This window comes from Emydura macquarii, unplaced genomic scaffold, assembly GCF_026122565.2.
Source record: "Emydura macquarii macquarii isolate MOO-44397 ecotype Brisbane River unplaced genomic scaffold, CSIRO-AGI_Emac_v2 contig_306, whole genome shotgun sequence".
In the NCBI taxonomy this organism is placed as follows: Eukaryota; Metazoa; Chordata; order Testudines; family Chelidae; genus Emydura; species Emydura macquarii.
The window spans coordinates 13,441,656-13,562,679 of NW_027130443.1; the positions used below are offsets into that span (position 1 = coordinate 13,441,656).

Sequence of the window (121,024 nt, forward strand, 5' to 3'; positions counted from 1 at the left end):
GCTTTGCCTTTCAAAAACCCTACACCCCAAAGAGCTGCTGGGTGTAACCTCAGGCTGGGCTGATATGAGTCAAAGGCACCGGCACTTTTAGGAAGAACAGACCGTCTGTAACCTGTGCAGGCTGCCGATAACTGGTCAGAGGAGCCTGCTTTAACCACAGCTCCCGGGGCTGTAACTCTGCTCGGCCCAGCCCCGCATGAACACGTCTCTGAGCCGGCAGGCATCAGGCGCGTTTGCTGCTCGGCTGTCCTGTTTTTCTTGCGGTTGCAGGGGAGGGGGAATTATCTACCCCGCCTAGGCGTGTCGCTGTTTTCGACAGCGCTTCGGAAACGCCTGGTGTCGACTTTTGGTGCCTTATTTTAAAAGGACCTGGTCGAAGGCTTTGGTGCAAGTGACACCCGGAGGAAGGTCGGCAAAGCTCTTCCCAGCTGCACCCGGAGTGGCTTTCGCTTTCTCGGCCATGCTGTTAATCCCGCACTTGTGCACGCTCTGGTGCGGAAAGCAAGAAATCATCCTGACCAAGCCCGGCATTTACACCGCGCTGAAGTTGGGCGTCTTGAATAGCCCAGCCGGTCCGCTCCGGTCCCAGCCTGGACCGACATTCGTTAGCAGAGAAATGCAAACGCAGACCTCGTTAGAGAAGCAAAAACTTCCACCTGCGTAGGTAGCATCTTCGGGGGGCGATCTGCTGACACGCACCCCCCTCCCCCGCCAGCTGGGGCTGAGGTTTAGCTGGCCCCAGGCCCCTCCCCGAAACAAATGCCCTGCAACTCCAGGGGCCGCTCGTCTGTATTCAGGACCGACCGCGGCGTCGCTGGTGGGGAACCCTGGCCGGCTCCGAGGCGTGTTCGCTCTCTCGGCCCCGCGCCGCGCCCCGGAGGGGTTTGCTCCGAGGAGCTCAGCTCCGTGGGACCCTGCGTCGGTTCGCTGCAAAGCCGCACGCGCCAGACCACAGCGCAGCTGCCCAGGGCGTGTCTGGCTGCGGACACCAGGGAATGAACCAGCGCTCGAGGTACTTTATTCCAATGCACCTGTGCGGACCGCCCGGGCCCGACTCGCCCCGTGCTCAGAGGTTCGGCGGCCTCTGATCCAAGAAGGGAGTCGTGGGCTGAGGCGCCCCGGGAACTTGCTGAAACTAGGTCCAGTTGGGCTGCCTGGCCGGGGTAGGGCGTGTTACGATGCACGGGCGTGGGTGTGATGCACACAGCGCTGCAAACACAAGCAGGCGTGTGCAGTCACCGTTTCCTGGGCTGTGTGTGTGTGCAGAGTTGTGTGTGTGTGCGCACACGTGCGTAGAAGTCAGCACTGATAGACACGCGGAGGTTTGTTTTTGCGTATGTACATGTAAAATACATATCACGTGTGTGGATTACAACTGGAGTGTGTGTAACACAATCCAGCAAAGTGTGTGTGTGTGTGTGTGTGATACAAAATAGATGGCATTCAAACAGAGAGGAAGCTTTTCCTCTTCCAAAAGGAAAATATCTCCTTCATTAAAAGACAGGCTTTTTTTTTTTTTGGTCGGGTGCCTGCACCCAAAAGAATAACACGGTGGGTGTGTGCGTGTGTGTGTGTGCGTGTGTGTGTCGGGGGGGGGGGGGGTTGCAGTGTAACCTTGTACGCAGCTGAATTCCAAATAGATGTATCTTTCTTTTGCAAACATTAAAAACATCAGGGAAATCCACCTACCCCTAAACCCGAATCGCTGCTCCCGGCACCCGCGTGCGAGCAGCCTGCGAGCCGTTCCCTTGCAATGCTCCAAGAGCAGATTGTGGGGTGGGTTGGTTTGGGTTTTTTTCTTAACGCTTTAATGCTTTTCTACCCGGACTGCGATGTAAATTCAGTGGATTTTTACCGATGCTAACTAAGCCTTAAGAATCGCTGGGCACACAAGCAAGCTCTCCTGTGTAAACTGTGAGCAAAATAATACCTGGAGCTGAGTAATTTGCATTAGATGTTGGGGGAAAGAGAAGACATGCAGGGAACCTTCATCTCACCTGTTATTTTTCTAGCTAGTCAGACACCAAAAGGGCAGAGCGAGAAACCTCTGTGGATTTTGTGGGTGAGCCAAAAAAACAAATCCTAAAAGTGATCTTGGTCCCACAAATTCTAAGTTACATCGTGGCTAATTTCTGAGCACTAGTAATTACTGGTGGCGACTACTAATTTATTGACCATGTTAGCCAAACTGGCCTGGACACAGGATATCTGCTTGGATGGGGGCAGAGGGTTAGCTGGAAGATGCACATTTCATTTGTAGATATATTTGGATGAGGAGGGGGGTAGGTTATGAAGCGATGGGGGAGGGCCTTTTGGGATCTGCACTTGCTGTCTGCTTTTGGGAAATTTAGTTTTTCTAAGCAGGATTTCATAATATTAGTATTTAATGAGAAAAATAGTTTTCTTGTGCTGGTATGCTATTGTATGTAATAGGAGGCTTCTAACGTGTGTGTGTGTGTGTGTGTGTGTGTGATCTCTGTGACACACACGCCCATTGCCTCACGGTAGCAGTTACACCAAGAGCCTGGAGTGTAGCCACAAAAAACAAAACAGGTAAAAACCCTTACGGCTACATTAGAAATCTCTCTCGGTGGCTATCACCTCTGCCCTGACTTCTGCAAAGCGGTTCTCGTCCAGCTACCTTCACGGGACTGTAAACTTGTAACCGGCCAGGAGAAAGGTCTGTGTGTGTCTGAACTAAAGATCGACATTTGTCTTATCTAGATCAACACCTCCTTGTTTGGGATGGACTTTCCTACCTCAGCTCTCTGAACAGGAAGAAATGAGAGCGGTGTGTGGGGGATTTCTTTAGCCATTCTCTTTGAATTAATCTCTAAAAACCTGCCTTTATTTTCTCCTTTAATTGCCTACGATTGCGGTGATGAAGTTAGCCCTTTTCTATATCCCAGTGGTTACAAACTTATTTCCATGAGATCCAAATAAAAGAAATCTGTCTTAGATTTACAGCCACATTTAACGTAGACGTGGGTTCTTTAAAAAAATCTTAATCTCGGTTGTTTCCCCAGCTCCTAGTATTACAAAAATTAACATGAACCATCCCCGGGGCTCTGCATTTTGTCTGAACCGAATCGGGCGATTCTGCACCATTGCTTAGCGTTCGGAAATGCGTTAGAGCTATTCTCTGCCAGAGACCGTCCATATTCGTGTGCAGGGCGCGTCTCTTTCTTGTACTGGTCTGTGTGGACTTTGTCTTGGGTAACAGAGCAGCGGGTGTGGAAAGTTAGTAGCAGCCTTTCCATCACCAAGCAGTGTTCCCCGCCCCACACACGCGGGTGTCCCAGTATCGTATTTAATTTAGCGCAGAGAAAACATCCCTCGAGCGCTGGAGTCTGCACCGATAAATATTGCATGGGACTCTGTGTATTTCTGCTGCCTACCGAAGAGAAGCGATTTATTTTCTGTTCGTTCAAGAAGCCGCCTGGTTTGTTTGTTTTTTTTTCCTTCCGAGTGGATCTTCCGACCCCAGTGTCCAAAGCATCACCTTCCCCTTCGCCAGGCAGCCCCATGTTTCCCCCGCTTTCTCCCTGGGATGCCCCAGTTTCTAAATCAACCCTTTGCAAACTAGCCCCAAATGCTCCGGGCCCGTTCCTCGCCAGCAGAGCTATCCCACGTCCGTCCGTGCACGAGGAGCTACTCACGGAGGCAGGCCGGCGTCGAGCTGTCCACAAATCTGGGCGTCTCTGCAGATGCCTCAAATACCGCTCCCCGGCCCGGCCATCACTTCCTGCGGCCAGCAGCCGGCCGCCAGGAGTCTGCAGAAGTTGAAGGTGGCTCGTACGAAGCCCTCGCTTCCTTTCACATCAGCCTAAGCCCCCCAGCCTTTGGGGCGGGGGAGCGATGCTGGAGAGGGGGGCTTTCTCAGCGGCCGTGGGACCTGGTCCCTGGCGTGTTTGCCGATCGCAACGTTTGAAAAGCGGGTTCTGGTTTAATCCCACGGGCGATATCCGCTCAGCTGCCCCCACTGCCCCGGGGCTTTAGGTAGGAGAGGGGAGAACCAGCGATTTTAAAATGTGGGTTTACAGCCCTGATGTACACGTCTCCTGCTGCACGACAGACGCCCTGGGAAGCGCTGAAAACGCGCGAGGAATGACTTGTGCGATGCAAGGTTTGAGGCACCCGGATTAAAACAAACACACACGAGCACGTTTTTAGAGCGGCGTTGAATCGGTTTGTCCTAGATTCCGTCTTCATTGCCAAGGGAAACGAAGCTACGTTACGTTAGTTTCACCCCTCGGCTTGCCCGGCGAACACGACGCGGCCCAGCCGGATTGGCAGGAAGGATCTGTCCGCCCGCCGCGAGCAAACCTCTGCCAGTGGTCTCGGGATCAGATCTTCCGGAGGTGATTTTTATAGCCCGAAATCAGGGTCTAAGCTTCAACCCGGTAACAAAAAATCGCCGTCTGTTCAAAAACTGCTGGGGTGGGTTGTTTTTTTTTGGGGGGGAGGGGCTGTTAAAGGAAAAAAGTGCATTTCTAGCAGCAGGAGAGAGGATTGCTTTGCACATATTATCTTCCTACAAAAAGTGGGATTATATATAACTGTGTGAGTGTGTGTGTGTGTGTGTGTGTGTGTTCACACCCTACAAAAACACAAGCAAACGGGCGGTGGACGTGCCCCCTTCTTGAGGTGATTTATTTGCGGTCTCTTCGGAGTTTAGCGATATTGACTCGCATCCATCGAAGAAAGATGCCCTCGTTTAGTTTCCAGAGGCGCTGGCTATAAGGTGACCGCTCCACGCTGGCTCAGAGATAGATCCACGGGCTGCACCCTCATTCCTTGCACCTCCAACAGCCCTGCCACGAGAGAAAGCGCCGGCACCTGGTTTCCCGATACACCTGGTGCCATGAACAGGGACTGCTTAGCACGGTAAGAGGACGTTAAACGGGCGCTGGCAGAGCCGCGTAACCGCAGCGCCTTTGACGAGCTGCAGCCTGCAGCTGGCTGAATCCCTGCGAGCTGCTCTCCGCGCTGCTCCGGGTTCGGAGCCTGCCGGGAAAGATGCGCTAGAGCGAGCCAGGGCTAATCGAGACTGAGACATTTTGCAAACCAGCAGGGCTCGGAGCCGCACCCCCCCCCCCCTCGCCCGTTTGTGGCGGTGTTCGCTTCGGATTAGCCGCCGGGGCTGGCGAGTTACTAGCACCACGACGTTTAACGCCCCGGTCTTTGGAGCTGCTGCGCGCGGAGCGCAGACGCGCAGCTTCGCCCCCAGCTTCCCCCCCCCCCCCCCAACCCCGCGCAAAAAAAAAGCGATTAAAATATGAACGCAGCGAACCTATCCTGCTCCACAACGTCACGACGTCATGCTTGACGTAATAAAATATGGAGAAAGGGAGGGGGGGGACATTTTCTCTCCCCCCCCCCCCGTCGCCACCCCTCTCCATTTCCAAAATGGATGGCTGGGTAATATTCCTCTAAAGGTGCGTCTGTGGGGCGTAGTCATCGTCCCCCCCACCCCCCCGCTCAATCCAGGCAGCTGTGAGACTTCTCCAAAGCGCCCCATTTCCATGCCAGAGGTGGGGGGGGGGCAGACGTATCTATTTAACCCCACGTAAAGACAACGTGATCAGCCAGGCTCCGCTTCCCATCGCTCCGGTGCTCGCAGCCTTCTCCCGAGCTAGAGCCTCTCTGGCGGCTGGGCCGGGCTCGCCCTGCCCTGCCCGGGGCGGATTTATTTCGGGTTTTTTCCTCGCTTCCTTCGCAGCCCGGGCTACTCTCTGTCTTCTGCCGACCTAACGCCCGGGAGTCTTGTCCTCTCTCCCGCTCTCTGGCTTTCCGCCGCTGGAGTCGCTTCGGCGCCGCGCTGGCAGTCGGGGTGTGTGGGATCTAAGTCATTAAGGATGCAGATGTGGGGCGTGTAGGCGGTAAATACCCTCCACCCCCCTTCATCTCCTCTCGCCTTTCTGCCCCCCCCCCCCCCCCGCTCCTGCTCATCCACACACTCGCTCAGCGGCTCGAAGCAGGGTGAGAATCGCGGGCGCCTGGCATTTGCTGGCACCTGGAAGTTGCAGGGACTCACGCAGGGGGAGGGGCGCCAAGCGGCCCCCCGGCTTTCCCTAGACACCCCTGAATCACGTCGCACCCAAGCCAAGAGTCTGGCACGTGGAAGCGAAGGGGGAGCCCGCCAGAAGAGCCGCGCGAGCCACAGCCCGGCGCGGGGCAGCGCCGAGAGCCCGTCACCGTCGCCTCTGCTTAGCAAGTTGGCTGCGGGCTGGCGGCGCTCGCTGCGGTCTCGGCCTGCGCTGCCGGGGTGTCCGGACCAGGCGGGGGCTTCCTCGGTGATTTCTGCAGACCCCCAAAGGCGCGAAGGAAAAAAAACCAACCCAAAACCAAACCCACCCTCCCTGCAGCCCGCGCCGGGCCCGGAACAATGGACACCGCTTCGTGCGAGACAATGAGCGCCGGGCTCGGCTGCTTGGAGTGCGGGCCACGTCCGCAGCGGCTCGGGGGGGGCCCGGCCCCAGCGGACTTGGCCGAGACTCTCTTCTCCCCTCCCTGGAGCTGGGAGCGAACGTGCGCTGGGGGCCGGGGAGCGGGGCCCTGGCAGCGGAGTCCAGGAGAGTCTCTGCTCGCCCCCCTTCACCCCTCTCAAGACCCCCCCCCCCACCTCCTCCACGGCTCAGCTCCCCCGCGCAGAAGTCAGCGGCCTTTGGAGATGAAGGGCCCGAGGTGGGCGCGGGCCCGGGCCCGGGCGGCAGAACCCGCCGCCCCTTGCCGCGGCGCCGCGGGCCCCGTGTCCTGGAGAACTTCAGGGGGCGCGGGGGGCTTTTCAACCAGCCTTGGCGTTTGAAACCGTCTCCGAGCAGCTGCCGGTTGCGGGCCGGGCGCGGTGGGATTCGGACTCGACAAGTAAGTCACGTTCTCACTTTCCTTCCCCCCGCCCCGCTTGGCCGTGGCAGCTCAGGTCTCCTGGCGCCAGGTGCAGCCTGAGTCGCTGAGAAACCCCCGCTCAGACTCCGCCTAATCTCCCGGCTTTGCAGAGCGGGCGGCGCAGGCTGCGGGGGGGCGAGTTGCTGGCTGGGGAGGGGGGGGGCGTTATTTGTATTTTTCTATTTAAATGCTCTGTCTTTTTTCTTCTTCTTTCAAGTGCTCCTACTTTCCTCCTGCCTCCCCCTCCGCTGGTTTAATGACCCACCCTCCGAACCCTTCATTATTTCTTGTTATCATAAGGCGAACTCCAGACCCAAACCTTGGCATCTGTAAGACAAACAGTTGTGTGATTGTTAGCGAGCCTGGGAACATGGGGCTGGCCGTGTGAATAGGGGGCTGCCTCGACGCCAGTCCCTCTTGTTGAGAAGACTTCTGTTCGCTCAGACTCGATTGTTATGATAATAACCTTCCCGCATGCTGTTGAACTTGATGTTGACTCCTTTTCTTTGGGCCTACATGTCTTCCCGGGCACTTGTTTGTGGGAAAATTTTCTCTGGGGCTACAGTGTGAAATTAATTAATCAGGGCCTCTCTCTGGGAATGAGACACAAAAGGGGAGAGACGGGGACTCTGGCAAACTAACAAAAGCGACCCGGTTTTTCTAACCTTGGTGAGTTCACAGGGAAATAGTCCCCCCGTTAGCCTGATTACAGTAGGGAAGGGGGCTGGAGAGAGAGAGTGAATTCTAGATCCCTGTTGGGAGCAGAGAGGGATTTGGTTGTTAGGATTTCAGGATTCAGAGTCTGAGCCTGGTGAGGTTAGTAAACTGGAGTTGGGGTGGGGTGGATTTCTCGGGCGGTGTATTTTGTGTGTGCATCCGTTCAGTCCTTTCGGATTCTCATTTCAATGCCCGCTGTACCCTGCGCCTTCATTGTTAACACTCTTAGCCAGAGAGAGCCCAGAAACTTTTTTTAACAAACACCGAGAGGGAGATCTTTCTGAGACTCCCCGGGGGTGTGTGTGTGCGTGTGTGTGTGTGTGTGGGGGGGGGGGGGTATCTCAGGTCATTTTTGCACAGAACCACGCTGCTGCTTTACACCTTCTCGTTGCATAAGGCTCTGATTTTCTCCGCGGTATTTACTGGTCAGACAAATCTCTGCCCTGCGTCCGAGGGAAATATCCCGCCCCAAGTCTGAGGTTTTGGTTTTGTTTGGGCTTGTTATTTTATTAACAATAATAGTTCGAAGTCTCGGGTGCCCTGAATCTTTTCAGGACCCGTTTGGATTGCCTTCCCCGCATGTGAAATGTCAGGCAGAGACCGAGATTTTAACGCACCTGATGGAGCAGGAACCTCTTGCTGGTTAGGGCAATCAATCTTTTGCAAAGCATGCGGGCACAGAGACTATTTCTGCACAATGTGAACGTCAAATACCCTCCTAGTCTTTGTTGCTAAAGCACCTTTGGCTGATCAGCTCGGGGGTGGTGGAAATCGACCCCCACCTCCTTCTAGACCTGCAGGTTATGGAAAGAGCGATGTTTCCAGTCTGACTTTGCATTTTGGGGACATTTTGGTTTGGGCTCTGAAAAGCTTTTTAACCCGGTTTGTTTTTAAACACGCTGGTTCTGCTCCGCATAGAGTCATTTGCGGTGAGTGATAGTGACACAAATGCAAACGCACATCCGGAAAAACAGCCATAAATAAAGAGCAACTTGCTACCGTCTCCCCGGAAAGGTTGAACTGTTCGCTTCGAGGGAGCCGATGGGCTGTGTGGTGTAAACCTGCCCGAGGTTAGCAGAGGCATTCCGTGGCTTCGGTTTCTGTGCTATTGAGGAGTCCAAGCAATGTTCCTCCGGGCTGTTTGGGTTCCGGTTCCATTTGTCTATGTGTGATTTCGAACGGCCCCTTAGCTCGCTCTCCAGCGGGGAGACGGCGGGTAAGATTGCACCTGCCTAGTTCTCAGTCTGTGCTTCTCCCCGGGAGCGTTGTGTGGAAACCGGCCGTATCTACCGGAAAGGAAATATCGCCCTGCACGGCTCTCGCCCCACCTGCCCCCTCGCGATCTTGTAGGGCCCAGCGCATTCCTGCGTTATTTGTTTGTGTTCCCACGGCTCCCATTGCACCTGGCTGTGGTGCTGGTGCAAGTTCTTTACACGGAATTTCAGGGCTGGTTTTACTGCTGCTTTTTTAAAAGACCATTTCCCCGGCTTGGCTGCACGGAGGGAGATTCTCCTAGCCCAGTGAAACGATTTGCTTTGGGGGTTAATATTCTGCTCTGTGCTCGGTCTGACGCCACTTCTAGACTTTCCCGGTGTCATTAAGGAAGAACCTGGTATTCAGGCAAACGGGCTGCCTAGTTTTTCGCAGCTGGTGGTGTTTCGATCACACACAGAACACGTTTGGTACCGGGCAGCTTCACTTCGCTTGACAGGAGCTCTTCGGCTGCTGTAATTCCGTGAGTTGCCCCAGAACTCATCTTCGGAGCAGGCACAGGGGAGCGAACTCGGGTTTTTAAGAAATGCTGTTCGTTTACATCTCTCTGTGGAAGGTAGCCCCGAGCGGAGCAATTCTAGGCCACGGTGCTGCATTGGCTTCTCTGGTGATATAAATCCCCCCTGCCCCGTCTCTCTCGTTTTAGGTAAGCTCAGAAAAGGGGACTGACTCTCCCTTACATTGGCAGCTAGGACCCGCAGGTAGATTGGAAATGGTCTGTCTGCTCCCCAGTGTAATCAGACTAGACCGTGAGTGTCTGTTCCGCCGGTCGCTAATAGCACGTGCACCGCGGCCTGCTGCACACCTGGCTGCGTGGGGGGGGGGGGGGGGGGACGCTGCCCGACCTGTCGTAATTATCCAGGCAACTGAAAACGATGGAAAGTTTTTGGGATCTGTTTTTGAACCAGGGCAGTTAACGCCTTGAAAACGCCAGCAGCAGCCCGCCAGCTCCGGGGTATGCTGCGTTCCAGGAATGCCACCTTTTGTTGTTGCATTTCAACACACCAGGCGGCTCGGTTTGTCGAAACACCCCGCAGACTAGACGGCCTGTCTCCGCCTTGGAGTCCGTCGGTGCCGGCCCTCCGTCATTAGCTAAGTTACTCTGAGCGCGCGGGCTGTGTTTACACCAGAGGCCAATATGGCTGCGGCAGTGAAGCTATTTCGCTTCACGAGAAGATGCACGCGTTGTATATATCGAGAGAGACAGAGAGCATCTTCCCGGGTCCATGAAATAGTTGTGGGTGCAGGGGAAATTATGCAGGTAAGTGGCAGATAGGAAAGGTCACTCTTGGCTCGAGGCTGTGTGTGTGTGTGTGTGTGTGTGTGTGTGTGTACACACACATATAATATTTGCTTCGTTGTTATTAATTTTAAAACCTGCCTAAACGCTCACTTAGAACACAAATGCGTGAGCCAGGAGGGCAGAGAGGGAGAGAAGGAAACCTGGCATGGGCAGTTCTTGGGGTTTTTTTAAGATTTCCGTTGTCAACCACAGGGACGCTCTTGAAGAGCAAATCTCACAATCCCTGCCGGCGTTGCTGGAATGCAGCGAGCGGGAAGTCTTGCGGGAATGCAGGGGCAGCAGCGGGGACCCGGCTGGAGAGCTCTCCCCATGGTTAGGGGATTGAAAGACCCGGAGAAAGGATTTAGGGGCCACTGGGCTGATTCCCTCCCGGCTTTCCTAGAGATTATTTCCCTGCTTCCAGCCACGTGCAGCGGCCGCTCTGCTCTGGGCAGAAGGGAAATGCGGGCGGTGCGGGAAAGCTGCCGGCTTCCTGCGGCAGCCCGTAGGTGATGAACCATCCGAGCAGCCCGTCCAGCGGTTTCAGCCGTGCACAAGGAAGGGCTGGGATTGTTGTTAATTATTATTTGAATTTAGACAGCCCCCCTCCCCCACTTCCTCCTGGCTGAGAAGTTTTTCGCTCTGCCGGTTATTGCTGAGGACGAGCAGGAGCTGTCCTTCTCTGGCCGGGCGCGCCTCAACATGCATTTCCAGCCCCAGCCCGCCGGCCTGCCTGGCTGATGTTTTGGGCCCACACCCTAGATATGCCTCGACTGTAACTAGCGATACAAAGGCAGGGTGCCGGGTGTGTGTGTGTGTGTGTGTGTGTGTGTGTGTGTGTGCGGGGGGGGTCTCTTGGTGAGACATGTACATTTAAAAATCACTCTGGATTTTTCTTCCTGGAGGGTACCTGTTTTCCTCCCTCATTAAATACATCCATATCTAGGTGCGCCGGCGTGCACCAGACAGGGGGACAAGTAGGGATCGAGCTATTTATTTTATTTTACCGCTTGGCATTCCTCCGATGGGCTCTTGCTTTATACTAATGCCCAGCTTTTGCACGGGATTATTTACAGCGAGAAGTCCAAAAGTGAGCCCCCTTCGCCTCTCTGGAGCAGGCTGCCAATACCCGTGCACGGCGATTTCCAATGGGCGGCGGGGGAGGCAGAATAAAAAAGAACAAATGTAACGTTATGCCTGTAAATATGCCTGGTTCCCCCAGCTCCAAAATAGCCACCAAAATCCTTTGGAAATAGACAGCAAATTTCAGGGGGAGGAGAGAGGAGAAGGGGAACTTTCTCAAACAGATCTTAGCTGTGTTAAGGAATTTCCAGCCTCTCTAAAACGAGCGAGAGAGACACGTCGGTATTAGAAGAATCATTAGTTATAGATTTATTCTTTTTCTCAACAACAACCAAAACAAAACAAAAGGCCTGTCCGTGCAGAGCGTGGCATTTTGCGCATCTAGGGCACAGTAATGACGGAAAGAAAGACGATTTTGTACGGCTGAAGCAGTTCCGATTTGGAAACAAATATATGAAAACTCCCTCTGACCAGGAAGGTTCCCTGCAATATTTTAAATGGTGATCTGCTTAAGCCGAGACCTGAAAAATATATTTACAGGATTGTTGGTAATGGCTCACACAGGAAACCCTGGTCCAGGTCGTTCTGTAGATACAGGTATCCACTGTTATCACAAATATGGTGATAAGCGTGTGTATATAGCAGACTAGTAACGTGTGTATATGGCAGAGGACAGCATTGACTGTATACACCGAGATGTAATAAACACGTGCACATATTGTTCTAGAAGCGGAAGCACGGATTTCGTACGAATAGTGTTCGTGTGCTAATTAAACACTCGTGCAATAAACACACCAACGAGGTTGTTACAAAATAAGTATTTTTATAACAATGTTGTGTGTCTGGTATACGTGTGTTTAATTAGCACACCAAAATATTGTTATAAAATGTGTGCACACACAGATGCCCAGAGGTGAGTGTATAAATAGGCGTGTACACATACTTCTGTATCAATATGATCGGCTATGTAACACACACACATATTACACAGTTTACAGGAATAGTGTGTCTACATAATTGCATTCCCTGGAATGGGTATATTTAAAAAGATCTCAATTATTAATGAGATTTTTCTGACGTCATTCTCCGTGTGAAAGTCTCGATTCGGAGCGTCTCCGGGCCTGTGGAAAGATTGATCTCATTTCTTATCCACAATAGGTTTAAATAAAGGCGATAGAATTGTTTTCTGGTCAGAATCTCACAGTCCAGTGTGTGGACTAAACATCAGAACCCCACCCCAGCGCAAGGACATTGTAACACGTACACACCCGATTGCCGGGCTGAAAACACTTGTGTCAAACACAATGTAATGCAAAACGGGCCAGGGCTAAAGCGAAACTGCAGGTGAAGTTACTCGGAGTTTCACCTGAGTGAGGAAAGCAGCGAGCGCGGGTCCAAGGTGGAGCGATGACATTACATTGAAATAGTTCGAAATAGATGAAAAGGGGGATGTATATATCTACAGCTAGTGTAATGTATACAGTCTGTCTGTGTGCTATTTGTGACCGTGTGTGTGTGTGTGTGTGTAAATACGTGTATGTATGTCACGTCACACACAAACATACACTATGTGTGTTACATGTTCAAACGACAGCTAATCCCCCATAGCACAGTCACTAGATGATAAACAGTGTGAAATCCTAGCAATAAACCTGGTCTAATAATAAGCCACATGGTATAAAAACTGGGTGACGGGGTGTGTGATATCTAGCCTGGTGGGCGTAGCTGGCATTCACAATAAAATATATATAACACCTAACAAAGGAGGTGACTGAGACGATGAGATAATACCCCCCCCCCCACACACACACACACACACTCACACACACACACACACTCACACACACAAACACACTCACACACGGTTAATATTTCACATTTTCAAACATTGCCATTTTGGAGCATTTCTTCCATGTCAGTGTAGTGGAAGAAACTTGCTGTGTGCGTACACACACGCCCTCCACGTGTCTGAGACAGAGCATGATCTACTCAGGAATATTTACATTCTACAAATGCAGGGGATGTGAGCGGTGGGGGGGGGGGGGGGGGGGGGGAATAATAAGCTAACTAGATAAACAGTTACCTGGGCAACAACACCCTCTCCTTCCAGCACTGTTTGCCTTTTCGAAATAAATCTGAGTGACAATAATGATCATTAATAATAAGCACCGTGCGCCGTGCAGTAAAAATCCCCCCTCGCTTGATCAAAAAGCAGAACCGGGGCCTGCCACTTCCCGGCTTTGAAATGGGAAGGTGTCAGCTACAAATCCACAGGCCGGGTTGACTTTCTGCCGGTGCAATCCAAGGCGCTTCACACCAGCCTGGCTTTAGTAGTCCGGCGCTTAGGAAAACGCGGCAGCCGCGGCTTGCGTTTCAGCACCAGAGACAGCACTGGGCCGGTCCCAGTCCCGGTGCGTGTGTGACCCGCGCCGCCGGAGCCAGGGTGTGACACCGAATTGTAGCACCCTGCAGCCCGACGGGCGGGTCGGAGACCCGTGCCAGCTCTGCAGATTAATCTGCGTATTCCTGGTTCGGTGGGGGTGTTGTTTTTTTTAAACGAATAAATAAACCCGGGGGTTAATTTAACTTCTGGGGTTGCAATGACGTTCATTAGGATTTACTTTTAAAACGTGATTTCCACCTGGGGAAGGGTTCAAGGGCTCAGCCGCTGGGCGTGCAACGGTAAAAGGGCCCCGAAACCGAGCTGTTCTTCCGAGCCACTGCACCCCACAGCCTTCGTGCCAAGACATCCGCCTGGCTCTCCTGCTCGGGAAGAGTTCCTCGGCCCCCTACGCGTGGCGCAGCCCTGCCCCGGCCTTAGCACAGGCAGGGCTCACAAGAGAGGAGCGTGCTTTGCCGTGAAAGACGAGGTAGGGCCAGTAAAGCCCAGGAGAGCAGGATCGGGGCCATAATATACTCTGGAGAGTCCAGTGGATTCCTCTAACCCGGGCAGAATTACGAAAAAGCAAAGGAAAGCGCCGCGTGCTTCTCCATGGATCGGCCCTGGGTGCCCGCGGGGATGTCCTAGCCCCGTAATTAACAGCAGGGTGTTAATAAGCGAGGCTAGCGGCAGTTCTCCTGCTAGCTGCGTGGGAACCCGGGGAGGGCTGCACTCCTAGAGTGTGTGTAAAAGGCAGCGGGGGAGAAAGCCGGGAAAGCCCGTCGCCCGCCTGGTCCTTTTGCTGACGGCCAGGTCTGTCCTTTCTCTGTCCACGAAAAAGCCGCTTTAATTCCGGAGTAAGAGAGAGCAGCAACAACAGCATGAAATGGAGGGCTTGGCCAGGCCCTGACAACATCTATTTGAACAGATCCATACAATCGCAATCAGCAAACGACTCCCCCCACCCCGACCTGCAGAATCGGTGCCAGCTATGCCCCGCCAGACACCGGAGTCATTCCGATCAGAAATGCACACGTGGGAACGACCAGGTCTCCGTAAAGTCTTTTTGGCGCATTAAATGTGTGGCAGAGCCCTTTCGGCTCCGGAAGAGCCTGCTCACGGCATCTTTCCCAGCAGTGACTCGTCTACCTGGCGTGCATATTAATGCTTCTGGCAGGGGGCCGCTTCCTACCTCTTGGCTAATTGCAGACGGGGAGCTCTGTGCAATAGATCCGGGTTTGTTGGCTAGGATGTTGCCAGTCCTTATTAATCTATGTCAGAATAGGGAAATTGGGCGCAGGGGGGGGGGTCTTAACTGATGGGCTGCATGTTGGGTTTATTTCAGTCGGATAAAAACGTGCATCCAGGGTTTTTTAGACATAGGTGGAAAGATCACGCATTTCCACTGGGAAGGGTTTAAAGCTGCCTGTGTCAGCTGACGCCTGCAGTCCAATGGCAGAGAGGGGGGGGGGGCAAAAATAACAATACAGTCAGGCCAGAGGAAAATTTAGGAGGCTGGGAGATGGATAAGTTATCACAACAGTGTGTGTCACTGCAGGCGCGTGTGCCTGCAGGCGTGTGTGCATGTGTGTGATTGCAGGCGCGTGTGCATGTGTGTGATTGCAGGCACGCGGGAGTGTGCATGTGTGTGATTGCAGGCATATGGGAGTGTGCATGTGTGTGATTGTAAGCGTGTTTGCGTGTGTGTGATTGCAGGCACGCGGGAGTGTGCATGTGTGTGATTGCGGCATGTTCACGTGGGTGTCTGCAGGAGGAGGATTAATCACTTCCTTTGTTATCATTTGATCATTGTTTATTTTGATTTTTTTTAAAATGTCTTTTCCAGTTACTGTAGCGCTTGGGAAAGGGGCTGGATCACCAGCTCTGGAATCTGGCCTCTCTTTATGCCTACGACAGACGCAGCCTGGACAGTGGCAGAGCAAGCTTCCCCTGACACAAGCCTCCCTATGTGGCTCAGTTCTGACCCCCTCTCGGAGACAGAGGGCAGCCCAGGCCTCCTGGCTCCTTCCCACCTCGGCCTGTCTGTTGAGCCTGCTGCTGACAGCGGGGCCAGTCAGCTGTCGTTGTAATGGGGACACCCACCCCCTAGGAAAGGGCCTGAACCCCACTGATTTCACACGCAGGCCACCAGGCAGAGAGAGGCTGAAGGGGTGGTAAAGGCCTGCGGGTACTGCAGCTGCAGTGTGAGCTCCTCCAGTGGGCTCGGAAGCCTGAGGCCGCCTCCCAGCCCCTCCACAGCCGGAGGAAGGGCTGCCTCTGAGTGCGGCAGCTCCCTGGTGCTGCCTGTCCTGTCCTGCACCTTGCACACAAGATGATTCTATTATTTTCCTTCCCTGCCCCCAAAGGGAGGGAAAAGCCCCTCCTAGAAATGGGCTGCCTGGGCCTGGGCCGCCAGCACTTCTCAAGCCGGCAGAATGTGTCACCAGAGATTTGCCAGACGGGCGAGGCCCATTAGGTCACCCGCGGCTCCCCTCTCGGCCCAGTCAGGGCTACCTCGAGTGCCAGCCCTCTGGGGCAGTGCCCGGGGTTTGGATTTCACCCGGCACCAGGGGCTCCCAGTCCACGTTCTCTGTGTCTGACACTGAACACACGTGCGGCCGGACCTGACCTGACCTGACCTGACCCGACCTGGCGTTAATTAGTGGAGGACCCCTTAGCCGCGCGCTCTTGTTTACTGAGGCGCCGATGGTGCCGTGGACACACAGGGCAGAACCGGCGAACATCCCTCGGCGGCTCCGCCTTTCCTGCCCGCAGCGCCCCGCCTTCCGTTACGAGTTATTGCACCCCGCGGGCGGGTTGGGGGGCTTGCCAGGGTCCCCCGGGGGGGGGCCGGCCCCTTTTCTGCGGCGCCACTTTCTCCCCAGGCTGCGTGACACGGACGAAGTGTGAGGGTTGCAGGGAGGGACTCGGCTCATCTTTAGGAGCAGTTTCCATTTCTTCTTTTCTTTTCTTTTCTTTAAAGCAAGGTTCAGCCCGCCTTGCTGCTGTCAGACCAGGAGGAAAGCTGGGCTGATAGGGCTCCAGACTGCGATGGTTCTGCTCCCTCAGGTCCCAGCCCGAGTCCCACTGAAGTCAATAGGCTTTGCGAACTGCAATCTTCGGCGCGGTTGAAGGTGAAGCGCTTGCTTCGGTGCTTTGCTGGATCGGGGCCAGGCGCTCCAGGGCTGGTCCCAGGGGGTTGAAGTCTCCTCCAGCCCCGGGGTTTGTAACGTGCTGGGCACAAGCAGGTTTCAGCGGGGCAGGGCCGCCCTCCCTGCCAGTCCGGCTGGACGGGATGGGGCCGCTGACTTCAGAACCTTCGGCGGGGGAAATGCCGGGAAAGTGCTCAGAGCTGCTCACACAGCACGAAGGTGCTTTCTGTCTGCAGACAGGATCTCGGTGTTGAATATAAAACCCAAGGTGGCAGATGTGCTCAGACGGCCCGGAGATGGGCTTGCGGGTTCCCCCTCTCTCCGTCACACACCGGCTGGCACGCCCCAGCGAGAACGTCTCGTCCGCTGGTGGCAGTTACGTTTCTAGAAGTCCGCATTGATCCGAATTGATTCCTCGCTAGCAAGTGTCATCGGGTCCGCCGTCCTGCAGAGAGTCGGTCTGTCTCAGGGGTTCCTGCCCCAGGCCCTGACTTCTGCCGGAGGTAGAGCGGTGCGTGGTTACACCCGCGCCGGAATGTCACCCCGGGCTGTGGCTAGCCTTCCCCGAGCTGGAAGGGGGACCAGTTGCTACTTTTCGGGAAGCTGATTCAGGCTTTTCGGCTCCCGCAGGGTCTTAAACCACACGCCCACTCTTCGGGGGACACTAGAGGAGAAGGGAAAAAACCTGGACACATTTTTATCAAACCCGTGTAGTGTGTTTTAATTGCAATGTAAATCGGAGTCGCTTTCTCGCAAGTGAAATAACGTCAGTAGGCCGCAGAAAGTCTGCCCCGGGACTGGAGACACCCGGGACCAAATGCACCTGACCTGTGTCGGAGTGTGACAGGATCTTCATGGCCACATGCTGCTTCTTCCTTCAGTGCTTGTAGAGTGTGTGTGTTACAGATGTGTGTGTTACATGTGTATATGCACACACACACACACACCCATGCATAATACCATAGACCACACACCTGCTGTGTTACGGAGGTGGATGGAGTTGGTTGCCTGCACTTTTTAAAATGTCCCTCACTGGGGTGTGCCCAGCGTCAGCCGGGTCTGCACCAGGAACAACAATAATTGGCGAGGGGGGAGGGGAGGTTATTCTTCTCTGGCACGATATTAACGGCCCGCCGCAGCCGGGCCCAAAGCGGCTCCGGGTCCCAGCGTTTCGGAGGAGTTGTGTGTGTGTGTGTGTGTGTATGTGCAGATTCACGGAGGGAATGAACGTGTCCACACTGAGTGTGGCTCTCTGCCGGACAGGGCGTGTTCACATCACCAGGCCCTTCCTCCTAGCGGGCTCAGCTCCCCGGTTGGGCAGGATCCCGGACTTTGGGCGGGCAGGTGGAGCTGCTCGCCCCGGGTGTCCGGCTCTGGCTAGCTCGCGTGGGGCTTTCCGCCCCCAGGTGTTGCGCCTGGGGGACCGCGCTACCTGCTCGCCAGTGGGCCCCGGCTGGATCTCAGCCCCCGCCGGGCTCGCTGCGGTTTACACGGGTGCATCTGGGCTCGGACTGCGGGCGTGCGGCGGCTGGAAGCTGGGGCTGGGCCTGGCGATAAGTGTCAGCGCCGAGGGCGGCGGTGGAGCTGAGGTTTCAGGCCGGCCCAGGCCTGGCTGGGTGCGGGCCGCCTTGGGGGAGGGAGATGTCTGACGCTCAGCCACCCGCTTCGGTTTGATCTCCCCCTCCGGGTTTAGACGAGGGACTTGTCACGCGAGCAGGGGTGAGCTGCGGCGGGGAGGGGCGCGGCAGGTCGGATGCGGATTCAGAGTCAAATCGCAGCGAGCGGCCGCCGCAGGCGCCTTCCCCCCTCCAGCTTCCTGCGCTGCAGGTGCCGGGTTCGGGCCCCGCTGGGTCTGCTCCGGTGCGGCCGCCAACTTCCAAACGGAAGAGACCCGAGGGCGCCTTTAGCTAGAAGGGGGGCGAGTTTCTTTCCCACGCCTGCAAACCCTTTGCCCTCATTAATGAAGCAGCCTCGGGTAATTAGCTGCCGGCGGAAGCCTTGGACGCGTTTAATCTCCTGAGGCAGGGACAGAAAAGAGGCGGTTAGACCGGGGAGTCTGGGGGGGGATAACTGGCTGCTGCTGACTCTTCTCAGGCCCGACGGCAGGCTCCCGACCTGCTACAGCGGCTGCGAAGGGCAGGCGGGGGTGGCTCGCAAATCCGCCCCCCCCCCGCGTGGGGGACCCTGCCCTTCGCAGCGGGGTCTTGCAGCGTCCCCCAGACTCTAGACAGACACGCACGGGTGGGCCGAGAGGGGGTAGGACAGGTCCTGTCTGGGGGTGCTGAGCCCCGGCTCGGGCCCCGGGCCTCCTGCTGCCCGTCACCGGGGGGCTGGAGGGGACGAGCCCGGCGAGGCTCCCACGGCCCCCCGTGGCTGCGCGCGTTATCTGTCCAGGCCGCACCGGCTCCGGGGGTCCCTAAAGCTTGGTTAACACCCGGCCGCTGCCCCCCATTTACCCTGTCCGGGCTTGCTGCCTCTGCCCCCTTCACCAGAGCGCGCGGATGATGCGGAGAAGTGGAAAAGGGGGAGACGTGGCAGGGGACCCCCCTATCCTGCACCTGCCCGCGGCTCACCCCTGGAGCGCCAGTTCCTGCCCTCCACCCGCGGGAGATCGCTCCCGCCCCACGACCTGAAATACAGTTTGAGCTAAAAGTCTAACCCCCCTTTCCCCACCCCCATGGCCTCTCTTCGCCCCCAGCCCCCCGAAAAAAAAAAGATCCCCCGCTTGCTGCAGATTCCCGAGGACGCAGAGGAGTTCGCGGACGGTATTTGGGTTATCCGGGCGGCCGCTTGCCGGCTGCCCAGTTGTGTTCGTTTTGCCCGTGGAAAGCCGCCTGCGGAGACGTACAGGTGTTTATACAACGCATCGTGGGGCTTAGAGGAGCACCGAGAGCACACTGCTGTCAGCCTGGGCCAAAATATCGCGTCAGCAAGTAAAAGCTGCTGGGCGCCTGCCCCGAATACACCGGGCCCTATAACTTTATGGAAGGAGCAACTGCCTGGTGAATGCAAATTCGCTTAGCAGACAGAGGAGGAAATGTCTGGATCTAAGGGGTTAAACGAGCAGATACAATCAATGCGCCAGTCGCTGGAGGCGGGGGGTGCTGGCCGGGGCTGGGTTATTTGGTTTGTAAATGCAATGTCCCGTTAACATGCAGAGACCGGCGATGCTGGGTAATCAGCTGCGTGTCCGGGGAGCTCCGGTACATTTCATGTTAAAGACATTCAGTCCGGGAGGGAGAAATCAACTGAGCGGGGGTTAAAAGTTGAAAAATAATAAAAAAATGTTTAAATCCTAAAGTGATCTGCGGAAAAGCCGAGCTGGGAGTTCAGGCTACGGGAAGTTTTGTATCCGCAAGGAAGAAACCAGACGGACACCGGCAGGAGTTTTAAACAGGGGCATCCTCGGAAATCCTGGGAAACAAAACACCTGAGCCCTGCCCGGGTCGTTTGGAAAGCGGGCGGGTTAGCGGCGGCGGCTCGGCTGCGTTTTATGCCAACAGGGGAGCGATTCTGGAGCGCTTTCAGCGGGAGTCGCTGCCCCAGTAAATTGTGTGTCGGTGAGACGCACGGAGTGTGCCGTAAGTGCGACTGCAGGGCAATCGGATTGCGTGTGTGTGTGTGTGTGTGTGCGTGTGTGTGTGTGTGTGCGCGCGCGCACAGTTTCCTCGTTCTTCGGGCCCGGTTCCGGAGGCTGACGCGGGTTTGAAATGTGCCCAGATTTGTTGCTGTTTGTCTGCATCGCTAATCAGCTGTTTTTGGAAGCAAACAAAGCAGCATCCTTGCCCCGTCTCTGCTGCTCCCGGGATGCTCTCCGCGCCAAATGACTGGAAGGACAATCTTCATCTTTCAGCAACTTCAGACCCTGCCTCCTCCCCCCCCCCCCCCGAACTTTCACCCCCGCCCCCCCTTTCCTGAGAGATGTATCTAAAAACCAGTCGAAACCTCCCCGAGAGCTGGAAGGGCTGCAAAAGCCCAGACGTGAGGCGGGCGCAGAAGACGTGGTTTTCCTGCCTGGTAACTGTCTAGTGGTTCCCAGCATGAGAACGTGTCCCAGTCCTCGGGTTAGAAATCGCTGAGCTGTTGGGTGGTGGTGGGGACGGACGGACGGACATTCAGGTGCTTTCCCCTAAGAGAAGGGTCTGGTCCTGCAGTAATCCAGGGTGAGAGAGAAACGATCTCTTAGGATAAACCACCCGGCAGACACTGCCCCCCCCCCCCCCCAGCACGGGCACTGCCCCAGTGCGGGCTGAATTCTGCTCCGCGGTGTAAATGCAGGGGTCACACCGAGCTCACAGAGAGCAGAATCTAGCCCCGGACATGAGCCAGGAGTCGGGGCAGCAGCTTGTGTCAATGGCTAATGGGACCTTCTCGACTTCGAGTCGGCGAGCAGAATTCGCGGGCAGATGGGGGCGGGTAGAAGGATTTTCCTGCGGGAGGGGGAAGTGGCTGATGCTGCACAAATCGCTCCTCTAAGAAGTGTTGTGAGCAGCTCAGTTCCCCCCTCTGCAAAGAGGTAAAACGGGAGGGAAACACCCTGACGCTGGAGACTGTCCCAAGGCGTGTGTGTGTGTGTGTGTGTGAGAGAGAGAAAATTGTTGCTGTTGCAATCGGCTCAATTTTATTGTAATAAACCACTTAGCTCCCCCAATCTCGCAGTCCTTGCTCAGGCAGGGACGCCAGTGGGCGATGTGGGGACCGGGGGGTGCGTGTTGTTGCTCTTTTTTGGTTGGTTCCCCCTAGGTCGGGGCGTGCCCCCCCCCCCCGGGTTTTGTCCAGTTTTGAATGTTTCCAGTGTTTTGCACACGAGCGGGTCATCGCACGAGTCCCTGCTCAGGCTCCGTGCCCAGGCCGCGGCAGTTCGGTGTGGGGCAGGACCCCGACAGCCCCTGGGATGCTCCGAGTCAAGGGGGGCTGGGGGGCGGGGGGCGGGGCTGGTTGCACTTTCTAACCCAGCAGCGGCTCGGCGAGGGAACTGGCTGCCCGGAAAGGGGCCTGGGGGAGAGACGGGCCGCCCAGAGCGCCCCCGCCAGACTTCAACTTGCTCAGCCGTGCGGCGATCAGCATGTCTAATGGTGCCGACATCCGCCCGCCCGGCTGGCCCGGCCGGCAGACAAGAGCAGGTTGTCCCAGCCCAGAAAGTCTGGCATTGTCTCCTGCAGCCGCCCCGCCCCCGCCCCCCGCCTCAGACTTTCTCAGACCCCTTGTCTCCCACGTCCCCCCCCCAGGCCACGTGCACGTCGGCTGCTGCCCGGAGGAGACTTCGGATCAAGTTTAGGGGGAGTTCACAAAAGTGCCAAGCGCCTGCGTGAAACGCGGTTGTGCTGGGTCCGCCGGAGTGCGGGGCGGGGGCGATGATGGGGGGGGGCTTTTTGCCTAGAGTCCAGCCAGCGTTTCCCATAGACACACACAACCTCCTCCTTCTCCACTCCGCACGGCTTGGAAGGAGCAGCAGAGCCGGGGGCTCCCTGCCATGCGCGGGGCAGGTCGATCCCTCTGGCCCGCGAGAGGAGCAGCAGACACGGAAGGAGGTACGGCGCTGCCCTGCCCTGCCCTGCCTTGCGCCGCCACCGGGCTGGGCTGGGGCGTTTCGTCCGCTTTCCTCCGAGCGGCGTTACTCCGGAGCGGAGACCGCTTCTCTCTCCGCGTGGGCGGGTTGCAGAGGGCAGAGGCAGCGGTTGTGCGGCGCGAACACACACCCACACACCCCCACATATACATACACACACACCCACACATATATACGCGCGCACATATACACACACACACATATACACACATACACACACACACCGGCCCCTGGCCGAATCACTCTTTCTGTTTGCTACACGAAGGGCAGGTCAAGCTGCCCTCGGACCCGCCCGGCTCGGTGTCGGACCTGCCCGTTTGTTCGTTTTCTCCCCGCGGGAACCGGGAGTAGTTTGCGCAGGGCGCGGGGTTGCGCCGGTTTGTCGGGGGCTGTGGCTGGCGGCGGCGGTTTGGGGCCGGTCCTTCTGCTCGGGGCAGACAGAGGCCGGGGCTTGTTTTGTAATCCCCCCGCTTCGGGCGGGACTGAAGAACTCCGCTGGGTCTGCCCCGGGCCGGGTGCCGGGCAAGGGGGGCAGAGAGAGATCCACAGCGAGGAGGGGGGGGTGCCGCGGAAATCCTGGGCGGGCTCCTTCAGACGGATAATTTCTTTTCCTCCGCGGAGTCCCCATGACTCAGCACCTCCCAGCTCGGTAATTTCTAGTAATGACACAGTCCGTGCGGGGCTGGACGGGAAACCTGGCTCTGAGCCCCAGGCAGATCTCCCGGGGGAAGGGACAATCTGGGTGAGGGTTACTCTAAACAAACGATTATTTCTTCCTGGTTGCCCGTGTGTGTTGGCTGGGAATGTTGCGTTAGGGTGCGCGGATTTGCGTGTTGCATGAGGATGTGTGTGTGTGTGTTGCATTAGGATACACGGAGTCACAAACCCAGCCTGCATTCCTACTCTCTGACTTCAAATAGCGAGGCTTCCTGGTTCAGAAACCTATAAAACGTGGAGGATCCTGAAAGGCAGGAATCTCCTCTGTAGAGCCAAAGGGATTAGTGGCTTATTTTGTACTGTGTTGGGTGCACGAAGCAGGAAATGGCACCAGGATCCACGCCAGGTGTGTGTGTGTGTTGTGTGTGGGATGGCCAAAGCCCATTTTTAAAGGACTGGGTTGGTTTTTGTCTTTGGTTATCTAGCTGTATGAGTGTATGTGATATCATAAAGCTAGAGAACCGAATGTAGAAACTGATTCACTATTCTCCAGGACTTCCCACCACCTGAAAGCTCTCCTTGTACTTAAAGGGGGAGTGGATTTCCACAAGCCACCGGCCTCTCTGAATTGTTGGCAGCTTTCTAAAGGCAATGCATGCATCTTTTGCAAAGGGAGAGATATTTAAAGTGAAATGTGCTGTGTCTGTTAATTTGAAATTTCAGAGGTTTTTGTCTTTAATCATTTTTTATTGAGACCCAGAAGTAGCTTCTGTCTTTCTGGTGATTATTTCTGTTCCAATCTAATGGTCCCTGGGCCAGCTACAAACTCCAGCAACTTCTTATTTTTCCACAATGGTTTTAATCTTCACATTGACAATTAAATGTGGTGGTTGTGCATGTACAGAGATAAATATAGCAGAGCCTGCGTAAAAGGAATCTTAAGCAAAACCCCACTTACAGCAAAGTAGAAGGAAAGTTGCTTAAATGTGTTGCGACAAGCGAATTGTAACATAGAGTAAAGCACATACAGTCTGTGTGGAGCGGAAGATCTATCTATTTGGGAGAGAAAACCAGTCGATTTCACTGGCAGAAGATTCCGTTGGTTGTCTCTGTCTAGGCAGAATTACAGCTGTTCATGGCAAGTCTGAGAAGAGCGCTCATTCTAAACCCTTTTGTCATTTCTGGGCAGTCTGTCCGTCCAGCTTGCTTCACTATTGGTAATATTGTGAAATATCTTGGAGACTCTCCACACAATATCCGCTGGGGTGGTAGTATGATTATTTTCTTATTACTACCCCTGAGTCTGACTCCGGAGGGCAGGGCAGCCTCCAGTGACCCCTCTGGGAGCTCTGCCTGTGCAAATGCTGCAGGGCTGAGCAGTGTCTCCTTGGTTTTGGACAGTTGGCGGGGGACGCCGTTAAATCCACAGGTGTCTGCACTGTGCTTTGCCCTGGCAGTGGCAGGCTGTCTGAGTGAAGGAAGCAGCCTTGGCCCCTGTGTTCAGGCCCAAATCCACAAACACTTATTTTTTGTATTGTGGTAGAGGAAAAAAATAATTTATTCAAAAACACCAAATGGCCCCCTCACAATTTCCCTGGTCCCATTCTGCAGAGCCCAGCTGCTATTTATCTCATGCTTGTTTTGTTATAATTAGGCCTCTCTTCTCTCCCTCTATTTAAACCAATACCGCGGGAGCCTGCAGATATGGAGCGAGTGTAATGCTGAAGATTTTGGGAGGATAAGTGCCTTTGCTCAGGGTATCTGTGTGGTCAGTTGTTTGCAAGCATTGGTGAAGGCGAGTTCCCTGCTCTGGGGATCTTACGTTCCATGGGACTGATCTGGTATCATAACTCTCCAGGTGGCTGTTACTCACATATACCTACATTGGCCTTCAGGTGACTGCACAGGGTTGCCTGTGTTGGACGTTAAGGTGACTGCACAGGGTTGCCTGTGTTGGACGTTAAGGTGATTGCACAGGGTTGCCTGTGTTGGACGTTAAGGTGATTGCCCTCTTAAAAACTTCCCTGCTAGTGTTGCCATTGTCCCTGTGTGTCTGTAATTTGTTGATTCATGTATCCGATCCACAAGGGTCGATTACGCTGGTGTATCCTGAATGAGGCCCAGTCGTGGGCAGGGAGCATCTGCATAGGCAGCCAGTGCCACAGGCAGCTAGGGACGTCCCTGGGAAAGCAGCCCTAGTTCCTGGCAGCAAGCTGGGGAGCATCCAAGGTTGGCTCGATATTCAGCGCCCAGGTTAGCGAGCCGCCAGGCAGGGGGCATTTTAAACGTCGCCGCCCAATTGGTGCATCGCTGCCTGTGGGATTGGGTCTTCGAGGCCCTGCAGAACAGGCATAATGGAAAGAGCAAAACAAGGTTATCCCGGGAGGAAGGATGGGGTCGTGTTAAGATACCGGCCCCAGCCCAGGAGGAATGAATCTGATTTGTCCCCATCTGCGGCTGTGAACCTTCTCCATGTGGGGTGGTTCTTATTGCCATGAAGCCCAGGCTTTGCCCGCACAAGTGGCCCCAGCGAAGTCAAGGGGACTATTGACAAGAGTAAGCGCTACTCCCAAGAATAAGAACTGCAGGATTGGCCTCCAGTTCACGAAGGTCCCGTCTCAACCGTGTCTGTCCAGCAGGGCCCTGGCACCGTGGGGGGGGGACGACTCGCGTGCGACTGCCACCATCACAGCGATAACCATGCAGAACAGGGCCTGCCGCCCAGCAGATGGCTGGGGAAATAACTCGAGGTGCCTTGCGACCCCGTTAGTGATCTGGAAAGGAAGGGCCTGGACCCACGCCCTGGTGAAGTGGCTGCAGGTGGCCCCTGGCGGCAGATCTGGGGCTGAACTCATTAGGAACACTCTCCCAACGGAGAGGATCTTGGAGGCCTCCGTGGGGGCTGGGGGGTAGCGATGGGGATGAGCACTGACCCTGGGAGGAAGAGGCCAGGCTACAGTCACAGTCTCGCCGTGTCTGCCTCCTGCCTTTGAGCAAGAGCGAAAGAGTATGTGCCCAGCTTTCCAGTGCGATCCTCCCACTCAGAGCCAGGCCTGCCGTTGCCCTGGCTGGGCTGGGCCCTGGGGTGGGGATGGCTCTGATCTGCCGGTGGATTTATTGATGGGCTTTGGCTTCTCTTTCAGGCCCAGCGAGCCAGTTCCTTTCCCCTCCCACCAACGGGTCGAGCGTCAGCCCCAGAGGTGGGTGGAGCCCACACCGAGACCCATTCCTTTAAGTCACTGCATCTCAGGGACCAGATCACCTAGCCTGCCTGTGTATCGCAGGCCACCCGCCCCACCCAGCACCCATCCACTGCACGCCACAACTGAAACGAGATCCACGGATCACAGCCCACGGGAGACGGGGCTCTGATCTGCCGCAGGCAGTGAACTGGAGGGACCGAGGCCCCACAGCGGGTGGGAAAAGTGGCGGTTTCCCCTCTCTGAGCATGCTGGGAGGGGGTCCGGAGCACAGATATTTGCACCCCCTCTCTTTGGACGGGGCCTGCGCAGCTTGTACCGCCTTGGCCTTGCCGAACTACCAAACTGGGGTCTGTCACCAGCCGCTCTGTTCCCATCGAGCTTGCAGAGTGTCACCCCCCCCCCGCCCCACTGCGTGCTCCCGGCAGCAGGCGCCCCATCACCCATGCCCCTGGTCTTGACCTCCCCTCGTCCCCTCTTTGTGACTCCATCAGCCTGGCCTCATCAGTCCATCAGTGGGGAACGCTCTTCTTCTTCAGTCGGCGTCGCTTCCCCTTTTCAGACCCTGGCTTTAGAACCTGCCTGCTCCAGGTCGCTCTCTCTCTGAGGCTGTGTGCTAAGAAATTCTCTCTGTCCTGCACCCAGGGCCAAATTCTCATCCCATTTACTCCAGAGTAACGGCACTGACGTCCCAGGAGTCCCTCTGGATTTGCGCTGGTGTCATCTTGCGTCTCTTTCTTTCCCTCACGTGGGTTTCCCTCATGTAAGTCTCATGCTAGGTTTATATGACAAGGGTTCAGGCCATTTTAATGGGTTTCTCTCCCTGTGGGAGGGTCCTTCTCCCAACCTCCGCAGACACCTTGTGTCCATCTCACATTGCTTTTCCCGGAGCTCCAGGATAAGAGTTTATTAACTGCTTTTTCTTCCTTCTGCCCTGCTGGGAGGATAACTGGTTTGGGCTATGACATCAAAGCTGGCTCACACACTGAACTCGGGGTGTCGGGAGCCCCAAGCCAGAGAGGGAGAGAGGATCCTGCATGTGGCTTGTTTCAGATTATGCCAAGTGCCGCTTCGCCTGATGTCCACCGTTAAGCCAACAAAGAGAATAGAAAGAGAAAAACATCTGACAGCCCCTTGGTTTGAAGGCTGAAGCAGAAATGTGGCAGGGAGACAGAGAGGGGCGAATAGCAGAGTGATCTCAGACAAACATGGACTGTTTTCCTTGGGTTCTTTATTCAGCTGACAGCATTTCTGTGCTGATTATTTAGCAGTGGGGCAGGGCGAGTTCTGTTAATAAACAGCCACCAAAGACACCCCTGTTTTCCTGGCCAGTAGAACACAGAGAGCTACGTAACGTGGTGTGCTTAACACGGAGGGATGCTTTGCGGGCTCTGGGATTTCACTCATCCTTAGCACAGGTGGCTCTGGCCACCAGACGACCCCTTCGCAAAGACTGTGTGGGATGTTTTGGCCAGTCCAGCTGCCTCCTGGGGGTTTTGTTGTTGCAATGTGGCACCGTTGCTAGACCGCCAGCCCCGCCAGCACTGCAGGGCCAGAATGCCAGAGGCAAGGCTGTGCATGTGTTCGGTGGAGCACCCACCTCTGCGTTCCTGGGTGGGTGGAGGCAGTGGGGAGGGGGGCAGGGAGCGTAGGATTCTGGGGGAGATGTTTTAATTCCGAGTTGAAAGCTCTGGCTGCCGCATTGTTACATCTTGAGGCCCTTTGTCCAGCCGAGGCTTGAGTGGAAGGAAGGCAGGCAAGTCATGTCATTAGCTGGCCTTTCAACCACAGGTCCTGGGGAGAGAAAAGTGCCCATTGAGCCAGCACGAGCGTGTGGCCTTCGCCTTGCACACTTCTCTCCCAGCCGGATGAATTAGACAAAGGCAGCCGAGGACCCAGCCCGGAATTAACTCAAAGAGGGAGTGGGGTGGAGAAGGGGGGAAGGGTTGTTCTCCACTAGGAAAGTAACCCACCCACCCCAGTGCCTTTGTATGTGTAATAGAATACACCTTTTGATTTGTTGTTGGCAGGTCAGGCTGGATCCATTTACTCCAAGTATTTCCAATCTTGCATTATCTGGGAAATGTTTTGTTTAGGGTGATTTTCACTTCTACTGTGCTGGGCTATTGTCTGGGACTGATGTGAAACCTGCTCACTAGCCACGTTCATTTCTTTCAGTGGGTCGGACCTCGGAGTCCCTGACAGAGGCAATGCTTCCATCGACTCCATTGTGAGTCTGGCCTGAGATTTTTCAAAGGTGATTTTCAAAAGGGTTATTCGCCCAACTCCTATTGAATTCCAGTGGGATTTAGCTGCCTAACCCCAGTAGGGCCCTTGGCAAATCCCAGCCTTTTTGCAACTACAAGATCAGGACCTGCCCTTGCCTAGTTCCCATGATGCTGTAGCCTTCTCCTGGAACCTTAGCAGGGTGCAATGCAATGAAACTGACACGTTTAGTATGTTTCATGTTGCCTTCCTGGACACCACCTGTTAAATTCTGCACTCATGCACCCCAGGCAGGGCGGGGTCAACTCTGTTGAAAGAAATGGAAACTGATGATGGTGGAAAACATTTGCCGTGTCTGTGCAATACTCGTATTGTCGTGTTAACCTGTCGGACGGTATTTATGCCACAAAATAATCCAAAGGAATAATGCCTTAGCGTCCGAATCCTGGCTCCCTCTGCTGTGGGGGCCCAGATTGAAAGGGATTCTTTGCAGGAAATATTTGCTTGGTGACATCTATGTTGATGCCTTTTTTTGGAGCAGAGGACCCTAGAAAGATCTCAGGCTATGTTGGTTTCTGGAAGCTTTCTTTTTCCTGCAGCTCCTTGTAAATCAGTCAGGAAGAATTTCTTAAAATAGGTTCCACTTTAAGGACTTATCTTGCTGAATGCCATTAATTTTCTGGGGTTCGTTAAAAGCAAACTTGGTATCATAGCAACTGAATCTATTCCAGGAAATCAGCCAATTGGAAAGCACCTTGTCTGCAACCGGGGGCAGGAGAAAGGAGCCATTCAGGTTAATTCCTGGGCATGAGTCTCAGCAAGTGAAGTTTTGATGTTCAGGATGTTACTCCCGTTTTCATTGTTGTTGTTGTTATTTTAGCGACAGCGGGAGAGAGAGCGGGAGAAATTCCCCACAAGCCAAAATATTTGTGAAGACCTCCTCATTTTATCAGCTTCCTCCCACGCCCCCAAACCAACAGGAAACCTCACCTCAGAGCAAGCTCCCAGATCATGCAAGGCCTGTGGGCTGCGACACTGGTTGTTAATCTATCAAAATACCCAGGATTTGCAAATCAAGAACAGGAGCAACAATGAATGTAGATACCATTTTATTTCCTCCCTGTAAGGAGGGGGACATACAAATGGCCAGGTTGAATCAGACCAGTGGGTCCATCGAGCCCAGGATCCTGTCTCTGACAGGGCCAGTACCAGCCGCGTCAGAGAAAGAAACCCTGCGGCAAAGGACTAAAGCGCTTGCGGGGAAAGTTTCTACTGATCCCCAGTAGTTCAAGGGTGGCAAGTTGAGGGGCACAGCCGGTCAGCTGCCATCCCACCCCCACTGCCTCCTGGCAGCAAGAGAGAGACTGAAAGGGCCTTCCAGTCCCCATTCTTTGCAAGCTTTTGTGCAGGGCATCCTGGCAACCACTGGGAGGAAGGAAGCTGGGAAAGGGACGGTGCCACCAGCGCCTCAAAAGGCCAGGGCTGGCCAGTAAGCAGCTGGCTCAGCGGGTAAATGGAGGTGCTCACACACACAGCCAGGCTCCTTCTGCCACGCTCTGTGCCGTGAGAAAGATGCGGCAGGGCTGACCCCTGAAGTGGTTGGTTTTAATTCGGAGCTGCCAGGAGCTTCAGCCCCAGGCTTGGCTCCCGAGCCCAGTCAGCAATAAAAAGAGGCCTTTGTCATGTTCCTAGGGCCAGTGTCCAGATCCCTCTTTGCTAAACTGCCTCCAAATCAGCCGCCCTGCTCTCTCTCAGATCCCCGGTGGAAGGACGGACCCCACGTTTACTGTGTGTCTGGCCTGGATGTCTGGGTTGTGGCTGAGTCCTCAGGCAGCGGGGCGGATTTGCTTCTTGGGGGATCATACAGAGCGACTGCATCCCGCGTCTTGGTTCACGGGGGGCTTGAATCTCCCAGAGTTTCCGGTGCAGAGGAAGCCTGAGGACCTCATTCTGACCCCGCTCCACCCCCATTGGCTTCAGTGCAGTCGCGCCTGACTTACGCTGGGCAAACCAAGAGCAGAATCAGGCCTAAAAACTCAACGCAAGGAGGGGCCCAAGATGCCACCTTTTGCCGGGTTGCCATAAATCAACCCTAGACCCCTGCAACCTCTGTTGATGTTGGGCCAGGGTGCTGGGTTCTGGGGGCGGGAGGCAGGTGCTCTTCCTCCAGGCTACCCTGGATCTCAGTGGGATGGATTCCAGGTGAACTTCCAACGGGAGCCCTTGGCATCACCCAGTTGTTTTCGTACTTCAGGGCAAGTCTGAGTCGAGGGCTCCTGGGCCAAGATTTTCGCAAGTGCCTCGTGATGGTTGGGGGCCCGACTTGAGATGCCTTCAGGGCGACTGGTTTTCAGATGGGCCCGGGGCGTGGTCCAAACACCAGGCCCCTTTGGCACATCTCAGGATGGATGCCCAGGATCGTTCGTTGCTTTTAAAAATCCCAGCCTCATTCATCCCCCTTCCCTGAGGTCCCTTCTCTGGATGGACCCATGTGCCGTCTGATGCCCTGTAAACTGTTAGCGCCGAAGGAACTGCAGGATATGTTCCCCCACGGCCTTGCCCCTCCCCTAGAGAGAGCATCTGGGGACAAAGGGCCAGTCCGACTCCCTGGCCCACTCAGTTCTGGGCCTCTGTGGGGAGAACGGCAGCAAGGGTGGGGGAGCGCTGTTGAGTGTTCGCTGTCACGGTGAATCCCTGCCCGCTAGGACCCAGATCAGCCCCACAAACCAGGCGTCGGATGGCAGCAGTTCTCAGCTAGTCTCTGCCTGGGCTAGACATGGCTGAGTTGCCGAGAGGTCAAAGGCTCCAAACCCTACACCCCTTCCCCGGATCCGGCTAGTCCTTCTCATCCCCACCCCCCAGCTCCGGGTGAGCTTGTGTTTCACAGGCATTTCTGTGGCACTGGGGAGGCGTCAGGGCTCTGACACTGACTTGCCACCTGCCGCCCCAGTGGGCAGTCACCCTGCTCCTTGTCGCAGAGGAGGCCGGACTCTGACCGTGGAATCCCCCTTCTGCAAGAGGACAGATCTCTGCTTCAGCACCTGGCGCTTGATGGGCACACGTCTCCCTTCACTTGAAACAAGCGCCTTGTGACCCGGTGGCTAGAGGACAGTCCTGCAGAGCCGGGCCTCCTGGGTTCCCTGCTTGGCTCTGCCCCAGAGTAGCTGGACCCTTGGATGAGCTACTTAGGGTCACAGTCAACGACTCAGCTCACATGAGAAAGAGCTGCGAAATTAGCCCCTTTGCTGCTCTGTGACTCAGTTTCCCTTCTGTAAAATGGAGTTCGTCCCAGGGAAGGGGCAGTTGGAAGGCTTAATTCATTAATGCAGAGAAAGGCCCTTGAGATGCTGAGATAAATGGTGTGAAACGAAAGGCAAAGTATAATTATTAAGGAGCCTCTTCTGGGTGGGGCCAGGTTCCACTCTGCTTCACGCCCTCTCAGCCCCACAGAGGCGCACAGGGCAGAATTTAGCCCTTGCGGTTGTATCTTCACAGTGGCGAGTCTTTGCAGCTGAGGCTGCATGGTGGGAATGGGGAGGGAGGGCGGCAGACCGGCCCGAGCCACCAAAACTTCGCCTCTGAGATCGGAACCGACGGGCAGCTGAGTCGGAGCGTGGTGAAACCCGGCGGGTGAACACAAAATGGCAGGGCTAAAAAATCCCAGAGGGCTAAAAGGAGCTCCGCAGAGAGGCTGCCTCTCTCCTGCATGTGTTTAAAATGTTCAGCTGGCAATCGGTGGGGAGAGAAAAGATGGTGACACGTGCAGCGTTTCTGATGCCCAGCCTGCCTCTGTAATGGTCCTGAAACAAGGCCAGAGCCCAGATCCTGGGGGGGCGTGTGCGAGCCCACAGCACCGTGGGTGTGTAGATGCAAGACCCTTGTGTTTAGACCATGGCGCACAGGATGTTGGCTAGGGAAGGTAACCGGTTAGTCAATGCACGCACTCTTACTGCACCTGTTTATCTAAGAAGAGGGGCTTGGGTGGGGAAATCCATGCACATGGATTTGTCACTTGCAATGTGATCTGGTGTCCAGTGAAGTGGTGGGGAAGCTGCTGTCAGGGGGTTTGGGTCGGCCTTTGGGGACCGAATTTCCAGCCGGGCTCGGCACCCCTCAGCAGGGACAGCTCTGCAGATCTCATCTGGCAGCAGCTCCCTTTGAGAAGGATGCAGGAGCCAGTCTCCTGTTGGCCCCTTTGCGCTCTCGGGGAATCCTGCCCCAGCCATGGGCACCGAGCCCTATTGAAAGCACAGAGGAGCGGGTCTGAAAATCTTCTGGCTTGGGCTGGTGTGAGCCACGTGTTTTCCTTCTACAGACTCATGCAGTTAGACTCGTGCTGGTTGAGAAGTGATTTTTTTTTCCACGCCAAATGAAAACTATTCCCCCCCGTTTTTGACGATGTTTTTCTTCAAATTTTTGTTCAGGTTTCTGTCAAAAAACGGAGGGAGTGGGAATCGTTTCTTGGACAAAACGTTTTTACTTTTAGACAAAAGCTGCCATTTCTTGTGCACGTTTCTGTTGTTGTCGCCCAAAAAAACCCCTTTTTGTGGCCCAAAACTATGACGATAAAATGTTGGTCAAAATAATTTGTGGCCAGCTTGAGTTGAGATTCTCTTTGTGATCTGAGGGGTTCCCCCTGCCCCAGCCCACTCCTTCCAGGTCCAGGCTTTGCCATCTGGTGTATGAAAAATTCCCTAATGAGGGGGCAGGGGTGGGGGGTGGGGTATTACCCCTCCATTAAATCAAAGTGAATCAGCTCCTTGGAGGAGGGATTTTTCTTTGCTGTCATCTGAGGCAGAAACTTCTGACTTGAATGCTTCGTCCCTCCACTTGCTTCCGAGCTGGAGAATGAAAGTAGATGATTTTCAAGCTCCGCCATGTACTGAATAGCAGGGGGAAAAGTCATTTATGATCAAAAATGTCACTTAAGAAGATGAAGAGGGTAAAAGCCCTGGACAAAATCATATCCCTGGGCTGGAGAAAATGAACAACACTGATCTGTTTAACTTTAGGCCATTGAAAAGTAAGCACTGAAGAGGGAACAGTAAATAAACATTCCTTCCTATCAGGTAGGTGTCAGTGCAATGGTGAAACCCCTCTTTGTTTACCCAGAGCTGGAGGAGGATGGCCCAGTAGCTCTTTAGCTGCTAATTTGTATAGATGTCAGGCTGGAGTCTCCAAGCTGGAGAAATCAGCCGCTGGAGGTGGAGGAAGCTCTCTGAGTATCACGCTAGTGCCCTTCCTTAGCAGAGGAGCACTCGCCCCTCCCAGCCATGCAGCCAGCTCACACGTGCATTCACACCGCAGCTGTGCTAAGAGCACACCCCCATCCACACTCCTTCCCCTGCATGCACGCACACACAAACACAGGGTCACAGGCATGTGAATGCGTCTATGTGGAGACACACGGTAGCGGCATGTGCACACACACACGCCTGTGATACTTGCACAGAGGCAGGCTCACACAGAAACGTGCCTGCACGTGTGGGAACATGCAGACACACGCATCTGTGATGGGCGCCCCCTTGGCTGGCAGACCAGGGACTGAACCGGGAACCTGCTGCAGCTTATAGCTGGGGGATGTAACAACTCCTCTACTCTGGATCAGCACACGGGGGATGGACATATGCAAACACACTCACACCCCTCCTTTGCCATGTGACTGGCTTTTTATTTTTCTCCCAAGCTCAGCCTTCCTCCCACGTGCTGTTGTTCATGATCCTGTCCTCCGTGGCTAGTGCCTCATCCCAGCACTCCGGCCGGCCCCCAATCAGCTGTCGGAGGAGCCCCAGGCTGGCGTGCGGGGCCGACTGCGCCTGGGCCCAATGGGCATGGCCACCCAGGCTTCACCGAGGGAGGCCCTCTGGCCTGTGTCGGGCAGGAAGTCAGGCGAGATGAATAAGGCCAGATCGGGGCCCCTAGGTTTGGATAGTCCTTGGCCGGTCCCTGCTTGCAGAGCACGCAGACATCGTCACGGCAAAGAGCCAAGAGGGGCTGTTCACATTGGGGTTTCTCCCCCCGGGAGCGGAGTTATAAAATCACAGAAATGTCAGGCTGGAGGGGACCTCAAGAGGTCGTCACGTCCTGGCCCCTGCGCTGAGGCAGGGCCAAGTGAACCTGGACCAGCCCTGACAGGTGTCCGTCCAAGCTGGGGTTCCGCCCCAGCCCTAGTAACCTGTTCCCCGGCAAATGGCCCTACTCTGGATGGAGCAGGGAGGGCCAGGGGAGATGCGGGCTAGGGGAGTTGCGCAGTGTTCTGGTGGGAACCATTAGTACGAGCAACTGCTCCCCTTGCTCCATTTCCCTCTGCCCCGCTCAGAGCTACTGCATGCCTCACCTGACAAGGAGACAGGCGTCCCCCTCTCCCCCCATAGATGGGACAAAGCCATGCTCACCCACACGTGCCCCTATCTACAGACTCCTACCCGGCTTCCCATTCAGGCTGCAGTCGGGTTAGCCCCTCGCCTCTGAGCTGAGCAGGAAGCTGGGTCTAAAGAGCAGTAAAACAAGCCTGATCTGGAAGAGGGGATGGGGAAGACATGGCGGGGGGGGGCAGCGGCAGTGGTTAGTGAGGGAAGCAGTGGCACAGCTGGGGGACAGGGGGCCAGGACTCCTGGGTTCTATTCCAGATCTGTTGCACGGCCACACCTAAGGCAGGTCACTGTGCCTCGGTTTCCCTGACGGGGATAATGACACGGACCTGCTGGAGTCTGCGTGCGCATGTCGAAGCTTAGTGGATTAACTGGTGCTTATAAAGGGGCCGGAGACGCCCAGGCAAGCAGTGCTGCTGGAGGGAGAGGGTTCGCATTACCACTAAAATAGTGCCGTGGCCAGCAGTCCTTGCGTCACTGGAGGGCTCCATCCCCGCTGGGCTCTGGGCTGATGCTGGAGCACTGCTGCAAGGACGGCTGAGCTGGGGTGCCTGGTGTACGGTGCCCAAACCCGGCCTGCATCGTGCACTCCGGTGCGATCAGTGACCTTGGCGGCTACCAGGAATCAGCCCCCTCAGCTCCGCCAGCCTGGGCCCCTGGGCCATGAAACACTCACCCAGCAGGTGATGAGCAGACGAGATGGGGGCGGGGGGACCCCCAAATCAACCTGTGCCTGGAGGCAGCGGAGGATGGCCACTTGGCGAGCCCCAGGCAGCACAACCGGCCTGGAGAGGAGATGGCAAACGGGGCAGGGTCTCGGTCAACGAAAGGGCCGGTTCTTTGACAGGCTGGCAGCGAAACGCGGTGCGCAAGAGCCTTTCCTGCCGAGAAATGGTTATTTACAGTTTAATATCTTCATGTTTCTATGGAAACTCCATGGCTGCGCTGGGTGGAAAAGTCAAAACCAGCTGGGGAAATGGCGATATTTGAGAGACAGAGAGAGGGAGAGGGGATGGGAGGTGGGTATGTGGGAGAGAGAGCCTAGAAACCTGGCGCCAGGCAAAATTCTTCTCCCCCCCCACATTGCTGTCATGAGAAAATGTGGTGGTGGCGTGTAAATATCTTGTGTGTAGCCTGGGGCCTTGATTGTTATTCCTATTGGCAAAGAGCGGGTTAGCGGCCGCTGTGACTAGTAAACTTTCCTTACAAATCTTTCAAGTGTGTGTGTGTGTGTGTGTGTGTGTGTGTGTGTGTGTGTGTGTACACATGCCTAGGAATTTCTTTTTTTTTTAAAGTCACATATACACCCTGCTTGATCCAACGCCCTTTCAAGTCTTTGGAGAGACTCCCACTGACTTCTAGGAGCTTTGGGTCAAGCCTAGAGATAACAGACGAGTGTGTTAAATCACACCCAAAAATCAATGCGCAAAGAACAGTAAGGTTCCAAAGGCAAGCACTGAAATGTTAGGAAATGCCAGAGCGGAGGCTGCCTTGCCTGTGCCCCCGTGCGTGCGTGCATTACAATACCGTCTCTGAGACACGATCACATATTATTTCTCCCACCGGGCCCCAGCCTCCAGCATGGACTGTGCTGTGGGAATGGGCCAGGAGGGGAGGAGGCTGTCTGTAGGAGCCCTGCCTCGTTTTGCTGTGGAGGGTGTGCAGTGAATGAGGCAGGGATCTATTGTGAGCAGCACCTGCAGCCTGAGGTTGAGCTTGCTCAGTCACTCCGTGGGGATGGCACAGGCCCAGTCCGACCGCCTGTAGGAGCGGTGAGGGGATAGAGCATGCTCAGTACAGCTGGAATCTTTGGAGAACTTAGGGGACGAACTCTAACAAGTCTCTACTGAGCACGTGCGAAGCGGGCTGTATAACTCGGCCAAATGTAGCCGGATTTTCATGGGGATGGCAGAAACCACAGCCCTGACGACAAGCTCCTGCTCCGAAGCACGGACGTGCTAGAGCGTCTCGATGCCACGGCTGTAAGAATTGCTTTAACGGGGGCCAAACGACGTGTGTTTCCCTGATCTCATTCTTGGAAACAACAGAACCAGTTTTTTCCCCCTGAAACTTTCCCCCTCAAAATTCAGATGCCCAGCATGGGAAATTTCAGCCCAAACAGTTCAAGTTTGAGCAGCTGAAAAGAAGGTCTTGTAATAGAAAGCGTCGGGCTCCTCCAACTTTAAGTGAAAAGCAGTGCTTCCACCTCTGCTGCTAGCTGGCTGTGTGGGTGCATGGACATGCTTATCTGCCTCCACCTTTCAAAACAGAGCTCTAAATATAGGGCACACACACGCCCACGCACGCACACTCACAGCTAGATCCAAATCCCTGTAAAGTCAGTGGAAAGATTGCCATTGACTTCGGTTCATTTTGGCTCAGCCCCAGAGAGAACAGACGTGTGTGTGTATTAATAGCTGAACATGTATACATTACAAACACACAGCCATTTATTAACCATAGAGAGGAAATGAAGAGCCCAATTTCTCCCCTCTCCAATTTCTTTTGCCTTTTGGTTTATCTATTTATTTTTCCTCCAGAAAATACAGACTAGATGCCCCTTGGATTGCAAGCAGGGAATGGGGCTTGGAATCCATCCCTAGCTAAAAAGCATGCGGGGAACCCATGCGGGGTAGGGAGGTGGTAAGATGTCCGGGTGGGGGTGGGGGGAGGGGAGGTGCAGCAAAGTGCACTGCGCTGGGTGTGTGAGCGAGGGGGCGGTTTGTTGATCCAGTTTGCTAGGGTTAGGTGTGAGGGGGCTGGAGACGGAGGGAGGTGTGTACAGTGCTGCACTGGGGAAGGCGGAGGATGGGCTGGGTGTTGGGGGAATCCCTTCCTGACCCTCTGTGCTGAGCAACCTAAGCCCTGAAGCAGGAAATTTGTTTGGCCTTCTCTTCTCTTGCACGCCTATCCCCGGTCTGGGTGAATCCTGCGAACTCGGAACTGGGCTTTGGGGTGGTGCAGTGGTTTTGGGGGGGGGGTTACCCCTTTTCCTCTTATTCCTAGCAGCACCGCCCTGCAAAGAAAGAACAGACACCGAAGGAGATGTCAGAAAGAGACTGGTGTGTGCCCTAGTCCATGACAGACTTGTGCCCATGGGGGGTGTCAAACTCGCCTTGCCCAGCTCCAATTTCACGTTTCTCAGCATTTTCCCCATTCTGTATCCCTTTAAAGGGCATGCTGGAAAGAAACCAAGCGCCATGCACTAGCTGTAACCCCCTGCGTCCCTTCTCCTTCTGCGCCTCCTTCCGCCCCACACGTCCCGGTCTTTGCAACTGGCTGGAGCCGAGCTCTGCACCGTCTGCTCCGTCTCCAGATTGATTAGGGCAACGTCCCAGGCAGAGAGCGAGCCGGAGAGCCGGGCTAGCGGCATTTCAATGCAAAGCGGCTGGGAACAATGAGGTGTGTTTGGAAGGCACTGTGAAAGGGGAGTTGCTGAATAACTGAAAAGGAGGAAGGAGGCGGGGAGGGGGGCGAGGGAACCCGGGTAGCCCCTCCATTAGTTCAGTGCACCAGCTAGAACAGCTGTGAAAAGAGCCCAGGCCTTTTTCCCACGCCCGGAGAGCGGAGCGGCTGGAGGAGCCCTCCCAGCGGGGTCAGCCTCCGTCACTAATACACACACAGGCTGTGGCCTCCTTCACGCCGCCCAGCGCAGGGCTGTTTAATGCACAGACACTCGTTTCTCCTTCCATTCGGTCCCTCCCCTGGGGCGGCCCAGGCTGCATAAAACCATGCGAAGGCTCCTGGGACAAGGCGGCCGCAAGGCCCCCGGCGAACCTCCCCCCAGCCCCTGACCAGCAAGGTCAAGAGGAAGCTGAGCGTGGCTCTGCGTCCGTTCCAGCTGCCCTCCCTTGAGGCTGCCCAGCCTGCACCGTCCCGGGGCTGGTGGGCTGCCCGCTGCGTGGCTGGGCGGGTTAATGGATGAGGTTTATTCTGCTTCTGCAGACAGGAGCTAGGGGGCATTTGAAACATGGAGCAGAGCCTCGGCAGGTGTAAATGGAAGGATCACCATTGGTTCTAATGGAGTGAACCCGATTTACATCGGCCGGGGACCTGCCCCCGGACGCCAATAGAGCCACCTGGGCTCTGTTCCCAGCCCTGGAACTAACCCTGCTGGGCGACCTTCAGCAAATCCCTTCCCGGGCCCGTGTTCCCCGCCTGCTCTCTGGCTGGCTTGTCTAGGCTGTGAAGCTTTGTGGGGCAGGAGCTGTCTGTGTGTGTGTGTGTGCGCGTGTGCATGCGTGTGCAGCGGCAGGACCTGCGTGCCAGGCGGGGTGGAAAGGACAGTGACGTTAACGACCTGGAGAGACAGGGCGGGTGAGGTCCTCGGTGTTTGTTGGGACCCTGCTGGAGGGTTTGTTCCCTTTGCTGATCTGGATGCCAGAAGGCGACAAGGTGCCTGGTTGACACCCGCTGAGGATCTGGCCCCACTGTCTTCACCGTCGCTGCCCCGGTGGCTCTCCCTGACTTCAGTGGAGGTTGGGCCCTTAGCCAGAGAAGCCAGGCCCAGGTTTGCCCCATCTCCTTGCTGCCTCCAGTTCAACGCCGTCAGCCGGAGCCATAGTGTAGACAAGGTGCCGGTGCTGTCACCGCTGTGCCGTGTAGAGCTGCTCTGAACAGAGCTACACAGCACAGGCCCACTCCTGCCCCGGTGAGGCAGAGTCAGATCCTAACGTCCCTTTTTTGTAGCCACTTTCCCCCGAAGACAGACAAGCTTTGTAACTGCTGGTCTCGGGGGGCCCAGAGGGGGTGGCGTGGCTGTGCCACCAAAGCTTCCCCTTCCGCTCCCTGCTGTCCACAGGCAGCTGGTTTGCGGCACACATGGCATGGCACAAGGGGAGGCTCCACGAAGCGAAGAGGCTTTGTAAGACCCGGGCCTGCAGGACGCCAATGTGCAGAACGGCTCTTGCTGTGGACGGGTGCTAGGGAGCTGTGTGCTGGGTGGGGTTTGGCGACAGGTGGGGGAGACTGGCTGCCACCAGCCATGCATCCTGACTCCTGAGACATGCCAGGAGCCTTCTGGACCCCACCCCTGCCTCCCTCCCTCCCTCCCTCCCACCTGAGGAAGTCTGGGCTTTCCAGGAGCCGCAGAGATCGCTAGAGCTGCTTGAAGGTTTGCAACAGCCCGTCCCGTCCCCTGAAACCCCCCCAGTCTCCCAGGTTTATTGGAAGGTTCCTTAACCCTGCGCCGGAACCTTTGTAAGCTCGGCGCAGCAAGCGCCGTCTCTGTGCTCTGCTTTGCCCAGCGCCTCGCACAAGGGGCTTCTGCTCTGTGGCCAGGAGATACCAAAACACCAACCGGTCAAGCCAATCTGGGGCTGACTCAGGAGTCAAAGCCAGGAGCTGCTTTCAGGTTTGCTAAGCTCTGGTGTTTTTTACCAGGCACGGCTCTGGAGTCCAGAGCGTTGGGGTCATTTTAAGGGGTTGTGAATACGACATGCCGCCTGCCCAAGCTTACACGCGCTGCTTCCGTATGGCTGTAGTTATGGCCTGGAGCATGGCTCTAAAACGATGCCATTTCAATGGCATTTCCCCATGCGTGTGTGCTGAGTTAGCAATGTTAGCCGGGGTGCTTTCGCATCCTTCTCTGGGGCTCCAGCCAATAATTACACATGGGAGAAAACGTCGCATTACAGCACGTCCTGTTGCTCGGAGATGGGCAGTAGAGGAGAGGATCAGCCAAGCAGCCAGTGGAGAAATGGGGCCTGGGTTAGGAGATTTCAGTGTCTCCCCACAAGGGTTCCAAATTACAAAGAAAAATAACAACAGCAAAAAAAAAACCTATTGTGAAAATTTACTCCGTCCTTCAGGTTTCAGGGTGGGGTTGGAATCGGGGCCCAGCCCGGGTCCGTCACAGTGGTTTTCTTTGTGAGCGGTAATATAGAGCTCAAACCAATTTACAAAAAGGAAGAAAAAACTTCACCCCTAATTTACACCTGGGGAAACTGAGGCCCAGAACAGGGAATGACTTACTCGTGGTCACCCAGCAGCACAGCCAGGAGTAGGACTCAGCTGTCTTCAGTCCCAATCCAGCCCTGTAGCCACTGGGCCACCCAGCCAATTCCCTGGGTAGACTGTACACACCCAGGAGCGAGAGAGAGCAGACAATAGCGGGCGGTGCTGGGCTGCATCCTCACGCACTGTGTCTGTACAGCCCACAGACAATACCCCAGTCTGTTAAAGGTCTCACCACGCCGTGTGAATCTCTTCCAGGACGCTCCGAACCTCCCAGAATCAGGCCTTCATTTCCCAATTTGCAGCTGCTAGCAAGGGTCGTCCCGGTGCCCTTGCCCATCTGGGCTATCACGGGCACGGGCCGTGCCCTTCTCCCAGTGCTTTCCAGAACAGCTGAATTTCTGGCACCCTCAGCTCCCCGCCACAGCTCAGGGCCCATTAGCCCTTTATTTAGAAGGTCGTTCGCGATTTGCTGTTACTTAAGGGGGAAACTTCACCCGCCCCCGCCGGCCATTTCCGTTCAAGTTCCTCTCCTGTCTCGGCCGGATGACTGCCCTGGGCCAGTAAACCCTGCCTGGGGCAATTCCTCCCTCCATGTTGGGCTGCTGCTGTCCACGGCAAACTCTGCTAGGGCAGACGAGAACAAACTCTGATGGTAGCAGCCAGGATGCTGCTGTCCCAGTACGGAGCCTGCCTCGCTTTTCTCCTCCAGAGCCTTGTTCTCCGGAAGCAGGATTCCTGACTTCCTGGGCATCCCGGTCCCTCTGCTCCAGGCTCTTCCTCCTGTACTTGGATTCCTTTGATTACGCCCTAGGAAAGCAGAACTGACTCAATTAAAAAAACAAACCAGGGGCTCCCGCGCTACTGTCTTGGGGCCTGATACTGAAGTCAGTGGGGAGTATCCCACAGGCTCCTGTGGGTTCTGGATCACAGGAGGCATATGGTGAGGGGCTGCCTAGAGGAAAAGCCCCTGCGATGGAGGAGGAGGGTGTGCAAAGAGAGGGGGGCTTCCCACAAGTCCTTTCAGAGCCCAGATCAGCCAACCTGTCCTCTGACGCCGACAGAGAGGCTGGAAAGAGTCGATTTTTATCGGTAAATGTCGGTAAACTTCAATTTCACGGTACACACCACAAACTGACAACGAATATTCCCATTGATAATAGGCCAAGTTTACCGACAGGCGGCAAAGCAAGAAAACTGCTGCCTGAGAACTCACTCGAGTTTGATTTAAGGCTACACATGTTGTCTGTTTTGACACGCCATGTTGACAGTTTGTGTTTTAATGCTTATAAAGCTTTAACTTTTAGAATCTCAGCGTCTACTGCCAGTCAGTGATTGTTGTCTGATGCTCACACCCATAGTTTCCTGTAACTGTGAAAATTTAAATCAGGAAACATTTAAAATTGCTTAAAATAAACATAAAATGATCAAAAAGGAAAAAAGGAAATCTGCCAAGCGTGCCTACAATCCCAGGGGGCTGGGAGTGAACTTATGCTTGTGAAGTGCTTTGAGATCCTCGGATGTGAGCCGTATAGGAGGGCAAATCTCTGCGGCTAAGCTCAGCAGCATGGCTGTAGTCTGCTCACTCAACATGGAAGGAGCCAGGCCAGGCGTCTGGAGCTCCAAGTGTGTCCCGTTGTGGTGGGGCTGGGCTCAGAGCTGGCCTGATACTCACAGGTTTGTTCACGGACTGAAGTCAGATGCTTTGCCCGCAAAAGCTCTTCCTGAACCCATTAGCCAATGGGGCTGGTCTCTTCCATGGAAAAGCACCTGTGCAGAGATAACACTGGAGTCTGGGTGTACAAAGAAGTGCAAGGTGGTCCAACATCACCCCATAGTTAGTGCGCAGGAGATACTAGGCCTGATTCTCCCATCCTCCACCGCATGTGGATTTTGCATGGCAAAAGCGAGTGCAAAACACTGCCATCCTGATCAGGGAGCCCCTTCGTACCCACGGTGCATTGCTGTAGCAGGGACACGAGGTACAAGGCCGCGGAGAACCAGGCTACTAACTTGCCGGGAGGGATCTCCCTCACCTCCCCACGCCGTGCGATGATCCTGTGCCTTGACTCACGCCCCGGTGAGGAAAGCCCGCTGCGCTGGGACGGTGGTCTGGGCGACCCGGCAGCAGCCAGACCGTAGGGCTGCTAAGGAATAACCACAGATAAATCAGGCTTTGTTTATTCTCGTGCCTGTCTTGTTGTGCGAGTTCATTTCGAAACGTTCTGCCTTAAATTACAGACTAATCAATCAATATCCACTTAGAGATGCAGGCAAATGGGAACAGTGTGCACAAAGAATTAAAGTTGGCTCAGTGGCTCTCACTCTCCACAGAGCACAAGGGAGCAAATCCCCTGGCACACTGCCTGCTCGCAGCCTCGCTCTTCCCCTCGCACGCCCCATGTGCATGGGCATGGGCACGCAGGACTAAGGCATGCACACAGGCATGGACATGCGCAGCCAGCCCGTCCTGCAGGCAGTGGCCCTGGGGAATGATAGAAAGAATCCTAGCCCTGCAGGCTTCTTGTTTGCAAAGTTTTCCCCGTCAGAAGGAAAACGCCAGGGCCAGTCTCTCAATAAACCTCCCTTCCCCACCAGCACACACCTGCTCCAGCAGCCTGTAGCCCTCCTGTCTTGCTCCCGCCTCTACCTTGCCGCCTTTCCGCTCCCCGCTGTTTGGGCTGCATCATGCACTTCTCTTAGGGCAGATGCTACAAACGTGCATTGGTGCCGCCGCAGCGCTTCTGGTGACGATGCTCTAAGCTCTCCCGTTGGCTTAATAACTCCACCTCCGTGAGAGGTGGGAGCTGCGTCGGCAGGAGAAGCTCTGCCGTCTACACGAGGGGTAAGCGGGGAGTGGTGGGTGGAATAGCCCAGCCCTTCATTATTTTGTCTGCCGAATAGGCCTAGTTTCTGAGAGACCAATTTTGGTTCATTAATTTCCGGACCGCCATGTTCTTGTTTGCTAAGCATGATCTCAGCACTATCCTGGAGCTCTGTCAGCATCTGTTTTGTCTGGACTCATTCAGTTTTTCTGCCTGGTTTTCTTGCACCTGTTTATAACATTCTTTGCTAACCTCCTTTTCCTGGTTGAGTCCCAAGCAGGCAAAAAGTTACAGGCCCAATTGTCACAACAGAATCCACACATGGAGTGAATCAGGAGTAGCTAATGCACTTCAAACTCAAACCTCGCCTTAGTCCAGACTGACTGTCACATGTGGACATGCCTTTAGGTGAAAGACACTTGAGACATTGAAGTTATTATGGCGCTTCCATTCCAGTGGTCCCAGCTCTGCTCCGAATATGCCACGATGCAGCGTCTCCAGTACACCTAACATCTAACCTGCCCCCTTCCCCCCCATCTTTGCATTTGAATAGTTCTTAACCCTCCCCCACTTGTCTCTCCCCAAATCCTGACGCTGGATGGCAGCCCCTTCAAAATGCACGGCAGCCCCTTCCAAGCACCCAGTCCTTTTGAACTAGGAGGATTTGTTCAAATGTACGGATGTTATTTATTTATCATGCCATTATGCATTATTCATTTATTGAAAAATGCATGGCAGCTGCAAGCCGGCTGTTTAATCACCGGTCGCGGGCGAGACGGACAGACAGCGACAGCGACTTCTTCCACTGATAACCTGGTGCAATTCCATGCCACTGGGGACTGGAGGTTTAGCATTAATGTGCTTAAACAAATAAATAAATAAATAGCCCCACCCCAACCCCTGTGTGTGACAGGACATCGAGCGCGTGGCTGGACCAGGGGGGTTGGCCATGCGTCTGGCTGAGTCCATCTCAGGGGACGTTAAGAAGGAAGGAGGCAGCAGTGCACAGGGCACTAGACTAAGATTGGGGGTTCAAACCCCTGCTCTGCAGCAGACCCCCTTGTGTGACCTGGCCTCTGAGCCTCCGTTCTCATCTGTCCAAGGGGGAGAACAACCCTGCCCTGCGTCGTGGGGTGTTGGGAGGATAAAGATTGCGAGGTGCTCAGACACGATGGTAATTGGGGGCACACAAATCCCTACGATAGATAAATGGATATTGCCGCTGGCTAGGACTCCTGGGTTCACTAGCCCTTCCTCCTTTACATCCCTGCTCACTTCTACTGTGATGGCTACAAGACATTAGCCAGCTAATGGTGGCAAGGGAGGGATCGGCTGGTGGTTATGTTGTTGAGGTGGTTTCAGCTCTGCCACAGACCCACTGGGTGACCTTGTGTGAGGCGTTTAATCTCTCTGAGCCTCACTTCCTTCCCCAACTGTGAAATGCTTCCTTTGTCTGCCTGTGGGGCAGGGACCATCTTGTAGTATGTGCAGCTCCTAGCACAACCAGCCACTCTTGGGAGGGGCGTTTAGGGGACATCACAGTACAAAAATCAGTACAAATGGTGACAAGGGAGAATGTTATTTAATTTAATTTTTTTAAAATAATGTATTTAATTTTTTTTAAAATAAACATTCTTTATTGTCTGTTTTATCCCTTCGCCCGTGTCTCCATCTGCACACCACTGTGCGGTGCCTCAGTTTCCCCATCTGTGACATGAGAAGGACGATGTAACATCCGCTGAGATCTGCACAAGCGCTAGGCATTAGTAATACTTATAAAGAGTTCTGTGGGCCAGGATCCCACCCCCATGGTCAGCTGTGTCTGCATGGAGCTGAGGGGGCAGTTGTGTAGCATGTGTGATCAAACTAGGCCACAGACAAGCACAAGGATTCCTAGGTTCTATGCCTGACTCTGGCAGAAACATGGGGGGCAAATCACTTAGGCTTAAATTTTCCAAAGCGGCCACTGCTTGTGGGCACCCCGATTTCCGGTTGCCTGCTCCTAAGATCCCCGGGTCTCAGATTCAAGAGCAAATCGGCGCTTGCTTCTCCCCAAGTGACGCTTGAGGTGGGGGGCCTCAGCTCCTCTGAAAGTTGGATTCCAACATGCCTGGCTGCTGAAAATGTCGCCTGTAACTTCCTTCTGCTTCGTTTCGCCAGCTGTAAATTTGGGCCCGTTCTGGAGGCGTGGTGGAGACCCTGCAGGAAAAGTGGCGTTTTGCCTCCACGGTGCGTCACCTGCACAGCTTCGTTAACGTGCAAAGGGTGATGAGTCGGCAAATGCAAGGCACAAAAGGCTAATGACACATTTCTTCCCCCAAACCGCATCTTCCTCTGGATCTTGGAGCCAAACTCACGTCGTGTCGTCTCCCCCTCCCCGTCTCTCCTCTCCCCTCCCCGTCTCTCCTCTCCCCTCCTCTTCTCTTGCTTTGGCCTTGCTCTAATTGAGACAGATTCTCCCCCTGGAGTTCGGCTGCTGCTTCCTCCCCGGCGCAGCGCATTGTCCGCTCCCGCCGGCTGGATGTAATCCCCCAGCCTGAGCGACACTTCCCCACCCCACTCCCCGGGAAAGGGCATTAGCTGCCCAATGAGATCATTACTCTGCAGGCCGCCCTAATCGCCTTCCCCGGTGCTGAACTACTTTCCATTGGCTGGGAACAGGCCTCCTCGTCTTGGAGCCCAGCCAGCCCCATGCCAGGGAACGCTCAGACCTTGCCACGGTTCAGCTCAGGCCCTGCTGCCTCTTGCTCCCTTTTTGTCTGGGCTACAATGAGAGGTCTTGTCTTCCCCTGCCTGCCACCGCTACAGGGGCGTGAAGCCCAGCCGGATTGCGGCGGTAGGGGCTGGCCCGGCTCTTGCTTACGCCAGCGTTCCCCAGGCGGAATGCCGTTGATTGACACCGGTGCAAACGCCAGCAGGAGCAGGGGTATCCAGATCTGAACTCCAACAGGCCACAAAGTTTTGGGGTCCTGGGATTTAGGGAATATGATGCAGACCTAACTCTGCTAGAGACTGCTCCCCTGCCGCTTGGCACAGACAGAACCTCTCACTTGTTATTTCCTCTGCCTTTGTCAGCTCTTCCTTCGCTACATTATAAAAAGCTGCAAAAGTAATAAACTTTCAATGGGGGAAACCGCCCCCTGCAAGGGAAACTGAGAGCTGCTGGTAGCAGGTGCATTCTCCCAGGGTGTGGCAGAAAGATGGGGGATGGGTTCCCTTCGGAACTCCATCCTCTGGTGCTGGCTTTTCTGGAGAACAAGCACGATTTTGGAAAGTGTCTGTGCTGGTGAATCTTCCCGTGGAGCTATCTAGAGGGGAGCCCCACGTATTTGTTATCCCCAGAACGTATTCGGTCTGGAGCTGGTCAGAAAAATGCCATCACCTTTTGTTTGTTGGAAAAATGGCTTTTAGACTAAATTGAAATTCTGGGGAGAAAATGTCCATTTTTTTCATCAAAAAAATTTCAGGTTTTCATAAAAAGCCGAACATCTTTCTGGGGTTTGTTTTGGGGGTGGAGGGGGTGGTTGTTTTCTTCTGACAACTGAAATGTCAACATTGAAAAATGCTCCGTTTTTACCTACTCCGCCTCCCAAAAACTGTCAACAGAAATGACACATTTTCATTTTCCTCTGAAATTTGTCACAGGAGGGAAACCACATTCTTTTGACCAGTTCTAATGGATTTTTTTCCGCTTACGAAACAGAGTCCTAAACCCTGCTCAGAAATGGCTCTAGGATTTGATGCTGGGTTATGTAACTAGAGATGATATTGCTAGTGTGTGTGTGTGTGTGTGTGTGTGTACATGTACACATATATATCCATCCTGAAAGAGGCAGGGCCTCTTGGACCTTTGAAAGGGCAGCGGAAGAGTAAGCTTTGCCTGTCTGTCTGTGTGACAGCCTTCTCTTGGCGTAGCTACGCGCAGCCCTGGCATAGCTGCTGCTCCCGCTCCCAGTGGAGGGCGATGCGCCGGCCTCAAATCATGGGAGGAAAGGGCACTGCGCTTGGGTGCAGCTGGGAGGAAAAACACCCCTCCGCTATGACGTGATCGGCCGGGCTCGGCTGCGGATGGTTGGTCTGGCGTTTAGCTGTGCACTGGCAGAGTCCTTGTGTGTGTGACATGTGAGAGCTCGTGTGCACATGGCATTAGCGTGCACACACACACACACACACCCCCATCAGCAGCCGCTGATAACAACCGCTGATAACAACTCTGCTTCAGCCTGCCCAGCACTGCTCTGAGAACCGCCTGCTCCCAGCAGATTTCCCAGCTGCCTCGACCCCGGCTCGGTCTGCATCACCCCCACACAGCAGGGGTTCTCCAGGCAGGTATAGCTGGTGCCGTGTTTATCTCAGGGAAAGCAGCCAGTCAGCCAGCAGCAGGCTGTCCTCGCGGCCTGGGATTCTGCAGGCGCAAGGCGTTCTGCCCCAGTTAGGCCCTCGCTGGGCGGCTGAGGCCCATCGCTCACTGCGGGACACCTCGTGCAAACAGAGCGTGAACTGGAATCCTCCGCTCACGGACATTGCACAAGTGCCAACTGGGCCCAGAGTGAAGGATTCTGGGTATCCTGGTGCCCAAGGAGTTCTTTGGGTGGCTGTTGTCATCAGTTCCTGCCCTGAGCAGGAGCAAGCGTGGGGGGGGGGCGGGAGGGGCTGGTTCCCCTCTCTCTGAAACCGACTCTCCAACCGGTGGCTCCATCAGCCCCGGGGTGAGAGCTGCTCCTGATTTTACACCAGTGGACAGGAGGGGAGAATTGGGTCCTAGGTATGGAAATCCCAAGTCAGGGTCATGGTTCGGCTTTCCCCTCTGTAGGGCATGAAGCCATGAGGAGCTGGGTCAGGCAGGAGTGGACGTGCTGCCGGATCGGGCCCTTATCTTCTCCTCGGGACTGCGAGGCTGCGGTGTAGACAATGAGCCAGCTTCTCGGCCAAGAAGTGTGGGCCCAGCGGAAGCATCTCCCTCCCCTTCTCACGAGCTCAGGGCTCCCTGTTTGCTCAGAGGTCGGGGCCCATCGCCAGTCACCCCTGGCGTGCTACAAACCGAACGACCGGTGCTAAGGAGACTCCCCACCTACCCGCCACTGCCCAAACTGGAAAGGCAGATCCAAGGCTCTTGTGCGCTCAGCTGGGAAGACATGCACTGTCGCTCCTAACACCACGAGAAGCCACGGGAACCTGCTCTCAGCTGCCACTGACTGGTGCTGTCAGGAGCATCCTGACTGATGCCCTAGTGTGAGGCCAGGAGTGACTTATCGGGACCATGTAGTTCCTGCATAACTACAGGGCCGTCGATCCCTGCGTGGAGCCCACGAACCAGGGGCTGAATCCAGCACGTCTGTTAGAATGAGACAGCCAGTCTCCATTTAAAGGCCCCCCAGTGATAGCCTTTTTTTCCCAATGTTCCTGTTGGCATCTGTCTCCTGCTCCAGCTGGGAAACCTCCGCTCCAAAGACAAAACATCCCTTCAGGACGGAGTCACCTCAAAGTCCAGCTTGCAAAGGCACCCTAAAAGTTTGGATGCTTCTCTGGATCTTTTGGGGCCTGACCCTTCCCTGCCTTGCTGCTGTGATAATCGATTACCCTGTGCCGAGTGGGCACAGAATGCTACCAGGAGAGTGGAGACCTTTAGTAGCATTTTCCATGCCCTTCGCACAGGAGGTAAGTGATGGCATTAAAGGCCCAGCTTCCCTCTGCCCCGCCCCTCTTGGAGTCATTCAGGGTAGTGCAAGATGGGTGCAAGACACTGCCCAGATCACAAGAGGAACATTTCACGCCCCCCTTGCACTGATGTAACTCCACAAAGGCTGAGGCAATGGCAGGTCAGGCTCCGGGCCATGGGAGACCGGGTCCGAGAGCTTCCAAGTAGCTTCCAGGCACGAGGTTGGCAATTCAGCATCTGGAATTGCAGAGGGAGTTGTGCCGGGATCCCTTGCCAGCTTGTGTCCCCGTTGCAAGCACATGGCAAAGGGCAGCTCAAAGAACTTACGGTAGTTCCAGCTCTTCAGTCGTGAGTACGAGTCCTGCTAGGGGACAGTCGATGGGCATGGGAGGCCAGTAGACCGAGGAAAAGCCCCACGTTCCCTTCAGGTGCAGCGATAGCCACCGCTGGGAAACCCAGCTCGGGAATTTCCCTGGCTAACTTTTAAAAAGAGAAGCGACACCTCAGCTGCCTCCAGGAGCAGGTTCTAAGAGGCAAACCCCAGTCCCTGGCGAAGGGAGGAACAAGGCAAGGCGCCAGCGCCAGCTTCTTTTAATGGTCCGATGCTTAAAGAGAAGTGCTGGGGAGGGGGACTGAAAGGAATCTGGCTGTGGATGTCTAAATTGATGCCTGTTTCCCAGTAATCCTACCCTTTGTGGCTCTCACGGGGACTGCCAGGGACCCCCCCTCTCCCAACAGGCTGGACATTGGTACAATAAGAGCCATGTTTCAGGGAGACCTAATCCTCGGTCAGTCTCTCGGCTCAGAGGATGTCTCAAGGCAAGGTGGCAGTAGACCCCCGAAGAGAAGAAGAACTAAGGACCTGTCCTCTCAGGATCTCACCACTGAGGCAGAGAGGCTCTCCATATGTTCTGGTGCCTGGGGTGGTTAATTTGAGCTTATTCCAGCATTTCCCGTGAGCACGGAGAGTAAATGCACATCGAGGGCCGTTTGCCTCCGGAACAGAGGCGCTGCCAGTGGAAGTGTCCATGGCCCTGCACCGTTCACTGCAGTGCAGCAGGAGGATGAAGTGCAGTGAAATCAGAATGGGAGCGCTTCCCCCACCAGCACCACCTTTGCGCTGGTGCAGCCTGCTACACGAGGAGCAGGGCGATGCAGAAACAGACCCGGATGCTCCTACCCTCGGCGTGTCTATTCGATGTTCAGGATGCTCCCTTCTGGCCTGAACATTTGCACGGGGCTGGCAGGGGGGATGTGGCCAGAGGGGAACAGGAGTTCAGATGGGTCTGTCCCTATGGCTCATTGTAATTTACCGAAGGGCGGGGGAGAGCTCCCAGGGAGGAGTTTCCCTCTGCAGCCCTTTGAATATTTATGGCTGGGTTGGGGCCGTAGAATGCCTGTGCTGAGGGGGCCCCATGTGGGAGCCGGCCCCGGCCCCGGCCCCGGCCCCTCCCTCTCTCTTTCTTGGCCGACCTCTCCTGACAGACAAACACAGTTTTTCTCCTAAACAAAGTCCTTGTCCAGCCAAGCACACAATGCAACGCCATTATCCAGTGGGGCTGGAGAGCAGGGGCGTGGGCAGGCGGCCTGCTGATTCTGCACACAAGTGGCCAGCGGAGAAGCCCCTATTGTGTCTGGTCAGGAAGGGCTGAAGCCCAGTGAATGGGACCATTGTGTCTGAGCCTTCCATCTTCTCAGGCACCCCCCAGCCGCCCCCTCTGCTCCATCCTGCGTTGGCCGCCCTTGGCTGCCTGTTCGGGGCTGCACCAACCCATGGCAGCAAAAGTTGCCTTCTCAGTGCCCAGATGATTCCTCTGCAGAGTGGTTTTTTTCCAGCCTTCTAGTAAGAGGAAGGAGCAAAACCTTTCCTTTTAGAGCGAACGCGCTGAAGAGCCTTTGCAATCCCACCATCGCCATCTTGCAGGGCTCGCTGCTGTTTGTGGCAGATGCTGTGGGCCAGGAGAGGCAGGCGGGGCCTGGGTTAGGATAATCAGTGACTAAATCAAGAGGGATGATCTAGTCTAGTAGCTAAACAGTGGGATTGGGCCCCTCTGACTCCTGGTTCTAGTCCCAGCGCTGGGGCACTCACTTCCTCTCTCTCTGTCACAGCTTCTCCAGCTGTAAAAGGAGACTGGTGCTACTGACCTGTTGAGGATGTCAGGCTCCACAGGCTGACTTTGTAAAGTGCTTTGAGATCCTCAGGGGACCGGGACTAAATAACAACAGATCATTTGGCCAAGATCTTAAAAAGTGCCCAGTCCCAGATTTGTAACAGTCCTCAGTCATTGCTCTGCTCCGTTCTTATGTTCTGATCTTACACTGGTGGAGTTATACCCTTGATCTGAGCCAGTGTAAATGAGATCAGAGTCAGTTCTTCCAGCTTTCTTTCTGCTCCGTTCTAACCCCTACCTTTGCCCAGGGCGCAGGAACAGGGAATGTCTGCCTGGGGTTTTTGAGCTCCAGAGAGTTCATGTTTTAGCCTCTCAAGTCTTCTTCCATTCACAGTTACATAAAGGGAGTGAATGGCGGGGGGCAGAGTCCATCACAGGCTGGTGGACACAGAGCTTTGGTTGCATTCCCCAGTTTGCTGGCTTATTGTGCTGCAGGGCAAATAGGGGGATTCTAAGGTTCCTAGGGCGAGACCTCCTCAGAAGCAAACACTGACTGCATCCCAAGCACAGCAGCCTCAGAGGAAATCTGTAAGTTCCAAAAGTTAGACAGAGGAATCTGTTTGCTATCTGGAAACATAAGCTCAAGCCCCGTGGCCTTCCAGTGCTGGAACCTGGCTAGAATCTTGTCTCTTTTCCAAAACTAGTCTTTGAAGTCTGTCTGATCCACTTTTTATTTGTTTTGCTTTTATCTGCTGATCTCTGTGGCTCAGGCTTGAGAAGTCAGGGTTCCCGTCAACTTCACTGTTGCTAGTAAATTACAGTAGAAAAAGAGGAGGCAACTCGAGCCCTGAGTTATTCTGAGGAAAGCTTTGTCTACTGGACTGAACTCAGGGCTGGGAACCAAGAAATTCTGAGTTCCAAACTTAAGTTGTGACCTTGGGCAAGTCACTCCCCCCTCTGTGTGCCTCAGTTTCCCTATCTGTAAAATGGGGGTGGGGCTGTTTATTTACCCCCCTGAGTTGGGTGTGAAGATTAATTAGTGAAGGTCAATAGGTGTATAGATGCTATGGTGATAGTCACCTTTATAAGGATGTAGATAAACAGAGAGGCCCACCTGAACTCTCCCTTCTCATCGGGAATTGGTAGAGCTGAGGGGAATACTGCACTTACCTACTGCAGCTACAGAGTGGATAGAACACATCCCCTAACCTGGGATACCCTAAAGGCCACATTTGGAACTGCCTTTCCCCTCAATCTGACCTCTTCTCCCAACCCCCTTCCTGGCTATTGCCTCTGCCTCCAAACAGATGAATATGGTTTGGTTTGCTTTGGCTAGGGTTTCAAATCCCAGTCGCTCTGGTGTGGAGATTTGAACTCATGGCCTCAGTGGGCAGCTCAATCAATGACGTGTTTGCAGAGGTTTCCAGCTGTGTTGGACAATGCAGGAGTCGTGATGTGGATCTCTCAGTTGGGAGTGGAGTTGAATCCTGTGGTCAGCAACAGCTGGTAGATGGTACCAGGCTAGGTGTGTCCCGATAGATTACTGTAGGCCAAACTCAAACCTGCCGTAAGCAGGCGCAACTCCACTGAAGTCAATGTTACTGCACCCACGTACATCAGCTCTGAATTTGTCCTTGGTCTCTTCCAAAACCATGCATCCTGGTGAAATGTTAAAGCTCTGGACAGACAGTGCCTGGAGATGTTCTCCATTTAGACCTCTAATTAAGTCTCCATGTAAAGCTAGAAAATGTCAGTCCCGCAAGGGTTAAATGCACAGCTCACCTCTTATCTTCCTATGAAAACCAGGGAAGGAGGATAGCCCTTTCTTATGACAGCCCCCTCAATTCTGGGCTCCAGAATGACAATCTGGGCATGTGAAATTGTCTTCATGCAAATAAAACAGTGGCTCATTTAACTGGAAGCCCTAAACTACACAATTTCTGGGAAGACATCTCCACATGAGAAATTGCCTTTTGAGCTTCCCAGATCTCTGCCATCAGTACCACAGAGCGACGCTCATGGAGAATTCCCCAGAGAGCTCTTCTCAAAATCCAAACTCTGCCTGCTTCTTGGAATGATCAGGGCAAACAGAAACCCTGTGCCAAAGTCTCACTCTGTCAATAGGGACAGCAGAGGAGGGAAAAGCCCACATCCAGAACTGAAGCCCTAAAGTGGAACTCTCTCTTCTCAGGTCTTGTTTCCAGGTGGGGAGTGTTATAATGTAACACACCGCCACTATCTATATAAACACCAGCAGCAGGGCCAGGTGCTTTAGAGGAGATGGGTTGTGCTCTGTGTGGGAAGTTACCGTTTGGGATTTAGCAAAACAATCAAAGCAGCATATTTAATAGGGTCAGGTATGATCCAGTGATCTGACAAAGGGAACATCAAACCCTTGGTATATGACTCCCAGTCCATTTTGCTTTTGCAAGAAAGGGCCTATTCTTGTCAAATAATTTCCTTGTTGCCATGATTTTTCCCCACATCCCACCTCACTTGGTTGCTTGCTGTATAACTTTTAGGTGGCAAGCGATGCTGCATGCATTTTTTTCCCCTTCTTCCAAGGCCTTACCCAAGAGGGTAAGGAGAACTTTATGTGGCTTGTTTCAAAGCTCTGGTGACTCTTTTCATTTTTTTGAAACTAGACAGCAGGGTTGGAGTGTGGCTGCCTGAGGCTTGCTTGAGCAGGGGATAATCTGCAGGCATCATGGTCTGATTGGCAAAATCAGGGTCTGGTATCAGCCCCTTCTCTCATTCCGCTGCCTCACCGGGGGGGTTGGAGAACATGAAAGGGAGAATCCTGATGCTGTGACATGGGACATCAGTTCAGTAGCTGGAACACAGGGCTAGCGGAGTGCTGCTGTGTGTTAGTGATTGCACACCGGGCTAGGAGTGAGGACACCTGAGTTCTATTCTTGACTTTGCCACTGGCCCGCTTTGCAACCTGCGGGGGTCACTTCACCTCTCCTCACGAGACCAGGAGCATCTGTTGTTAATCCCAGTGTCCTGGCCACATTCCACTTCTAAGATTCCCATGTAGTTTCACCTGGACACAGTATTCTTTACTTCCTGACCTGGGGGGTTTCCTAGGATTGCCGTGTGTTGTTAAACAGCTGCTGTGTCTCTCCATGGAGATGGCTGCTTTTCAGCGCTGGGCGAATTGAGGCACATATACCATTTGCTAAGACTGAAAAGGCCTTTGGGATCTTTTTGGCGGTGAGGTGCTATATGCCCTATATTTATTGTGAGCGACCAGGTAGGTCAGGTCATACCTTGTGTTGGACCAACTTCTGTTGGGGGAAGGTACAAGTCTTGGAGCTTCACAGAGCTCTTCGTCAGGTCGGATTTATTGTATTGGTTGAAGATGGTCTTGTGGTTATGATACTGGACTTGGGAGACCCGGGTTCAGTTTTTGGCTGTGCCGCAGAGTCCCTGCATGAGCCGGGGCAGGATCTGTGCCTCATTTCCCCAGCTGTAAAATGGAGGATCAGGGTACATTTCTGTCCCGTCTCTTTAGGCCGTAAGTTCCTCAGGGCAGGGACTTGGTTTATACAGAGCCCAGCGCAATGGGGCTGTAATGCTCATCACAATCCCGGATAATGCCCTGAGACATAGCTTAGTTTTCACCTTCTTTCAGGACATTGTTTTACCGTCTTTTTATTTGTTTTTCTCTAGCCTTTTGCAGAAGAGGGGGAAAAAGCCCCCACCACCTCCTTCCGATCCATGCAGTTCAGCAGCAATCCCAGCCAGGGAAGAGGGATGGAAAGAAACATGCCGAGCTAAGAGGGAAAATAAAGGACATGGGAACACGCAGGCTTGGAACTTAACATAGCCGAGAGGATTCTGCTCGCCATACTGGGATGTGACCTACAGCACGGCACATGAGAACTACCTAGGGGTGTGTGTGCCAGCAATGCATGGGCAAGATGCAAAACTTTCCACAGGAATCAATGGGGAAAGGAGCAAACAAACAGCAATCTGGCCCAGGGTCTGCACAGAGACAGCCGGGGCTCGAGAGAGGCAGGGTACGCCTCTCCAGGCCCATGGTGCGCTGGACTTGTCCCATCTGTGAGGAATTGCCTAGTCAGGAAGAGACAAACGTTGTTGTCTTCCACCTGCAACGCTTTGCTTGGCTCTCGAGGACGGGCTGGCTTGGCTGTATAACTCCAAGGCAAGGATGAAAGTCTGAGGGATCCAGGGAGGGAAGGAGTTACTGTGGATGGTAGCGGCACCTGGTTGCCTGTCGCAGAAGGTAAGCCTCAGCTTTTCTTGCATTGCTACTGACCTACCCCACACACTCTACCTGCCCCTTCTGCCCATCCCTAAACCCCCAGAAATTTCCCAGATATGCAGGGCCAGTGGATGCTGCACAAACATCTCATGATTCCCACTGCTCTTAGGGGAGGTGGGTTTCTACCATGGGGAAAAGGGCAAACAGACACTGCCCTGAGCTTCAGGTAGCCTCGGTATCTCCTGCACCACTCCGTGTGTTTGAGCAGCCCTGGGGCGAGGGGCAGAGGCGAGCCGGAGGAGACGGGGCGGGGGACGGAGCTGTGACGCGATGGATGATAACAAGAGGAAACTCTTGGGCGGGTGCTGGGAGTGGGGAATCGTGCTGCTTCGGGCAATCCCCATCATGCACACCTGGTTCTCTGGGGACCGAGTAAAGATGGGTCATCCGCTCCGGGTCCAATGGCTCAGCTTCCCTTGCATCGCAGGGCGTTGGGATCTGGGACCTTGGCTTTCAGGCCTCTCTCTGCCACCGAATGACAGCAACTTAGCAGTGGATGCAGGGCTCCCGCACAGATGCCTCCGAGGCACCCATGCCAAACGGCAGCTGGATGGAGCAGCAGTGGGGCGTGTGTCCTATGTAGACTGGAGTTTGGAACTGGAAGGGGGGCAGGGGGAATGAAAGGGCAGGGCTGAATTTCCCCCATGAGAAGCAAAGGATTTTGGGAGTCCAGCCATGAATGTCAATGGGAATTAAGAAGAGTCTAGGCCTTGCGCCAGCCTCTTGGCTAGGGGTGAATGTCACCTGGGAGACCTCATTATCATTTGTGTGATCATGGGACCGACAAGCCGTAGTCACGGACCAGGGCCTCATTCTGCTAGGTGCTGTACAAACACCAGAACGAAAAGCCAGTCCCTGCCCCCACAAACTTACAAGCTAAATATGAGACAAGAAACAACAGGTGGAGACAGACTGACCGGGGCAGAGAAGCAAACAATGAGACCATGGTTTTGAGATTTCTTTTTGATGCGCAACGGAACAAAAACTAGCCCGTCCAAGCCCCGCCCCCCAGCACAGCCAATAGCTTGATGATCAGAGCACTTGACTCATCTGCAATGTGGGAGAGCCGGGTCCAAGTCCCTGCTCTGACTCCGGCAGACTCCCACATCCCAGTGAGTGTCCTGCCCGTGAGGGTCTAGAGTCAATCCTTCTCAGTCGCTCCTGGTTCATTTTATACAAATAGTTAAATATTCATTGGGCCAGAGAGAGAGAAATTCCATCCGGGACCCAACAAACCTTCCTGCAAAAGCTTCATTAAAACGGATGAGTTTCTGCAAAAAGTTTTGGTTTTGACAAATTGGTATTTTCTGATGAAAAACCATTGTCAAAAAATTCCTGACCAGCTCTGACAACTAGCTGGTTTTGTTTACCAGGAGCCCGTCCCAGGCAGGAGAGGCAGCATGCGAGGAAGCACGAAGGTGCTTGTTAGAAGGTGCACATCTGAGCCGTATAGAGCCGTGGTTCTCAACCAGGACTACAAGCACTGCTGGGGGCACGCCAAGGTTTTTCAGGGGATACATCAACTCATCTAGATATTTGCCTAGTTTTACAACAGGCAACATAAAAAGCACCAGCAAAGTCAGTACAAGCTAAAATTTCATACGGGCAAGGACTTGTTTATACTGCTCTAGATACTATACACTGAAATGTAAGTACAATATTTATGTTCCAATTGATTTATGGTAAAAAGGGGAAAGTCAGCTGTTGCTCAGGGATAGTGTTCTGTGACACTGCTGTATCTTTGTCGGATTTTGTAAGCAAGTCGTTTTTAAGTGGAGTGAAACTTGAGGTACACAAGGCAAATTAGCCTCCTGAAAGGGCCACAGTAGTCTGGAAAGGTTGAAAGCCACTGGTATAGAGCCTGCAAAACTGGGCTGGAAATCTCAGAATCAGGGCTGGGGATGTCACAGGAAATGGCCTCTCTGGATATTTTACTGCTTCCTACCCGAAACAGGAGTTAAAGAGGCAGAGGCAGGACAATAATGATTTAAAAACAATGCAACCAGTTTTCTCCGGGGATTAAGGAAAGGTTGGAGTTTCAGACCAAGATCTAGGGTTTGGTTCTCATTCCATCTGAATTGGTTCAGGTGTCGCTTGAACCCTTGGTCTCTTTTAATCTGAGTCTGGGACTTCCCAAGGTGTGCAGGGGAATCCGGTGCCCGATCCTGTTGAATTTCAAAGGAAGTTGGGCACCTTCGTTGCTTAGGATCCTTTGGAAACCCCAGGCTGAAATAATAACGGGGAGGTGGGCTTTGCCCGTCCTCCTGGGCTGCATGCCCTAGCCCTCCCATCAGGCACAAATGAAGGCCAGAATTTTCAAATGCATTCAACCCTTGTGCCAGCCAGTCTCTCGTTGAGTAGTGCTGCGCTTCACAAATACCCTCTGATATCCCTGAGATCACTTGCCACAGACAGGATCGCTCCATGGCAGTGGCTAAGTAAGTGGCCAGATTTTCGAAGCGTGTCGGGTGCTAATCTCTAGAGAGGCCAGGACATGATTTTATTATTATTATTATTATGCAAAAGTTTTGATGAAGAAATTTTTTTTCATTTAATTATTTTTAGTTTTTCATAACCAAACAGAACAACTCTAAAAGGCAGGCTTTGGTGATGGGGAAACTTTTCAGCTTGAGTTTTGTTTTTTAATGAACACACACAACTTTTCAATAAAAACGGACACTTCCATTGAGTCATCATGCCCTTTTCCATGGGCAAACTCCTTAGTGGGAAGTTACCAACCAGTGACCCTGAAATCCTCTGAAAATCTAGCTGCAAATGTCTGAGCTCTTTCTGGAAAAAACTGGCCCTAAATGGCAACTGAACTCTTTGGGAGGTCCAGCCCCAGTTGTGGGTGCTGAGCACTGGATAATCTGGTCCTGTGGAAAATTCAACCTCATCATGTAACAAACTCAATCCACAGAAGAAGTTTCCAGAGGAGGCGAACTCCTAAACTCACCCTGCCTGTCTATTTTCCCTTCCTCCTCCCCCGCCCCGCTGTCCTCATTTCTCTGCTGTGAAGTCACTTTCCATTGATCCTGACTTCCTACGACACAGACAAAACCCCCAATATATATATATAAAGGAACATTTCTTCCTTGAGGCATTTAGCTCCCAATCCTTGGCCACAGCTGGAGCTGCCAGCCTTCTCCATCCGAATGCACAGACCCCTCCTTCCTACCCTGCACAAACCTCCTTTCATTTGTTTTCCACAGAGGGGGCAGTCAGCCGAGCAAAGTCCGGCTCCGTCCCACACCCCGGGTTGGTTTTGGTTTTGGGCTTGATGTTTTTAATTTCCTAGCCGCTCACGTCACACCGGTGACGGGGGAATGGAACACGTTCTCTGAATAAGAACGCATCCCTGGGAGTTAGTCAAGAGAAAAACTACATGCCCTGGGGTCTTAAAAGCTCCGACTTTTCACGTGACAGTGGAGCTGTCCAAAACATTAGAAAAATAAGTTTCACCTTGCCTTGTGTGTTTCTAAATGCAGAGCCAGCCCCTGTTTGCAGGATTCGCAGCGCTATGTCGCCCTTCATCAGCCCTGCTGTAACAAGGGTATTTTTTTCTTCTTCCTTGGTGCAACTGAGCTGAGTGGAGACCCACAGAGACTGAAGGTCCATGTACAGCATGCAGCCTCCCGTCCCACACAGCATGGGCGATGGCAAGCTCCCCCAGTCCCCTATCCCACATCAATGGGCTTCCCACTCAGCTTGGAGCCCACCTCTGTCCCAGCTTAGTCGCTGGCGCCCAGTCAATGCTTGGCCGCTCTGCTGCGGCTGCTGCTCACAGAATGGTGGTTTGGGTGAGGTGGATATTTGTCCATTCTAACCTGGACATAGAACCCTCGACTGGTGGCATGGAGGCGACTTGGCTGCCAGGCAATAGCAGTGGCTGTTTTGAAGCCTCTGAGAAGACCTGGGACCTGATTTTCAGAAGCTGCTGAGCGCCCACAGCTCCAGCTGAAGGCCCTGATATCAGTAGGCGCTCGTCTTCTCTGAAAAGCGGGCCCCTAAAGTGAAAATCTGGCTCTTACGAGGCAGGGGAGTGCAGCCCTGAGGCCTAGTCTCCGACGTTAGGGGCCATCTTTAAACGTGGCTGCTGCTTGGCCTGGTTTTTACTCTGGTGGTGGTTGGTCAGTGTGGGTGTGTGACTTCGCCGGTCTGTGTCTCGGTCAGACCAGCTGTGAAATGAGGCTGATGCTTTCCTAACTGTGAGACTTGTTCAACTGACCATGAAGTGGTTTGGGGTTGTCGGCTGAAAGGGGTCTAGGCAAGGGTGAAGGCTTGTTGTTTGATTTGGGGGGGAGGCTCTGATGGCACCAGCTCTAGTCTTCCTCCTTTGACAGCTTTGTTTATTAGCCCTTCGTTAGGCTCTTGAGGACTGGCAGGAGCTGAGTGTTTTCCTTACAAAGCCAATGGGGTGGCCATTTTGTCTTGTTGGATTATCTCTTGTGAAGTTTCTTCAGGAGGTGGCAGGGGACTGGCAGCTTGCCTACCCCATCTCTGGAACTGCTGGCATTCACTTCTGGGAACAAACCACCTCTTCCTTTTCTATGTTTAATCCCTGGACTCCTCGCTGAAAAACACATCGCTCTTCACTGAGCTAATGAGCCTGACCACAGGCCCAGCATTAACTGATTCTCTTTGAAATTACTGCCTTCTCCGTCCAAGCTGTGCTTCCCAGATTACCCAGTGCTGCAGCTTCTGCTTCCAAAAGACGGCAAAGCATTCTTAGTTCTTGTTCAAACCCCCACAGCCAGGTTCCCAAAGGATTAACATAAAAACAGTCATCCTGGGTCAGATCAGTGGTCATCTAGCCCCATGTGCTGTCTTCCAACAGTGGCTAATGCCAGCTGCTTCAGAGGGAATGAACAGAACAGGCAATCATAGAATCCTAGGGCTGGAAGAGACCTTGAGAGGTCATCTAGTCCAGTGCCCTGCACTCATGCCAGGACTAAGTAGTATCTACACCATCCCTGACAGGGGTTTGTCTAACCGGCTCTTAAAAATCTCCAGTGATGGAGATTCCACAACCTCCCATGGCAATTTATTCCAGTCATTAACCACCCTGACAGTTGGGAAGTTTTTCCTAATGTCCAACCTAAACCTCCCTTACTGCAGTTTAAGCCCATTGCTTCTTGTCCTGTCCTCAGAGGTTCAGAAGAACAAATTTTCTCCTTCCTCCTTGTAACAACCTTTTATGTACTTGAAAGCTGTTATATGTCGCCGCTCAGTGTTCTCTTCTCCAAGCTAAACAAACCCAGTTCTTTCAGTCTTGCGTCACAGGTCATGTTTTCTGGACCTTTCATCATTTTGTTGCTCTTCTCTGGACTTTCTGCCATTTGTCCACATCTTTCCTGAAATGTGGCGCCCAGAACTCGAGGCCTAATCAGTGTGGAGTCAAGCAGAAGAATTACTACTCGTGTCTTACTCACAACACTCCTGCTAACTCATCCCAGAATCATGTTTGGTTTGTTTGCAGCAGCGTTTTGCCCTGTTTAGTGGAAGTCCTTCCTGGTTGTCATTCCAGCCAGAAGAGGGATCTTCCTGAACCATTAAGATTGAGGTGGAAATTAAGAGTCGAAGTTAAAGCCAGTTAAGCCAGTGGGAGTCTTTCCAATGACTTCAATAGACTTTTGATGAGGCCCTAGGGTCTAGATTATCAGAAGAGATCCCCTGACACCCAGCAAGCTGGGCTCTTTTGAACATCTGGTCCTACATCTTCAAGGGGAAAGGAAATTAATTCTTCCTTATAACCTACCCTGGCCATCACTTTGACAAGAACAGGATCTGTTCCAGGAGACCCTTCATATGTGTCTGTATCCACGAGGGTTTGTGGGGTAAGGATGAGATTTGATGCCTAGTGGGGACAGAAAGGGGGTTATTGTATGGGACAGCGTCTGCGCTTGCACAGATTTTAAAGCCGGAAGAGGGGCCATCGTGATCATCTAGTCTGACCCCCTGCAAAACACCAAGCCAATTTGCACAGTGTGTTAATCCAGCAGTTAATATCTGTTCTGAAGTGTAGACCATCATGAGCTCCTGGATCCAACTGGCTGGAAGTGCCTGGGCCCTGCTGGAAGGTGACACTGTTATGCAAAATAGTCACCAAGAAGTTAGAAAGCCTCCTGACCTTGAGACTTGTCACATTTCGTGACACTGGTCTGATCTTCTGGGAAACCTGGCGGATTATGCAAGTTCTCACTGAAAACCAGGCTGGTTTCCCAATACTGAGTCTGCTGTTAGAGGTCCCAGTGCTGCCATTTGGTTCAGCTGCAGATCAGTTTCTGAGATACCAGGCATTTTATCTCCCACCTTGCTGTAGAATAACATGAGCGCGGGGGGGAGGAAAAGCCCCGCTCGGATCAGAGGCTGCAAACGGCATTGGCTCATCTTGCCTTGAGTTTTCCCTTAGCCAATAATGTCACAGAGGAAATTCTGCACACGCAGAGCTCAGCCCCCAGCTGGTATCAGCCAGCGTCCTTGCCCTGAAGTCAGCGGCAGTCGGTGGAGTGGCGTCGGTTCCCAGCAGCTGGGCATGTGGCTCGCGGTGTCTGAGTGTGCTTAGAGTGAGCCATGAGACCCCCCCCACACACCCACACCCCTGCACCCTCACCCCCGTTAGCTGTGCAGCCCAGAGCAGCTCCCTGGGAAATGAACAGCAGCTCTGCGTAGCATCAGAGGGAGCAGGATCCGGCCTGTCAGGAGGGAGCGTCCTGTGGATAACTGCCACGTCTCCAGGCCATCGCTGGCTGCCTCCTGCTCCTGGAGGCTGGCCCGTAGGGAAGAGTCCTCCGCAGAGCATCGGTTACTCGGGAAGGGAGCGTCACCCTCTTGAGACTGAGAAGTGACGTCTCCTCGAGGTGCCGCACGACCGCCCCCGGTGCCCGGGTGTTCACGGTGCTGGGCAGAGAAAGAGGCCAAGAGATGCCACTGTCCTGGAGACCTGCCGTATGGCAGCCACGGCCATTCCCGAGCGCTGAGAGCAGCGACGGCCACCTGCCCCCTCCCCGTCCCCCCGCCCTTGTTTACAGTAAATCGCTTAGGGAGATTAATCCTCGCCTCGGCACTAACCCCGGACGCCCCCGGACGCCGCGTCGTTCCATCTGGATCCCTGGGTGCTCACTGCCCTGGAATTGCATCCTGCCTCTCCAGCTGCCCAGAGGACAGGGCTGGGTGCAAGAGATGGCGTCAAGAGCTCCAGTGGCAACTAATTAAATGCGCAGCCCCGTTAGCTTTGTCCCCACCCCCCCCTTCCCGCTTTGCCGCCTGCATCATTTGTGTCCCTTTTAAATAACCCCCCAACCCCTCCACTTTCTCGCCAACGTGGTAAAGAGGGGGCTGGCTCCTTTTCCTATTATCCTGAAGAGACCCAGGGTGGGAGGGGGCAGCCAGCTGAGCATGCGTCTCGCTGCCCGACAAAACTAGGGCACCCAGAGCAGACGCTCTTTGCCTGAACCTGATGGGCGAAGCCATCTTGTGCCTCCATGCCTCGCTCTAAAATGGCCGCCCATCCCAAAATGGTGCTGAGCACGAGACGCCATCTGCAAAGCTGGTCCCATGCCCAGCTTGGCCTTTTTATGCAAAGCGGAATTAATTAGATTTGAATATGGTAATTAAGCCATCAAACCCTCCAATACTAGTAGTTTTGTTCCTTTCTTTTGGCTGTCTCCTCCCCCACCCGCCTTTGCGCCCAACGAACCCTTCCTGCATCCTAATTAAACGTTTCATGTAGGAAATGCCACTGCTTTCTCTTCCCCTTAACTTCACCAGGCTCTGTTTTATCTTGGGGAACCCCATTCAGTTCTCTTTGGCAAACCCCCCTTCATCTCTAGCCTTCCTTACCAAACCCTCATCTCCCCTTTACCTGAACCGTAGCTACACAACACACAACAACCACGCCAGGTTACACTCTCCAGTGGATTGATTTGAAAAGCCCTTTTTTTAAAGCAATATATTTGTATCCCAAAGCACATCTTTAAAAATGTAGGGCCAGGTGTTCAGGGGATGTGATTCTGATCTAGTGACTTCTGTGGAACTATGGCAATTTACATCAACTGAGGATCTGGCCCTCAGCCTCCAATTCGAATAATACAAAGACTTTTCTACCTTCAGTATCTTTCTGCACTGAAACCGGTTACTGTACCTGCATTAGCCAGATGTAGGTGGGTAGCTACATGTATATATATATTTATTTATCTAACATGCAATAATAGCTTTGATTTAAATAATATTGACTGGGATGTTCAGTATAAATACGACTCAAGTGGGAAAAAATGTTTCTAAACTATCTCCCCACATGTAAAACAAATCCAGGGGATATTTTAAACATCTCTTCTATGTCCTTGTGTCACTGACATCTCCATTTCCTTTCTCTTGCATACATACATTGTGTTTATCTGCGGCTGGTTGTTTCAGCGCAGCTGGAGTGGCAAGAAAAATGGTCATCTAATGGTTAAAACAGAAGACTGGGAATCCGGACTCCCAGGCTCGCTCACTCGGAGCTGGAGATAGGAGTGGGGTTTAGTGACTGGTGCAGGAGATTAGAAATTGGGGCTCCTGGGAGGAAATCCTGGCCCTGCTGAGTCAGTGGGAGTTTTCACCCCAGGTTCTGTTCCTGACTTTACCATTGGTTTTTCTGTGTTTTCTTGGACAATTCTGTGCCTGAAATTCCAGATTATATATCATGATGGTAAAGACACTTGCCTCCCAGGGGTCTGAGAGTTAATGAATGGTTAATGAATAGTTGGAAGGTGCTTTGAGATCCTCAGATGGAAGGAGCTATAGAAATGCAAAGCTTTGTTGTTGTTTATTAATTAGAAGATCACATCTAATATTGAAATTCATATTTACACACATACCAGATCTTAACTGATGCACACAATGAATGGGGTTGAGTTTCTTTTGAATTTCTCTTTGGATATTTTATCATCTAAAAAGAAAAAAGGTGTTTGAGTGTACTTTCATCCCTCCATCCCTCAAAAGGAAAGATTTTAACCAGGAATTGTAGGGGTTTTTTCCCTTTCCCCAAATTTCCTAACTGTATATATCTGATTGATTGAGCTGCTCTGAGCCTGTAGTCTGCCTGGTTGCTGTGCTTTTTGTGTATGGTCAAGAAAGAGCATGTGGCTAGACAGTTGAATACACTTTTACACATCTACAACTTGTAAGGAATCTTTTTATTTTCCACATGAAAATTTTTTTTCATCATAAGTTTTCTTTTTCATTTTGGTTGGAAAAAAAAGGGTTTTGATATTTCTCAGATTTTCATCAAAGACCCTAAAATTGATAACTTTGGGGTTCACTTGCTGAAAACCCAAATAACCACCCGCTTTTCAACAGTATTGATTCTTTTTTTTTTTTTTTTTTTGACAAAACAGAATTTTTATTTTTGAGAAAAATCCCGTTTTCTCCACAAGCCGGTTTCCAACTGAAAAAAAAAAGCCCAATTAGCCGTCAAAGGGTTAGACTCTGTGCAGATCACGGAGAGTTGGTGGCTTTTTTTAAAGCTAGTAGAGAGCATCAGATCATCAAGTCTGGCCTGCTGCAGACCTCGCCCTATTTTCCCTGTATGGTCAATTGCACCCAGCAGCGAGGATCAGCTTCCCTCTTGCACCCAGAGGGGGTCTCTGGGTTGGGGCTGAGACACGCTGGTGAAGGGCAGGAGCTGCAGGAGGCGTTTGCCCTGCCACTGCCTAGTCTGAGAAAAAAGTGTGATTCATCTGGTCCAACTAGTCTCCGTACAAGGCCTCCATACAGGGCTTAAACCGGGTAAGCGCCTTGTGCTGGCTTCTCTGTACAGGGCTGGAGGATTTCCCCCTGAGAGAGAGAGAGGGCGCGCTCCCGGGGCTGTCAGTGCAGCAACTTTTAACATCCCAGTGAGGAGGCAAGTGGGGAAAGACCAGAATGGCCGTTGGAATTAACTAGGGAGGGAACGGGCTTTGCCGTGGTGAAGTGACCGGTTTCTGCCTGTGTGACCTGCCTTACTGATGAGGAATCAGGGTTACCCCAGGGATGCAGCTGAGCAAATAAGTTAGCTCCGTGGTCTTGGCTGCTTTGCTTTTTCTGTTGGGCTGTGATTCGGGGCAAGTGCAAAGACAAGGCTTCATTGACGCCCTTGCACGAGGGTGGATTCGCCCCCCGTGGTGTGCAACACCCTCTCATTTCTCTGCTCACCCAAGGTCGTCTGAGCCCCATGGAGGGTTCGGCTGCAACTGGGGGAAGCGCTAGGTGAACCCCTCCCCCCCCCCCCCCCTTCAACCCTATCTTAAAGTGACCGGCGAAGGGGCAGGGAGCATCGGCCGATGTTAACGAAGGCGTTAACGGGACCGGGTGTCACTGGCAGCCTGGGTTTAGGTGGCTATTTGGGGAAGCGCTGGGGCGAGGCTCCGTCATGCTCACCCTCCTCTCCCATCTCCTCAGCCGCCGCTGCGTGGAGGAGGAGGGGAGGGTGAGGCGTTTGTTTCTCACCCACTCGTGTGGAAGTGCAGCCGGGATGCAGCCCTCCAGCAGGGCCAGGGCTGAGCCGTTCCACCCACGGACTTGTCTGTCAGAGTCGTGACGGAAGGCCCCAGCGAAGGTCTGGTCTCTGGATGGATTTGGAAGGGCGGAGATGCCCAGGATGAGAGCACAACCCTGCCCTGCAGTGTCAGGGGGCACCCTTGCCCCCCACCTCGCCCTGGGCTTTGCTCCCTAGCTCAGCCCTGCCCTGTACCATGACAGAGACAGAGGGGCTGTCCCATTCCTGCATCTCCTGGTACCCTGACAAAGCCCGGCCTGCGGTGTCAGGAGCTTTTCCTGCTCTGACCTGCCCTACAAAGCCACAGGCACTTTTCCCACATTTCCCCGCTCCTGCTGAGGTTTGGAAAAGGGTTGCAGTGGTCTAAATCTCCTGGGATGTTCCCAGCTACCCCAGTACAGTCTGTGGGTCAGTGGTGCTCTGCAGCTAGTGACATGGTGCTAGAGCCTTTTCCTTGTTCTGGCCTGGCAAATTGTATTAAAGGAAGCTAAGAGTCCATGAAACGCTTTCCCCCATGTTACCGCGCCATCTATGCAATTGCTGTCACTGCCACAGGGGCCGTTACGTGATTGTGAATGAGAGGGACAGGGCTTGAAAAATCCACTCATGCGCTCACCCATGGTGAAGGAGGAATTGTTCCTGGGTGAGTGCAAGCAACTTCTGCAGAAAACTCCCCTCAAATGTAGGCTCTTAGCCATTCTGATTGGGGAGAAAACCTTCTAAGCATGAGCCGAGTGCAAAAGGTGCAGTGTGGTCTTCCTGAATCTGCAGCAAGATTGCTCCAGTACCTCCACTGTGGCTCATAGCCGTGCCAAGCTGCAGTGGAGTGAAACCTGGCCAGGATCTCATCCGTTTTCACTGTTGCTGTTTAGGAACCTGTGGGCGGCAGTAAAACTGACCAGAATGAAACCCTTCTACTGTTTGGGTGCGTGCTGATGCTTTTCCTCGGGAAGGATAGCCCAGAATGAAGCCTACTGGGGAAGAGACGCCCCTTCTCAAAATCAGCAGGCTATAAGGCAGAAGAGGTGAATAGAGAGTGACCTGATGACTAGGACACTAGCCTGGGACTCAGGAGACCCGGGTTTTATTCTTAGCCCTCTCCCAGTTTCCTGGAGCACAGCCCCTCTCTGTGCCTCAGTTTCCCTTCCCACCATTTATTCATTTTCTTTTCAGACTGTAAGACCTTTGGGGCATGGGTTGTCTCTTACTTTGTCTGTACAGGGCCTGGCACAAAGGATGCAGCCTCTAGATGCTACCAGAATACAGATTGTTAATCAAGAGAAAATGCTCCTTTTTCAGAAGGACTGGGTGGGGCAGGGAGGAGTGTCTCAGATTTGTCAGGAGCCTACAATACTGTGCCGTAGAGGAGGTAGTCACAATGTGGGGAAAGAGAACGAGAGACGGAAACAGGCCCTGGGGTTAAGTTAGGGAAAGATCTGCCCCGGTTTGTTACAGGGATGGGAAAGGTGCAAAGAACCAAGAGAAAGAGCCAATCCTCAGAGAGCTGGAGTGCACTACCGGTTATCAAATGTGTTCAGTAACAAGCTGGCCACCATTCAGTCCAGTCCAGTCCGGCTTTATGCCTTTAAACTGCAACGGGCACGGCCTTTGTCACTTAGCTGCACAGCCGACTCTCACTCTGGCTTAGTGCTGGAGTGAGTAGAAGGCCGGGTCCATTTTCCAGGCACTGGAGTCCATGTCATTGCAACAGAAGAGGGATGTCTTTGCAGACGGAATCTCCGGCAAGATGTCCCTCGCTATGGAAAAACAAGGAGGCTGTGGCCCAAAGACACCGTGGTGGGACTGCGCTCCCCCGAGGGAGGCGGGAGGAGCTGTTGTAGTTCAGGTGTCAAGATGAAGTGGAGGGAAGAGGAGGGTCTTAGATCCTTCAGTCCTGGGGGGGATGGGCTGTAGTCAGAGTGGATCCTGTATTTCAGCTTGTGACCTTGAAACTGCTGGTCCTGGTAGTCCAGCTGGCTGCAGAGAGACCAGTTAAGGGGCCTGGCCAGTTACTAAAAATAGTAGCTGATCTGACTACTTGAGTCATCTAATTATTCACGTCCACCATATCGACCTGCGACTGTGGGACTTCACTGCTGCACCCCTGGCTCCGTTTGTGTCCAGCTTATGTTATTAGGAATAGCCAAGGCAAGCGGGTTTGTGTCCATTACTGCGGTTCACGAGTAGTACTTGTTTCAGTAATAGCAGGTTACTTGTCACTCCACAAGGCAGATAACAAGAGAGTCCCTGCCGGGGAGAGTTTACAGTCCGGATTGAACATCCCCAGTTCCATCCCAGGGTCATTGTGTGATCTGGGGTAAGTCTCTCTCTTTTGGCCTCATTTTCCCGATCTGTGCAATGGGCCCAACCTGCAAAGTTAAGATCCCAAAGTTCAGGGGTGTTTGGATACAGAAGTCTAGTTGAAATCAGACTCTAGTAAAATGGGGATAGTTCACCTTTGGAACCAAAGAAAATAATGGAATAAGCCATGTATGCATGGGAAGGGGTGCGTGCGTGCACAAATGAACCCCACTCCCTGGATGGAATCAAATCTGGACAAGTGTGTGTCATAGGCCCTATAGTGCTAACATCTGACAGGGATTCTCCTTTTCTTCAGGTAACAGAGGTCCATGCTTTTGGAGCTCTGAGGTTACCCTGATGCCACTCCGCAGCTCTGAGTGTTCTTGGTGTGCAGCAGAGTAACTCCATTGTTTTTATACTCAAGTAATCTGCTAGTCTTAGTTCATTGCTAATAACCTGACAACACTCAATTAAAATAGTACAAAGATGACTAGCGAAAGCTGAATGTATATGTGATTTATATTTTTATTACTGATTTATAATTGACATAATTCAGTTATGGAACATTGCCATTACAAGAAGGTTTGTTACCTGCCCAGTTGTTACTGAATGGAAAACTTAAACAGGTACCTGTGTTTTTTCAAGAAAGATATAAGGACAGAAATAAGTATAAAATATCAGCTGAGTTTGTAGCCAAAGAATTATTATGACAGAGGACCACATAAAACAACCTTATTTGAAACGGAATGATAAAGTACGTGTCTGTAACGGTAGAAACAGGGCTCAGAAAGCCACAGGAACCCCACAGCGACAAGTGCCCACATCTAGGTGATGGCAGCTTGTTTCTACATTTGCACCAAACCCCAGGGAGAAAAACCCATTGAGCTCCACAGGCTCTGATGGAAATCTCCTGGTGTGTGTGTACGGGGGCGGTGCTGCTCTCATCCCATGAGGCTGCTGCACCAGGAGCTCTCGTGTTGCAGTAAAACAGTCTGCCCAAGGGGTTAATTTGCTCCACCACATTCCAAAGCATGGGGACAATGAAAGATTAAACCTGGTTATTTTACATGGTTTAGAAATCAGGATTTTTACTGTTTCTCCCTCTTCCCCCCACCCCTCCATACACACATTAAAGATCCTTAAAAATCAAGTGAGGACTAGACAGGGATGCAGCCAACTTATCCTTCCCCTGAAGGGCCCCTTCTGCCCCTGGATGAGTGGAGCCCCTGCTCCGAGATGCACACTGCTGCAGAGGGACACACGCTACAGCCTCTGTAAAAGGCATCCAGCAATTTAATACAAACTGGCATCTGCACCTGAGGGAGGGGGCTATCTTCTGAATAATCTCCAGGGATGAAAGCCCCGGACATTCCCTCTGAGCGATGGATGTGACCTACATAGCTGGGCTCCAAATAAGGCTGCCTGAGCTGCCTCCGACACCCACTTAAAGAGACAAAACCCTGCCATCTGCCAGGCCTGGTTTGCCAGCGTGTGCGGGGAGGGGCCGGGCCCCGGTTGGAATCTCTGCCCACCTTAGACGGATGGGACCCTGGTCGGACCTGCAGGGCTCTCAGTCATTGGTTAGAGGCCAGGTGGATACGGACGAGCATGTGCTGGGAATGGGGATTCTAGAAAGAGGCTTGGAATTCCATTCCCCACCCCCCAAAACCAGAACACATCAGGGCCCAAGGAAGGGAGGATGTTTTTGGGGGACGGAGGAGATCCAGCCGCTGCTTCGTCTGCCACCCTCAGCTCAGTGGGAGATTAAAGAATTGTCTCTTAGTCCCAAAGGGCACCTCAGGCCTGGGACCCAGGCGTTAGGCAGGAAAGGGATCGGACTGAGTCGGGGAGCAGGGGCGCCCCGCCGTGCAGTGGAGAGGATGGAGCACGCGAGGTGCCTGGGTTGCTGCAGGTCAGGGTGAAGATGGGGAGTGAGGGCAGGGGCAGAGGAGTGAGCCCGTAATGCTGCGGGGCGGAGGGGAGCCTGCCTGGGAATCAGGACTTGGGGGCGGGATGCTGCAGGGCATCAGCACAGAGCCAGGTCGGGGGGGGGGGGGGGCGGCTCCCAGCTGGCAGGAGCTCAGCCCTACAGAGCCGGCCTAATCTGCCCCTGGCCAGAGCCACTCCCTCCCCCTTCCAGCTCCCCTTCTTTCTCTCAATCACCACATTGTATTTCCCTGCTCAAGTGAAATAAGCAAGAAATGTTTTTCTTTTCCCTTTAGTCCCAGGGCTGGGCTGGAGCTCGGCTCCTGCTGCTGGGAAAGAGGGGAAAGGCCCAGTGCGTCCTGTTCCCTTTGAGCCCTGACCCGTTCTGCATCTCTCCCCCACGCTGGTGTGCGGCACTGACGCTGCTTAGCCGCCTGTCTTTGCTCTGAGTCCAGGGATCCCAGCCCATAACCTGGGATGGGTCCTGTGAATCCTCCTCAGCTGCCTCTAGATGATAGGCTGCACCGACCTGCTGAGTTCTGTCCTGCTCCATCCGTGACCTTCCGTGCTCATTACGCGATGAGCGGCTGGGCATGTTTGCAAGCGATTGGCCTGTGGCCGTAAACTGAAGTCTGTGGTCAACGCACCCCTCCCCTGAGCAGTGGTGGGGACACAGAGTTGCTGGCAGCACTAGCTGGTGGGGTGGGAGAAGTCAGGTCTTTAAACCATGATCTGAGGACGTCAGCCAGAGGTCGGGGTCTGGTGTGGGGTGGGTGGGCGAGGTTCTGTGGCCTGCGACGTGCATGTCGCACTAGACGACCGGGATGTTTCCTTCTGCCCTTAAAGTCGCTGAGTCTGTGAGTTTAAGGTCGTCATTCAGGGAGCACCTGCCACTGGAACCAACGCAAATGATGAGCTCTGCCAGGTGCTGAGCTTCCAAGGGGGGCCGTGGATGGGACTCGGGATCAATTCTAGTCTGAGATTGCAGAGGGGGCCCAGTTCTTCACTTGGGGGAGGGGGTGGAATTTGCATTCTGCAGAGCCCTATGCATCACCGTAGGGGTCTGTGCTGGTCCCTGCATGGGGTCGCTTTCACTTGGCAGCAGAGTTTACTGCAGGTATGTGCAGGGAGGGGGCTTTATCTTGTGGCTCATGGAAGGAGGGGGATGCATTGATATTCAGGACACGCCACTGTTTACGGGAGTAAATCCAAAGGATCAGAATAAAGTGCAAGTCCAAGTTCACAGGCGTTGAGAGAATCTCTTGCCGTTGGGGTGACGGTGGTTTGGGGCAAATCGGAGGGGAGGAGATTCCAAACTTTAAAGTTTTGAGAAAGTTACATCTTTTTTAAAAGAAGTTCTTTAGAAATGATTGTGGGTCCCAGTTCAAACAACCCTGATTCCTGGGGTCACCAGCCCCTTCATTTTGAACTTCAATCCCAGCAGACCTGGTGGGGCCCAGACTCTCAAAACAGCTGCACTTCCACGTCATCTAGGGGCTTGGAGGAGCGTTGAATCCTTTTGAAAATCAGGCACCTCTGCGCTTTGCCTGTGTGCGAGCCCCTGCACGCTGTACGAGGAGTCCGCCCGCCCTGTACGTCTCTCCATCTCCTGCCGCCATAGCTCTCTCTGGTTTAGAGTCTGAGCCAAAGCCTATGGAAGCCACGCAGAGACTCGGTTGGGGTCAGACCCTAAAACAAGGGTTCTCAAACTTTTCTTTGCTGAGACCCCCTTTGAAAATATTTCAGGCTGTGACAACCCCTCCCCCAATAAAAGTGACGACCCCCCCATGCCATGCCACCCCCCCATGTCATGCCACCCTTACTTCTGCACTGCTGCTGGGAATAACGCTGCCTTCAGAGCACCCGATCAGCAGCCGCTGCTCTCTGGCCACCAGGCTCTGAAGGACTCTGGCTGTCAGCCATGCACGGGGCAGACAGCCGCAGCCCCGGCATGCGCGAGGGCTGACAGCTCGTGACCCCCCATAATAACCTCGTGACCCCTTGAGGGGTCCTGACCCCCAGTTTGAGAACCCCGGCCCTAAAACAATGGCTAACGAGAAGGACCCGCTTCTCCGTCGCCCTGCACCTGGGCAGTCACTTACCTTGGTGCGAGACAGGTGCCGTCGGCTCAGTTCTGATATAATGGCCCCTGTGCGCTCGCTGGCTGCTGATGGGAGTGATTGCACCAAGTGCAGGGTCAGGGGGAAGTGGGTCTGAAGCATTCTGTCCTGATTTCCTTGCGGGCCTCTTGCAGGCAGAACGAAGAGGCTGGTGGGGTTTAATACGAGAGCCCCAGCCAGCTCTGGGGGAGCGAGAAGAGACGCACAAGGGCCTGGAAGTAATAGGCCGTTTCAGGCAGCATGGACCAGGTTTTCCAAAGAAGGCAGCACCGTGGTTGCTGAGCAGGACTGGCCATGCTCGAGCTCCAGCCACAAGGTCGGTGCCTGATGCCAGGATCCTCGGGTGACGTCCCATGGCCTGTGCTCTGCAGGTCAGACCAGATGATCGTAATGGGCCTGTCTGGCCTTACACCCTATGAATCGCTTTTGAAAATCAGGGCCATCTGCAGCCGAAGGGGGTGCTGAGCGTCTGAGCCTGGCTTCCTTGGGAAATCTGGCCGTACGTGTTCATATGCTGCCTGATACCTGCGCCACAGGAGTGCTAGCTGGGGCGTCTGGATTTACAGGAGCTTCCCTGCAAGCCCAGTCCCCAGCCTGGGGAGGGAAGGCAGGAAATGAGTTAGAGAGAGAGCTGTGGGAAAAGGAAATGGGAGAGCTCAGCTAGCTGAGAGAGACAGAAAAATGGAGGGAGAGAAAGCTATAGAGCGGGCAAGAAAGAAAACAGATGAGAGTGAGATACCAACGGAAAAGATAATCGAGAACATGGCTGGGGGGAGATAAAGAGCCAGAGCCAGAGCGAAGATAATCGAGAAGTTGATAGAGTGATAGACAAAGAGAGAGGCATGGGGCAGGTATTAGCAGAACCCTGTGCTGTGCGTGGAGCTGAGCTGTCCTGGATGGCAAGATTCCCCCCAGGTTCCCCCGTGTTCTAGCTGCAGGCTGGGCGTTTGCTCTCCTTGGTTTATCCTAGACTGGGTGCAAGGCGCGAATTCTGGTCACCAAGTATTTGGAGAGTCCAGTGTTTGTCTTTGTTTGATTCGGAATGAAACCTGACCCCCTGGAAATCCTCCACCAGAGGAAACCCTGAAAAACGCCATCTGGGGTCGATCAAAACGTTTCATTTCGATTGCACCGCTTCGATTTTGTATTCTGTTAGCGAATATACTGCAGCGTTTAAACAGACTCAAACCCACGCTGTTTCCAAATGAAAACTTGCAACGTTTCGTTCCGGTTAGTGCTGAAATGACATTGCGACTGTGTCAGAACCATTGTTTCCCCCAAACATAAGGCCAGGTAAATCCACACGATTTCACGAAGTGCAATGAAGCTGCCTTCTCTGCTGACACATGCGCCTGCCCACCTTTTACTCACCTGCTCTAGTTTTTTCCCTTCCTCCTGCGTTAGCTGTTTGATGGTCTAGCAGCAACGTTCCCACTGGGGGGGGCTGTATTGTCACTGCTCCACTTTGCTTTGTCAGTCCCAAGCCCCCCCCCCCCCCCCCCCCCCCCCCCAGCGAGGGAAAGTCCCACAAGAAATTGAATGGAAGCTTTAAGCAGTGGTGTACCGAAGGGGGGTGGGGAGGTCCAGGCCCCCAGGCTCCGGCCTGCGGGGGGGCACCAGGCCGGCCCTTCACAACACGCAGGAGGCGGGGGATTCAGGAGGGTTTGAGGGGTGCCCCTCAGCACCTCCACCCCCTGCGCGTCGTGAAGGGCCGGCCCGGCACCCCACCCCCCAGACTAGGGGCCCTTCACAACAGGCGGAGGGTGGGGGGCGACCCTCAGTGCCTCCCCCCTGCCCCTTTCTCCAGGCGGGGGGTGTGGCTGCCCCGTCTGAGCTGGTGCCGGGCTGCAGCGGGGGCCACATGGCGGGTAAGTACGGAGGAGGGGGGCACGGAACCAAGCCTGCATTTGCATCCCCGCAACCCTCACCCCACCCCTCCACAGGACAGACCCCCCTCTCCGGGCAGCTGGGAGGACCTCTCCTGCCCGGCGTGGGGTGGAGGGGATATGAGACCTGGGGGGTGCAAATGTAGGCTTGGCCCCCAGGTGCCAGAGACCCTTGGTATTCCACTGGCATTAAGGTTTACACTGTGGCCCAAGGGATAGGTGCTGGACTGGCATGTGTGAGGACTGGATTCTGTTCCGGGCTCTGCCACGGACTCCTTGGTTGACCTTGGACAAGTCATTTCACCTCCCTGTGCCTCCGTTTTCCCATCTGTAAAATGGGGATACTGATACTGGCCTCCCTTGTAAAAAGCCTCGAAAGCCACCGTTGAAAAGTGGGACTGACGTATGGAAGAGCTCAGCTGCCAAACAGGTGCCCAGAACAGGGAGGAGATTTGGCCCAGGGTCGCACAAAGGAATCAATGACAGAGCTGCAAATCCAACCAGATCCTCTGAGTCCCAGGACGGGACAGTGTCTTAACCACACGGCCAGTCTTCCCCTCTCCTTTCAGCCGTCCCAAGACATGTGGAACATCACTCCCTGCCCCACCCGCTGTGGGGTTTGTTCTCTCTTTCCCATTGCAGTGCTCGGCCAGCTACACAGATGTGCTTTTGGCTGGTCAATTTCTTCTTGAAACGCTGCCAAAAGAATGATGCCTTTCATGCCACCTGACACACAGAGCCCTCAAGACCCCCTGACCAGTCCAAAAAAACCCCAACCCCTAACTTGAAACAAATCAATCTAAAAATGTTAATGAATAACATTTAGAAACCCCCAAATCCCTCCCCTACGCAGAGTTTTCACCCCAAAAAGACAGACGTGCCAGAGGCTCTGTGGAATCCACTAATGACTTTGCTGTTACTACGTGGAAGCCACCCTGGTGATGGGACAGAGAGACAGAGACAAAGTACAGTGTCAAATGTGTCCTGGTGTTGCTGAATGCATGCCTGCCAGGTGCTCAGATACGCAGTGATGAGGACAGTCTGAGAACCACTACGGAATGGAGTGGGATGGGTAGCAGTCTGATACCCTAAAATAAAGAGATTGACCCCAGGTGTCTAGGGGCGGGGTGGGGCAGGTCAGGTTTGTGTCCTCTCTTTCAAAGGAGCCGAAGCCTGGAGTTTAGTCTCACACACAGAGCTCCAGACAACAAGTGCTTCTGTTGTATGAAACGCTAGCAGATCATCCCCAAGCACCGTTATCATCTTGTCTATGAATGATGCTAATTAAGTGTTTCTCATAGTCTCCGTCTGTAATTTCGTATGCCGTTTCCCTGGCGCGCACACAAAGCTACACATGCACATACCATCTAGGGAGAGTATGTATTCTGTGAACATGGGCAGAGGTGTCTCTGTGTAGTGTAAAGACACACAATAATAATGCGTGGTGCTGAAAACAGGCCTTCCAGCCACAGCGCTTTACAAAAGCACTGGGCCCCACTCCTGCCGAGCCAAAACTGTCCTGGGCTTTATAAAATAAATGGATCGGGTGGTTGGAAATACAGGATTAAGGGCTCAAGAATGGGGGCAGATTATCCCACATCTGCCGATTGCAAGGTCTCCTGCACCTTCTTCTGAAGCATTTAGTATTGGTCAGCACTGGAGACAGGATGCTGGGCTTGATGGGCCCACTGGTCTGATCCAGTACAATAGTTCCTATGTTCCTGCTGCAGGAATATATTAGCTCATTAATCAGGCCCACTAGCTAATTAATCCACCTAGCAGCCGTGTGAGGCAGATAAGCAATATGCAAAGTGTGCACATGCGTTGGAATTACAGGGATATAAATCCAGCAAAGCAGGAGGGTGACATCATAAACCAACAGTGAAATTATTTGTAATGGCTTTTACCACGCTTTCCCCTTCTTCCTTTATACGCCATGTGAATTTCCCACATCTCCCACAGGAGCAAACACTGTCTTTTGTCTCCGTTGTCTGCCTGTTTGTGTCTCTCTCCTCCGTGATCCCCCTCGTTCCCCAGCTCCGTTCATAACGTTCTTCTCCTCCGGATGGTGAAAGATGAGGGACAAAAATATGTAAAGAGCAATTTAAACTTAAAATAAACATGACAGGCGTGGTGGCGGCTGCCCCCTCCTGTAGCTGGGAGCCACTTGTCACTAAACAAAGGAGCCCAGCCTCGCACCCATGTCGTGTGGGCCGAACCTCTCAGTGATTTCAGCAGTGCTGTGGGGTAGCCCAAGGAAGAAGACATGAGGGTTAGCCCTCATGGAGAGCTGGACCGAGTTACCCTGTCTAAATGTGGCCTCTTGACTTTCCTCTTCCCTGTCCCCAGTTCCACTGGAGTCCCAAGCCGCTCTCTCTGGCCTGAGACCAGGCGAGATGCTCGCAATGGTCTCGTCTGGCCTTAAAACCAATGAATTCGCATTGTGGGCTTGTCCTAAGGTTGTTCGCTCCTGGAAGAAGGGCCTGCCCTCCTGGGATGCAGCATGATGTGGGCTCTGCCATAAATTTGCAAATAATTGATCAAGCCGTTCCCTGGTGCAGGGTCCCCAGTGGAGCTGGGTGGTCCCACCCTGACCAGCTGCAAACGGGCACTAGAATCTGAAGAAGACCAAAGGAAAGATGCTGTGCTGCTAAATATCCTTCTCCCACCCCTTGCCCTGTTTATTTTGACAAGTGTCATTTTGTTTCACTGATTAGTGAGTGCACTTCTCTGGGCCCCAATGAGCAGATTGCACTATGGTTGTGCCAAAAAGTGACCAAGTCTCAATTAGCGGAGAGTGCTGTCCTGCACAGTCTCTGTTATTTAGTGAGGCGAGATAGTGGGGTAGGAGCAGGGAGAGTGCATGAATTGTGCAGCTTATGAATTAAAGTGAGAATCAGCAAGAAACTACAACATTGATATTGTCTCTTTATCTATCCCGACATCCTAGTGGAACCCTTGATCGCCTATCTATCTATCTATCTATCCATCCATCCATCCATCTATCCTAGATCCTTGTCTGCCTGGCTAATTATACATCTTCATTGCAGAATTATCATGAAAATGGTCCCGGCGAGTCAGATAGAAAACCACTTATCCTGCCCTTTCCCATCACAATAATTTACTAATGTTGCTGATTTACTAACAACATGATATTCACACTTTCTACAAAAAAATTATTGCAGACGTGTGGAATTTTGCAAGGCTGAAAGATATAAATGTGGCCAGCTATAGAGAGTGTGAGATACGTATAACGTCCAGTATTGAGTGAGTCTGTTGATGTACAGTAATTGTAATGTCTGCTCTCTGTAGTGTGTAGCTAGATGTACTGTGTGTGCGTATAAATATCTACATATACGATAACAGTGGTTCTCAACCAGGGGTACGTGTACCCCTGAGGATACGCCAAGGTCTTCCAGGGAGTACATCAACTCATCTAGATATTTGCCTAGTTTTACAAGAGGCTACATAAAAAGCAGTAGCGAAGTCAGTACAAACTAAAATTTCATACAGACAATGACTTGTTTATACGGCTCCAGATACTATACACTGAACTATAAGTACAATATTTATATTCCAATTGACTTATTTTATAATGATATGGTAAAAAAGGGGAAAGTCGGCCATTTTCCAGGAACAGCGTGCTGTGACACTTTTGTATTTTTATGGCTGATTTTGTAAGGAAGTCGTTTTAAGTGAGTTGAAACTTGGGGTACGCAAGACAAAGCAGCCTCCTGAAAGGGTGACAGTCGTCGGGAAAGGTTGGGAGCCTGTGTGTGTGTGCGTGACTAGGTAGATGTGCTGTGTCCAGTGTATATAGTACACTGGGGGCGGTATATACACATATAGACACGAAATATCACGCACACATGCAATGTGCTTCCCGGCTGACCCGGGACTGTCCCTTTCCTGTGTCTGTGTCAAGAGGGGATTTGGTGCAATGAGTCGGGCCTGCCCACAGCTCAGGGCCCAAATTCACTGCGACACTGGGCGTTTGTGGGCTTACAGATGCCAGCGACAATTACTGGCCCCTCTTTGTGCCCACCCTGCTGTTCAGGGTTTCTTTGTTGGTGAAATGGTGGACAGGTTTCCCCCCTTCCCGGCCCCCTCCCAGGCTGTCCGTCGGGCACAGATCTATCTCAGACAGTCCGGGGGAAAAGCAATCAGCCGGCGTTTGCATATTCAGAGCAGGTGGAGGCCCATATGCCTAGGATGCACCAGACAAAATTAGCCCCTATAATCATAATCAAATGTGCATTTATGCTGGGGGAAGGGACGGGCTGGCAGACGAGCGTGATAATTATGAAACCCAGCATGTGCACAGCGGTTCTGCAACAATTATGCCTAGTTCAGCAAGCCAGGACTGGTGCTTGTTACAACAATCCTCAATCTCCAACCCCCCCGCGGTAGTTTGCTCCCCGGAGGGGTGTGCTAGATGTAAGATGCCAGCCTCTCGCCTCTGTGAAGTTCCCTCCTTAAAGAGAGCGAGCAAGAACGGAAGGAGGGGACATGGCTGGATCGCAGGCTCTCCGTGCTTTTACTAACCCCCAGGAACCTTCCAGCTGCTGGGTTGCTGCAAACAGCGAATTCTCGCTTGGTGGCAGAGGCTGGCTCGATTGCCCACAAACCGTCTGTTCCCCAGCCGTAAGCGTTCACTACTAACTTCATAGCCTTGCCATCGCCCCGTCCCACCTGCACCCCCCAAGAGCTCTTACTCTGCATTAGTGTTTGCTAAATTATGATTCTGCCACGTTATTTCCTGGTAGCTTTGGCTTTTTTCAGGTGGTTCCCTCCTCTCTAGGAATTCCACCAATAAACCATGCACACGCAGTGCGAAATAAATGGGAGGTGGGGGAGGAGTAAGATCTCCCCCCCTCCCCCCCAAAAAAAAAAACCCCACTGCAAATAAGAAACATCTCAGTGAAATGTCACCCCATAATCTGAGTAACAATGTGCTGCCAGCATGGATGGTCGATGCTTTTACAGAAAGAATTTGTACTGTGACTCTGGATACACACAGCTAGGTCTACATATCCCCCTCCCATGACTGGTTCCCCCCCTTCTTGTGAGACTGTCTTATTTCCAAGGCGTCGGAGGAGACGGGGAGTCTCCACTCCCGCTCACTGCAGCAGCGACTGCTGTGCCTGCCTCCTGTTATTGAGGGCGGAGGGTGGAGATGACAATCCAAATTCATCTCCAGACTCCGACGCTCAGGGGCCAATGTCACGCAGCATTTCTCTGAACGAGCCCTGCGGGAACGGGAATGCTAAGAGAGCAGAGACTTCGGCACACGTCCCCACGCTAACATCCACAGCCGCGCATGTGTCTATATATCAGAACATCGCACTGGGGAACTAATGAAGAAAAAGGTGTGCTCGCTGGCCTTGTGCTTCGGAGAGAAGCACTCGTGTTGACTCTTTTTGTCACTAGTGTGCGTCACCTCTTGCCACTGGTGTTTACTATTTGTTGTGCAAATCCAGCCGGGTGCCAAGCCAAGGTGTGTGCAGGAAGCTGTTCTGTGCATTTCCAAATGTGCCCGCTTGACGAGGACGGTAACAGATTTGTTTCACTCATTTAAAATAACTTCCCCTGCTTCTCGTCCTTCCTGCGGGAAGGACTGAAACATTCCCACCGAGATTCGGACCCACCAGGTTTGGCATCTGAGCTGTTGCTATGTCTTTGTGTTCCGATGCGGCCTAGGAGCCCATTGTGCTACAGGCTGCTGGGAGGATGCATTTTTGCCATGCTTCCAAGGTGCCCGGTACCGCGGTGATGGAGGGATCATTCAGGATCCAGACAAGGAGAGAGAAAGTACAGGAGTTCTCCGTTCCTGCGGTCTCAATCGGAATGTCACTCCGGGTTATTCTGGGTTCATTGCTTCAAAGCGCCGATTCCTTTAGGGGACGGTATTGATCCCCTGAAGCAGCATGTTGGGTCAAACTGTACCTTTGATTTTAAAATAATCTCTTCGCCTTGTTACAGACGGCCAAGGTGCTAATTGCCCCCCACCCCCTCACACTTGTTTCGCTCCCGCTCAGCTGCCAATCCAGCAGGTTGCACCGCGCAATCCGGGAGGCGGTCAGCTCTCCAGCTCTGGGTTGATTATTTGATTAGTCTTTGTGCTGTGTCATTAGCCTGCAGATCCTGCTGCACTGCATGGCGGCAGCCACAGTAAGTCAGCTAAGAGGGAGCTTTGCACCTTGTAAAAGTCACAGCTCCATTCTGCACCCCCCTCCTCCCCGCTCCCGCCCTGCCTGTCAACCCCCCACTGCGCTTTGCAGCTGTGCAGTAATCTGAAGAGGCAACTGCTATGTCCCTTTCAGGGAAATAATTCAGCCTCCAGAATCTAAGGTGCAGCCCCTTCCGTAAAATCCTGGCCCTAGGACAGAGATACCCTCAGCAAGGGTATTAAGTGGGTCAAATGGACCTTTTTTTCTTTGTAGCGCAGCTGTGAGATGCACTCAATATCCAGCATTACAGAAACATCTCTGTCCACTTCAGATTTCTATCTTGGCACAAAGAAATGTTCTATAAATGCAAAATTACCTGCTTGTGTTTTCAGGCAATTATCCTGTTCAGTACTGTAGATCAGCTGATGTCTGTTTTGCTATCAACTCACTTTCTTATAAGATCAAATCACAACTGGAGAAGGACCTGTTAGGTCCCATCTGGGTCTCTTGATCTGTCCAGAATCACTCCCTTCACCATTTTCCATGGGGCTCTATGAAGTCCACTTTTGCGTAACCAACCTAAGCAACAGGGCTTCACAGACATCGTAGATGTACAGGCAAACATGCTGGTGTAAATCAGTGCAACCCCGCTGACTTGAATGCAGCTGTGCTGATTTACACCTGCTGAGGGCGTGGCCCTTTGTTTTTAAAACCAGCTTGTGGCTGGGTGCACTAAAACCAACTTTTCGCTACGTTCCCTTTGAATTTTGCAATGGATTCTATCTGGGCGTTTGCTTTCCACCAACATTCAAGCACATCCATTTTTGCTGGCCAAAAAAACCCAAAAAAAGCGGGGGGAGGGCTTGGCAGGAAGTGAACATCAATGCCATGTTCCCAAACACCGAATTTCTGATTCACAAGTCCAAGTATTCACACTAGAAGTCGAAGTGCTGGTGCCCTCATCTAGCTGGGGAACAGAAACAAGACCATTTGACTCCGCTGACCAATCCCCCCTTAGTTTGAAGCTAAATATTTATCAGCAATTCTTCCTCTAAAAAAAAAACCCCAATAAGGAAATAGCTGGGAATGATGGAAACCGGGAAATAAGCTAGAATTGTTAAATTAATTGCAAGATTTTCTCTCAACTTGAATAACGTTGATGAGGAACTGAATTATACATCCCCAGATAAGGTTACGTGGGCCTCATCTAAATCCTCTTCAAGTCGGTGGGAATCTTTCCATTGGCTTTGGATCACACCCCATGTCATTTTAAAAAAAAGGACAGGGAACATCCATAGGAAATATCTTCCTGTGTGTCTGTCTTGTTTTGCTCTGTGGATCATGGAACCAAATGATGCCATAGTAGCTAGCTGCCTGGTGAATGGATAAGGAGTTGCTTGTGGCTCTGTATATTCACTACCACCTTGACTGCTCTGCTCTACAGAGGGGCTGGAACAATGTGTACAGTGGGGGTGCTGAGAGTCATTTACCCAAACCATAAACCCTGGATATGAGGGAAACCACTTCAAGCCAGACACCCCTAGTTCCAGCCCCTATGCTGAGAGCATCTTGGAGGCCCCGGTGGATTTTTCTAGCAGACCACTGGCGCCTTCCTCTTTATTGTGAATATGAAGTATCAGGGTGAGCTGTGATTTTTCATTTCAGTGCAGCCTAAAACCAGGTCCTCGGCCGGTACAAACTGTCATAGCTGCACGGGAACTGTGACAATGTACAGTACAGTGCTGGCTGGGGATCTGCTCCAGATCCGTTGCTGTCCTGGAACTCGCTTGTGGTGAATTCGGGCAGAGTGAAACAGGCAGTTATGTGGAGAGTCATCTTGGTTGCTACGTACTGAAAAATTGTGCCGGTTCTGCTGGTGGTAGCCTCTGGGGGGACCTGTGGGCCTGATCCTTCAAACAGACACTACTGATCGTGGTGAGTGAGAAATATCATGGGTAGCAGCTGTATTGAAGTCAGTGCAATAGCTCTTAATAGTAAGCATTGGTGGCATTTGTCATAGCCCCCTTCACTCCATCTCTAAGGATCCATGTATTTGGAGCAGTGTGGTTCAGTGCGGAGCTGAGTGGGGAGCACTGGGTGTTAAAAATGGATCTCCTATTTCTTAAAGATGCTGGATTTTTCTGCTCAGCATCTGCACCCCTTTCATTATTCCTGTGAAGAAACTTTAAACCACAAACATCTGAGGCTTTCTTTTTTTAAAATAAAGAACCTATGCACTTCAATTTAAATAATAATTGAGATTTATCCACGGCTGTAGCCTGTTAATGAATTATAACCCCCATGCGCTGAATCTGAAAATAGCACAGTGAGCATTTTGCTGCATTCGTTTTAAGGACATGACAAAAGGCCTGATTCTCCTCCCACTTAAAATTTCAGAGATATTACAGTCGGACCTCAGAGTTATGAACTGACCAGTCCGCCACACTCCTCGTTTGGAACCAGGTGCACAAGCAGGCAGCTGCAGAGAGAGAGGAAGGAAAAGAGCAAATACAGTGCAGCACTGTGTGAAATGTACATTACTAAAAAAAAATTAAGGAAAAGCAGAGTTTTCTTCTGCATAGTCATGTTTCAAAACTATCTTAAGTTAATGCTCAGTTGTAAACTTCTGAAAGGACAACCGTAACGTTTTGTTCAGCGTTACGAACATTTCAGAGTTATGAACAACCTCCATTCCTGAGCTGTTCGTAATGCTGAGATTCTGCTGTACTCCTGATTTACACCAGCGTCGGTGAGAGGACAATCAGACCCCAACATTTAAGTTGACTCCCGTACCAACCATCACCTACACTGTCACAAGTGTACGTCTTTTTAACAGAACGTTTTAGTTGAGGGATTCTTTACAATCGCAAATATTGCACAGGTGAAAATACATATTAGGCAACCACAAATATCAATGGAGGCTACGACAGAAAGAGATCTGTCACTGAGACTGTCCTATACAGAGACAATAGAAAGTAAGTCAAACCAATAAAGCTGGTTCAAGCCGCTTCAGATCGGAGGAACCATGTAAAAACAGTTTCGACTCCCAGGTTTTGCTAGGGGATAATACAGATTTGGTTTCTGGTTTGTGCTGGCTCTTTTTCTGATATGGTTTATTTTTTTGACAGATCGTGGCTCTCTGGTAGGAGTAAAGCTCCAATTTTATTGGTACTTAAAAGAAAATAGTTTAACTTAAATTATATCAAAAATTGCCTCTTTCTTCCAGAGTTTCCATGCTCTTTAGTGAGCAACAACCCCTGCCCCAATTTTCAACTCTGCAGCAATTGTCAATTCAAGGTGTTTTCTGTGTATATTTTATACAAACCTAGTCTCAGAATTTGGCTTCAGTTGGGTTTTTATTGCATTTAACCGAAAGGCCACTAACCCCAGTTATAGTTCATTCATTGTGGAGCTCTCTATGTTCCAGTACAGCCAATGAAAGTCAGCACGGCGTTATTCTTAGCGGATACAATCGTTCCAGCCACTTGGCCCAATTACAAACGCTGCAGAGAGTCAGAAGTTGAGCACTGTTTTCTTCCAAGGTGGAAACAACTTAGAGGCAAACTGGAATTGTGTCAATTCCATTTGTATAAATTACCCAAAATTAAAATTTGGGGCTAAATCCTCCTCTTCCTTACACAAAAATTTCCGTTTATCCAATCATATCACCAGGGAGAATTTCACCTAGTAGTTTAGTACAGACTTTAAGGGGGACATTTTCAAAGACTTATGGGAGTTGGAGGCCTCACTGTCCTTTGTGTCTTTAAAAATCTCCCACTCTTTTTTTTTTTTTTTGGTGTCAGACTCTCTCAGCTGGTCTCATTCTGAATGAATGACTTTATAACATAAAGAGGCTGATCCAAAGCCCACTGAAGTCAATGGGAATCTTTCCATTGATTCTTCAACAGGCTTTGGGTCAGATCTTAAATTCCCACAAGGCTGAAAGAGAATCAGGCCAGCAACTCTTGCACACCCCTATTATCTCATGCAGAATAATCTAAAATATTCTTTGCCGGCATTTTACTTTTGAGAATAGCTTTTCTCGCCTTTATTTTTGGTTTTAATTGATGGAGGAGTTATGCAGTGAACAGAAATGCAATGAAATAAATCAGGAGAACCTTTTCCCAAAGCCATTCTTGTAAGTATAATGTCATTGCTCCAAAGTTTATTAGAAGAGGCTTGTAGTATTTGGGAAAAGCAAGAAAAATGTCTGTCTCTCGGCTGGAGGGGAGGAGACTGGTTCTGTGTGTGTGCGTGTATGAATGTATGCGCATATTAAAAACCCTCTCTTTATGGAGAAAACTTAGAGAGCTCTGAAGAGTGGATACAATTAAACAGAGGCATGTTGTTCACACACATGAATGACACTGGAGAAGATTTAAACTAGAATTAGCTACTCCCAAATGTTGCAGGTCAACTGGCTAAATACCAGCAGCTCTGCTGGCAATAAATTAATGAATTCTCCCAGTCTTGCTAGGGGTGTCGGGCAAATCCTTCTTTTATTCTGTGCCAGGCGGCCGAGAAATAGAAAAGGGAGGAGGGGCGAGAAGGTGACTGTTTACTCCATAAATATTATATTGTGGCTTCTTTGCATTTTGGACTGGGCTGGGTGACAGTCGGGCCAGACAATGCCTGCATTGAACTGTCAGGCGGCGGCTAGACAACCCAGCTGTTGTGAATGGGCCGCGCAGCGGGTGAAAAAGGACCCGTGGGTTCAAGGTCAGAGGTAGCCCTTCGTGTGTTATTCAGCTAAGCCCCTTTACTTTTGTCCATAAAACTAATAAAGTTAACTGGAGGTGACATGCCGAATGTACCGACTGTCTGCCAGCGCCAATCCGGGGGGGCCGGAGAGTGGGAGAGGCCAGCTCAGGGTCGGAAAAACCATAGGTCTCACCCCAACCCACAATGGACCTGTCCACGTGAACACACGTGCACGCTCTGGTGGCTCAGGAAAAGTGCATTTCCGGGGAGGTTGACGAAAGATGCAGGGGGCAGAGGGGACGGGATGATGCTCTGGGGGGTATGAAGGGTGTCAGTGCCAAGGGTGGGGCACAGTTCTTTAGACTGGGATTTTCCCAGGAGTTCAGCACCCAAGTGCCCCTGACGCCTCTAACGTCCTCGGGACGTCCCAGCCCGGGTGTTGTACACAAGTGTGCGACTAGGGGAGGAGTTAAGGAGGGGAATGCTTAGGGCCAGATCCTCAGCTGGTGTAACTTGGCATGGCTCGTCTGAAGTTACACCAAGCTGAGAATCTGTCCGGTAGCCTGAATAGATGTAAAACTTCCTGCCGGCCAGCTGCACCTGGCTGGGGTGTCAGCTCCCCATCACCCCCTGCCACACAAATGATCCAGCTGAGGAATTGTCTGCCCAGGGAAGAGAGTAGGAGGAGCCCTGTAGACTAGTCTGGGCAAAAGGCTTGAGAATGTAGCCCAGGGGCCAATCCTGCCCTGGCCCTGGGAGATGGGGAGGGTTGGTTTTAACAGACTTTTCTATTGTGAACCGCTCTGATTCTCTGAATGTGGTTCCGGACTCCCATGTTTGGTTTTTCTGTCTGGCTACGTTTTCACACTGTGCTCATCATGGCTGGGTGTAGAATGTGCAACGCCCACTGGATTCCTCTGTGTATGCTTGGAAGCAGAGACTTGAGACCGAGTTAGTGGCCTGTTAACCCAGGTGAGAAAAAACAGAATTACAAAAAAACAAGAAGAAACAGAGAGCAGCGGAATAAGTCATGAGGACAGGCAGTCTCGTCAGAGATACGGTGCTTCCAGCCATCAGCCAGGAGGCAGATACACAGGAACGGCCTTTCTCTTGCTCTTTTGGCCCTTCCAGTCCTGGCCAAACCTAGCAAATGCCGTGAGAACTGCTGTGCTACTAACCCCAAGCATTCAAAAAACATGAGTCGGGCCCCACAAAAACCCATGAGAAATCAGGAGATTTATAATAAATGTTGAATTCTTTTTTCTTTACCTTTCTCAGTTTTGGTCTTGTAGAGGTCGTATTTTCATGTCTTTTCCCCACAATTTCAAGAGCTAGAAATGTTTAAAAGTGAGATTCTCACGTAATCACATGATTCCAGGAGCTGGACCGTTAAGAAAAACACCAAATATCACGAGCGTCACAATGAAATGCTGAGAATTGCCAACGCTGGTGCTGAAGAAAACAAAAGATAACCCTAGACTTAACCAAATATATTTTTGAACCTCAGATAAAGACTCTGGTTCCCAGATTTCTCCTGCAATTTGGACTGATTCTATCCACATTAGAAACCTGGCAATTGCTATTGGTTTTACATGGAAGGCACTCAGATACGGCAGTGATGGGTGGCAGGATAAAGACCTAAGATAGATAGATCTAAATTGCTTTAGACCAGCCCTCAGTGGCCTGTAGCCATCTCATGCTGCTCAGAAGCTGGGACTTTAGAGTTGCTGTGATTCTACACACAGTAGTCTGAAATCTGCAACTTTACTGGGAAAATTTTTGCTCGTGGAAAAAAATCGGAAAAGTTTTAGATTTTAGATCTTTTCTAAACCCCGAAAACTGGGGAAAGAACTGGCAGCCAAAGACACCACTGTGCTGGCCAGGCACCCCATCACCCCGTTCTGCTATTGGCTCTGAGAAAGAGGGGTCTTTGCCTGGGAGTTTATTCAAACTGATCTCAGTTTGTGGGCCTGGGATACAGAGGTGCAGAGCACACCCACATCCTGCTGGTGCCCATGGGACCTTCCGGTGTCCAGCACCTCTGGAATCAGATCTCGCCAAGCCCCCCCGAGGGAGAGGGAAGGGGGTGTTACTGGTGTCACCGAAGCCCCAGATAATACGATAAAGAATCAGATATGCAAAAGACACGGGGTTTCCAAGCAGGTTGTGTGTGCCCTTCCCGTAACAATGGTATCTCTGTCTGAGTTCCTCTTGGAGTGGGTCCTTACCGCTGCTGGGATTTTGCGGTGCTGTTGATGACGATAGGGAGGCAAGAGCTTCGGAGAGGCATCTTTTTAGTGTTTTAAATCTATCTGCATTATATGTGTGTGTTTAAAGGGGGGGACGTTCTAGTAACACATGCACTGCTCCCCGTACTGGGTGTGCGCCTGTGCTTCAGACACTCCGTCAGTGCTGCCCGGCACACGTTGGTTCTGCCTGGCGTGTGTACATTCTGCTGCCAGGGTTGTGCGTGAGGCTGTGTCCCGGTCTGGAGGTGAACGGCTGATATCCACTGCCTGTGCACCTCTTCTGACCTACTTACACCTTGTCTGGAGGCCGCAATGGTTCACTGCTGCGTGCGGCTGGCCCTCTCTGCACTGCGGTGATTTTCGCCTGTGGGTATAAAGAGGTGGACCCTGGCGCGTTCTCTCTTGGCTCCTATCTGCAGAGAGCAAACCCTGCAGGGACAGCCAGCTCCTGTTCTGCTGTGTGACGGGGGTTATTGCTTTTCTTTGCCTACGTGCCACGCTTGCCAAAATGATGCCCTCAGGTGCGTGTGGACAGCTTTACAGATCATTGTTGTCCAGCCTGTTGGTTCTGTGGGCGTGTGTGTGTGTGTGTAAGTGACTGGCCATTGCCGGAAGTCAAGCAATGAGACAGCGAGTCAGTGTGTGTCTGTGTGAGGCAGCACCCAGAGAGCCATGCTGGGTAATGCCCAGCCAAATGCACTGGCAGGCCCACCACCACCTCTGCCCTCTCTCCTGCCCAGCCCTGAGCACCCAGATTCTAAGCACAGCACCACGAGAACTTGTCTTTTAGAATATTTGACTACATATTAGCCAATCCCTTAGCAACCCTTGTTTCCATGGCAAAGAACCTTTGTGCAGATGCTGAGCTGAGCTTTAAACTGTAATTCAATTAATTTCGTTCTAGGCATCAGCTCCCTTCTGCCCCAGAACCCAGCCCTGAAATGCCAGCAGGCACTAATCGGATGGGGCGGGGGGTGTTAAAATCCAGTCTGGCTTGTAGAATTTGCCCTTGGTTGGGGTTTTGAAACACAGATCAGGGGAAACACCCAGATGTCCCCGCGGCACCAGGAGAGAGAGCGGAAGGCGAGACTTCCCTTCATATTTCCGAAGAAATCCCTAACATGAAGATCCTCCTCCCCAGCATGGTAGAAAGTTTATTTTCTCTCTAAAGGTTGCTCTCTTGCTGCAGCCTTTAAGCCGGTCGGCGTCTCTTCTGGGGCCAAGCTGGCTCACTCGCAGTCTTGGAATTGCTCCGTGGTTCACAGGATTTAGAACCAGGGTCATGTCCCGTTTTGGTTTAATGTAACAGCTACTGGCAAACCATGAACAAGCGGCTGCAGCATGTCTGAAATGAGCCTTGTGAATCAGCATGGCAACCAGGGCTGGGGGAACCTTTCAGCCCAACTCTCGGACAGAAAGGAATTGAGATTCGGGGTACCCCTGTGAGTTAGGACAGTGGGGGTAGCCCCCTTTTGCAAAGGGGAAACTGAGGCACAAAGCGGTGAAGTGACTTAAAGGGCGCACAGAAAGTTGGTGGCAGAGCTCATATTTGAACTCAGGAGTCCTGCCTCCCACTCTCCTATTCTAACCATTCTTCTTCAGCGAGCCCTCCGTCTGCACAAAGGGGTCGTTAGTGGATTTTTTAGGTGGATCAGAGCCCAGGAATCTGGACTCCCCATCGCTCCAGCCCTAATCAGCAGATCCACTTCTGGAAACATCTCTGTGGTGAGGAGAGCTGACGGAAGAGCTGCGCTTCCGTCTGTTCGATGAGGTCTTTCTGTTCTGTCCATCAGGGTGCCAGAACATAGTGAATGGGAAATAGCACCAGGGGCTATTTGTTCCAGCTCCCTGCCGGGTCTCCTTTGAGCCAGGAGACACCATCAGTGTATTCCTTATCCACTTGGGAAGCTGAAAACTTCACTGTATGGAAGAAACTATGGTCGAGTGCAGGGGCAGTCAACAGGCAAACCGCGGGCCAAATCCGGACTGCAGGATGCTTTTGAAAGGATCCCGAAGTGGAGTTATTCTTTCCCTCCTTCCCTTAACAGGTTCTGGGGTTTTGGTTTTAAATATAAGGATGTCTGTGCGGGTTGGGACTGAACCTACCGGTTTGTTATGGTAGGGTTGCTTGTGTAACGCACAATTTCATTATCTTGCATTGTTACTGTAGCGTTGCTTAGGAATGCTGGGGTGTGTATCATATTAGTATAAGGTACCTTGAGAGCTCTGGGCTGGTGACACTTATTGATCAGTTTATTAAAAGAAAAGAGGGTATTTTACGTGGGGGTGCTTCTCCTTAACAAGCCCCCAAATACACACACATTTAGGGCTCAGTCCTGCAAACCTCCTTCCTGTGTTACATGGGCAAGAGAACCACAAAGAACCAAACAGACTTCACCGAATGTTGTGGGGAGAGTAATACAAGACAGTCTGGGAGTTTCATTAGCCTTCCCCATGCAGCAAAGCATCTAGTCCCCTGCTGGTCTGCTGTGCGTGAAGAGGAGACGGTTTGGGGATCGGCTTGAGTCAGGAGGGAGGAGAAAAGAAGCAAAGATTATTTGTGTCTTTAAGCATCACCAAAGTTTGCAGCGTGAGCTAATTCCCAGCAAAAGCTTCTCTCTCAGGGATACTGTTAACTGATGCTCTAGAGTAATAATAATAAAGATCAAAGTGCGGGGGGAGGCTGAAAGCAAAATATATATATATAGGAAAACCAAACAACTCAAATCATGATCTTTTTTCCCAGGCATTATCACCATCTAAATCCCTAAACAAAGTAAATAAAAGCTGCCATTTAAAGGGACCCTGGCAATTTTGCTTTGGCCACAAAAAGGTAGCCCGTGTTCACTGTGAAGTGGTGTGGTCGGAGGATTTAGGCTGGGGTTTGCAAACAAGTTTAAAGGAGTTAGGTGCATAGGATTTAGGCTTGAATTCTGCAACTTCATAGCAATAGGTTATATGTTCCTTGGCGTTAGGGGCCGTCTTTATGTTCTGTGTTTGTACAGCACCTGGCACAGTGGGGTTCCGGTCTTTGATTGGGGTTTCTAGGCAAAACAGCAATACGCAGAAATAAGAGCAATAATAAAGAATAGGAAACGTTTTTCATTGCGTTGTTTTTAAAAAAGGGGAAAATAAGTAATTTGTGTTTGCAGCTTTTAATTTCAAGTTTCCAAATCCCCCAGTGCTGGGAATTCCAGGGCCGGATCCCCCACTGGGATAAATCAGCATAGCACCATCAGAGTCAGTGAGCGACGCTGATTTGCACCCACTGAAGAGCGAGCCCTGAAACACACCAGCACTGCGTTAGGAAAAGCACTTACGTATGTGCTTTAATTTTAAGCACGTACTTAAGGCAATGGGACATAAGCCCCTCCTTAAAGTTAAACGCCTGCTTTAAGTGTTCACCTGCACTGGGGTCTTAATGCAGCAGACTTTGCAACTGCAGCTGCTTGGGGAAGGACCAGGAGCAGACTGCAAGTGGCAAGCGACTGTCCAGGCTGCGTGAATTAGTTCATTTCAGCTTTCCCTGGAGGGCTAGAAATTCCAGGGCCAGATCCCTGAAATCTCAGTGAAATTGACAACAGCTGACCACCTGCAGGCCCCTTGATCCTGCCAGGTCTTGGACAGCATGCGAGTCAGCCTCACTAGTCGGAAGGTGGAGCTTGATGAATGTAGGAAGGGAATGACGTGGCGGGGCTGTCGGTAAGAGCAGGGGTTGGACTCAATGGAAGTCCCAACCAGTGCTGTGTGAATCCGCAGGGCTGCTTGTCGGCAGAAGGCTTTGCAGGATCAGGGCCTTAGCTTGAATTATTATGCTGTAATTTAAGTTTTATACTGTGGTGCTCCTAAGGGCCACAGCCAGATTGGGACACCACTGTGATGGGCACCCGACAAACATATAGAAGGGTGGCAAGAAATTTTGGCACAGAAACGTGCGATGTTTGGACAGCTCACAGCTTGCATCTTTGCAACTCTCTTGTATTTATTGGAGCTGGTCAATATTGCTCGGATGAGCAGCTTTCCTGCACAAAATGTGGTTTCATCAAAAATCAAAACTTTCTGCAGGAAAACGTCCGTTTAGACATTTTGAAATCTTTCCAATCGGGGAAAATCCAAGTGAATTTTTTTTTTCTTTCGTGCCGACATTTTGAAACGAATCCATATTCTTTCATTGTGACATATTGATTCTAGATTAAAAATGCCACCTTGAAATATCCAACAGTTTCCTTTCGATCAAAAGGATCGAAACCATTTGTTTGGGTGATTTCCAGTTGAAAAGGTTTGGGAATTTTTTGACTCTCTGTTCTGATTCAGAACAAGGAACTCATTCTGATATAATGACGTTCCCTGCCGGACAAAAATTCCATTTGCCAACCTGCTCCACTATTCATTCTAACCTGTGCTGAGTTTCCATTGGGGGTCCCCATCTGCAGATGACTAAACCCAATGGCATCAGGGCCTCTGGTGGGATTCTGTTTCCATGAGCTTCATTCAGGGCCTAGGTGCTAACAGATTTACTTTAGCACTCTGTTCTCAAACGCAGCTTAGCTGGAAATAAGATGCAATTATAAGAAAGAGACAGAGAAAGAAATTGTTGTCCCCTTGCTTCTGTTCAAGGACAGGCAGAATTCAATGTGGTTCCAGTTTTATTCCCCCTCCTCCCACCCCAAACTCTTGTGTTTGGTTTAAAATGCGGGAGGGGGGTGCCTCTTTCTTTCAGTTCATAATCAAAATATTTGCCATCCTGAGGAATTTGCCTTCACATCTCATAGAAAAGGAGTCTAAAGCGGCTCTAAAAGGAGTCTTGTCCTTCATCTGGGAGTTGAATAGATGTGTCTGGTCACAGGTTTCATAATGAAGCATTGGCAGCATTGAACTGAAGGGCTGTTATTCCAGCCTTTCGCTTTTCTTCTTCTGAGAGCAAGAATGCGCAATAAATCTTTCTTCTCCCCTTTCTCACTCCCCTGAATGTGGAAAAAGCCCTATTGTTGGGGCACAAGTTTGCGAGAATTGCACTGCTGTTTACGCGAAGCCCGTTAGATCCCGGCCCCAGAGCTGCTGGTCAAGGTCAGGCTGCAAAGAACGAAACGCAGGTGGAGGAACCTTTATCTACCCTGTTTAGTCTCGTGTCGTAGCGAAGCAGAGACCTCCTTCCTCCCGGTAAAACGCTGATTGAATTCAGACTAAGGAAAGACCTAACACAATCCAACGGCTGGAAGCTGCAACTAAATACACTCAGACTGGAAACAAGGCGTACGTTCTGAACAGTGAGAATAATTAACCGCTGGAACAAATTACCGAGGGTCGGGATGGATTCTCCATCACTGGCTATTTTGAAATCAAGCTGGGATGTTTTTCTGCTCTAGGATTTATTGGGGGGATTCCATGCCCTGTTATACGAGGGGCGGGGGGAGCGGGGCAGACTAGACGATCACAGTGGTCCCTTCTAGCCTTGGAATCTATGAATCAAACTACTTCCTACAGCAATTGTTACCGGGAAGGAATCTTTACACACACACCTTTTAAAGTTAAAAAGAGTGGAGCGGAGGGCATGGGCAGGTTTCCCTTGCTTTGCAGCTTCAATTTTTCATTAAATCTAATTTTAAAAAAATCTCTTTGCATTGGTTATTTGGAAACATTGTGGGCATTGAGTCCAGAATCTTAAGTCGATCGGCCAGTGCCTTCATTCTGAATGGGAAAGACAACCCTTTATTTTTTACCAGCTTGTTTCTAAAACCCTTCCTGGGCTTAGTTCCAGCGGTTAAAACTGAGGCCAACGAAGATGCTCTGCTCCCGTTGACTTTAAGGTTATCAGGCTTCTTGTCTATTTCTCGGACACTGTGAGGGTGCACTCCTGTCACCCCAGCTGAAATCAGGACCCCGTTGTGCCAGGCACGGCACAGACAGAGCCAGGCCCTGCCTCGGTGAGCTCACAGCTTGACAAGGCAGTCACAGGCTGGGAGGAGAAACAGAGGCATCTGTGATGTGCCCCCAGGTCCCACTCCAGCCAGTGGTAATGTTAGGAGCAGAACCCAGGTTTCCTGAGTGCTAGGCCAGTGCCCTGTCTTACCAGCCAATGCTGTATCTAGCAGGCACTGCCTCCCCCTGTCCTTCCTCTCAGCCCGGGGACCTGCCCCCATTCCAGCCCTAGGCATCTAGTCACTAGCGCGAATCCCTGGCACAGACAAGCAAAGCTGTGATTTGCACCTGCTCACTCCTGCCTGACCCACACTCAGCTGCACTAATGCAAATCCCAGCTCACACACAGCCTTTGGGCAGGGCCCAAGCATCATTTTTTCCAGCCCAGTACAAATTTGTAACACGGGCCCCCTCCCACACACATACCCAAGGGGGGTGCAGCCTGGGCCAGGTCCCCCCAGGACTTCCAGCCCCGGTGAAGTGTACCTTCCCCCCATGTGGGGGCCCTGCATTCATGCAGGCGCAGCTACACTGATAGCTGGCCACCGAGGGCCGGACTCAGGGCAAATCCTGAATTGGAACTAGCACTGTAGAGGTGATGAGACCCTGTTCTGTTCCCCAAGGCTCCTGAGCCAGCCTGGGGTATCTAGTCCCGCCCCCCACCCCCCAACTCCGGCGTATGTGGCTAGGGCAAAACTCCCTCACTAGGAGAACTATGGACATGGATGAAATGTAGCTGGAATAATAGGGTTTTGCTGCAGAACAGGCTTCAGCTTCTGGAAGTTGCCCCTCACTACCACAGCTTTCCCCCTCTTCCGCTCGAGTCAGAAGCCCCCGCAGCCATGTGCTCTCTGCTCCAGACGGGACCCACACCGGAGCAGGCCTCTCCCTTCAATCCCTGATCCGGCCTCCTGCAAAGTGGGGGTGGGGGGCAGTGGGTGTTTGCACGGTGCCCAGCCAACGGGGGACTGGCTCCCGTCTGTGGCTCAGAAGAGCTTCTACAATGCAGATGACAGCTGCTCGTTACCATTACGCTCCGCTGTAGCGCCGCTATCTTCGTCGGAGGAGTCGGCGCGGGCAGGCTGAGTCACCCAGCGCACGGAGGATAAAGGGAGAAAGCCCTGCGAGCGCCCCGGTCTTAAAGCACCAGCCTGCGAGATTTCCAAAACAAAGCATTCTGCTGAGAGGAAGGCCGGGCCTGCCATGAAGGAGCTGGGCTGGGGCGCAGGATTGCTACATTCAGTTCCCAGCCTTGCCTCTACTTCCCTGCGTCATCTTGAGCAAGTCACATGATCTGTCTAGGCCTCAGTTCCCCAGCTATAGAATGGGGGTAAGAAGGTTAGACCAGAGACATCTATTCAGGGGGCACAGGCGGTCAAACTAGCTGATCACACACACGCTGCTCCCTTCAGGCCTTGGAATTGATGATTCTATGCTTCCTATCTCCCACCTCTTCTCTATATAGATTACAAGCTCTTTAGAGAACAGACTACCTCTTACTATGTGTTTGTACAGCACCTGGCACAGTGGGGCCCCAAGCTCAGCTGGGACCCATGCCCCATTTCACAGCCATTTGCGGACTCCCCCTAAATCCTGGGTAAGACGTGACTGCGGTCACCCCACTCCAAGAGCCAAAATTTCTTCCCAGCCAGTCGTGGCTCAGATGATTCAAATGTCCAGACCGCTCCTCTGGGGTTGTGGTTAGTTGTTATATTGCCTGTAATGAGGTCTTGGCGTTCTGTCAATCCACGGCTGGATTCTTTCCAAGTGCGGTGCATTAAAACCGACGGTTGCACATGCTGATGCCTGGGTCTGCACACAGACACCCCTGCTTGGCGCTGGGGCAGCCCTCTCTGGCACTGAGCACACTTGCAGATCAGACTGACCCCCACATCTTCCCTGGAGCCTGGATTTAAGCTCTGGAAAGAACGTCTGGTGGTTAAAGTCTCTAGTTCCCTTGCCCCTCGGTGCTTGCTGGTCCTAGTTGAACCCTGACCCCGTAGCCTGATGCCATGTCCCTGGGGCCAGCCTCGTGAAAAAGACCCGTCAAGCTCAGGCCTGGCCCATTCCGTATGAGTCTGCAGGCACAGCTCTTCCCCTGTGGAAGCCCCATCTCATGACGCGCACAAGACCGGACAAAGCGCTGGAGGAAGCAAACCCCTCCTGGCCAGTGGGATTGCGCTAGAAGGGACCCGGGATTCTGGGAGCCTTTGCTTTTTCATTCTTCCCGCTGCGCTTTCCTCTCTCAGAGGGTCCCGCTCCGACTCGGAAATCTTCCCGACGGTGGGTGCAAAGAGTTAGTTTTACGAGCATCTCCCCTCGGCCACCCCCACCCGCAGCGACTGGGCACTGGCACAGAGCAGCTCTGTGCCCGGCCATCACCCGGCACCGCTTGACACTGATTGTTCGGGGCAGGGTGGAACTGGCTCGACTGAGCCTTTGCAGACTCACCTGCTCCCGGCGCGCTGGTGGTTTGGGCTCGCTGTCCGTGAGCCTGGAGCTACTTTGTCACCTCACAGCAGGCCTTGGGGGGGGGGCAGTGCGGCTGTCACCATCTCACAACAGCTCTATTGTGTGCGTAACCCCGTGAGGAGCGCTCTGGCTGCAGGAGCTAAAGTCCTTAAGCACCGAGTCTGGCGATGCTGGAGAAGAGAGGCCTAAATCCCATGTTCCCACTGACAAAGGAAAGCAGCCCCCAGCCAGCAACGTTCCAGGGTGAATGAGGCTATTTGTGGGGCTGGAGAATGTGCGGTGAGAGGAAACAGGGGGGGCAGGGCTGGGGGCAGCACTCTCTAGGGCCTGGGACTAAACTCCAGCTCTTGGGAATTAAACCAGTCCCCAAAACAAGGGCAGGGAAAAGGCGTGGCAATAACATGCTGCCATAGGGCGCTGACCTGGGCCCTCGGGAGACCTGGGTTCAATTCGTGCTTCCACTTCAAAGGCTTTTGCACTGGGTAAACTCACTGCAGGAGGGAGCCAACAGCCAGGTGGTGAAGGGTTAAATACTCCATTCCCCCAGCCATCCAGCACCCACCTGACCCAGGGCTAGCAACCTAGAGGCGAATGGCCCCCAAACTCACGCCTTGTTGCCCTCCGTTGCCCCCCACCCCACAATCAGCTGTTTATAAAAGGTGCCTGAAGGCCTGCTCGTTTGCTAAAGGCTTCAGGTGCAAATCATTTTATTACTGGGGAGTTATTGCAATGCCTGGATTTTTTTTTCCTGATGCACCAAAATAGGAAGCCTTGGTTGGGGAAGCACCAGGTAAGGAAAAGGCTTAGTCACTTATTAGCATAATTATTTATTACTAACTAGCATTGGGAGCCTCAAAACCAAATGACTAGAACAACAGGCAGGAAAAGAATCCCAATCGAAAACCAGATCCAGATTTTCCAAATACCTGCTACCTTTATAACAGGACAAACCAAAACCCTGGAGCCAAACAACACCTCTGTCCTTCCGGGAGCTGGAAATCTAGAAGTGGGTCAGAAATGTTTGGCTTGGGCCTGTCTCGGAGGCTCTAAGTGGCACTTAAATAAAGGGCAGCAGAGCTCCAGACAGGAACCCATCCATGCCCAGCCTATCTATTCCCTGGGAAGCAGGAGATTAATAACTGGGAGGGTGGAAGAGGGGGGCCCACCCCTGTCCCTCCTGAATCCCCAGCAAAATATTCTCAGCCCGTCTCATGCAGCGCACCAGAGCCAGCCGTAATTGCCGCCCTCCCGTGAGCAGCCACCTCAAAGGGCTCCAGCCGTTTATCTCGGCTCCCCCCACTGCACTCGCCCTCCCCCATGACCGCAGTAACCCGCAGCCTTGGTAGCAGACTCTGAGTCCCACTGCCGAGGTGGGGGTGGAAGGAGGGAGAAATTAATCCATATGGAAATGTATTTAAATCAATTCCCTTACTGGAATCTCCAGCTGTTTCCCCGACACAGCTTTTCCCAGCGTGCTCTTGAGGGTGGGGGGGAAGCAAATGGAGGGGGAGCTGGCGAAGGGAGGGGCAAGGGGTTGAGCAGAGGAAGGAAGGAGACCCGGGGATGGAGGAGGTAAAGTGTTAACTCCCCTTTTCCCTTCATCTCCAGATGTCTCAATGTGCCTGAATCCTGGCCTGCAGTGACAACAGCCCCGTCCTTTCTAGAGAGCTCCGTAGGCTGTTCTTGGGAGGCTAATGCCCCAGGATGCTTCCTCTGCCAACCCCACGCGCACTGAGCCATGTGCGTGAAAGGTTGGACTAGAGCCTCTGAGAGAGGCACCGCGGGAGCCCCCGGGCTGCGTTAAGTTACCCAGCCAGGCCTCGGCTCTGCGAGTACAACAGTTCCCACCGGGAGCCCCAGGGTAGAGCAGGTGCTGGCAGCTTCTGGAGCGTTTGCCACCGTGCCAGTTAAACTTGCACATGAAATTATCATCATCTTCATCGCTGGCTGGGAATTTTTGGATGAGATTTGGCGAGTGGTGAGGCGGCTGGAAAATACCCACCCATCAAAACTCCACCTTCTCCTGGGAACTGGTCGGTTTGACAAATTTCTCGACTCGAAAAATTGGGGGGGGGGGGGGGGGGGGGGGGGGGAGTGTAGTGATTGCCAAACCCTTTCAATGTGACGTTTCCAAAATGAAAAATTCTGCTGCTGCGCTTCCGGTTCCAAGTGACTTTTTGTTTAGCAGTTTCATCTGATTCTAGTAAAAATCATTAAAAATAACAGCGGTCAAAATGGAAATGAAACATTTTGAAATTATACAAGCAAACCATTCTGACTGACCCAAATCCAAATGTTTCTCGGGATTCTCCGCGGTCAAAAGCTTTCCATCCCCATTCGACACAGGAAGAACTCTTGAAATCTCAGACATTTCCCACCAGCTCTAATTATCCTCGTCTGTGTCAATGGCAATAAGCCCTGAAATGTCAGGGGGACATAGCTCAAGCCTTCATTATTTCCCTTATTTGTTATTTCTATTACTGTACGGCTTAGGCGCCTCAGTCACAGGCCAGGATCCTGTTGCGCTAGGCACTGTACAAACAGAACAAAAAAAACGGTCCCTGCCTTGAAGCGCTTACAATCTAAGGGTAAGGCGAGAGGCGACAGTGGGAAGCACAAGGAGACGAGGAGATTTACTCCTCGAGAGATTTGCAGGAAGCCGGTTTGTGTGGCTGAAAGGATACCATTTTGAAACCCATGTGCAGGCCAGAAGCTCATTGGATGAGCGGCTTTGTTCATGAATATAGCAGCCATTGCCCCGCTGCATTGGCTGGGAGCCCTTCAGTGGACCGGGCTTCCAGAATATTTGTACAGCACCAAGCACAGAGGGCCTTATCCTGGTCCTTGCAGCCTCCAGGTACTGCCACAATATAAAGAATAGAATAATTGCTGTGCACATCACTCTTCACAAGGCAAATCCTCTCCAGCACCTGCATAGAATCAGTTACCGTCTACCCCAGGCAAGGCCCCTTTTAAGATTGGTCACAGACGTGTTATTGTCAGGTTAGGAAATGAAGGACTGGAAGGAACACCAGCCAGGATGTGAGAAAGTAAAGGGTGCAGGCAATGGTTTGGCTTCTAAGGATGGGTGTGCATGAAATATTTGGTCTGGGCCAGCCCCGTGGTTAGAGCTCTGCCCTGCAGGGGAGAAGTGCTGGCTTCAGTTCCTCGTCCAGGACTAGGCGTGCTGCAGAGACAATGAGCCCGGATTCTGGCTGTGTGAGGAAAATGGTTCTAACGAACGCCGAAGGGAGAGCTCAGCGGGATGAACTGTGGGTGCAGTGCAGCGCACTGACGGTGTATGGACAGAGGCTTATAGAATAGCGGGAGACAAAGGGCTGAGAGAGGGATGTGGGGAGCCACACACGGATGTATTAGAGCTGGTCAGAATGTTTTTAAATAATTGGTGCAAAGGTTTGAAATTTCAAACTTGTTTTTATTTGCAAGGTTCGAAATGGATCTTTTTTTGGTTGGTTGGGTTTTTGGGAAGCGGGGGTTGAATTTTGATATTGACATATTTTATTGATCTGAACTTTTCATAGATGCCTAGATTTGTCAGACCAGAAGGTACCATTAGATTGTCAGCCTGAGGGTGGGGGCACAGTGTCCATGGTGTGCAGGTGGGGGAAGGGTTGAGGGGCAGGGGGGAATCCGGGTGGAAATCTAAGTTCTACAAAGAAACGATTAACTAAGAGCAAGAGAGAAAGTACAAAGGAGCCAACTTCTGTCCAGAGCCCACCCAGCTGCTAACATGATTTCTACATTCATTTCCAGGGATCTATGCCACCCCACTTGCCTGAGACCATCACCGAGAGCTCCACGCACAAATTCCAGCCACTGAAGGGGGTCAGGCAGCCCTGGAAGGCGACTCACACAGCTATGGCGAGTCACACTGCGCATCTCACGCCACCATGACTGTGCTTCTCCGGGGGCAAAGTAAGGGGGTTTTAACATCCATGGAAAAGAACTACGCTAGGCTGGGATTTCCAGAGCAGCCTATGGGAATTAGGCACCCTGCTGGGCTGGGGGCTCAGCACTTCCTGAAAACGAGGCCCCCTCAAAAATCAGGACACTCACAATTGCTAGTTGCTTTTGAAAATCGTGCCTTACGTGGCTTGTCCGGGGTCACACAGAATCTGGGACAGATCCAGGAACTGAAGCTCAGTGTCCTGAGTGTCGCAGTCCGGTGCTTTCCACCGGGTCGCCTTTCGTCTCCCTGCTATTGACACCGCCAGGATTTGAACCCACCCCCTGTAATTTGTTCTTTGTTCTGCCAAGATTTCCTGGGAAGTCCTGGCCCCATCGGTGCGCGGGGTCCCTCAAACACGTGGCCTCACTCCGGCTGTGGCTCCCGCCGAGCAGCCATCTGCTAGAGCAGTAATATCCCTTCCACAAAGAATAAAGGGCCAGGTTCAAATCCCACTGGGAAGGCTCCCATTGCATTCAGTGGGCTCTGAATGGAGCCCTCAATGCTGCAGGGACTCTGCTGCAAGCAGCAGGCTTCGGGGCACGAACATTGGTGCACTGTCCCAGCCACACTGCGTGTGCCTCGCACCAGGCAATGTGATCTCGCATCACAAGTGCACTAGTTCTCAGCAGCCAAGCGGTTAATGTGGTCTCAGTAGAATCTCTTTTAATGCATCCACTCGTCCGCCTCCCTGGTGACACCTGACCGGTGGCCACCTGTGTCGAGTGAAGAGGGCATTTATAAATGACGATTTCCCATCAGTGGAATGAATAAAAGGGGGATTTCCGTCACTGGCCCACAAGTTCAAGGTAAAGCATAAAACCTCTTATTATCATCTCCTTCCCTGCAGCTGGCTCAGAGGAACATGTCACCGCCCCGGCTGCTTTCTGCAGAAGTAGAGGGGGTTGTGGTCATTACTGTGTAATTTAGGCTATGGGGACGACGGTTAACGGGAGGAGAACAAAAGGATCTGCCCAACTTCTCGATAATTAAAAAGAAACAGGACCCAAGACAAGATCTGGATGGAACATTTCCTGGAAGTTCCCCAGTCCTCTGGCTTGTCTCTTGTCTGTGTGTGACGAGGGCCGGCTAGGCAGGCTGGGCCCACGGTGTGAATCAGAGAGTAGCAGAAATCAGAGATGGGGAAAACTTCTGTCAGATCATCCACACCGCGCACAGTCAGGGCCAGGCTGTTCCCTGCAGTGGAAATAACCAGTGAGCTTTCTCCCCTCACCCCATGGCTCTTGTTAGACCCTTGTTAATCAGAAGGGCTTTATGACCATCTAGGTTCACTCACTGGCGTTTGGGTCATGGTAGGACTGAGACTGTGACACCAGTCGCTTCACAAGCACATAGTGAGAGACAGTCTCTGGCCAAAGACACCAGCCAGACAAAGAAGGATTGTTATCCCCATTGGGGAACTGCAGCCCAGAGGGATGATGTGACTGGTCTGTGTCACGCCGGAAATCTGGGGCCGAGCCAGGGACAGTCTCTTAAGTTGCAGTCCAGTGCTTTAACCGTAGGGCCATCCTTCTTCTCTGGGCTAGATAAGTGGTTACATGTCCACACCAATCACAAGACGCAGGTCACCACTGCAGAATTTGCTGGGGCTCCACCAGGCTCTTGTTTGACTGGGTTATAAAAATAAAGGCTAAGATTGTCAAACCTGGGGGTTTAGGGTGAGATTCCTCAACCCGTCTGGAGAGCCCCAAGGGAACGAGGTGTGATTTCCATCTGTGCTGAGCACTGCTCCCTCCCAGGGACTTCTGTGGGATCTGCAGGCACTCAGCATCTTCTCACCAAGTGGCTAAATGTGGATTTAAGAGTAGAGCTGGGTGGATAATTGAATTTGGTTCAATGGCTGAACCAAAAAATTGGGGGCAGAAGTAATTGTTTTGGACAGAACTGAAACAAATCTTTCTGAATTTCTCAGTGAAGCAAGAGAGTAAAAGAAAAAATTCACATCAGGTCCAGCTAAACATTTCATTTCATTTCATTTCGGGGGTTCTATGAACTTTTTTTATGTTTTATTTAAATAACATTTAGGGAAATTCTGAAACGAAACATCTTTCCCAAACAAAAATATCAAACTATTTCTGAATTCATTCTTTACTTTTTCTGAAACTATTCACCAAAATCAACCCAAATGCGCAAATGGTTTGGTCGCTCTGAATCTGCAACATTTTGGCCAAAAAAAATTGGTTTTGCATGAAAAATTTCACCGCATTTTATTTAAGAACTGAACTTTCACAGCCTGATTTGAACATTTTGGCCAATGTCTCTTAGGGCTGGATTCTTGGGGGTGCTGAGCACCTGCTGTTCACATTGAGGGGGAATCCGGGCCCCACTGATGTTAGTAGCAAAATTCCCTTGACTTCATTGAGGCCAGGTTTTCACCCTCTGATGAAAGGAGTTGTGGGTACCAATTTGTCTGGAAGTGAGACTCTTGGAGTCCATGTTCCCAGTGAGGCAGGGAGTAGGGAGATATGTGTGATGTCCTATCACTGAAACAGCTCTCTCTGACTGACAGGTGGCGTAATCAGAAGATGAGGAGTTGGATGCCCATGAAAGCCACAAGAACGGCCCAGTATTAGCAAGATGTTTCATCTGAAGATTTGTTTCCTTTCCAAAATAAAAACCATGAGTAGCGTGCGGAAAGCGTTGACGGGAGGGATAACTTTTTTTGTGAACAATGGCAAAATAAATAAAGATGTGATGCTTGGTCAGTGCATTTTAAGGAATAAGACAAGCTGTGTGCCTCCCCTCTGAGTAAACAGAGCCTAAACTAGCCTGGGGGATTCTGCCTCCCAAAAGTCCCCCTGTGATGTCCACTGGATATGGGATTATTCTTCACTTCCTGTTCCACACAGTTGGATAGTTGTAATCAACTGCACTTGGCCACTGGTGGGATGTCAACCCGTACTCTTCGACGCTAAGCAGCATTAGTGCTTAAGCTCAAAGACTAAATCCAGCAGCTGGAAGCCGGGGTAAAGTCAATCTTTTATGTGGACTAATAACTAGAGGGTGACCAAAGTCCCGCAGCCCACAAACACGGGTTACATAGCATTGCTGCATGCTGTTAAATGCTGTGTTTCCCCCCAAAGGCAAGTAAAGCTGATCCCCTACGTATCATTTGTGTATCAGTTTGTAATGTGTCTTGGGACCCTACAGCATGAAAGAAGCTATTGGCCATTTCAGTTCTTACTGTCCTGGCAGCTGCTGGGTGAGATGTGTTTAAAATCCAGATGTGTATTAAAAATATGAAATTGACTCATAGTCTGGACTCTTTATTTATTAACTTTGCTGCAGCTTGTACCACTGATGTTCCCATTTTCTTGAGGTGATAGCCAAGAACCCTTCCACGTTCCTGAGCAGTGCTACAGCTCACACACATCCTCCATCACATGCGCCCTGTTAAGCATCCCTTCCCCGTCTCAGGGTGGATGGGTCTTTGTAAATAGTCCTCTCATTATAAACCATGGGGCCACCTCACCGGCCAATGGGCAGTCAGGTGAATTCTGATTGGCTGGTTGAGGAGGAACAATCCACTGGAGTACTTTTGGGGGGAGGAGGGTTTTGTTGTAACAAAAGTCTGAGATTTTATGATAAGGAGAGGGTGGCAATGGGCCTGTTTCAATACCACCTTCCCACACACAGACTTTGGGGCATTTGCAATCCAAACCTAACAGAAATGTTGCAAATGGCCCCTCTCTTTGTGATACCGCCCAGACAGCCCCTGCTCCAGCCCTTGGGGTGTTCAACATCCAGATTTTGGATTTTGTTGTTTCCGACCCTCTTTAATTTGTGATAAATTACTCTTCTTGTTAGCATGCGGGGGAGCTGCTTAGAATCCAGATGGGCCAGTGCTGTGACTGCTAGCCACGTGCACTGACACAGAGGCGTTTTTCACCGCTGCAGAGACAATACAGCTCTGGGAGAGCGAAACACAGTCTGTTCTGCCTCATGCACCATCCCCAGAATCTACCTTTCTAGTTCCTATCTGGCCCCTGGCACTGTAATATCTGAGCACCTGCCAACTTCCCACTGTGGATCTTTATTTCTGAAGGGAGAGGCAGAAAGACCCCAGCTCTGCTTAGCAAGTGAAGTTCAAGGTTCCAGTTAGAAACACTTGTACAAACAATGGAGCGAGTTGGTACTGGAAGCTGCTGAGACAGCATGGATTTCCCCACCGCCCCAACCCACCCCATGGGCCCAATTTTGAGAAGTGATCAGTATCCACAGCTGGGTTCAGATTTTCCAAAGGGTGCAGCTCCCATTTAGGCATCAAAATAAATGGCCAGGTTTTCCAAAAAGCTTGGCACATTAGCTGCACGTTGGGTGCGCAGCCCTTGGAAATTTGAAAAACTGGCCCCCTGGCTTTTTTACAGAGTCACTTTCCCATCTCAGGGATTCCTTAAGCATGTAGCAAACTTCAGCCTTCCGAGCTCAACAATCCCTTCGTACTGTGGCTTTCTTAACTGATTTGTTCCTTCGAAAGAAGAAGTAGCAGGATCTCGGAAGGAAAAGCTAAGGTGATTTGGGTTGGCTGTACAGATTGATTTCTAAAAGCACATTCTCCTCTGTCTGGCTGAGCTGCCTGGCTCTGGTATTTTCAAGGCAACCTGTCTCAGCCCCAGAAGAGGTGTCCCCAGAATGGGTGGTTTTTCCCATACCCAGGGAAACAAACTTTTAAAAATAAAATAAAGGAAGAAGTGGTTAAGAAAAATATTTTAGAAGAACGTGGTGGGGGGAGGGGGAAGGAAGCATGTTCCAGCCCAGGAAGAAAATACTTCCCTGTCCTTTTTTTGGCTGGCTGGAGGCATAAAAAGTCTGACCAGCCCTCATGTTAATCCAGCTTTAGGCCCCAGACCACCCACTGAGGGAGCAGTCAGCCATGATATAGTATAAAATGCATAGAGAGTTTACAAGGGACTTGGGGCTTAGCCAGATTTCAGCTGAGAGGCATGGGGACAAAAAGTCTCCTCGCGCTCTTCTCACCCTCCCCCCCCCCCCAACTCCCCAACCTTAAAGATTAGGTTTGTTTCCATTTTGCTTGAGCAGATCCGCTGAATTCCAGCACCCGGACTTTCCCAGCAGCTGCAGCAACCACCTCCACAAGGCACTGCCATTCCGCACGGGCCTGACTTGCCTCTGAAATGCACAGATAATAATCAAGGCATAACAAGGTCCATAGGCCCAGAGTCTGGTGTGTGACATAGGCGTACATCGAGACTGGAGTGACTCCCGCTTTGCACTATTGAACCTGGGAGCAGAACCAGTCTTTCAAACATACCCACTAGACCCGCTGTCCCATCAGGTCAGGAACCCCTTTTCCAAATCATTGCACATTCTGCCTTGGCCTCACGCCTAACCTACCGACTGCGGAGCTGACCTGACTTTTAGAGACATGTCGGCAGGCATCAGAATCAGACTTACAATGGAAACTCAGCTGCAACCTGAACTATGGAGAAGCTAGCGTCATTCTACTCTCAGGTTTGGGATTTGGTAAGGTGAGAGCCATAATATCATACAGTCAAGACATACTAATTAATAGAGAGCAGTTGCTATAAACTTTACAGGCCAGCCCAATCAGTTCTGTTTAACACAAGAGCGAATCCTGTCCCCTTTGAAAGGTTTATGATACATCCTATTCTGTAGGGCGGGATGGAGCCAGTCCAGCTAAGACCTGTGCGTAAATACCACCTGCAAACATGGAGAAGCCAGTGGCTTGTTTATGCAGGATAAAGGCACCTAGAGGGGTTTTCTTTCAAAAAAAGAAACTGCTGCTTGTTTTGTGTGTGAAGAAAAGCAATCCATGCCTACCCTGAAAGACTTCATGGTAATGGGAGAACTTGGGGGCTCATGACATCACAAGAGAATGAATCCAAGTGATTAACAGGAGACAGAAGTTTAGAATCCTTGCCTAGCATCCCAAGAAGGCTTTTAAAAAGGAAAGAAATTGGCACAGTCAGTATTCAGCAAGGTAGCCAATGCTCACAATTTAATCACGAGTCTATGTGGTGTTTTTCTTAAAGCCCCAGCTCCGGGAGTCATGGGTTTATATGAGAATCGTAAGTGAAAATGTGACTCCCCCATCAAGTATTGGCACCAGAGGGCAAATATTAAGAACCCCAAATGGTTTTTGTTGTTTTTTAAAATCACTTGTTTTTAAACTAATCCTGTGATTTTTTTAGGCTTCATGATTTTGAACACAGGGTTGAGAAGACTTTGTACCTTGAGTTAATTGATTGTTAATTGGGTACTTAACCCATTAGTGAAGGCTAGTGGGGACACATCACACAGCTTTGTACTACCAAAGTTTGTTCACTGTGTGAGTGTTTACAAATGTGTTAAGTCCCCAGCTGGCTATTGGGTACCTCGAGGTATAAAAGGCTCATGAAGACAAGGTCACTGTGGAAGGAGGTGATGAAATTAGACTTCCCCCAGTGGGTTGCCTTTATAATCTGGGAAGTGGAGCCTAAATACATGTGGCTACAGCTGCCCCCACACAACTCCTGTGGCTCACTTGTGCTGTGGATGTGCTGCCTGCTCAGGAGATCAGCTATGCACTCAGGTGAGGGGCATTTTGAAAACCAGAAGTGGAGCAGTATTTTTCCTTTGCCTGGCAGCCTTCGAGATCTGGGTGCAAAGCAAAATATCCCCCAGACCTGAACTCTCAATGGGGTTAGAGCTGGGAATGCAGCCGCTACTCTGCGGGTGCTGGGAGGAAATGCCTGAGGCCCCTCCCTGGGAAAGCCCAATGGCTTTTGGTTTCTCTCTTTGCGGATGTATTCTGCAGTGTGTCATCTGTGACTATTGTGACTATTGTGATTGCCCCATAACGGGGGCCTGGCCATGTGTTCCACGCACTAGTCACATCACTTAAAAATACATCTTTAGTGCAGCAATTGACATTATTCCCCCTCCACACACACACACACACACTCTCTCTCACACACACACACACACACACACAATTTCAGTCTCTCCCCCCCCAACTTGTTTTCAAACCCTAGAGGAGTGGGCTGGGACATAAACCATGCACCTGCCTTTGGAGTCAGGTAATTTCAGGCCAAAAGAGAGCAAATTTACAAGCACTGGGGCCTGCCCCTGTGAATGCCAGTCAGCAGCCTGGCCCCCGCTGCTGCTCTCAGCTCTGGCACCATGGGGCAGTGACAGAGGAAGGCAGGCCCGCAGCCATGTGGGGATTTACAGGTGAAACGCCGACCCCTCCAACTGAAATACCAGGCTGTCCCTTCGCCCTGCTGATCTGCACCTAGCAGCTTGTGAGAGCAGCCGGAGAGGTGGGATGATGCATTTGCGAACGTGTATGAACTAAGCCTGTTAATTTAGGGCCTGAGTGTCAAACACCGAGCGGAGGCATCCTGAGCCCAGGTCTCTCTTGTAGCTGCCCTTCCCTGGATCGTAGCCGGAGGATTATTGTACAGCTGGAAACATGCAGCAGAGAAGGATAGATGTGTCCTGCCTTATCATAGCAATGTAGGGCTTGAAGGGACCTCGGGAGATCATCTAGTCCAGCCTCCTCGTTCTCTTCCCTCCCTCCCCCCCCCCCCGTGCTAAGACAGGCCCAAGTACACTGTGACCGTCCCAGACGGGAGCTGTCTACCCCGTTGTAAAGACAAACCGTGCTGGGGATTCCACAGCCTCCCTTGGAAGCCTATTCCAGCGTTTACCTGCCCTTGTCGCTAGAGCGTTTTTCCTAACATCTAATGTGACTCTCCTTGCTACAGATGAGGACAAGCGGTAACTGAGGTACTGTCAGCGGCCCCGGAGCGCACTTGCCCACCCTCCGCTTTATACCAGCCTTTCATACATTTGAAGACTCGTCTCAGCTCCGGGCTCAGGTTTCTTGTCTCCAGATGAAACATGCCCAGTTTTTGTCCCTTCCTCAGAGTCCAGCTTTTCTGCATCATTTTGGTTGCTCGGCTCTGGACTCTCTCCAGTTCATCCGCATCTTTCCGAAAGTGTGTCCCCTGGCATTAGCCCCCTGCTGCTGGGTGGCCATTCGCACGCTCCTGGATTGCCGGACGTTCCAGGAGTGGTGGGTGGGGTGCCCCACCCGCCTCAGCGTGACCTCCCGTGCACTGTGTGTGCAAGGCGGCCTCCTGGGGGAGCAACATTCTGCCCTGGGGGGCGCCATGCTGCCCTGCCCGGCTGCTGGCGTGAATTTGCACACACCATGTGTGCAAGGTGACGCCAGTGGAGGCACGCCACGCTCTCGGTTATGGCCCGCTTCCTTTTGAAATCCACGGCAGAAGGCGGGCCCCGGGGTGGCGGGGAACAAAGTAATGGCCAGGACAGAGAAGGTAAATGCTATCTGCCCTTTCACGGTACAGGGATGTTTCTACAGCAGCTGGCACAATGGGGCCCCTCCTGCCTGGGGTCTCAGGGCACTACTGCAGTGTTATCGAGCATGAAACACGCAAGGAAACTGGAAAGCAGCAAGTTCAAGCCTGAGCAAAGGCAGGACGTCTCTGCCCAAGGCACGCTGAGGTGGTGGCAGGGAGTTTCCCAGGCTATGATGGAGGCTAAAAGCTTAGCCTTAGGTGCTAGATTCTCTGCTCTGCCCAGCTGCTGTCGGGGGAGCTCCCTGGTTTGTTGGCACCAAGGCCTCCCCAGCCCTGCTCTGACACGGCCCCGGTGCTGAGGGCTGGGAGGAGGGAGGCCCAGCTACCCTTGCACTGGGCCCACTGGGAGAGTCTGCAGCTGAGCGTGCAAGGGAAAGGGGAAGGAAAGGGGCAGGGAATCTGCCCCTAGGCTTGGAGGATCAGAATTAGACAGGCCGGCTGTCAGCTGGCCCTGACCTTCCTCGGGAGCAACTGGTGCTGGATACGGGGCTGGATGGACCCAGGAATCTGCCCCAGGCTGGCAATCCCTCTGCGCCAATTAGGCTCTGATAGAACGCCAGGGGCTGGAGTGACACTAGCATCACCCACCCCCAGCGTTGACACGGCGAGAGTCAGACCCCCACAAGCAGGAGCGTGAGGGGCTGTGCTGCTGCCAGACCAGACAAGCCACGTCACAACTTGCATTGCACCCGTGCAAGTGTACCCTGGCTTCAAAAATGGGGCAAGATGCACCCGGGTAAATCCAGCTCTGCTGGTTTACACTAGGGACCTCGCTCTGTTCCCATGGCTACCACTTCTGGGTAGCCAGAGGGGGAAATGGTAAGAGTCCAGCCAACGCAGACACTATCCCCGCCAGTTTCTCTGCATTATTGCAGAGCCTGTGCTATCATCTGTCCCAGCCACCCCCGCACCTCCAGCCCCTGGCTCTGGATTTAAACAAGCCAGACATCTCCAACCAGTGAGGGGGGAAAACGCTACGTTCCCCAAAGATGCCCCTAAGACACTGGCATGGCCGCGGCTGTGCCGGTGATGGGTTAGGTGGAGGGGATGTTTAGCAGGCGTCCTGCCACAAACGACAAGGAGCTTTGCAGTGTTTTCCCCATCTCTGCTAGTAGAATCATAGAATCATAGAATCATAGAGTTGGAAGGGACCTCAGGAGGTCATCTAGTCCAACCCCCTGCTCAAAGCAGGACTAACCTCAGCTATATCATCCCAACCCCCTGCTCCCCTCTGAACCTGATAAACTAGCCCCTCCAGAGCTGGCTTAGCCCAGTAAAATGATCCCCATGAGCAGCTGCCCTGTGCTTGGAATGGACCCGGCTGTCCCCCATGGCAGGCGTATTCCCAGTGTGCCCCGGGGAAGCTGCAGCCAGACACCCCGGAAGGTCTCCTCCCTGTCTGACGGTCCGAGCCGTCCGCACCAGGTGCAGCGCGCCACCACGGCCGCCGGAGCGTGGCTCTCCAGGCAATCACGGGCCCACTGCAGCTGCTGCACCCTCCCTGCATTGCGCGTATAATAAAATGAAGGCCCCGGTTCCCCTAGGCAGCCCCTCGCTCCTGGTGGCTGCCCGCAGAGGCTGGCTCACCCGCTGGTTAGGCGGATCGCTTGCTGTTATCCTGGGAGCCCGGGGTGCCAGTCCCTGCTCCCGGCGGGACCCTCTGGGCCTCGGCTCCCTGCCTGCCAAATGGCACCAGCCGCTCTGCCTGCCTCTCAGGGCGCCTGCCAGCACACGTACGGGCCGCGGGCGAGCACGCAGGGCCCATAGCCAGACAGCACACACGTGCCCCGGGGGCTATCCCAGGCGAAGGGAGGGGTGTGGAGGGGTTCTGGTGGCTGCTCCTTGTTTCCAATAGCAGCAGCAGATCCCCGAGTCCCGTCCCAGCCCAGCTGGGGTCTGGTGGCATCCTCGCTCCATCCATCAGACGCTCCCACACCGGGCCCCAGCGGAGACGGCTGGGAAGCCGCCCTGGGTGGGGGTGGGAGGGGCCAGCTGCCCAGATGCCCAAATATTGAGCTATCTATGAAATGACCCTGCTGAAGGGGTGGGAGGGAGTGCACGCATGGCTTCGCGGGAGTGTGTCGGTTTGTTATGCTAACCCAGGGGGTTCCATTCAGGGGACCCGGCGGAGAGGTCTGAAGAGCAAGGAGTTCACAGGCCCTCTCCCTTTGTCATGCTAAAAGTGCAACACACAGAATATCTACAGCCAGCTGCTCAACGGAGCGTGCGATACAAGTGATTTCTTAGGGAGCCCTGGCTAATGCAATGCAGCGCCAGACAATGCCAGGCCCTGCCCCAGCCCAGCCTTTGTGCAACATGGAAAACGTACTGTGGGTGAATGGGCCGGGGGGACAGGCCAGCTCTCAGCCTGCCAGGTGCAGGGGCAAATAGAGATCTGCGGGTGGAGAACGGGCTGGGAAAAGTCGGCGGGGCTGGCGGGGGGGGGGGGGACGAGGCGAGGAGGGGACTGTGCAGCTGACGCACATGGGCCCAGGTGTAAATCCATGGACGTCAGTGAGGATTTCCACCAACTGAGGCGCTGGCCCTTTTTGCTCCGCTATGTGCGCCGAGTTCCTGCGTGCCAGGCTTTTCTCCTCTCCAGAGATGGAGGCTCTTATTCCAGCACTGCCAGAGCCCTGGAGGATGGGTCTCTGCTTCTCTGCATGGCAGGGAGAGAACAGGCAGCGGCCGAGCAAGCTACACACTCCCCTTGTGGTGCTGCTGTATTTTGCAGGGATCACCTGCCAAGGGGGGGTCTTGGGGACTCAGCCAGTTCTTGGCCTCTCTGCTGTAGCTGCCCATAGGAGACCACAGGTGATGGTGAGCATCGGTCCCCAGGCGCTGGACTGAGACTCACCAAACTCATGTCACAGCAGCCCCCAGAGGGGTCAGGTGCCCGTGACTCTACTGAGCGGGGCCAGGCTGCACCCCATGCTAATCTCAGTTCAGCGCCTCACCTGTCTCCCTCTCCTGCTCGCTTCGGTGTTCCTGGGACTCCCGGTCCGAGCCGCGAATGCCGTGTGAGCACTTGGGCTGCCCGGTCGCTAGCCCCTCGCTCCTAAGCACGCAGAGGGATGGTGTAATGCAGGGATGGCTCTTGCTGTCTTAGAGGATCTGCCACCCGGGCAGGCCACGGGGGAAATGCCCTCCCCCCACGTTCCCATCACACAGAGAGCCGTCCGTACTCAGTGCCATGGTCTTTACTGACATCAGCTGACGGCCCTGATGCGGCTCAGCACTGGGGTGCTGGAAGGGACTGGTTCGCCCAAGACGCCACTTTGATGCCCTCTGCTCCATGCAGAGATGAGCGTGGCTAGGACTGCCCTGTGACAGAGACTTCAGTCTGCCCCCCCCCCCCCCACGCCTGCACAGACACCCTGCGTTCCATGTTACCCCAGCCGTTAGACACCGTCTCGTCTCGGAGGGCCATGCCCAGCAGGGCGTTGGGGGGGGCTGGAATCTCTCATGAATCTGGTAACGTCCGAGGTCACCACAACAGGCCATTGTGGTGCTTCCATTTGCTGATGCTAACGTCTGACCGGCGGTGGGAGGAGCGGGATGGTGTAAAATCAAGTCTCAAAGGGGGTTTTGTGTCATCGGCGGGAGGGGGGAGCCGGGAGGCGACCCAGGGAGGGGGGAGCCTGAGCATCCATCTTCTTTTTTTTGTGTGTGTGTGTCTCATGTGAAATGAAATTTGACACTGTCTGGGAGCCGCTGGGTTCTCAAGGCTCTTGAATTAGTTCCAGGGACACACAACTAAGCTTTTGTGTATATCGTGTACTTAGCGCCCACGTGCGCCTGAAGCCCCGGCAGAGAGGGCAGTCACAGCTGGCTCTGGGTTACACCATAGTTATTACAGCAGCTCCTGCGGCCCCCGTTGTGTCAGGCGCTGCACAGACACAGCGACAGCTCCTGCCCTGACGTGTTAAACCTCTGCAGAGACAGGCCTGAACGATTAGCCCCATTTTACCACTGGGGACTAAGGGACTTGCCCAGCTGAACATAATCAGCTCAGCACGAGCTCCCGGTGCAATGCTGGGGCCAAAAGAGCCACCGTGGTCCTGAGATGGATAAACAGGGGACTGTATTTGGCACTCGTGTGAACGCCGCTGGAAACCTGTCTCTGGTTCTGGTGCCCACAGTTCAGGAAGGTTATTGCTACATTGGTGAGGGGTCAGAGACTGATTCGAAAACCCGCCTTGTAGCGATAAAGTCCAGGAACTTAATCTATTATCTTCACAAAGAGAAGATTTAAGGGGTGACCTGAGGAGCAGAGGCAAAGGAAGACAGAGGTGCTGGACATGTGGATGCCCAGGAAGCGATTTCCCTGGCTACAAGGGCTGCATCTTAGAGAGGTTTGGTGGTTAACCCTTCCTCTGCTGGTCCTCCCCAGACCTGCTGGGGCATGTTCCATGGCCATAAGCGGGAGACACCCAGCAGCAGCCCCGTCATCTACCTGGGTGTAGCTATTTCATTTAGCAGCATAGCCCGGGCGTTCCCCCAGGTGCCTCTGACACAGGCAGCAGCATGGCAGGGAGGTGGTTCCGCCCGGCTGGCCCACGTGCCTGTGGTCCCACGGTGGGTCTCCACCTGGGACGTTCTGCAGCCACTCGTGGTTCAGGAAAACCAGCCCCTGAATTTGAAAATAGCAATAAGACGTAGAGCACGACAGAGAAGCAACTGAAACTCCCACTGGCTGTATAGAGGGTTGCTCTCCTGGACTCGGAGCACACTCGGCAAGCTCTCACGGCAGCTACGCAATGAACACAATGGGCCGGGCCCACTCCAGGGACGCCACCCCCCCTTTGCCTTGTGCTCCCCTCCACACCTGGCTGGAGAGAGGCATTCCAGCTACGGTGCTGATCAGCAGTGCAGGAAAACTGCGCCGTGCGAGTAGCTAGAAGAGGTGAGGCTCAGAATGAGGGGGTCTAGAAAGGGCTGACGAAGCACAGGAGGTGACTGACAGACAGACAGACGCCATCACGCTCTGACGTGTGCTTCTGCTCGGTCCATCACAACTGCAGCTCTGGCCCCGTCTGAATCCCTGCGTTCCTGCTCCCAGAGTACATGAGGAATCTGCACGAAGCGCCGGCCTAGGAGTGAGCGTGTCACAGCCCAAGCAGGGTCCCAGGGCTGGCCAAACAAGGGCTTCCCCTGTGCCCTCTCCCTGCACCTCTACCCCGGCCCCAACAGGGAAAGGGCAGCCTGGGTCCCGGTCGTGCTCCATCACAGACCCACCACCACACGCCCCACACACGGATGGGGCCGTGGAGATTGAGCACCCCTCACGCGTAGGCCAGGCCCCTCCCCAGCGGAGGCCCTTTAGCAGGAGGGCAGCATGGGCGTGGGCAGCTCACCCGGCCACTGCCAGCTCTGCAGATCAAAGGAGGAGGTTGGTTCCGCCAGAGTTTCCAACACAACCTCTTGCCCTAGCGCTAAATCCCCTAAGAGGCGTTCAGGACGAAAGGCAGCTGGGCGGGGGCGGAAATGGGATTCTTGGGACCTTCTCTAGCCATCCTGCTGCCTAGGCTGAGCCTCCTCTGGCCCCAAGAACAGACACAGGGAGCAGCTGGGCTTGGAGGGGAGCAGCCCAGCTGAGAACACTCATGGCAAAAGCCCAGGTAGTAAACCCACACTGGGGGGGCGTTTTCCTCTTGCTCTGTACAGAAGCTGCGCGGGAGGGGGAACGGTTGGTGCAGGGGGGGAGGTTTGCTGTCCAATGGCCAGGGAGCTGGCTGGAATCGCTTTGCTTTGGCTCCAAAATTGCATTTGCCAGTCCCCTCCAGCAGCTGAGTGACAGGCCGGGGTGAGTACAGGCGGCTCAGGCGTGGCGGGTGACAGGGATCCGCATGCCAAAACTGCGGCTAACAGGCTGGTCACTCGGTCTGCTGCTTTACTGGGGTGCAGGTGTCAGGCTGCTGCTGCTGCTGCTGCTGCTGCTCTTCGCGTCTGTCTGCCTGGGACCACCGCTGAACTACACAGACTAACGCCAAGGCCACGCTGCTGTGAGGAATAGAGTGTCTGAAAGGCGAGTCAGCCCGGACAGGCGGCCTCTCCAAAAGGTTAACCCCACCCCGTTACGTAGCGGGTATGGGTTTTACGGTTTGCGTTAATGAATGGCAGAGGCTGGGGTGGTCAAAGGTGTTTCAGGGCGTCAGGTGCCCGGCTCATGTCAGTGAGGTTCAGACACATAGCGCCTTTGAGAGGAAAGAGGGCTGCAAGGCACTGGCCAAGGCTGGGGTTCTGGGCTCTACTCTGCCACAGACTCCCTGGGTAACCCTGAGCAAATCACTTAACCGCTGTGCTTCGGTTCCCCAGCTGCATATGAAGGATTATATTTAATGATGAGACAGACCGTGCTACAGGGCAGGTTGATGCTGCAGGAGACATTTTAACTGTCTTGGCTTTTGATTGCTTGATTTGTCAGAGTCACTGTTCTGTGCAGGCTGTGTTTTCGCTTTACCTTTCCTGGGGGGAGGGGTGGGCTGGATTTTGTTTTTTAAGACATGCAGGAATCTGATGGATTGGAGACAGTGCCGGCGACGAAGTCACCAAAGACCCCCAAAAAAGCCACAGCCTTGCAGAAGTCAGGCACCCCCCCGGACCGGGGACTGTAGGAACGAGCAGAGGCGGCCTTACGGGTGCTACCCTTAAGAACACCCGGGCAAAACTCCCTATTGAACTGAACCAAGGGGCATGTGCAGAATGGTGGATTTGTGTGCTCAGCGCAGCAGCCGACTGATTTCCTTCAAACGGGGACTGAGGCTTGTCCCCTCAATGACAGCTGATGCCAGCAAGCCAAGTCTGACCTTTCCAGCACTGGGTCTGGGTGAGCCACGCACACCTGGGATGCTCGGGGCAGTGTACGGGTTTCCCCTTTCACGGCACTCCTAAAGGATTTAACCGATTTTGATCCAACTGCCTCTCACACGCACACCAAGAATTGACCCAGGGGCTAAACCCAGCCTGGCCAACTTCAGCTGGCTCTGCAGAAACACCCCCTGCTCCGAGGCCCCTCCCTTCCTGGAGACAGGGCACGTAGGAGTCCCGGCAGAGCTCCTGCACTGGACACCTCACAGTAGCTAGAGGCACATGCCCGGGCAGCACCTTGACACCACCGTGCTGGGTGCCACTGAAATACCGAACGCCATTAGCTGCTGGCAGAACAATTGACCTAAGCTGGAAAGAAAGGGATAGAACCCAGGCATCCTGGCTCCCACCCAAGCCCGTTCCCCTGCTCCAATCCCTGCCAGAGACAGGGATAGAGCCCAGGCACCCTGCTCAGGGAGGCTGGGCCGCCCGGCCTGCTCTCGGAACACACCCAGGAGCAGGCAGCGGGGGAGACGCTGCTGGGGCAAAGGCCTCGCTAGTCAGCACTGTGACGGGAAGCGGGATGCAGCAAGCGAGACGTGGCACCCCTGCCCCCCGGCTCTAAAGCCTCCACAGCTGCCATAGCCCCATCCCAGCACAGCCTTCCCACTCCTGAAAGGGCCCCCAGCTGCCCCCAACACACACGCCCCTCTCCCATGGGAGCAGGCAGGCTCTGGAATGGCCCCGGCAGGGCTGGTTCATGTTGCTCCCTGGGAGCCTCTCGGGGATTCCCAGCCAGCCGGCCAAGCAAGGAGATGTCAGGGTGTCAGATTGGGGGGGCTGGGAGCCTGCCTCGCCCCCCACTCCAGCCCAGAGAAGGGTGCAGGGGCACAAAGCAGGAGAGGGCAGGGAACGTGCTTTCCCAGCGCCAGGCACAGCCTGGGCATCTTTGTCTGATTTTTGAGAGCCCTTCCCCCGGTGCATTTACCCCCTCCCCGACCACGCTGGCCACCTTTCTCCCTCTGGGTGGGATGGGGGCCCCCTGCCTCCTTGTGCACCATAAAGTGACACCCCCCCGCACTGCAGAGCAGGTGACGTGATGACTTGTGAGCCTGAGCCCTGTAAACCCTGGATATGATGGGAACCACCTCAAGCAGGGGGTGGCAGCTCTAGTTCCAGCACCGATGTGCAGGAAACCATCCTCCCCACGTGGGGTGGGGGCAGCTGAGCCGCAGCCATTTCCCAGAGGCCATCATCTGCCCGGATGGAGTCTAGGAGAATGAAATAACGGAGCTGGGGAAGTGGGGGGATAACCTGGGAGACGCCCCTGCCCCCAACACACACACAAATGCTCCCCGGGCAGCTCCATCCTGGCCTGTGCGCTGCAGGAAGGTTCCCGAGATGGGCATCCCGGCCACCCTGGCCCAGGCACGGCAGGGAAGGTTTGAAGCGACACCTAGTGGGATAAGGAGCATCTTGTCGTGGTCTAACGGGGACTCGGAGGAGGTATAGCCATGACAACCCGGCTCCCCCACCTCGCAGAGCCCAGCGGCTAGCAATCCTCATGGCACGGGCCCGGCAAGCTGCACCCCTGGACGGACCCGCCCGTGCCCAGTGGCTGTAGCCGGATGACGCAAGCCAGAGCAATATTGCCAACCCCATTTGGCCAGGAGCCCGGAGGCAGGTCCCCAAGACAGCCCTGAGATTGGCTTAAAAATCACGAGATTCTTGGGAAAAAATAACTGTGGAGTTCTTCGTACTGGTCTCCCACTGGCGCAGCTCTTTAGGGGTCACGTTAGCGAGGCAGCCTCGGCAGCCAGGCAGGCGAGAAACTTAGGTTTTTTTAAACAAACGCCAAGATTCTCCCCTCACCCCAGGACTCCAGGAGCTGGGGCTTTCGGGGAAGCACCAAACATCATGAGACTCAGGAGAGCTGGCGACCCGGCGGAGCCAATTCAATCAAGATTTCTAGATGAGGGATGGTTTCTTTTCCCTCACACTCCACCTGGGGGCTGGAAATGCAGCTGGGGGCTACGGGGCTGGGGGGGGGGGGGGCTGTCTCTCTCTGCAATGGGGATGCCAGCTCACTCTCCCGTAGCTGCCTGCACACAGCTGGAATGGGAGCACATGTCGAGGCGCAGGCTCGCTGGGGAGCAGGGCGGAACGGCTGTCCACGGCCCCCTTTTCATGATCCCTCCCGCTTTAGCTGTTGGGGTGTAACACAAATGAGCACGGTCAGCTCTGCTGCCCGGATAAAGCTGTTCACATGGCCCTCTGCACTGAGCACCTCCCCGTCTTGTAACGTATTTATCCTCCCACTACCCTGGTGAGGCAGGGCCAGGCTATCTGCCCCACTTGCAGATGGAGAAACTGAGGCACTACGAGACGAGGGCACCTAACTCCCATTGATTTCAGGAGCCTAAATACCTTTGAGGCTTTGGGCCACAAGCGACTCGCCCAGAGTCACAAAGGGAGTCTGTGTGGCAGAGCCGGGAATTCAATCCCTTCAGGCCAGCACCCCGACCCTGGCCCAGTCCCACCTCTCTCTGCTCCCCTGCCCCGGGCCCTCCACCAGCCACCCCCAAAGCCCCACATATCCTACCTTGCGTTTAAGGGGTACTGCCATAGTGGAGCAGTGCCAAGAGCCCCCGCCCGGGTTCCCCAGGGTGCCAAGCACAGCAGCACATGTTAAGAGACAGGCTCTGCGCTAAAGGGCTTGGCCTCGAAAGCTTGAGACAAGACGCGGCAGGGAGGAGTCCCGTGGGGCCAGGCCGGTTCCTGCAGCAACAGCAGCATGGGTGCAGACATGGCCTGCGGGAGGGTGCGGGTCAGGGTGCTTGACAGAGCCTCTCCCCTTCTAGCCAGGGATGCGGGAGGAGCCAGAGAGGGGGGAATGGGGCACAGGAGTCCTGAATCCTAGCCGCCCCTGCTCGAAAACAGCATCTCCCCGTCCTATGAATAGGATCCAGGTCTGCCTCTCCGGCTGCCTCGGTTGGGAATGGAACCCAGGAGTCCTGCGTTTTAAACACCAAGTTCTTCCCTTGCCCTGCAGAAGTTCTGCACAGAGTCAATCTGTTTAAACTCTGCCTCTCTGGGTTGGTCAGGCAATCAGTTCTGGGGTAAGTGTAACTACATGGGGGGCCCTCTGGGCAAAGGGGCTCTGTTGTGCTTTCACACACCCCATCGGCCTCACAACCTTGTCTATGCTCTTCCTAGGAGACAGAAATGCTGTCAGGCTATAATGGAGGGATAAATCTGGGAAGGGAACTGATTTATCTTGCAAGGAAGACTTGGGCAAAAGGACACAGCACACAGGCGAGATGGCTACAATCTGTTCTGAAGCGCTATCGCTCCCATCTCAAGGTTACGCTGGGAAAGGAGGCAGAAAATGTTACAGAATTCGCATATTTAAGACGTGACGTACGGCTGCCTCTCCCCATTACATGGACCGGGCAGTCATGGCTGCAGGATGCAAAGCCATTGCCTGCCATCCACGGGGTGCATTGGGTGCTGGAGAAAGGTGCCAGCCAGGCACCCCAGAGACTGGCGTCCTCTGGACCTGATCTGCCACTGCCCTGCACTGTATGAAGTCATTTGCATTAGTGGATATAAATCACAAGTATTTCACCCCCGCTTTGCACGAGTGTTAAGACCTCCACAAGGTGTGCTGCAACAGCCAATCAAGCCCATCTCTGGATATGGCACAGGCAGACGCTTCCTCACCCTGCACACTGCCCTGCCGGTCTGATTCAGCCCTGAACGGGAAGGCTGCCCCCCATCCACACGCTGGGAGGTGAGAAGGGAGTTCAGGATCCACCTCTGGTGCAGCCCTTGGTTTCTCTGCTGAGGCTGCTGACTGGAGTGTGGCCACTTGCCCACTAGAACTGGGCTGAGACCAAGCTAACTCATGACACCAAAGAGCCAGCCCTGCCCACCTGGTTTAGGATTGGCTCTGCGACTGAGAGGGGAAAGGCCCTGCATGCTGGTACGGCCTCGGTCGCCCAGCGGAGATGCACAGTTAACCTCTGCTTGTAAAGCGTGTTGGTAACATTTTGTGGGTGAGAAGGGAATCAGGGGGAGTGGGGGACATGAGCCTCTGGGTCTCTCTAGTCCTGTTCAGGGGATGGGTGAACTGGAGCACTCTGGTCATTTCCAAACCCCTGGGCAGTATCATTAGCTGGTAAGCACTCTGCTAAATCCCTCCTGGCTCCCCCCACCCCTGGCCTGAGTGCAAGCTACTGTCCTGCTGTCTCTCTGGAAAGCCCGGAGCTCTGGGCTTTCTCTGCTCCCTAAATGTGGCTTCCAGATGCAGTATTTCTACTGTGATCCTCAGAGATGGGAACAGGGTGGGATGTGAGCAGTGCACATGCATGCAAATAATGGGGGTGGGGGGGTGTATGTGCAGCATGCCCAGCATGTGGGTGCCGGATGGGTGTGTGCAGTGTGCAGTGTGCTATGTGGGGTGAAGTAGAGGGGTGGGCAGGCAGGGTGTAGCTGTGTCTGGGCGTCTGCACAGGGTGTGTCTGGCAAGGTGCTGTGCGCGCGGCCCTGTCTTTACTATGCACCAGCTGCTCTTTGTTTAGCGACATCTTGTCAGAGCCCATCAGCGGAGCGGGCTGGGCTGGCCGCTGAGAGGCATTTTCAGGATTTCATCTCAAGTGCAAGGATTCTCTTTGGTTTTTGCCCAGAGCTCTCACTACCTCGGGGTGGATTTGCGCCAAGCCAGGCCAGCTGAGTAGCCCACGGCCTGGAATCCCTTTACTGTTAATTAGGCAGAGACACATGCAAAAAAGTTCCTGCCTTTTGAGGTGTGCCCAGTGTCCGATCTGCAAAGAGGGGCTCCCAGCCACACAGACTCAGCACGGCTTCTACCAGCGCGGCCTGGAGAAATGCCTGCCAGCTGAGCAGTCCCTGCAGCTTAGCCCAGGGGGTAGCAACTCCCCAGGTGGGACCAGCTCAGCATAGCGCCTACCAGCTCAACCCAAGGGCAGAGGATTCCCAGTAGAGACCAACTCAGTCTAGGGCTGGGGGAGTTCCCTTTTGGCTCAGCCAATAGATCTGTGGCCTATGCACTAGCCGGGTTCCCCGACGCACAGTCTGGCCACCAGGAAGGGGCTCCGCTAGCCAGTTACAATCCTGAGCAGGCTGATAACGCTGAGGGGCAAAAGACTCAGCAGCCAGTTATCCCTGGGAGGCCAGGGGAGAGCTGTCCATCTAGAGGAGCAGCAACCCGACAGGCCATCCCGTGGCCGCTGTAGTGAGGGCAGCCGAACTCCTCATGTTCCCAGTGAAAATGCACAGAGGCGGGTGTGCTACTTTGCCGCTCTCCCTCCACCTGCTCCCCGCTCCTTTGCCATCCCATGCTGTGCACCTCCTGTGGTTCACAGCCTTTGTCAGTGCTGACGAGCGGCTGGAGCAAGGGGCACTGAAGTCAGGACTCCTGGCTTCTGTTGCTGACTGTGGCCCAGTCATTTCACCCCTCTGGCCTTCAGTTTTGCCCCTCGGCAGAATGGCAATGCTAGTAATTCATCACAGGATAAGTCACCCAGCCCTGCCTTAGCAGGGGTGAATGGGAGAGTTAATTCATTGACGTTTCCAAGACGCGTGGGCATCCCCAAGGGGACGGCGCCTTTTCATGGCACCGGGCTTGTTCTACGTCATCCTGGTTACTTAGCGAAGCTCTCTGGGTTCTAAACAAAACCAGTCACAGCACAGACCCCTCCAGAGGGACAGGAGCCAGCTGCAACAGCGTCACCCCTCGCTGCACATCTGGGGAGCCAGCAGCTGCGTGGGGCAGGGCAGGGCCACCCCCCCAGGTCTCATCGGGAGAGGGGGTAGGGTGACCAGATCAGATGCCCTGATTTTATAGGGACAGTCCCGATATTTGGGCTTTTTCTTATATAGGCCCCTGTTACCCCCCACCCCCACCCTGATTTTTCACACTTGTTCTCTGGTCAGCCTCAGAGGGGGGTGGAAGTCA

General features: G+C 53.2%; 1 long non-coding RNA gene across 2 annotated transcripts; it reads left to right on the plus strand.

The window, feature by feature from the left end:
• The first annotated feature begins 22,141 nt into the window (after window positions 1-22,141).
• Window positions 22,142-103,135, plus strand: LOC137157562 (uncharacterized). 2 transcript variants are annotated; one of them, XR_010921144.1, is made up of 4 exons: window positions 22,142-22,305; window positions 55,023-55,599; window positions 99,673-99,834; window positions 102,396-103,135. It is a non-coding gene; the product is annotated as an uncharacterized lncRNA (long non-coding RNA). The 2 variants fall into 2 exon arrangements; XR_010921146.1 differs by lacking the exon at window positions 22,142-22,305 and adding an exon at window positions 53,663-53,927.
• Window positions 103,136-121,024: the final 17,889 nt, after the last annotated feature.